The sequence below is a fragment of the Diceros bicornis genome, chromosome 16 (assembly GCF_020826845.1).
Source record: "Diceros bicornis minor isolate mBicDic1 chromosome 16, mDicBic1.mat.cur, whole genome shotgun sequence".
Lineage (NCBI taxonomy): Eukaryota > Metazoa > Chordata > Mammalia > Perissodactyla > Rhinocerotidae > Diceros > Diceros bicornis.
In genome coordinates this window covers 7429830-7551725 of record NC_080755.1, presented here as the reverse complement: position 1 = coordinate 7551725, position 121896 = coordinate 7429830, and the positions used below count along the sequence as shown (strand labels likewise).

Genomic DNA, 121896 nt, shown 5'->3' with positions numbered 1-121896 from the left:
ACGAACTTAACCACTACGCCACCAAGCTGGCCCCCTGATAGAAACTTTTTTAAAGGCCTTTTCTCCAAAGCTAAAATGAAACTATGTGCCCAGAAGGAAAGGAAAACATTCTGAAGTGTTTGTGGAAGGATTTACTAAAATATCCCAAAGACACACAGCTCTAAATCTAGAACATAGAAATCTTTTCGATTTTCATTTTATTTATTTATTTTTTATTTTTTTCCCCCCAAACCTAGTAGATAGTTGTATGTCATAGCTGCACATCCTTCTAGTTGATGTATGTGGGACGCGGCCTCAGCATGGCCGGAGAAGCGGTACGTTGGTGCGCGCCCGGGATCCGAACCTGGGCTGCCGGCAGCGGAGCGCGCGCACTTAACCGCTAAGCTACGGGGCCGGCCCTGATTTTCATTTTAGTTGAAGATCTTCCTGATATCTAGAAGCAAATTGAAGATAATATAGTCGGATGAGTGAGTCAGCCTCTTGATATCATTCAGGTTGCAAGCCAGATCTTTGAGGAATTGAAAATTAGACTTACTTGTCTTACAAATTGAGTCTTCACAAGAACCGAAATGTGGCTCTAGAAACAATCCAAATCTCACCTATCCTTTTTGCCCAAAGGTAAAACCTTCCCTATTCATCTCAGAAGGCTTGTAGGTATTGTAAAAGATCTGGAGATAGGAAACAAGAGTCCTTCTTGGTGGAACTTGCATTCTTTCTCTGTGCCTTTTGAGACGTAAGTATTCTGCCGGGTCTTATCTATAAAAGGAAAGGCTATTGAAAACTAGGCCTATGAAAAATGTTTAAAATCTTTGCCACGAATATTAGTGAAAAGTTTAAGCCATCTGAGCAGGTAACCTTAACTTAACTTATTCCATCTGCCAGAAACATAATTTAGATCAAATTGTTCTTGTATAAACTAGTAAGTTTTTCATTATACCTGTCTCATGGCTAAAATTTTAAAACGAAAGCTACAAGATCTCTGTTTGCTTCTCTCTGTATTTTTATGTATGTCTATGTATGTCTGTTTTTTTTTTAATTAATTAATTAATTTTTTTTGTGAGGAAGATCAGCCCTGAGCTAACATTCGTGCTAATCCTCCTCTTTTTGCTGTGGAAGACCGGCTCTGAGCTAACATCTATTGCCAATCCTCCTCCTTTTTTTCCCCCAAAGCCCCAGTAGATAGTTGTATGTCATAGTTGCACATCCTTCTAGTTGCTGTATGTGGGACACGGCCTCAGCACGGAGAAGCGGTGCGTCGGTGCACGCCCGGGATCCAAAGCCAGGCCACCAGTAGCAGAGTGCGCACACTTAACCGCTAAGCCATGGGGCCGGCCCTATGTATGTATGTTTTAAATGTGTGATTTTTTCCTAGCTCTGGACAGTATTGCCAAAATTAATTTGTAAAGAGCTCTATTTAATTGGCTTAAAGAAAAATAAGCCTTCTATAAATCAAGTGTACTCTCAGAAATATAGAAACTAACCCAAATGTTTTTCAATTTTACATGATCCAGCATTATCTTCAGTAAATAAAACCTAGTTTAAGTTTGTTGGTTTAATTAAAACAGGCATATCTTTAGAGTTATCAGCATGAAATATAATGCAGACATACAACTTTTATTGTACTTAGGTTTACTAAAAATCAAATAAGCTCATGTTGTCTCTGTTACAGAATATGTCAGCAAGAAACATAACTTTAGATGACAGTTAGCTGTTTAATGTCTTGTAAAATTGTCATGACTAATCTAAACATAATTGTTAAGAAAAAGTGAATTAAATAGATGTAAGTAAAATAAAAGTTTATCAATGAACTTTTCAATAATAATTATATTGCTTTATGGTATCTCTACTTAAAAATAGTTTCCAGAATCTTTTTGGTAACTTGAAACCTGAAAGTTACACTGAGGTAAGTTAAGTGGATATTCATTCAATATGTAGATCATTTCCAAAAAAGATAAAATACTGAAACATTAATTACTGAACATAGATTTATCCACTTTTGGCTTCCTTTTACAGAGGAACTAAAGATATTTGGGTCTATCAGTAAATCTATTTTGTGCCACACTGGAAAATTTACTATGAAGAAGAATATGCTTCTAGAAATTATGAAATGTACAGTATTTATAAATTTGCCAATTCACAGAATGCTAGTGTAACAGTCCACAACTGCTTACTTCTTAGTTTTCACTAGAAATTAAGGATTCTAAGTGTTGAGAATTCTAATCAATATATCTGATTAAAACTACTTAGAAATAATTAGGGTGAAAGGAAACAACTGTATATGAAAAGTAGGTAAGGAAAGTAAAATGACTGATTGTCCTAGAAGGAGAAAGAGGAAAAAACATAGGACAAAATCTGGATGGATATAAAAAGTTGTAGAAAAGGAATCTTGGGAAAGGAGTTTTATGTGTACTCAAGCTGGCCAAGCTTAGAATAGATTTATTTAAGTTTTTTTAAAAAATGAGTTTTAATATCAAAAGTGCATGGGTGCAAAATGAGAATTTGGCTTTCTCTCTGTTAAAGGACAAAGCTTTCTTAGATAAATGGTCTGCTCTTAATAAGAAATTGTCAACAAAGGTTTTTGTTTTGTATTTGTTTTTTACCTTTAATTTAAGTAATCTGCCCAGATAGCAAAGATTTTGTGTCTTACCCAAAAGCTTACTGTGCTGCTCATTGTTTTCATCAAGTCCTTGATTATTCAAGAAAACTCAGTCTTCTCAATATAAGAAAACTAACTCTTCTTCACAACTATATAACCTTCTGTATTTGCCTTTAACATCTTCTATTTTCACTTTGGTTCAATACACAATTTAAGTATTATTTCATAATGATCTGTGACCTTATTTAATCGGATGTTCAAACCTTTTGACTTTTTCTCAAAATCAAATTTTTAATAGAGTTTTTTTTTAACCTCAAACTAACTTTGAGATTTCCCAGAGGAATCCCAGAAAATCTCCAAGGATTTGTCTTTCCTGTTGTAAGAGAGAGATGCTCAATTAATTAAGTTTATTTGGTATGTTAAAATACATGGGAAGCATTGTCAAACAAGAAGTGATTATAGGGCCGGCCCCATGGCTTAGCGGTTAAGTGCGCACACTCCGCTGCTGGAGGCCCGGGTTCAGATCCCAGGTGCGCACCGACGCACCGCTTCTCCAGCCATGCTGAGGCCGTGTCCCACATACAGCAACTAGAAGGATGCACAACTATGACATACAACTATCTACTGAGGCATTGGGGAAAAAAATTTAAAAATATAAAAAAATAAAAAAAGAAAAAGAAAAAAAAAAGAAGTGATGATAAACCTTCTTAGGTTGTATGTGTATACATTACTAATATAGGTAGTACAGAAATTGTTTGAAGTTCTAGAAATTTGTCAGTACTCTCATTGTCCAATTATTATCCTAAATTATTGTATGCCACAGAAATAACTACATTTCCTTATAAAATGAACTCTCATCAGCTATTTAACCATGGGCATTTTTAAGTCTTTTGTCATTTACAGACTGGTGTTTTAACTTGCATGTTTTTGCAAAAGTGAGATTCATGGAAAGGACTCTACCAAATACTCTTAACCACTGACACTGCCGCCAAATTACGAGGTGTTGAACTTTGGGTGCATATTTTATAACTGAAGAAGGCTCCCCCTGACAAATGCTGGAGATGTCAAAATCAAATTGACGAGGAAAAGTAGCTGACATTGACATAGATTGCTTTCTCCCAAGATGTCAAGATCAAGAATGTTTCTTTCCATTCCTCCTTCCCTGACTATCCTTTTCCTGATTCTTACACCATGAAGGTCTTTATGATTCTTTTCTTCACTTTTGTCTTGCTCTGGCCCAGAAAGATAATGCCATTTCAGGCCATTGCAAGGGGGTGAGTGATCCAACTTCCAAATAGCTGTTGCATTTGTCACGCTGCGGTGATCCTGCAGTTCTGCGCATCACAAACTTCTCCCTGACTGCCACTGCCTCAGTTTTTCTGGAACAGACTCAGCCCCCCCGTCATGTCAGGCGCCCTAACTCTGGGGTCCACTTCCCTGTCTCTGGTTAACAACCCCAGACCCAGGGAACTTTGCATCCAGGCTCTGTACAAAGAAAAGGACAAAAGGCAAGGGAAAACAGAATAAAACCACCTGTGTGGTCTACAGACCCTTAAATCTTACTGGCCTCCACGGCTGTCACCTTTCTAGTCCTGAGTCACTGACTCAAACTGGAATTACTAGGAGGCATTCATGATTCAAAATTCACTTCATTCAACAGATTCCTATTCCTCTGGCTAGGATTAAGTGCAAATGAGGCTATGATCCGGAACCTCTCCCTAACTCTTGAAGATATTGCAGAATCTGCTGGTAAAACAATACCTGCCCAACAAAAAAATCCCTAGACTCTCTGGCCAAAGTTCTTGATAACAGGATATCCCTTGATTATCTTTTAGATGTGCTGGGAAGTGTCTGTACTGCGGCCAACACCACTTGCTGCACTTGGATTAACAACTCCCGGGAAGTTGAGGCTCAGCTAAATAAGATCACTGAAGAAGTCATTTGGCTTTAAAAAGTGACTTCCTGGGGCTGGCCCCATGGCCTAGTGGTGAAGTTCAGCACGCTCCGCTTCAGTGGCCCAGGTTTGGTTCCCGGGCACAGACCTATACCACTAGTCAGCGGCCATGCTGTGGCCGACAACCCACATACCAAATAGAAGGCACAGATGTTAGCTTAGGGCGAATCTTCCTCAGCGACAAAAAACAAAGTGACTTCTTCAGCAGTATCTTTCTTTGCTGATTAGTTTGGGTCTCAGGGACCGTGGCTCTGAAGTGCACTCCATACATTGGGAATTATCCTGCTTATAATCATAGTAGTCTCCTCGGTGTGCTGTGTTCTCTCAAAAGCTTTAAATGCATGCTTGCAGCCACTAACCACCAAGCAAATGATCTCCCTGAGAATAGAATGTCAAAAAAGGAACAAAAAGAAGGACTGACTTAAAAGAATGTGAACCTGACATCATGACCTGTGAACCTCACAGAAATTCAGCAAAAACTACGAGAACTCCAGAGCAGCAGCTGGGAGTACCCCTAATGCCTTAATTTTTGATCACATCTCTGTTAGGCTGCGAGTCTGATCAAAAGGGGGAAATTGTTAAAAATAAGACAACAGGCCCAAAATGGAGTCATTCATGCTAAGCCCCACGCCACCAAACCAAGACTTAATTACAGTTTTGCCTCTCCCAGAAATGGAATCTTAAGCCAGTCAATCAGGAATGGCCTGATCAGCACTAGTTAGGTGATCTGCCTGATAGAGCCCCGCCATCCCCTAAAACAAGTCACTTTGCAAGAACTAACCCACTTCTTTGCCAAGTTGGGCCAGCGGACTTGGGCATCATGCTAGAGGACAAAGGTCACTTTCCATTGGAACCAGGATGCTGCTCACAGAAGAAGCTGCAGGCCGCATCCCAGTCAGCTGGGTCATGCAAACATGTGCTCCCTCAGCGGCAAACACTGGTTTAGAGGAGGAGGAAGACACTGCTGTGAACCCCAGGAACCAGCAAGCAGGCATCACCTCCACCTGGCTGAGGAACACAAAGTAAGTTAAAACAGAACGTTTTGTTCACTCTTGGACCTTAAAGAACTATCAAATCAACTCCTTGCCAGCCACAGGGCACTCAATTATTTCAAAGAAAGAATGTGTACAAAAAACGAGAATCTTTTTTTTTCCTCAAATGGCTGCTGAATTTATTTGCTTGATCAATAATGGTCCTGGCAAAATTAGTTAACCAACACTGAGACAACTGTAATGAAATACTAATTTTAAAAATCCATGACACTTTGATAGAAATTAGAGTTTACACAAACAAAAAAGAAGTCTTCAATATTGCCAGCAAATATAAAATGAATGTAATATGACTGACAGGACAGCAAGAAGGCTTTTATACATTTATATTTGACACCTGACCATATTTTCAGTCACCATAATATCTTCTCTCCAGATTTAAAAAAATAGTATGCTGATTTCTATAACAAAGCTTTTTTCGTACAAAAATCAAATAATGGCCAACAAGTCACAACAGTGCAATAGGTAGAGGATAAAAAACCGCATCAAATAGGTGCTGAAAATAAATACTAACTAGGAGAAGAGGACAGAGCCCTCATGGGGGTTTGTTTCCATCACCTCAAGTGTGTGGGGTTTGTCTTCACAGCCATGAGAGCTGACCTACCTCATGGGTGCCATTTATTTAGACAGAGCGTGACTGAACGAAGGTGCCTGAGGGCCAGCCTCCCAGATGCCTCAGGTCATGAGAGAAGTGGCGGAAGCAAGAAAACGGGGTCGGAGATCACAGCTATCATTAAAAGGAAAAGTTTTTTTCTATTGCTCAATCTTGTCAATTGGGAGTCCTCAGCAGGTTCACTGAGACGATATGGATAACTGAAAACTTGTTTAAGAGAATATATATGGCTTATTCAGGCAAAAAGACGCTTATATTCCAGCCCAGGCAAGCAATCTAAGTCATTCTGTTTTGAATGGAAAGTCAGTCACATAGAAGATTTCTGGTTTGAGAAACAGATCCTCTGTGTGGATGCCTTAGGCCAAGGCGGCTACCTTCAACTAACCCAGTGAACAGCACTTGCTGGTCGCTAGCAGTGAGGAGCCGGGAGGAGAGCCACGGCTGCTCCTGCTCACCGGCCACGCCGGCCCCGGGCTGGTGGGGCAGGCTCCACAGGCAGCTCTGTCTGCGACCAATGAGGCCGTCCTGGTGACTTGCGCTCACGGACTGTGGTTTAGGACTGTCCAAGGAGAGGATGACAAGAGTGGGTAATGGTAACCCCACTAAGAGCCATTCTGGCCAGTCAGGAAATATGAGGCAGCTCCCCATTTATAATCTGCACCGAAAAGGTGTAAAAGGCACAAGCAAGAGTGACTAGGTAAGCAGAGATCCTGGAGGGCGAGACTACGGGGCGAGCCACAAGGCAGGAACAGTATTTACCATGTTTGGTCCTCCCCACCTTGAACGAGAACAAGAGATCCTGATTCTGCCATAATAAAAAAGCAAAGAAAGATGATTTTTGGTTTAAAAAGAAGCCACTCAAGGGTTAAAATAGTTATTTTCAGTTAACAAAGAAAATTAATCTTCAAATAAGCTGACACTATCTGGAAAATTCATCCGTCCCCTACAAGCCCACAATGCGTCCACTGCTTTGTCCTCCCGTGTAACCTGAGCCTGACACAGAGAAGTCACACGTGTGAAAGGAAGAGTCTCTGTGAAGAAAAGACACCTTTATAGAATGTACAGCAGAGAGTTGTGCACTCTGACTCCCTTATTACAGTAAGATGCACAGGTCTCGTTAGGTCTGGGGGATGCCAGGCCCCACGGGCTGCTCAGATCGGCGTCTCCTTCCTATCTCTGCTCGGCGATGGCTTGGCCTGCTCCTTGCCTGCCTTTGGCTGCTCTTTAGCTGCTTTCGTCTCTGGGGCGCTGTCTCTGGGCGGCTGGGCGACACCCCCACGTCTCTCGGGCTCGTCGTCGTCCTGCGCCTGCGGCTCGGGCTTGGCTCGCTGCAGCTGGAGCAGGCGGAGCTGCACGCGCAGTTCAATGATGGCCTCTCGCTCCTCATGGATCGCTTGATTCAAATGATTGTTCTTTATCTTGAGGAATGACAGAAAGAACAGGTGTCACTTAAGCAAGAAGGTCAAAAGGACGAGGATTCAGGAGCAGAGAACAGTTAAGGGTATCCTATGTAAGAATCTATATTTGTTTTAGTCAACTTAGTTGTGAAATAAAAGACATGAACATGAATACACCATCGAGGCATGTAAACACCTTGACTCAGAACATCAACTCTCCTCCTAATTACAGAAGAGTAAACACATCTGGAAAACATAAGTGTACCAACAGAAAACAATTATTTTAATAATATTAAGTATTCTAGTGTTTAAAATAGATTTATGTTTTTGAACTGGCTCCTGACCAGCCCTTAGATAAGAGGAAGACAAAAGTGACTTTAGTAGCAATTAGAGGGGGGAGTTATCGACAGGACAAAATGCTGGATTTGTTTCAAAAGTGAATGTCCTTTGTCTTTTGTGAACAGCATTACTTTCCATGTGAACTGTGCTACTCAAACTACCGAAAACTACTATGAGTTCTCAATTACCTGCACTCACTTAGCAAGGCTGAGGTAATGTACAACAGTAGCCAATCTCACACTCCCACGTGCCGAGGCCACACGACTGCACCTTTGCTAACATGGTGGAGTGGAAGCACTGGGTTCCACGTGTGTTCTCACCTTGACAACTACCTGGGAAGTCCTTGATTCCCCTCCCCCTGCCTGCTGAGTAAGAGTGGGCAAGACACAGAGCAGCCACTTTGGACCCCAACTGGAAAAAATCCTGAATGGAGGAAGGCAGACCTGGATGTCTGCCAGAGGACAGCGGTAACTACCTTGTTCAAACCACGCGAGTATTCTCTCTGTTACAGCAGCTTAGCCTATATCCCAAGTATAATTCTGGAATATGTTTTCCTACTAAGGATTTTAATATGATCCGCAAAATGTTAAGAAAGCAAAGTAAGGTGCTAATGTGAGAGCTGTCTGAAGAATCCAGGTCTCAACGCCTGCTACGCTTCTCCCACAACGCCCCCTGGCTGTGGCGAGCGCCTTGACCTTGAGCCTCAACAAGCATCCTCTCTGAACTCTGTCCACAGATTGTGTGGACAGGGCTTTTGTAGGGGGTGGTTTTGTGCAGAACTCTTCTAGCTTTCTCTGTGGTGGGTAGGTCTGGTTTGCCCCAGCAGCTGAACACACCTGAATGAGGGAGACCAAGCTGTCCCACTGCTCTTAGATTCCTTTCTAAGAAGGAAATGGCTTCTCTCTCTCAACTCGCAGGTAAAACACCTGGCGACACTTTCATCTGGGGTGAGAAGGGACAATCTGATCAAGACCGCTGACAGCTGCTGCTCCCTCTTCACCGTGCAGCTGTGTCTCGGTCCCCTAGGGCCGAGTTCACTCTCGCCAGCTGCTTATGGGTTAAGGACCAAGAGTAAACTCTGTCCCTCATTTTGCCCACAGGGAGACTCAGGAAACTCTTCCTTCTTCCTCTACCATTTCTTGCTCTGTTCATCTTCTCTGGGAACACAGATCAGATCACTCAAAGCTGCTCAAACAGTAGTTGGGTGAGGCTAACCTTTAAGTGGGAGAGAAGGCTCTGTGTGGTACACTACAGTCAGGAAAGGTCACCACATCTCAGGGACAGCCTGAGGAGGCCACACCTGTGCCATCTGCTCAGCCAGAGGTCAGCTCGTGCCCTGCATGCTCTTTGGTGAGACATCTCCCTAAATGCCTCTCTATTCAGCCTCTCCAGTTGGTTACAAAGGAAAAGAAGAAAAATTCTAAGGGGAAATATGTGGTTTCTACAACTTTCTAGAAGTTCTTGTGATTTTTGGTTATCTGTCCCCCAAACTCACTTCTAGCTCTTCATTCTGTCTCTGTAAATCCTCCAAGATGATCTGAAGTTCCTCTTCATCTTCACTCTCACTCTCACTTTCAGAGGAGTATTCCTCAGTCTCACTTCGGCCATGTTGCTGACGACTACAAGAAAAACTTTACAAATCAGTAGAGAAACACATGCTCGTCTGTTACTTCCCTGCTTTTAGATTTATCAGGTTTTCATGAATCTACTTAATATAACACCATTCTTAAGACTTAATAAGTAAGAAACTTAGAGATCTCAGATGCCTAATTTTTCAAGAGCTGAAACAATTAAGCTTATATTTAAGTAAATATTCTTGGAAATTTCAAAATCCTCAGCTTTCTTTTACCTCTGAATTTCGGCAATCTCAGCTCTGAGGCGTTCAATCTCTTCTTTTTCTGAGGCAATCTGTCGGCGCAGAAACTGCTCCATGGCTAGAAGCTCCTCCTGTTCAGTCAGAATCTCATTCTCCTAAAATAATGATCACTGGTGAACACCTCTGAGAGTCTGAGTCTAGGAAATGTCACTTTTTTGGGTCTCCTATGTTGCTTTGAATTCTTTAGCCCCATACACATTAACACACAAGTTACGAGAAAGCTTGTTGTATTGTACAACCAAAAAACATCCTGTTTCTTAATGTCAAGAAAAGGCTTCTTTGAGAAAAGGTAAACTAAGTTGTTTGGGAGGAATGACTACACTGTTTTCATGACATAAAATGCCACTTAGGAATCCCATGTTCTCATTTTGCAAAGGCTCCCTGTGAGGCTATACACTGGGTACCAAGCTTTCAAGTAACTAAGTCTGTTTTTGCTTTCTAGTCCTTTCTAAATGCCTTCCCACCTCTCAGTAAAGGCAGAGTCTATTTTAGGGCCAACATGGCTTTTAATAGTGTCACCAGGAAAAGAAGGACCCAGGAGATGTGCAGCTGGTGACGGCATCACCTTAAAGCAGATCTAGTGAAGAAAAGAACTTCACAGAAGAAATCTTTTCTCCTCACCACAAGCCACCGTCCTCCTCAACCCATGTTCCCAGAGATAATATTTAAACAGTAAATATTCTGCTTTAACAGAATATACATTTTGTGTGTGTGTGTGAGGAAGACTGGCCCTGAGCTAACATCTGCCAATCCTCCTTTTTTTTTTTTTTTTTTGCTGAAGAAGACTGGCCCTGGGCTAACATCCGTGCCTATCTTCCTCCACCTTATATGGGACGCCTGCCACAGCATGGCTTGACAAGCGGTGCGTTGGTGCATGCCCAGGATCCGAACCGGCGAACCCCAGGATGCTGCAGTGGAGCACGCACACCCAACCGCTTGCACCACCAGCCCAGTCCCAGAGTATACATTTCTAAAACTGACTGGATCACCAAGGGGGAAAAATCCCTATCTGCCCAAGATGTAGCTAGCCCCTTCAATCTAGAGAAAAGAACCAAAGCAGATAAAACTTAGGAGGTGACAGAGATGTAAGGTCATGGAAATGAGGAGTTGGAGGCAGAAAAAGGTCTACAGCATTTCTTTCCAAACTAATAGATATCAAGAGAATAAGCACCTGTGACCAAACTTGAAAGAAGCTTTGGTCAAGTTCTCAAGTGCACAAAGCCTCCAGTATGCATGGAGGCTCTCTCCTGGAGACGGAATATGCAGTATTCCGCAGGTGTTTCTAAACAGAGATTTTTTTTTTTTAATAATTTTATTTATTTATTTATTTTTCCCCCAAAGCCCCAGTAGATAGTTGTATGTCATAGTTGCACGTCCTTCTAGTTGCTGTGTGTGGGACGCGGCCTCAGCATGGCCGGAGAAGCGGTACATCGGTGCGCGGCCGGGACCCGAACCCGGGCCGCCAGCACCGGAGCGCGCGCACTCAACCACCAAGCCACGGGGCCGGCCCTAAACAGAGATGTTTTTCTTTTACCTTGGCATACCTATTAAAGCTAATGTTCCAAGAAATATCAGATTGAAAAATTCTGAAATAAAGATATAATCTGGAACTTGATTCTCTCTTCAGGAGAAGAGTTATGTGTCCTTGCTAGGCAAAACAATGTATTTTTCAGAAGTGACAGAAAAGGACTGTAACTTGTAAGGCTTTAGGTATCCCACATACATGAGTTTCTGGAAGCACAGACAGACTATGCTGTCAGAGCCTAGAACTTCATTCCTTTCTGGTCAAACTCTGGGAATTTCTGGAACAGAGTAAGGATAACTTGAGAAATTCAGAAAGAAAGAAAAGAGCTCATCCTGAGCTCTATGCCTGGAATACAGTAGATACTCAAGAGCTATTTGTCAAATCAGTGAATGAATAATAAAACAATTCATCTCCAACAACTTTCACCTGCAAAGAATAAAATTTAATATCTAAAATATCTAAAAGGTGTTATTAGCAACAATTATCAGTTAAAATCTGTATTGTTACACTTCAAGGATCCCAAACTTTGTGACATCAGAAAGAACATGTTTTAAAAATATTTATTAAAGCCCAATCTCATTAATGTGGAACAAGTACCACTAATCTGTAAATTAGGGAAAATACCAATAACTCAGACCTGCGTATGGATGAAATGAGATTAAGTAAAGCATCTAGAACAGTGTCCAGTAAGAAGCAATCACTCAATAGAAGGTAGTTTCTTTTTCCAGCTGAACATTTAAGCAAACAGCACATAAAGGTAGGGCCAAACAAAACAGGCACAGTCCCTCTAAAACCTCTAAATCATCTTACAAGTTTGGTTAAAAGATTCATATCTCTGTAGTTGAGCTTCTCAAATTATAATATAAAATGACCATTAAGAGTCTTGCAAAACACTCCTGAACAACCAATGAGTCAAAGAAGAAATCACATAATATCTAGAGACAAATGAAAATGGAAACACAACACACCAAAACTTATGGAATGCAGCAAAAGCAATTCAAAGAGGAAGGTTTATAGTGATAAATACCTACATTAAGAAAAAAGAAATATGTCTAATAAAAAACCTACCTTTACAACTCAAAGAACTAAAAAAAGAACAAACTATACCTAAAATTAGCTGAAGGAAGGAAAAAATAAAGGTCAGAGCAGAAATAAATGAAATAGAGACTAGAAAAACAATATAAAAGATCAATGAAACTAAGAGTTGCTTTTTGAAAATATAAAATTGACAAACCTTTACTAGACTAAGAGAAAAAGAGAGGGGACTCAAATAAATAAAATTATAAATGAAAGAGGAAACACTAAAACTGATACCACAGAAATACAAAAGATTATAAGAGACTACTATGCACATTTATATGCCAACAAATTGGATAACCAAGAAGAAATAGGTAAGTTCTTAGAAACATACAATCTACCAAGACTGAATCATGAAGAAACAGAAAATCTGAATAGACAAATAAGTAAGGAGATTGAATCAGTAATCAAAAATCTCCCAACCAAGAAAAGATCAGGACCAGATGGCTTCACAGATGAAATCTACCAAACATATAAAGAAGAATTAATGTCAATCCTTCTCAAACTCTTCCAGAAAACTGAAGAGAAGGGAACACCCCAAATGCATTTTATGAGGCCAGCATTATCCTCCTACCAGAGGCAGACAAGGACACTACAAGAAAAGAAAATTACAGGCCAATTTCCCTGATGAACATAGACGCAAACATCCTCCACAACATACTGGCAAACCAAATTCAACCACACATTAAAAAGATCACACCCCATCATCAAGTGGGATTTATCTCTGGGATGCTAGGATGGTTCAACATATGCAAATCAATAAATGTGATACACATTAACAGACTGAAGAATAAAAATCATTTGATCATCTCAATAGATGCAAAAAAGATTTGACAAAACTCAAGACTCTTTAACAATAAAAACTCTCAAAAAATGGGTATAGGAAGAACGTATGTCAACATAATAAAGGCCATATATCACGAGCCCACAGATAATACCATACTCAACAGTGAAAGGCTGAAAGTGTTTCTTCTAAGATCAAGAACAAGACAAGGGTGCCCACTCGCACTAGTTCTACTCAATACAGTACTGGAAGTCCTAGCCAGAATAATTAGACAAGAAAAAGAAATAAAAGGTATCCAAATTGCAAAGAAGTAAAATTTCCTCTTTTTGCCATGATCTTTATATACATAGAAAACCCTCACGACTCCACTAAAGAACAGTTAGAACTAATAAGCAAATTCAGTAAAGCTGCAGGATACAAAATTAACATATAAAAATCAGTTGCACTTCATTACACTAACAACAAACGATCTGAAAAAGAAATTTAAGAAAACAATTCCATTTACAATATCATCAAAAAAAACCAAACTTAGAATAAATGTAACCAAGGAGGTGAAAGAGCTATACACTGAAAACTATAAAACACTGATGAAAGAAACTGAAAAAGACACAAATAAATGGAAAGATATCCCATGTTCACGGATTAGAAGAAATAATATTGTTTAAATGCCCATACTACCCAAAGCTTTCTGGATTCTATGGATTCAATGAAAGCTCTATCAAAATTCCAACGGTACTTTTCACAGAAATAGAAGAAACAACCCTAAAATTCATACAGAACCACAAAAAACTGCTAATAGCCAAAGCAACCTTGAACAAAATGAACAAAGTTGGAGGCATCACAATATCTGATTTCAAAATATCCTACAAAGCTATAATAATCAAAACAGTGTGTTTTGATTTTTTTTTTTTTTAATATCTGGTATAAAAGCAGACGTAAAGACCAATGGCGCAGGACAGAGAGCCCAGAAATAAATCCACACATTTATGATCAATTGATCTTTGACAAAGGTGCCCAGAACACACAATGGGGAAAGGTTAGATTCTTCAATAAATGGTGTTGGTAAACTGGTTTTCTACATGCAAAAGTATGAAATTGGACCCTTATTTCACTCCATATACAAAAATCAACTCAAATATAATAATCAACTCAAAATGGATTAAAGATTTAAATGAAAGACCTGAAACAATAAAACTATTAGAAGAAAACATAAGGAAAAAGTTTCTTGACATAGATCTGGGCAACGAGTTTTTAGATATGACCCCAAAAGCAGAGGCAACAAAAGCAAAAACAGACAAGTGGGATTGCATCAAACTGAAAAACTTCTGCACAGCAAAGGAAACAATCAACAGAGTGAAGACAACCTATGGAATGAGAGAAAATATCTGCAAATCATATATCTGATAAGGGGTTAATATCCAAAATATATAAGGAACTCAAACAACTCAATAGCAAGAAAACAACCCGATTAAAAAATGGGCCAAGGACCTGAATAGACATTTCTCAAAAGACATACATACATAATGGCTAACAGACATATGAAAAGATGTTCAGTGTCACTAATCATCAGCAAAATGCAAATCAAAACCACAATGAGATATCACCTCATATCTCTTACGATGGCTATTATCAAAACCAAAAGATAAGTGTTGGTGAGGATGTAGAGAAAAGGGAGCCCCTTGTACACTGTGGGTGGGAATGTAAATTGGTACAGTCATTATGGAAAACAGTATGGAGGCTACTCAAAAAATAAAAAATAAAACTGTCATATGATCCAACAATCCACTTCTGGATATATATCCAAAGGTAATGAAAACAAGATATTAAAGAGACATCTGCACTCCCACACTCCTTGCAGCATTATTCACAATAGCTAAGACATGGAAACAACCTAAGTGTCTATCAATGGATGAATGGATAAAGAAGATGTGGAGTGTATACACACACACACAGAAATATTATTCAGCCACGAGAAAGAAGGAAATCCTGTCATTTATGACAACATGGATGAACCTGGAAGACGTTATGCTAAGTGAAATAAGCCAGACAAAGACAAATACTGTATGATCTCACTTACATGTGGAAATCTAAAAAAAAAAGTTGAACTCATAGAAGCAGAGTGTAGAACAATGGTTACCAGGGGCTGGGGGGTGTGGGAAATGGGGAGATGTTGGTTAAAGAGGACAAAGTTGCAGTTTATATAGGATGAGTGAGTCTAGAGACCTAATGTAAAGCATGTTGACTATAGTTAATAATACTATATTGAATGCTGGAAATATTGCTGAGACAGTAAATTTCAGGTGCTCCCATCACAAAAAAGGTAACTATGTGAGGAGATAATATTAATTAGCTTGACTGTAGTAATCATTTCACTACATATATGTATATCAAATCATCATGTTGCACACCTTAAATACAGGCAAACCTCAGAGATCTTGTGGGTTCAGTTCCAGACCACCACAACAAAGTGAATATCACAATAAAGTGAGTCATATGAATTTTTTGGTTTCCCAATACATATACAAGTTATGTTTACACTATACTGTAGTAGTCTATTAAGTGTGCAACAGCATTCTGTCTAAAAAAACAATGCACACACCTTAATGAAAAAATAACTTTTTGCTAAAAAATGCTAACCATCATCTGAGCCTTCAATGAATCGTAATCTTTTTGCTGGTGGAGGCTCTTGTAAAAAATGCAATATCTGCACAGCGCAATAAAGTGAAATGCAATAAAACAAGGTGTGCCTATAAATACAATTTTTACTTAAAAAAAAGAATCTTGCAAAAAAGAGAAAAAGAATTTAGCTTACCTGGGCAAGGAGAATATTTATAACTTCTTCATTTTCATTCATTTCTTCTTTGGAAACATCCTCTTTTGAAAGACTGGCTATCTCTTGTGCAATCTTGGTTTCACACTCCTGTTGAGTAAGACAAATGAAAAAGACTTGGTCAGCCTATATATAACACATATTCAACAAAGTCACATCAGTCACCATTCTAGAAGTTTCCTTCTCATTTCCTAGAATTAAAAAAATAACAGTAACAGTCAGATGAACCATCTGGATAGATGGGCATTTGCTAACTGGGCTTGGAAAATAACATGTGGATCTTAGTCTATGGCTTCACTGTGAAAAATGGTCAATTCTGGTTAATGTGCTCACCATTTCTGGAACCCTTCCACATAAATTACCTTCTGTGATACTTTATTATGTTTTGAAGGAGGTCGATTTTAGGCATACAATTCAATTAGTTTTGACAAATGTATACAGTCAAGTAACTACCACTTACAATCATGATTCTAGAACATTTCCATCACCACACAAAGTACCCTTGGGCTCTTCGACCATCTGCTGGCCCCTGGCAACCAGTGACTTGCTTTCCATTGCTATAGTTTTGCTTTGTCTTGAGTTTCATATAAATTGAATCAATCAGTAAGTAGTCTTTTTTACCCGGCTTCTTCACTTAGCATAATGCTTTTACGATTCGTCTATTTTGTCATTTGTATCGGTAGTTTGCTGAGTAATATACCACGATGTGAACGTACCCCAATTTGTTTATCTGTTCACCAGCTGATGGACATTTGCGTCTTTTCTAGTTTTAAGCCATTAAACTAAAGGTGTTATGAACATTTTGCATATGTTCTGTGTGGGTATATGCTTTCTTCTCTTAGATGAATACCTAGGAGTGGGATTGCTGGGTCATATGGTAACCAACCGTACGTTTAATTTTATAAGAAACTGCTAAACTGTTTTCCAAAATGACTGTACCATTTGCATTACCAAGAGCAATATATGAGAATTCCAGTTGCTCCACATTCTTGTCAACACTTGGTATTTTTATAAAGTTTTAGCCATTCGGGTTGGTGTGTAGTGGTATCTCATTGTGATTTTAATTTGTATTTCCTTCATGATTAACGCTGCTGAACATCTTTGCATGTGCTTATTTGCCATCTGTATATCATCTTTGGTAAAATGCTTGTTCACATTTGTGCCTTTTTAAAACTGAATTGTTATTGTAACAAATCTACCACTCTGCTGGGGGATGTTGATAATGGATGAGACTATGCATGTAGGGGCGAAGGAGGTATGTGAGAAATCTCTGTACCCTCCTCTCAATTTTGCTGTGAAACTAAAACTGCTCTAAAAATTAAAGCCTAAAAAAATTTTGAATTGTCTTCTTAAGTTGTAAGAGTTTTTTATGTATTCTAGTTCTAGTCCTTTATCAGATATGTCTTTTTTGCAAATATTTTGTCACAGCCTCTGGCTTGCTTATTTGTTTTCTTAAGTGTCTTTTGAAGAACATGTTTTAAAATTTTGATGCAATGTAATTTATCAAATTTTTCTTTTATAGTTTCTGAGTTTTGTGTCCTATTTAAGAAATCAATGCCTAAGCAAAAGTCAATAAGATCATCTGTATTTTCTTCTGGAAGATTTTTTTAGGTCTTAATGTATAATTCACTTTGAGTTATTTTTGTATATATTGTGTGGAAAGAGTCAAGGTTTTTTTTTTTTTTTCATATAGATATCTAATTGTTCCAGTACCATTTATTGAAAAGAAAATCCTTCCCCACTGAATTGTCTTAGCATCTCTGTTGAAAATTAACTGCATATATCTGTGGGTCCATTTCTGGACTTTCTATTCTATATGTGTATCCTAACCCACTACCTACCGTCTTGATTACTGCAGCTTTATAGTAAGTCTTAGTAGCGTGAGTCCTCCAATGGTGTTCTTTTTCAAAATTGTTTAGGCTATTCTAGGTCATTTGTATTTCCACATGAAGAGCTGGTTAATTTCTATAAAAACCACCTGTATAGATTTTGACTGGGATTGATCAATTTGAGAAAACCTAACATCTTAACAATATTGAGATATATCGCTCCATTTACTTAGGTTTTCTTTTTTCTTTTTAGGTTCAATATCCAATTGTTCATTGCTAATATACAGAAATACAACAGACTCTTGTATATCTGATCTTGTATCCTACAACCTTGCTAAACTCACTTATTAGTTTTTTTATAGATTCCTTAGGATTTTACATACAGATGATCATGTTATCTATGTACCAAGACTTATTTCTCTCCAATTGGTAGTCCATTCTTTTTCGTTTTAGTGCCCTGGCTAGAATGAACCTCAGTACAATACTGAAGCGGTGAGAGCAGAGATCCTTGCCTCATACACCCAGTCTTAGTGGAAAGCTTCAGACTTTCACCATTAAGTACGACATTAATCACAGACTTTTTTGTAAATGTCCTTTATCAGGCTGCGAAAGTTGTTTGCTGAGAGTTTTTATCATGAATTCTGCCAAGTGCTTTTACTGCATTTATTGACATGATCTTGGTTTTTCTTATTTTTAGTCTAATATAATGAATTATATTACTTCTACCTTTAAAAGTCATTTATCCCTCAACATTGAAATCAACTTGATAGGACCTTTTGAGCATGTTGTGAATTAATGAGCAGGCATGAAAAGATAGCATCAAGAAAACTGGTAAAGTAAAAGTATTCCATCCCTTCCTATGTTGCCTCTGGTTTGCTACGTCACAATTCCTTTACCCAAGAGAGATACAGAAGCAAGAGAAATGAAAGCCAAACCCACATCAGCCCTGTCCTAGGTTAGAGACCCTTCATTTAAAGGCTGATGGGCAATGCCACATGGTTAACAATTACAACCATGAGGCCTGGTTGATCAGTCACTAAAACCTATTCCAGGCTGAATCATGAAGGGAATAATACTAATACTAATAATAAACAGGCATAGGAAGCAAAAGATAGATAATCTGGCAAGCAGGAGAAAAGAAGGAAGAAAAACACACACGGGGCTTCTGCTAGTCTCCTAGTCCTGGTGTGCACACGTAAAAATCTCGTGACTGTTTCCTTTCCGAAAAAGGAAATATAAATACAAATCTCTAACCTTAAAGCAACGACAATGAAGGGTTGTCCTTGTCTTTTAGCACAACCACAATGGCGATGCACCACTGATCACGCTCTCCCAGTCTGATAAACGCTAACTAACATTCCCTGGAAGTGCTGTTTGAAACCAGCCATTGAATCTGTATGTGGATTGTAAGAGGGTCCAAAGATTTGGGATCTTAGCCTTAGTGTGGCTGGGAAACTCAAAGTCTCAGGGCCAAGCAACACACACTAATCTAGAGGGGAGATCCAAAGTCCGACTCGTGTCCCCCAAACTTATCAGGAGTCCCATGCCACTCTTTCTATCATTAGGAAAAGAGAATCCCTCCTGATCTTCAGCACCTCCACGTGTTTCCAAAGATCTGACTCCAAGGCCTTAAATTCCCCAGCGTTCTCTGAAATGTATCACTATCTGACTGCTTCTCATGCTTAGAAAGCTCTGTTTACAGGTACAACCAAGCAGGGAATGACAATACATCTTTTAGTAAAATCACGTTTAATAAAAAACCCCAACTTTCTAAATTTCCCTGACACCGAGCTGAAGGATCAATAATCCAGAACTGGGAACATCTGAGTGAATAAATTTCCTTCCCATCAGGGAACTTTACTTCCAGAGACATGTATATATTGTATATTTAAAATAGCTGTATATAAAAGACTCCAGCACCTTTTTATATTTTATTATAAACATGATGTACCAAAATAATAAATTTACTCACTTGTCTTTTAGCTTCTCTCAGTTTTCTTTTGAGGGCTGTCAAAATTCTTTGTACTTCCCATAGTCTCTCTTCTTTAGATAAATCCTTTATCCCACCCTGCAGATCTCGATGTAAACAATTCAAAAGAAACTCCTAGAAAACAATATACCACACCCTGAGTAGTATTCCATGTCTTATCTTAAAATAAAACCACATCCAATTTCTAAAGATGTAGAATCAACTACTTTTCAATTATCAGTAAAGGAATAAAATTGTGGCACAAGTTATTTTTTCAAGGATATGACTGAAAAATCATTCTCATTTGTTTTGCCTGGGCACTGGGTTCTCCTTCATTAAGTTACATTGGTTCAACAGTAGTTAATTCACATCCCTTCCCCCAACATATCATCAACTAACAAGAAATGGGAGCTCAGAGCAGATAGAAGAAAAGCAAGCAGGGATTTGATAACATGTATGCAAATAAAAGATGTAATAATAATCAAATGTAAATTTCTTGTTTAGTCTTGAATTTCTTATTCAGCTTGCCAAATACACACATACACCCAAATGGTACTGTTTCTTCTATCAAAGTAGCATAGTGGAAAAGCACAGGATTTGGGGTCAAATTCTGGTTCTACACCTTAGTAACCATGTAACACAAAGTAAGTTATTTAACTTCCCCAAATTTCAGTATTCTTATCTGTAAAATATGGTGGAGAATAGCAACCTTGTCTGGATAAACTAACATTTTTGGACTGCTTACAATGGGCCTGGCACCACGCTGAGCATCTTTAATGCATTACCTCATTTACGGTAAACTTCACATCAAACCTATAAGAGGACCCATTTTAAAATGGGATCACTAGGGGCTGGCCTGGTGGGGCAAGTGGTTAAGTGCACGTGCTCTGCTGCAGCGCCCTGGGGTTCGCCAGTTTGGATCCTGGGCGCGCACCGACACACCGCTTGGCAGGCCACGCTGTGGCGGCATCCCATATAAAGTGGAGGAAGGTGGGCACGGATGTTAGCCCAGGGCCAGTCTTCCTCAGCAAAAAAAGAGGAGGATTGGCAGATGCTAGCGCAGGGCTGATCTTCCTCACAAAAAAAAAAGGGGGGGGGGATCACTGAGGCTTAAGGAGGTTAAGCAATTTGCCTAAAATCAGTCAATTAGGAGCAGAGCAAGAATTTAAAGCCATGTCTTTTAATTTCAAAACCTGTGCTCTTTCTACCATGCTATTCTGATTTAATTGGCATGAAATAGCACCAGATGGAAATTTCTGGCCTCGGTGTACTGTGAGGAATGTGCCTAACAGCTGCAGACACACAGAAAGTGCTCAATGAACAAGAGCTCATCACCATCATCATCATGAGTCTCCAAAAGGGCAGGAGCAAAAGTGGGCTCCTCAGGGCAAACGCGCAGGGCTGAGCACACACACCTGTCTTCTGATCTCCTCCTTGATGCTCTCCTGGGTCTCTGGCAGTGTGGGCATAGTGGCCATGTTAGACCATCGAAGAGGTTTTGTCACTTGCTTTAGTACCACGTTTCCAAAGAGCTCTTGCACATGTGTGAAAAACACATATAGGACACGATTGCTAATCTAAGAAAAAAATAAAAAGATTTGCAAGAAATCCATTAAAATTATCATTTTATTTCATTTAATTTGTATCTACTGCATGGTACATCCTTTAATTCTGGACACGTGAATTAAAGTTTTCCTCAGTAGTGACTAGACATGCTTTGCTAATTAGTGGCCAATTTAGAGAATGTAAAAATACGAGCTAAGTCATGTACTCAAGCACTATGAGGAACTGGGAAAAAAAAGCCAGGAAAAGGATGCAGAAGCTGATGACCATCAATTTGTTCTATTTTAGCACTATAATATTAACTGATCAAAAAAATCTTATGTTCTTTATTTTCGAGTTATTTTGAGACCTTTTAACACACACACAGGATCTCCCGAGGAAATGTGAAGAAGAAAGAGCACTTGCAGCTGTAAGCTGGGCTGAGAGGGAGAGCCCTCACTCCAGAAGCGCGTGCCTTCAGGGCAGACATGCACGGCCAGGGTTTAAGTATGACATTCAGATGCTAGACACTAGGCTGGCTGGAAAGCTAGTAAGACAAATTATTTCCTACCTAAATCTTACTCTTACAAGTTATACTTCAATCTTCTGTGATACTGTTACCCATATTACAGTAATATTAAGTAACAATGTAATATTTACCAAATTCTGAAATCCTGACTAATGTGAGTGATCAAACTGAAATTTGAGATATATAATCAATGAGTAATGAACGAATAATTAGTAAAAGAAAATACACTCTTTTGCTAGTGTGTTATAACAGACAACGACTGAGAATACTCTAGCATATTGGCCAAAAAGAGGCTTAAAATAAAAAATATAACCATCCTCTCATTTTTCACCTTTTTTGGCTGGCCTGACTAAAATATCAATGACTCTAACTAAAGGAAAACACATGCTCGACGTCAGCAGGAAATGAGCAGCAATCAATGCAGGCCAAGAGTTCATGTTGTAGAGAGACACCAATTACCCCGTTACCCAATCCCCTGAAACGCCTCCTCAGATTAAGATTTCATGAAATGCTTCTCTAAGATCTATCTTTATAAATAAAATCCTCAGGTTAAATCCCTGACCAAACAAATAACATGAGGCCCCTTTGTACTTGAGTCTCATATGTGTGTGATATAATTAAGCAATAATGCTATTTGAAGAAATAACTGAAATCTCAAAAATCCTGTAAATGAACTCTGTAACTGCAGGTACTATGTGCTCCCTCTCTACTAATGACAGACCACTGTCATCAGGAACTGGTTAATAAACCCACAGCAAAGATGGTACAATATCCAAATTATATAGCTACAAGCTAAAGGGCAAATATGCTCATTATCTTTTATGTTGACATTGTCCACATTATGAAAGAAAAAGATCAATATTCAGGCTAATTCATTATCTACTTTCACTGATTAATTGCTTTGAATGTGACTTAGCAACAGAAAATGTTCCCCTAACTCCCCAGGGCCAGCAGCAGAGAGCGCGTGTGCAGAGAAGGCCGTGTACCTGAACAGTTGGGCTGAGCACTATAGAAATGTTCTGTATATTCATTTTTGTTTCCAGTTCCTTTGCAATAACGTGGTCCATGTGCACGATAAGCCAGGAAATCAGAAGATGGTTACATTCTGGCAGTTCCTTCAGTAAGCGCTGGAATTCCTGCACCTTCTCGCTCTCTGTGCTCCTCCCACAAGCCTCTTCAAAGCGGGGCGTAAGCTCTTTGGTAAGCAGATTCTCTGGAAGGTCTCGCAAATACTGCTTCAGCAAACTGGCTACAGTGTTAGGCTCATATTCTTCCAAATTTGGAGACTCCTCTCTGTCATAGGCTGCTTTCAGCTCATCCACCTTTGATTTAATTCCTTAAAACATTCAAATTCAGAAGAGAGAGAATATCGAGAAAAAAAAAATCAAACACACAGCTTTCTTCACCGCTGCACCCACCCCTGGGGGCAGATCTGAGAAGAGCCAACCTAACAATAACAAGCCTCTAGTTATGAAGTATTTATCTGCATAAGGTTTGCACAGTCTCTCTGTAAAGAATATAAAGACCGTACTTCGAGGGTACATTTAACCAAAAGTTCAATAATAATGGAAAAACTCAAAATTCAGAACAAAAGTCAGAGCCACCATGGATACAGTAAGTAAATATGCCAATTAATTCAGGGGAAAAAATTTTTTTTAAATTTAAGGTAAGTAAAAATTCAGGCAAAAATTAAACTACAATCCAAGCATAAGTCTTGCTCTACACAGGCGGCCAACTGCTTTTCCTAACTAGTCACAAGACTGACAACATAAAATGCAACTCAACTCGTATACATAAGCATGTTCCAGAAAGCTGTGGGTAATTACATTTTTGTAAGTAAAAATTGTATCATAAATGCAAAAGGTGAGTTTTCTATCTAAACAAACCCTTTAAAAATTATTCTCCATTAAATAATACCCATCTAATTTCTATTTTTAAATTTGAATTTTGTACACGTTTTCTTAATCTGGAACAGAGCTGGAACAAAGAAAAACTGAAATTTGAGTTTCTAAAATCAAATTGTTTTGCTTTTCTTACTGGATAGAAAGAAACATTGACACATAAAACTCATGTTTTTCAAACATTACATAAGTCTTTAAGTCTAGTACAATCTGCCTTTTTTTTTTATTGTGGTAACATTGGTTTATAACATGGTATAAATTTCAGGGGTACATCCTTACACTTCTATTTCTGCATGGATTAAGTACAATCTGCCTTTAAGTGACACAATTCAGTGACAGTGATTGCTCGTAAGAGTACAAAGTAGCCTTATGTTGTTTTAATACTTAAAACTTTAGGGAAATTATTTGAAGCAAGCCACAAATCAAGGCTGACAGAGCGTAAGGGCAAAGGCAAGGACTCGGGCCAGCTGACCTGGACAGCAGTTTACAACCAGCCCTGCTTGCATCTGTGTGACAGCTGTCTAATGGCATTACAACAAATCTGCAACTTAAGAATAAGGTAATCAAATAAATCTCCAGCATTGGGAAAATAAAATCAATAACTCCAAATATGAAAATAACAACATGAATCTCATTTTTGTATCTTTGAGGCAGAAAAGTTAGAAAATATTTCCTATTTTCTTACTTTTATGACAATATGAGCAAAACATGGTGAGTGATAACTTTAACTGAAATTCTTGGCCAAGACCTCCTCTCTGTCTCCTATATATTTTATACATATCTAATTATCCCCCAAAAGTGCCTACCCAGAAAACTGCACAAGTGAACAATTAGAATATGTGTTTGGTTTGTTGTTACTCTGAAATTATCAAAATATTTTCCTTTTAAAAACTGGACTCTTCAAATAAAGCATCCCAGGTAGAGAAAGAGCATACACAAAATGACATATTAGTTTTAAAACTGGAACTTATATATGAATTAGAACCAAAAATCTCCAGCAGAAAACAGTATTATTATTAGCATTCAAAGAGAAAGGTCACAGCCATAAACTCTGTAGCCCACAGTGTGCTGAATGCAGCACAGTGCCAGAGCTTAAAAAAACAAACAAAACGCTGATGAGAGCAGGAGCTCGGCCTCCCAGAGCCCACAAGCACGGACCAGCCCAGTGTGAACGCTCCGCCACAAACAGAGGAGTCCCGCAACTCGGACTCTCCAAAAGAATGCCAGCATCAAAAACAGGTGAAAGGCATAAGAATCCTTCGAACAAGGCTGTATCAACTCTTCAGAGAAACTTTTACCTAAAACAAAATTTCCTCATGCCTATCAAAATCATGTGAGAGAATCAGCTATGTTAGCATTGTTTAAATCTTTCAAAATCAATTCATCATAAATTATTCTTAAAAGTCAAATTTTCAAATTCATTTAAATGTGTTTATTTTTGTTACTAAGGAGTTATAAATTCAAATTCAATGCCTAATTTGCTTATTTTATTTTCTATAAAATAGTAGCATTTTAGCCAAAATACTCTTAAATGATAACATGGTATCTATGGGATTATATATAGGTTTCTCCAATTATCAAAAATGCCTGCCCTTTCTCAACAAAACTTAAATATCAAATCTACCTTCTAGAAATGTGTACGACCCAATTAAATGGAAAAACTAAGTGTAATCTCTTCATATATTCTAAATGTGTATAATTTAACTCATCTCATGAAAGTATGTGTAACCAACAATGAATTTTATAAAATAGATCTCTAGTACCAAGAAACTGTATTATGAGAATGTAATGATTTGGAACACAGATGCTGCCAGAGGTCACGACTCTCATCCTATACCAATACAAAAGTCATACTGCTTTGTAAGAAATAAAATCTTTTTACTTTAAATAGTATACACTTTGCTTGATTTTAGACACTCAATATGAATTACATTCTTACTAAGTAAGAAATTTAAATTTTCATGCATATGGAACATAGAGCCAGCCCTAGTGGTCTAGTAGTTAAGATTTGGTGCTTTCACTGCTATGGCCCGGGTTGGTTTCCCAGTCTGGGAACCACATCACCCTCCTGGTCAGGGAACACACACGTTGGTTGTCACACTGTGGTGGCTGAGTGTTGCTGTGATGCTGAAAGCTATGCCACTGGTATTTCAAATACCAGCAGGTCACCCATGGTGGACGGGTTTCAGCAGAGCTTCCAGACTAAGAGAGATTAGGAAGCAGGATCTGGCCACCCACTTCTGAAAACACTGGCCAGGAAAACCCTATAAATAGCAGTGGGGCATCATCTGATATAGTGCTGGAAGTGAGAGGATGCTGCAAAAAGACCGGGCAGGGTTTTGCTCTGCTGTACACAGGGTCGCTAGGAGTCGAAATCGACTCAATGGCACTAACAACAACATAGAACATAGATAAATGGAAAATCAATTTCACTAATATATGTAATAGCTGCACATGGCTGATAGAAGCATTCACATTTGGGGCCTAAACATTTAGCAAATAACATCCCATATCTTTTAGCTGAACTCAGGAAATACATTATATGATTATATCAATAAATGTATCTCTTGGCCAAGAGGCATCCTTAACCCAGATTATCCTTCCCTCTCCTGCTGATCTCCCTCACAACACTGAGGCTCTGCTCAGAGAGGGAAGAAGGTGAGAAGAACTAAGCAGGGTCTGAGTGCACCCAAGTAAAGGGACACTACTCATTCCGGGCTGCTGGAAACCACGAATAACTCATGTGTAAATCCTCCTAACGAAAGGGAATATCATAAAAAAAGCAACCTGCCAAAACACACACACACAAAGAGTGGGGGCATTTTGGTTCCACTGGAAGAATCAAGGAAATGAGTAAGTCTCAGGACCCATTCACAATTTTCCTCACAAGTTAATATTTTTCCTTCCTTTGAAAAATGGAAGTGAAGTTAATTTTTAAAAACCACCAAGTAAGTGCGTGTCCCCAATACCTGAAACTCTGTAGATGCCTTCACACTTCATGCCATACTTCTCTACATAATCTACACATTCACGGAAAACTGCTGGCAGTCGAATGCCATCGTACATCATGGTCCTCTCTGCTGCATCAGCCAAAGGAATTCCGAAAATAGGTCTGAGATTCGGAACATCCATCTGAGGCACCTCTGGCTCCTGAATGGGCTTCTTCTTTTTCTTCTTTTCCTTCCACTGTTTAACAACATCAGCTGCTGTCAAGTCTTTTGACTTCTTCTCTTTATGTTTTTCTTCTTTGTGCTTTTCTTCTTTATGTTTTTCCTCTTTGGGTTTCTCTTTTAGTTTAAAATCTTTCTCTTTCTTTTTAGAAAAGCTGGGCTTCTTGAAAACATGGATTCCCTTGGACCTCTTCATTTTGGAAGGACTTTCAGCTTCATCTCCAGAGCTATCTTCCTGAAAGGCAGCATAGCCTTCAGCTGCCAAAGAAATGCAGAGTTTAAGCTATAAGTTTGTTTAATGTTAAACTGTCCATATGCTTTCTAAAAACAGGGCAAAAAAAAAGTGCCACCTGGTACTAGCTACCTAGCTTTTCACTTCACAGCCAATCCCTCCTGGGGACTCCCAGCAATGAAATGGGTTTCTTCTCAGCTAAAACAAGATGTTGCAGTGACATCTCCTGACCACAAGAGGGCGACATGCAGAGAGCCAGTTATCCTTGCTATAGTAAGTGATGAAACTGGTTTTATTTTATACAGACGTGTCACTTAACAACGGGGACACATTCTGAAGGCGATTTCGTCGTTGTGCGAACATCACAGAGTGTACTTACACAAAACTAGATGGCATAGCCTGCTACACACCTAGGCTGTATGGTACTAATCTTACGGGACCACTGTCGTATATGCTGTCCATTGTTGACTGAAACCATCAGGTGGTGCATGACTGTATATGTGTGTAAGTGGAACTATGGCAAACCAAATATTACAAATGCACAAGAAAGGTTCTACACAGAGGGCTAATGGAAAGAATCCTTCTATAAAATAGAGCATTCTTTCGTCATCTGAATAATATCCTCTAACTTACTTTACTCAGCTTAGATTTTTTCATATTTGGCCCTCTAATTTGAGGCAGTCTCAAAGCATGACACAACTGCACAGCTGATTAGCCACTCCAGTCGTTCCCCTCTCACTCTTTCCTCCTCTCTCACTGGCTGTGAAGTTCTCTCTGGAGACAAAGCAGGCACTGAAGCCTCGTTTGAGTGGAGGACAGAATCAGCAAATAGCCTTATCTCTGGATGATGGCCAAATCCATCAGCCCACTCCCCTGCATCAGAAGCTCTGGTTTTCACACATTGACAACTGCTTTGTATCACATCAGAGTTACCCTAGTTTGGTTTTGCTGTTTTTTAATATTTATAATTCTCCTTTTCTTTAGCTAGCTACCTAACAAGCTATTTCATAACAAAGATTAAAATTTCATAAATTACCCTCTAATTAAATACCACAAACCCCACACCAACCAGAACAGCAGAAATCTTAAGGGCATAATTACATGACGTAAAGCAACTGGAATTCTCAGACACTGCCGCTGCGAGTGTCAACTGGTACAACCACTCTGGAAAATTGTTTTGTAGGATCTACTAATGCTGAAATAAGCATGGTCTATAAGCGAGCAATTCTACTCCCGGGCATACATATGACAATATAACATTGGGCAAAAGAAACTATGCTTCCATTCACACAAACGCAAAATCAGGCACTATAAAGCTGTGCTGACAGAAGCTTACCTTTGGGAGGGGTGGGGGATGCCCTTTGAAGGGGTAATGAAAGGGAACTTTTAGCGTACTGATAAGGCTCTATGTCCAGATCCTTGCAGTAATTACACAGGCATATCCATTTTGTGATAACTCATTAAGCTCTACACAATTTGTGCTATTTGAATGTTATGCTTCAAAAACAAATTAACTTAAAAATACTGTGAAACTCAAAATAAAGCAATACTTAAAATAACTCACTTGACTTGCTTTTAACATACTATGCTTAAACAATTCATCCTCCCTACTGACTATAAATGGAATGCATCACAGCACTTGATTAAGACAAATGAATAATTACTTTTTTCACAGTTCCAATAAAGTGTACCCCAATTGGCCTACACACTCTAGCCAAGAAAGTAAGATTCCATAAGGGCAAAATTCTAATATCTACTTTTTATACATTATATAAAATGACCAATTTAAGAAACTTCCACTAGAAAACATTACCATTTCTGGAAAGTCGGTATTTTTATTTGTGAGATTAAGACCCTAAAATACAACCGTAGTATAGAAAAATTGAGACCCTGAAAAATAAAAGAAAATGTCAAACAGGAGTCTTTGGACATATTTCCAGAAGATAGCAGGTCATGTGATTAAAGTTTATCTAAAATATATCTAAAGTATAGGGAAAAATAGCACTTACTCCTTTTTTCCTTTTTCTTAAATTTTCCTTTTTTCTTCCCATAATCTTTCTCATCATCAGAGACTATATCAGGAGGCTCATGGAGGCTATCGTGAGGAGGCGAGGGCTCGCCAGTGCGGTACAATCCAGGAAACTTAGTAGGGCTGATCTCCTCAGAGCTGGGAGTTCGGGTGAGACCACCGCCATGCTCCACCCTGCGGTGTTCACCGGGGCTGCTGGTGGGGGGCAGGAAGCACTCAGTCATTCTGCCTCCCTGATGAGACAGTGAAGAGGGCTTCTCTGTTACCTATCCATTCCACCTGCACAGAGGGAAAAAAGATCATCACAGTCATCTAACACCAACCAAAACACAAAAGCACCGTACACACACACATCCCATGGCAATTAATCTTGCATTTACAAATCAAAAATATTTTCCTTCACAATCCCTCTCTAAAAATACTCTTTCATTTTATCATCTCAAGTTACATTCTATGCACATACATTTCAGCTCTCAAAGAGGTGAAAGCACTGAGATCTTCAAGTACTAGAAAAATAAACCAAATGAAAATCAGAGTTCTCAAAGTAGAATACAGAGTTCCTTTAAAAAGAACCCACCATTTTAACGGGCTTCACTTTGATTGCTAACCAACATAAAAACGTACTACAGTCGTCCCTCGGTATCCACAGGTTCCAGGACCCCCTGCGGATACCAAAATCGGAGGATGCTCAAGTCCTTATATAAAATGGCATAGTATTTGCATATAACCTACACACATCCTCCCATTTACTTTGAATCATCTCTAGATTATTTATAATACCTAATACAACGTAAATGCCATGTAAATAGTTGTTATACTACTGTATTGTTTAGGGAATAATTGTTTAGGGAATAATGACAAGCAAAAAGTCTGCACATGTTCAGTACAGATGCAACCATCATGGGCCTTTCGATCTGTAGCTGGTTGACTCCGCAAATGCAGAACCCACAGATATGAAGGGTCAACTGAATTTTTCTTTAAGTTATGACCAAACAACTATGAATAATAAATTACAAAGACTATCTATATAACTACACACGAATAGTTTGGTATCATAATTAAAATTTACAATACAGTCAACGTGATATATTTAATGATTCAATTATAGATCATTAACTGTAGTTCTATATTGGATATTAGACAGTTCATGTGTTGATAACTATTTTACTTTGTACTGCAATTATGTTCAAAGAAACAAAGGACCCCTCATTTACTCAATCCAAAATACACGCACAATAGCTTCACTAGAATGGTCACCACAAAAAACAAACATAAGAAGAGCTCAAAATCTGTTCACACCTTTTTCTTCTTTATGGGGAAAGGAGGGTGTATGTAGCCTAAGTACTGTGTTCCAAAGTTACTTGGACTAGTTCTTATTCCCCTTTAACGCCTTTATGATATTCATTTGAAAAACTATTAGAATCGCTTGTTTCTCTTTGCATTCACTTTTAAGGTTATTTTGCAAGTTTGAAAATCCACAAGCCCTAAGTGACAAGATTGATGAATCCGGCCATAAACAAAGTCAAAAGATAAGCAAATGTGAAAAAAAAAAATGGCAAATTGTGATAGCTAACTTCTTTAAAAAGCAAAGACATTTTAAAAGGACTGAAATCACATCCAGCATCTTTTCCGACCACAATGGGATGAAATTAGAAATTAATTACAAAAAGAAAACTGGAAAATTCACAGATACATGAAGATTAAACAACATGCTACTGAACAACTAATAAGGCAAAGAAGAAATCAAAACATACCTTGAGACAAACAAAAACGGAAATATACCAAATTTGTGGGATGCAGCAAAGGGATGAAAGGAATGCAAAGCAGCCCTTCCTACTGCAAGGAAGAAGTAAAACTGTCACTATTTGCAGATGACATGTTATTATATAGAGAAAACCATTAAGACTCCATCAAAAAACTGTTAGACTAATAAATTCAGTAAAGTTGCAGGACACAAAATCAATTGCATTCTATACACTAATAACAAACTATCAGAAAGAGAAATTAAGAAAACAATCCCATTTATAATTGCATCGAAAAGAATAAAACACCTAGGAATAAATTTAACTAAGGAGGTGAAAGATCTGTATACTGAAAACTATATACATTATTGAAAGAAACTGAAGACGACACAAATAAACGGAAAGATATTCTGTGCTCATGGACTGGAAGAATCAGTATTGTTAAAATGTCCATACTACCCAAAGCAATTTATAGATTCAATGCATTTCCTTCAAAATTCCAATGGCATTTTTCACAGAAATAGAACAAATACTCCCAAAATTTGTATGGAACCACAAAAGAACCCAAGCAGCCAAAGCAATCTTCAGAAAAAAGAACAAAGCTGGAGGGATCAGTTTCCTGATTTCAAACTCTATTACAAAGCCATAGTAATGAAAACAGTATGGTACTGGCATAAAAACGGACTCATAGATCAATGGAACAGAATAGAGAGCCCAGAAATAAACTCACACATACATGGTCAATTAATTTATGACAAAGGAACCAAGAAGATACAATAGAGAAAGGACAGTCTCTTCAGTAAATAGTGCTAGAAGACTGGACTGCCACAAGCAAAAGAATGAAACTCAACCACTTTCTTACATCATACCCAAAAATTTACTCAAAATGGATTTAAAGACTTGAACGTAAGACCTGAAACCATAAAACTCCCAGAAGAAAAGATAGGCGGTAAGCTCTTTGACATAGGCCTTGGTGATGATTTTCTGAATCTGACTCCAAAAGCAAAAGCAACAAAAGCAAAAGTAGTTTGACTACATCAAACTAAAAAGCTTCTACACAGCAAAGGAAATCATCAACAAAATGAAAAAGCAACCTACTGAATGGGAGCTAATATTTGCAAATCATATATGTGATAAGGGGATCATATCCAAAATATATAAAGAACTCATAAAACTCAATAGCAAAAAAAAAAAAATCTGATTAAAAAAGGGGCAGAAGATCTGAACAGATATTTTTCCAAAGAAGACATACAGATGGCCAACAGGTACATGAAAGGATATTCAATATCATTAATCATCAGGGAAATGCAAATCAAAACCATAATGGGATATCACCTCACACCTGTTAGAATGGCTATTATCAAAAAGACAAGAAATAACAAGTGTTGAAGAGGATGTGGGAAAAGCAAACCCTCGTACACTGCTGGGAATATAAAGTGATGCAGCCACTAGGGAAAACAGTACGGAGCTTCCTCAAAAAATTAAAAATAGAACTACTAGATGATCCAGCAATTCCACTTCTCTGTATTTATCCAAAAAAAACCAAAAACACTCACTGGAAAAGATATACGCATCCCCATGTTCAATGCAGCATTATTTACAATAGCTAAGATTTGGAAACAACCTAAGTGTCCGTTGATGGATGAATGGAGAAAGAAATTGTGGCATATATATACACAATGGAATATTATTCAGCCATAAAAAAGAATGAAATCTTAGCATTTGCGACAACAAGGATGGACCTCAAGGGCATTATGCTAAGTGAAATAAGTCAGACAGAGAAAGACAAATAACATATGATCTCTCTTATATATGGAATATAAAAAAATAAGCTCATAGATACAGAGAACAGAATAGTAGTTGCCAGAGGCAAAGGGAGGTGGGATGGAAGAAATGGGTGAAGTGGGTCAAAAAAAAAAAAGATGCCCTGTCTTTCACATGAGTGCATTTGCAAATCTGTCTCCCCCCTCATCAAAAGCAAAGAGTTCTTACAAGTCAATGAAAATATAAACAAAGCAAGAGACCTACACAAAGGACAAGCAGCAGTTCACAAAAAAATGAGTAATATCCATACGAAAATAATGTTCAAGTACAACTGTAATTTTAAACCATAAATTAAAACAATAAGTTATCATTTTTCTAACATCACACTGGCAAAGAACAAAGAAGGTGTATAATACCCAGTGTTGGTAAGGATGTGAGCAAACAGGGACTCATGCTGACACCTAATCATGGTAGAAGTACAAATTAGCACAATCTTTTTTGAAAAGCAATTTGGAAATATCTATCAAAATTTAAGATGTAGTTTCTTTGATCCAGGAATTCCTCTTTTAGGATCTTATCCTTCAGATATACTTTTACAAGAATTCAAAGATGTGCAAATGAAAATATTCATTTCAGCACGGTAAAAGCAAAAACAAAGTAATCTAAATGGCTATCAACAGAAGATCAGTTAAATTATGATTTATCCAAATAATGGAATATAAAGTCACAAACACAATTTCTGAAAATATCTAAGAAACAGTTAACTATTGTTAACTCTTGGAAGTGGTAAAAGAGGAGGGAGAAAAAGATTTTTTTATTTTATCCCTTCTATATAGTTTGAACCCTACCATGACCATTTAATTACTATTATCATTTTAAAAAAGAAACAATCCATGTTTTTTTAATCTCATAAAAATCATGCAGCATTAAAAAATCATGTTTTTGACAATATTTAGTAATGTGGGGAAAAGCAATTTTATTTACAGCACAATATCAATTTTTAAATATATAAACATATATGCAAAAAAACTGTAAGAACAAGAGAACATTAATAATGATTATCTCTGAATTGTTAAGATTGTAAAATGACCCAATTTTTCTTCTTGTTACTTTTCTGCATTTCATAAATTTTCTACCTGATATGCATTATTGCTCATATAATCAGGAAAAATTTTAAAAACCAGAAGAAAGTTTCATTAAAGGATCTATAAGCATCACTATAATTCTTCTGTTTTTCTTGATGGGCCCTGACTTTTGGCTATTATTTTTAAAACGTACATTCTGTTTTCCCTTTAATTGAAGGTATCCTACATTTTGACAATCACAGGATTTGAGAGTTTAGAGGGAGCTAGAGTCCAACCGGCAAAACAGTCGCACATTAGAGGTGAGAAAACTGAGCTCCAAAGACCCAGGAAACCAAAACACAGCTTGGAGGCGGGAGCACAGCTTTACCCAACAGAAATAAAACTGCTTACGGGCGTCCCATCCACTCGGATACATTTTATTTTATGTTTCCCTGCCTTTGCACATGCTGTCTTCACTCCCTGGAAACCAGACCTCCTCTCAGTATTTTTGCATGGCCAATTTATACTCATCTTTAACATTAAGCCTGCAAATGGGCACAAGGAATCTTTTTGGAGTGATGGAAACAGTCTAGATTTGGATTCCAGTGATGGTTACACAAACCTGTAAATTTACTAAAAATCATTGAATTATACACTTCAAGTGGGTGAATCTTATAGCATGTAAATTATACCCAAATAAAACTATTAAAAAAAAAAAAGGATTGGGGCTGGCCCCGTGGCGCAAGCAGTTAAGTACGCCACTCTGCTGCAGCGGTCCGGGGTTCGCGGGTTCGGATCCCGGGCCGCACCAACGCACTGCTTGGCAAGCCATGCTGTGGCGGCGGCCCATATAAAGTGGAGGAAGATGGGAACGGATGTTAGCCCAGGGCCAGTCTTCCTCAGCAAAAAGAGGAGGATTGGCAGATGTTAGCACAGGGCTGATCGCCTCACAGAAAAAAAAAAAAAAAAAAAAAAAGGATCAAGTACCAGCAACACTTTCTCCAGGAATCCTCCCTCATGACCCTCCCCGTGCAGTCTACGCCTTCCGTACTCCTTTTCTGTGCTCCTGAATGCACGGCTAGCACTGCGTCTATTCCGGCTCTTTTGTGGTTCCATAAAAACTTTAGGAGTACTTGCTCTATTTCTGTGAAAAACGCCATTGGAATTTTGCCCTGCAAGACAGAAAACTTTTACAATAATGGTCTACTTCAGCCAAACACCACAGAAACATCTATGGCCCCAGCCCCATTCGCAGCACTAAAACAAGAGAAAGCCAATCAGCGATGCTGTTGGGCCAGATTTAGTCAGCTAGGAAAAGTGAATAAAAAGGGGCATGAGAGAATTTTGGAGGTGGTAAAATGTTCTATGTTACAGTTGTGGTGGTAGTTTCATAGGTATATACATTTGTCAAAACACAAAGAACTGTACACTTTAGGTGCATTTTATGGCATGTAAATTATATATCAATAAGGTAACAGAAAAACAAAAACAAGCTTTTTGAAAGAAATTGACAAGCTGACCCTAAAATTCTTAGAAATGCAAAGAACTTAGAACAGCCACAACCATTGTGAAAAAGAACAAAGCTATTAAAGCTAAAGTAATTAAGACACTATGGTATTTAAGATAAACAAATTAGTGGAACAAAAAAGAAAATTCAAAGAGAGACCCACATGTATATAGCCATTTGATTTTCAACAAAAGTTTTAAAGGAATTCGTGGAGGAAAGGAGAGTCTTCAACATGGTGCTGGATAGCCACCGTGGAAGAAAAGAAACGCTCAGCCCCTTCCGTTACATCATCCACAAAATGTAATTCATTATAAATCATAGACCTAAAGCTTAAAAGCTAAAAATGTAAAACTTCTAAAATAAAAAATACTTTTGAGACCTTGGGGTAGGTAAGAATTTTCCAGATGGGACCAGAAAACATTAACTATAAAATTAAAAACTGACAAATTGGACTTTATCAAAAGTAAAAACTTCTGCTCATCAAAAGACACTATCAAGAAAATGAATAGTTAAGCCAAGGACTTGGAGAACGTATTTGCAGTATATATACCTAACAAAAGACTTGTTATATCCACAATATATAAAGAATTCCTACAACTCAATAATAAAAAGACAAACAATCCAAAACAAAAATGGGCAAAAGAATTGAGCAAACAATTTACAAAGGAAAATAATACAAATGATCAATAAGCCCATGAAAAAAAGCTCCATATCACTAAACATCAAAGAAATGCAAATTAAAACCACAATGAGCTATCAATAGACACCATCTACATGGGTTAAAATTTTAAAAGAACAATTCCTAATGTTGGTGAGGATGTGGGGCACCAGCAAGTTTAATACATTGCTTGCGAATGTAAAGTTTAACCACTTTGGAAAAGCGTTTGGCAGTATCTTTTAGTTAAACACACCCTTACCATATGAATGACCTAGCAATTCCACTCCTGAGTATTTACCCAAGAGAAATGGAAACATATATTCACAAAAAGACTTAAGATCAGAGTAACTTTATTCATAACAGCTAAAAACTAGAAACACCTACATTTCCATCAACAAAAGATTGGATAAACAAACTGTAATATATTCGTACAATGGAATATTAACATTTTTTGAAAGGAACTACTCAGACACACAACAAAACAGATGAATTTCAAGATAGCACACCCAGACACAATAGAGTACATACTGTATGATTCTATTTATATGACGTTCTAGAACGGGCAAACATCTCCACATCAAAAGAATTTAGAACTGTGGTTGTGAGGGTGTGGGGAAGAGGCAGGGATTGAATACCAAGTAGCACGAGAGAACTTTCTGGGTTGATGGCTACGTTCTATATCTTGACAGGCACGTGGGCGGCATGTATGCATACATTTGTTAAAACTTATTAAATTGTGCATTTCACTGAATATAAATTATATCTCAATAAAATCTCTCAAGGGAAAAAAGCCATGAATGCTATACAGAGATGACTGTGATCTTGAGCAATTAAAAAATATCGATCTTCCTTTTCAAATACTGCCATTCCCACCTTTCCAGTCAATGTCCCACTACCTCCCAGATCCAAAATCACTACAATAGGAATGTCTATTTCCAATCTTTCCCAAATGAAAGCCTGTGGCTGGTTCCTATGTAAAAGAACAATTTCTCTCCAGAGAGAACTGAACGAAAAAATTTTACTTCTGCAATATCTAACAAAAAGTATTAAAAGTGTAAAGCAAAAAACCACATATCCAGAATTTAACTTTAAAACCAAAAACAGTTATACCTTTCAAATTGAATAATATTTCAAGAAAAAAAGAACAGTTATGACAGTTACAATCGAGGTAAAGCAAAAAAAAAAGTTTCATAAAACTAGACTCACACTTTAAACAATGGTTTAAAAAACATTCACTTCTTGGGGCTGGCCTGGTGGCGCAGGCGGTTAAGTGCTCGCGCTCCGCTGCGGCGGCCCGGGGTTCGCCGGTTCAGATCCCAGGTGCGTACCGACACACTGCTTCTCAAGCCGTGCTGTGGTGGCACCCCATATAAAGTGGAGGAAGATGGGCACGGATGTTAGCCCAGTGCCAGTCTTCCTCGGCAAAAAAAGAGGAGGATTGGCAGACGTTAGCACAGGGCTGATCTCCTCACAAAAAAAAAAAAAAAAAAAAAAAAAATTCACTTCTCCAAAGAACCAGGATATACATTGCTCTTAAAATAGTCTTTTCTGCACAGGTACCACTATTAATTAGCACACACAGTAAGAATCACTCACCCATGCAAAACGACAAGGCAATATAAGTAGAGAAGAAAGAAATATTGCTAAATTAAAGTCTCCTGAAAGGAGCTTTCGAGAATAAATTTAATGTTTATTAAAATTGATAACAGAGCTTGCTTAACTAGTTTACAATTTAAACAAATTCAGTGGTTTATTAATAAATACCAGGCTAAATTTCACTAAAAGCAGCTTTTCCTCATTTTTATGGTTTTTTAAAATAATCTGTAAATTAAAAGTCTCTAACCTACATCTCTACAAGAGAATCCAAATACTGACTCATTAATACATTACATACTGAACACTAACCAGTATTAACCTATATTTGGGAATGTTACATTTGTAAGCAGTATTTGCACACACAATACATTCTGGTTCTTCAAATGATATGGAGAGAAATTTTCCCAGAATTAAAGAACAAGAGTGTCCAGATCATAAGGGACCACTAAGTGCCCTGCACAATAAATGAAGAGAAGCACAACAAAGCACATTATGACATTTCAGAGTACAGGGGATAGAAAGATGATGCCAAAAGACCCCTGTGGGGTAGGGAATGGGGTAAACATTTACATACCAAGGGTCAGGACCAATTTGCCAACAGGAACACCAGAAACTTAAACATAATAAGGGGATATCTTCAAAACTCTGAACGAAAGTTAGTTCCAACCATTCAAGTGTAAAGGTAGAATAAAGACATGTTCAGACTCAGCCACAAGAAATGTACTTCCCATGCACGTTGTCAAGAATCCCGGACTTGAGATGCAATCCTGGATAGCAGCAAAGGAAGCCCCAGGAAAAGCAGACCTGTGATCACCCAGCGACACAGTCTTCGGGAAGAAGAGCTCCCACAGACAATGGGATTTACAGACATCTGACTGTGTGGAAAAGAACAGTAAGATGTGTTCAGGAGCTGCTAGTGCTTTTGGAATAAATTTGTCATAAGAACAGAGTAAAAAAAGCAAATAAAACGTAAGAGATCGTTATCTCTTATCTTATAATCTGTAATTCTTACAGATTAACTGTAAGAAAAAGAAAAGGGCAGGTAAGAAAATGAAATTGTAGTCTACTGCCTTGCTCAGCATTACGCAATATTTGTCTAATCACGGCAACGAAAACAATGAATACTGATTTAATCAAACACTGTGACAGGCATGATCACGAAAGGACTGAAGGCAGGAACTCTGGGAAGGACTGAAGGCAGGAACTCCTCATCTACCATGACAACTAGTTAACAGATAACATTCAAGACTGGTAAATGAAGAAATAGCAGTTTAAGTACATTATTTAGAAATAAGGAAATAAATACCGAAAGAAAGAGCTAAAAGAAAAAAACTAATTGGCCGGCCCCGTGGCTTAGCGGTTAAGTGCGCGTGCTCCGCTACTGGCCACCCGGGTTCGGATCCCGGGCGCGCACCAACGCACCGCTTCTCCGGCCATGCTGAGGCCGCGTCCCACATACAGCAACTAGAAAGATGTGCAGCTACGACATACAACTACCTGGGGCTTTGGGGAAAAATAAATAAATAAATGAAATTATAAAAGAAAAAAGAAAAAAACTAAGACTGAGAGAGGTGCAAGAATGAGGCAGGGAAAAGCATTTTCCATCCACTGTAAGTTTTCGGTACTGTTTTGGGGTTCTCAAGACCCCCCCAGGATCAGTGATTCACTAGAAGGATTCACATAAGTCAGCATACAGTTGTACTCATGGCTAAGATTTATTACAGTGAAAGGATACAAAGCAAAAACAGCAAAGGAAAAGGCACATGGGCCGAAGTCTGGAGGAAATCAGGCGCAAGCTTCCAAGAGTCCTGTGCACTGGAGTGACAGGGACCAGCTGAATTCTTCCAGCAACAGTAAGGACATGTGTGGCATGTTGTCTGCAGGCAGCTCCTGAGACTCAGAGCCCAAGGTCTTTGTGGAGCCTGATCACACAGGCACCCTCTGCCTAGCATGTACTAAAATTCCAAACTCCCAGGAAGAAAGCAGGTATTCAGCACAAACCACATGGCTTTTACAAACAGTTGAGGCACAGTGAACCACTCTTATCATTCAAGAAAAGTTTTATATACTGTAGGGAACCTTACCGGTCAAGTTCCCAGACGGCAGCCAAGGGCCAACTTGTAAGCAGGCCTTTCCAAGGACGGCAGTCTCAAGCCTGGTACGGTCCCTCTTTCTGCACAAGCACTGTGTGATTTCTTAAACCTCCCTTTTGAATCACTCTGACAAAATTTAAAAACACTTAAAAAAAAGAAAATCATGTCACAAAAAAGGAACATTGCAAATCTTATTTTAAAATCAAAGAGAAAAAGGGATTTCTCTTCAAATATGAATATTACTATCCAAGACAAAAAATTTTTAAGTTTACAAACTGAAATGGGACAGAAATAATCCTTCAGACCAAGCAGATAAGGTTTAGAGGGTTTCATATCATCGACACTGGAATCCTCTCCATGATAACATGTTTGAGGTTTACGACCTATACCCAGTCAACGCAAACTAATATTCACATTTATAGGCTTGAAAATAATTTCTCTTGCACATCCCCACAGACCAACTGTCATCCAATTTAGTTGTTATATAATTAGTCCTTTCCAATCTACTAACATTTGTTTAGGGCTGTATTTTAACAGAGATTTTACTCTTTTTATTTGGGTTATTGTTTCTTTTCTGTGCCCTTCTTATATACATCATTAGATTTAATCTCTATTTTAGTTTCTCTGCTACCCCTAGGTGCTTATCCAAACAAATAAGCTTTTAGTTAGAGTCCCATATGCCACTCACAGAAATTCACTCAACAACATAGTGATTTAATGTTTTCCAGTCAGCTTCCCAACACTGTCAGTGTCACTGATTAAAACAATATGGATAAGACAAGATATATGGGTATAATCAGCTGAAAAAAAGTGAAATTCTATGAATATGAATGCCTTTTTAATGCTGACAACTATTAAATGACTAATGACAAGAAAACACAAAAATTAACAAGTTATTTGAGGAAATAACGTGACATGATGCAATATATAAAATCAACCACCAGATGAAACTAAAATCTAAAGAGCACAGATTATGTCCATTATTTAAAGTGAAAGCTCCAACTGAGGATTGGAATGTCAGATGCTGGAAAATGAGCAGTCAAGACACATAGCACCTAGCAGATAGAAATAATTCCACCTACTGCCTACAGGGGAAAGGTTGGGAAAGAAACAACTCAGTGCTACAAACAGCTGCCAAATCAGAGAGTATATCCATATATTAAGTATCATGGGGGAAAACACACCTTGGACTTGAAACAAAATCAAAGGTGCTATCACTAGCAGTCACTCTAATACAGAAGACCAAAAAAAGTTTTCTTATAAAAAATATCATAATAAATACCATTTGGTACTTAACCATGAAAAAGAACACCCCTGGGGGCGGGGAGCAGGCCTCTTTCCTGCCACATTTCATAACCACAATCTATTCTCAAGTAAATCTTAAATCAGAACTTAACTGGGGAGGAAGGACCAACAAACTCTATTTAATAATGACAATTAAAAAAGCACACCACTGGTTATAACAGAAACTGGATAAAAGTATCTAGTCCATGGTCCCCAAACAATGCACTGAGGCACCAGGAACACTGTAGGCAAGCTCACAGAGGAGGCACAGGGATCTTAAATTTGAGGGAAACAGCAATACTTGACATCTGTCAGACACTGCATAAACTACTAGCTAAAAGTAGCTCAGTTTCAACATTAGATTACGCCAGACTCCTTTCAATGACATGTGTTTGTGAAGCTGGTTTTCTGGGGTAGCAATAATAATTTTAAAAAGTACCATGTGGCGCCAGCCCTGTGGCTTAGCGGTTAAGAGTGCACACTCCGCTACTGGCGGCCCAGGGTTCGGATCCCGGATGCGCACCGATGCACCGCTTCTCCGGCCATGCTGAGGCCGCGTCCCACATACAGCAACTAGAAGGATGTGCAACTATGACATACAACTATCTACTGGGGCTTTGGGGGAAAAAAAGGAGGAGGATTGGCAATAGATGTTAGCTCAGAGCCGGTCTTCCTCAGCAAAAAGAGGAAGATTAGCACGGATGTTAGCTCAGGGCTGATCTCCCTCACAAAAAAAAAAAAAAAATAGTACCATGTGAAAATCAACATGGAACAAGAAACAAGGGTGGTGATGTCCAAACTGACTGCAAGGTAGCAAAAGTTGTGCAGTGTCCAACAAGCACACACAAACCATTCATTTCAATTGAGTGAAATTAAAAATTTTTTCTCTTTCAACTTATGTGTATTATTATTTCAAATGTCTACTAAACTGCTAAAACATAAATATGTATTAAGTTGTGTGAACCTAACAGCATAATACATGGAAGTATTATGTATTTCCATTTGGCTGACACCAGGTCTAAGAGCAGGATATGTACAAGACGAGGCTGAAAAATCACGTGATAAAAAAAAGTAAGAAGTTATGAAAGATGCTTGGAATCAAGACAAAAGGACTCAAAAGGCAACTAGAAGAAGCTCCTACTGGCCAAAGAGCAAAATGTGAGCACCAATAAAATTAACAACTACAATGAACTAAAATGTATCAAGTATATTTAAGTCCATGAGTTCATAACGATACTCAAAAATAAAATTCATTGGTCACTTTGGAGGATGCTGGAGGATCACCTCATTATTTTGAATAGCTGGTAAATAAAGGGAAAAAAAGCATTTATCCTGAATTTCCTATATGAAGTGCTGATGCAGCTAAGTTTCTCTTTATCAAAATCTTCCAGCTAATAAATAAAGAATGAAAGAATATCACCAATTAATAAGCAATGTAAGAATGGATACTGGCAATGATCATCAATGGCTGCCAATATTGCAAAAAAAAAAAAGAGAGAGAGAGAGAAAGAATCACACCTTATACTCCTTGATGGACACACACACCAGCCTCGCAAAAATAAAAATGGTAAAACCTTAATCTGACCAAGTCTCACAATCTATAGGACATACAATTTAGTTTCTTTAGTTAATACTTTGCAAGGAACCAGAAAGGGGAAGGAGGAAGAGGTGGGAAGGTGAACTTAAAAATTAAAAGAGTTAAGACCAAAAGAATAAGAACATAAGCCATAGACCGGGACAACGTATTTGTAAAAGACAAACCTGATAAAAGACTGTTATCCAAAATATACAAAGAACTCTTAAAACTCAACAATAAGAAAAAAAACACCCCAATTTAAAAAACGGGCCAAAGACCAGAACAGACACCATACCAAAGAAGATATGCAAAGACAAATAAGCATATGAAAAGATGCCCCATATCATATGTTAGTCAGGAATTGGAAATTAAAACGAGATACCACTACACACCTATTAGAATGACCCAAATCCAAAACACTGACAACACCAAAGGCTGACAAGGATATGAAGCAACAGGAATGATACAGCCACTTGGGAAGACAGTTTGGTGGTTTCTTACAAAACTAAACATACTCTTTCCTACAATACAGCAATCATGCTCCTTACTGTTTTGATATTTACCCAAGTCCATTGAGAACTTATGTCCACACAAAAACTTGCACGTGATGTTTACAGTAGCTTTATTCATAATTACCAAAACTTGGAGCAACCAAGATCTCCTTCAGTAGGTGAATGGATAAATCAACTGTGGTACATCCAGACAATGGAATATTATTCCGTGCTAAAAAGAAATGAGCTACCAAGTCATGAAGGAAACTTAAAGGCACATTAGTAAGTGAAAGAAGCCAGTCTGAAAGGCTATATATTGTTATGATTCCAACTACATGACATTCTGGAAAAGGCAAAACTACGGAGACAGTAAAAAGATCAGTGGTTGCCAAGGGCTGAGGGGGGAGAAAAAAGGGAGAGAGGGATGAATGAACAGGCAGAGCACAGAGGATTTTTAGGTCAGTAAAAATACTCTCTATGAAATTATAATGATGGATACATGTCATTATATATTTGCCCAAACCCACAGAATGTATAACACCAAAAGTGAACCATAATATAAATATGGACTTGGGCGATAATGACGTGTCAATGATGGTTCATTAATTCTAACAAATGGACCACTCTGGTGGGGGATGTTGATAATGGGGGAAGCTATGCATACATGGGGGCAGGGGGTATACATACACGGAAATCTCTGCACCTTCCCCTCAGTTTTGCTGTGAACCTGAAACTGCTCCAAAAAAATAGTTTTATTTAAAAAAAAAAAAAAAAAAGTAGCCTGAGGAAAACTTAAGGAAGCAAAATCTAATGCCATAATATGCTCTTTTTTGAAAAAAATGCTAAACTTTGTTGAAACACTTAGAACTTTATCTGCTGCTTTTCAACTGTTTGTTACCATACTGGTGGGATAACAAAATGGACTGAAGTAAGCTTTTTCTTCAGTTTTATATTTGTACTTTCTTTTCCCTTAATTTTCCCAAGCAGAAAGGCAAAGTTCCTAATTCACTATTCCTAATTCAGGAGGAATACTGAAAATTGTTATCTTAAATATGCAGCTTCAATTTATGAATTTTTCTTAAAAAGGTTTCTTCCAGTAGGGGAGAGGGGAGCTTTGTTCCCTAATCTCCACTCTCTCCCTCTTTTTTCTTGGCAGTAGTTCCTTATCCAAATACATTCATCTAAAGGCATCTATCAGTGGCAGGTTGGTGAAAGACCTGTATCTATAAAAAGATTAAGGGGAAAGTCCCAGTCACACAAAAACACTGTTTTTATAACTGACAAACACATCTCATTTTAACAATAGCAATGGTATGCAGTTTTGTTCTCATCCTATTATAATATCTGGCTCTCAATTTTTAATGCTTTTGAATTAATTTAACCTTCAATTGATACTGAACTGCCATGCTTCATTACATCATGGTATCAGCTCTGAAAGCAGTTCCAAATGAGTTCTACTAGTATTTTTGTTTTCAATAACCTCTTACACAAAAGCTTCATATTTAAATATCTGTACAACCTTTCAAGGTGATCAGTTTGAACGACTTCACTCAAACATAAAGAAACAGGCCAAGTGCCATGCAGTAAGTGCTCAACAAACACTGATTCCCTTCCTCCATGTATTACATCATGACTGTTTAGAATATAATGTATACATGTTTACATGTATGTAATATAAAATATCTCTGGAAGGATATACAAGAAAATTTTAAGTTTTTATCCCTTTGGCGGTATGTTGGAGGGCTGAGGAAAAAGGGTAAAGGGGATATACTTTTTACCTGTATGTACCATGGGTAAGTATTATCTTTTTCAAAAAATAAAAAACACAATCATATTATTTCTTTCTCACCCAGGCCCCCATCCCTCTATAAAGAAACTGGGAAATACACTGATGGAGAGAGAATCTGGTGAACAGGAAGTCTGTAAGCTGTGGAGTCTGACAGATGATCTGGGTTCAAACCTTAGCTCCGAATGGAACACAGGTCATGGCTTTTGACTAAGTGCCATCACCTTTCACAGACTAGGTTTTCCTATCTGTAAAACAGGATACTGACATCTATCTGGCAAGGTACTGCCAAGATTAAACAAAATGGTATTCCTGGTATACAGCAGATATTTAGTGGGTAGTGATAATAATTATTATTCAATATTTAATTGTGCTATTACCTCTACAAAAGAAAGAGTATAAAAATATCTGGATAAAACTTGAGATTTTCTAACCTATATTTCCCCCTCATATGAGAGTCTGAAAAAGGAGTTTTATTGCTTTTTCTTTCCTGATTCTCCATTTGAAAAGACCCTCAGAAAAATTTATGTATATTTTAAAACACCATAAATAAATTCAAACAGCCAAGAAGAAGCTTGGAAAAATTACTGGCACTGGACATGACAAATATTTTACAAAATTAATAAAAGAAGAAAAACAGAAAAATGGTAGAGGATATGAACATGAAGCACACTAAAAAGATGTTTAAAAAATGAAAGAATAACAAAGAGATGCTCTTAACTACATCAATCTTCTAAAGATCACCAAGTTTGATAACCAATGTTGGGAGGATGTGAAGAAAGAGACAATCTCATCCATCACTGGTAAAAGTGTAAACTAATACATTTAGAATAGCAATTTAGCAATATCTACCAAAAATTAATATTCTGACCTAGCAATTCCATTATTAAAACTTCATCTCCCAAATACACAAAAGTAAGCAAAGACATAGTAAGGACTGCAGCACTGTTTACAATGGCCCAAAAACCTTTATTATAATGCATCTCTATAAGCATCTAAAATCCTTTAGAAATGAAGCAAAGAACACAGAAAAAGAAAATACTGACGCAACTATATGCTGTCTGCAATAAATTCACTTGAACTACAGTGATACCAGTAGCTTAAAAATAAATGAAGTAATAAATAGATGGAGTGACACTGTCAAAAATGGTAGAATAAGGAACTCCAAAAATCCACCCCTCTAAAAAGCACCTAAAAAAACTGGCAAAACCCGTCAGAATCAACTTTTTCAGAACACTGGAAACTAACCAAAAGCTTGCAATCCAGGCAGTGCTCATTCAAGAAAACAGCTGAACCTTGATAAGAACAGAGAGCTTTGCGGCATTTAACTTACTTTAGTCCTATCCTGGGCTCCCCATATCAGTGGCAGCCTTGAAAATAACAGCCCACATTCCCAATAGTGGTGCAGTAGAGTAAGCCACATTTGCAGACAAATTGAAATTATTTGCTTTGACCTATCCAGCGGCTCCCTGGAAGACCTACCAAAAAGGCTTGTTTTATCACACCTAATGTTGCTAACTCGAAACTCCCCCAGAGCTGAAGCCAATATGGGGCACAAGAAGTGTTTATCAAAAATATTTACTGCCAGATGTTTTAGCTGCTGCCACCTGAAGCAATGGACAAAGTTGGGGCAAACAACACACTGACCAAAAATCTTGAGAGGAAAGGCTGAGCAATGACATGCTTTGGGGAAATAGGGACTTGGAACAGCTTCAACATATTCTTGAGAATCTAGGACACAGTGTGTATGCCCAAGGCTGTGCACAGGCTCAGGAAAGACCCGATGGGAAAGCCCTACACTTTCACCTCTGGTGACCTCGAGGCACTGCACAAATAGGAAATGAAGGCTAAGGCAGTGTAGTAAAATGGCTGAGTGCTGAAGGTACAGATCTTCCTCAACTTAAGATGGAATTATGTCCTGATAAACCTATCATAGTTGAAAATATTGTAAGTTGAAATGCATTTAATGCACCTAACCTACCAAAATCATAGCTTAGCCTAGCCTAGCCTAGCCTACTTTAAATGTGCTTAGTTGGGCCGGCCCCATGGCTTAGCAGTTGGGTGTGCGCACTAGCAGTTGGGTGTGCGCGCTCTGCTGCTGGCGGCCTGGGTTCGGATCCCGGGCGCGCACCCACGCACCGCTTCTCCGGCCATGCTGAGGCCGCGTCCCACATACAGCAACTGGAGGGATGTGCAACTATGACATACAACTATCTACTGGGGCTTAGGGGTAAAAAATAAATAAATAAAATTAAAAAAAATAAATAAATGTGCTTAGAACACTTACCTTAGTGTACAGTTGGGCAAAATCATCTAACACAAAGCCTATTCTATAATAAAGTGTTGAACATCTTGTGTAACTTATTGGATACTGTACTGACAGGGAAAAACAGAATGGCTGTCTGGGTACAGAATGGTTGTGTGTCGGTTGTTTACCACAGTGATCATGTGTGTGACTGGGAGCTGTGGCTTGCTGCTGCTGCTGCCCAGCATGGTGAGAGAGTATGGAATTGCATATCGCTAGCCTGGGAAAAAATCAAAATTGAAAATTCGAAGTACAATTTCTACTGAATGTGTATCACTTTTGCACCATCGTAAGATGAAAATTTTTAAGTCAAACCACCGTAAGTCAAGGACCCCAACAGATGCACAGTGTCCCTCTGAAAATATTAGGAGGTGTTTTTGGTTACATTGTTTAGGGAAATCTCTGTCTAATCGGTAGCTGACCACTAAGCTAACAGAACAGAGCACACAGAACAAAGAACAGAGACTTTACAAAATTAGCTGAGAAAAGTCACTAAAGAAATTAACAACAAAAGCTAAAACAAGCAGCAACAGCACACACAACAAACAGCAACAACACCCTGGAGACAGAGGAGAACCTGATTTCCAGAGTTGCCATATGATAATATTCAAAATGTCCAATTTCAACAAAAAAATTACATGCATGCAAAGAAACAAGAAGGAATGGCCCATACACAGGAAAAAAAACAATCACTAGAAACTCTCCCTAAGGAATCCCAGACATTGGACTTACTAGACAAAAGCTTTAAATCAGCTATTTTAAGTATATTCAAAAGCTAAACGAAATCATGTCCAAAGAACTAAAGGAAAGCATGAGACCTCTATCTCACCAACTAAAAAAATATTAATAGAATTGATTTTTAAAAGTCAAATAGAAATTCTGGGGGCTGGCTCCATGGCTTAGCGGTTAAGTTATGTGCACTCCACTTCAGCAGCCCAGGTTCAGTTCCCAGGCGCAGACCTACACCACTTGTCGGTGGCCGTGCTGTAGCAGCGACCCACATACAAAATAGAGGAAGGCTGGCGCAGATGTTAGCTCAGTGTGAATCTTCCTCAGCAAAAAAAAAAAAAAAAAAGAAAACAAAAATTTATCACATAATAAAGTTGTCAAAAAATACTCATAAAAAAAAAGAAATTCTGGAGTTGAACCATATAATAACTGAAATGAAGAATTCACGGGGCCGGCCCCATGGCTTAGCAGTTAAGTGCGCGCACTCCGCTACTGGCGGCCCAGGTTCGGATCCCAGGTGCACACCGACACACCGCTTCTCCAGCCACGCTGAGGCCGCGGCCCACATACAGCAACTAGAAGGATGTGCAACTATGACATACAACTATCTACTGGGGCTTTGGGGGGAAAAAATAAAAAGGAGGAGGATTGGCAATAGATGTTAGCTCAGAGCTGGTCTTCCTCAGTAAAAAGAGGAGGATTAGCATGAATGTTAGCTCAGGGCTGATCTTCCTCACAAAAAAAAAAAAAATTCACTATAGGTGCTCAATAACAGACATGAGCAGGCAGAACAAAGAACCAGTGAACTCAAAGATAAGTCAATCGAGATATATCAGTCTGAGGAGCAGAAAGAAAAATTAATGAAAAAAATTTAACAGAGCCCAAGAGATCTGTGGGATACCATCAGGCATATATCAAACATAACAGAGTCCCAAAAGGAAAGGAAAGAGAAAAAGGAGCAGAAAGAATATTTGAAAAAATGCAGACATATCTTGGACATATTGCAAATTCAGTTCCAGACCACTGTAATAAAGTGAATATTGCAATAAAGTGAGTCACACAAATTTTTTGGTTTACCAGTGCATATAAAAGTTATGTTTACGCTATACAGTAGTCTATTGAGTATGCGATAGTATTATGTCTAAAAAAAAAACAATGTACATACTTTAATTAAAAAATACTTTATTGCTGGGGCCGGCCCGGTGGTGCAAGCGGTTAAGTGCGCGCGCTCCGCTGCGGCGGCCCGGGGTTCGCTGGTTCGGATCCCGGGTGCGCACCGACGCACTGCTTGGTAAGCCATGCTGTGGCGGCGTCCCATATAAAGTGGAGGAAGATAGGCACCGATGTTAGCCCAGGGCCGTCTTCCTCAGCAAAAAAAAAAAAGAGGAGGATTGGCGGATGTTAGCTCAGGGCTGATCGCCTCACAAAAAAAAAAAAAAAAATACTTTATTGCTAAAAAATGCTAACCATCACCCAGCCTTCAGTGAGTCATCTTTTTGCAGATGGAGGGTTTTATGAAAAAAAAATGCAATATCTGTGAAGCACAATAATGCAAAGCACAATAAAACAATATATGCCTATAACAGCCAAAAATTTCTCAAATTTAATGAAAACCATTAATCTATAAAGCTAAGAAGTTCAACAAAGTCCAAGCAGGATAAACTCAATAAGATCCACACCAAGACACATCTTAATCAAACAGCTGCAAGACAAAGACAAAGAGAGAATCTTGAAAGAAGCAGGAGAGAAGTGACTCATCACACACAAGGGATCTTCAATAACATTAACATTCCGACTTCTCATCAGACCCATAGAAACCAAAAGGCAGTGGGATGACAAAAAAATATGGAAAGAAAAAAACTGTCAACCAAGAATTCTTTATCTGGCAAAATTATCCTTCAAAAATAAAAGAATAATCAATACATTCTCAGATTAAGAAAATCTGAGAGGATTCATTGCTGGTAGATCTATCCTACAAGAAATGCTAAGGAAGCCCTTCGTGCTGAAATGAAAGGACACTAAACAGTAACTGGAATCCACATGAAGAAATCAAGAAGACCGGTAAAGTAACTACAAAGGTAAATATAAAAGACAGTATAAATGTATTTTGTATCTCTTTTCTTTCTCCTATATAACTTAAATGACAACTGAATAAAGCAATAATTGTAAATCAGATGAACATAAAATGTATAAAAATATAATTTGTGACAACAGCACCATAAAGGCAAGTAGAGCCATACAAAGTTTTTCTACACTATTGAAATTAAATTGTAACAATCTACCAAATTAAAATGTTAATTGTAATCCCAGGGCAACCACTAAGAAATAACTCAAAAATATAAAGTAGATGAAATATAAGGGAATTAAAATGGTACAATGGAAAGAAACATAAGAGAAGGCAGTAATGGAGGAACTGAGGAACAAATAAGATATAAGACATATAGAAAACAAATAGCAACAGGGCAGAAATAAGTTCTTCCTAATTAGTAACTACCTTAAATGTAAATGGGTTAAATTTCCAAAACTAAAAGGCAGAGATTGACAGAACAGATTCAAACAAAACAAAATAAGATCCACTTATATGCTGCCTACAAGAGACTCACTTTAGATTCGAAGACACAAGTTGAAAATAAAGGGATGGAAAAACATATTCCATGCAAACAGTAACCAGAAGAGAGCTGGGATGGCTAACTAATACCAAACAAAATTAACTTTAAGACAAAAATTGTTACAAGACACAAAGGAAGACATTATACAATGATAAAAGAGTAAATCTGTCAACGTAACATAACAATTATAAACATATATACATCTAATAAGAGAACCTCAAAAGACATGGAACAAAACCTAACTAAATTGAAAGGAACAGTTCGAATAGTTGGAAACTTCAATATCCCCCTTTCAATGACAGACAGACCAATTAGACAGAAGATCAATAAGGAAACAGAAGACTTGGACAACACTTTAAACTAACTAGACCTAACAGACATCTATAGAACACTCCACCCAGCAACAAGAGCAGAATACAAATTCATCTCAAGTGCACTTGGAACATTCTCCAAGACAGATCATATGTTAGACCACAAAACAAGCCTCAATAAATTTAAAAAGACTGAAAGCATACAAAGTATGTTCTCTGACCACAGTGAAATGAAATTGGAAATTAATAACATAAAATATTTTTTGAAAAATTCAAAAATATGTAGAAATTAAGAAACACACTCAACAAACACTCAAAAAAATATGGCAAACTAGGAACAGAAAGAAACTTTCTCATTCATAAAGAGTATCAATGAAAAAAACCACAATTAACATCATACTTAACGGTGAAAGACTGGACGCTTTCCTCCTAAGATGAAGAACAAGACAAGGAGGTTTGCTCTTGCCACTTTTATTCAACATTGTACTGGAAGTTCTAGCGAAGGCAATTAAGCAAAATAAACAAATAAATAAAAAGCATTCATATTAGGAAGGAAAAAGTAAGGCAATCTCTATTCACAGATGACATGATCTTATATAGAAAACCCAAAAAAATACACAAGAAAAATATTGAAGCTAATATCTACATACTAGCAATAAACATTCCAAAAATGAAACTTTCAAAAAATTCCATTTGCAATAGCATCCAAAAAGAATAAAATAGGAATAAATTTAACCAACGAGGTGAAAGACTTTGAAAGAAACATTGCTGAGAGAAATTTAAAAAGACCTAAATAAGTGAAAAAAAGAACACCCCTTTTTAATGGATTGGAAGACTCAATGTTGTTAAGACAGCAAAGTATTGCTGTAACTCAAAGTGATCTACAAATTCTGCGCAAACCTTATCAAAAAATTCAACAGTCTTTTTCGCAGAAATGGAAAAGCTGATCCTTAGTTTAATACGGAAGTGCAATGGGCCCTGAATAGCCAAAAAAAATACTGAAAAAGGACAAAGTTGGAAGACTCACACTTCCTGATTTCAAAAGGCACTACCAAGCTCGAGTAACCAAAAGAATGTGGCGCTGGCATTAGGATAAACATATACACATATGGAATTGAATTGAGAGTCCAGAAATAAACCCAGACATCCATGGTCAATTGATTTTCAACAAGGGTGTCAAAACTATTCAAAGGGGGAAAGAATGGGCTCTTCGACAGATGGGGATGGAACAACTGGATTTCCACATGTAAAAAGAAATGGAACCCCCAGTGACGTCAGCATCATGGTAGAGTGAGCTTTCCCCTCAGACACCCCCCAAGAATACAACAAAAAAGACATTCATATACCAATAGAGGACATTCACACAACACAAAAGACGTCTGAGAGACCCACATAGTCTTATATCTGAAGGTGGAGATGCTGGAATTCCTGGAGAAAGTGGAAGGAAGTAAGGAGAACTCCTCTCCACCACCAACGGCAGCAACTCCGGGTCCACATGGCTCTCGCGGCGGGGCGGGGGGGGGAGGCGCGGCCCTCTGTGGGAAAACTGTCACTCTCCAAGTTCTCTCACAGCCCACGGGAACTTCCATACAGAGGGAACTGAACTGTTGCAGGGTTGTCTTCATCAAGCTAGCACCCCAGGAGAGCAGACAGCGAGGGAAGAGCGAGAAGCCCCAGGATCAGGCAGGCAAAAGAAAAAGCCCCTCCCCCTGCCTGGAGCTTCAGCACAGCTGGTTGGCCAGAGCACCCATGGATTGCAGCGGACTCTGAACACATAGCTCTTGACCCCAACCCAGGGATAGCAGGTGGAAGCTGCGTCCAGAATTTTTCAGCACGAGGAAAAACAAACACACGCCCTCAAATAGTATGCAAAAATATATTAAATCTCCAGACCAGAAGGAAAATGACAAGCACCCAGAAATGAATCCTGAAGGCACAGAAATTTATAACCTAAGTGACAGAGAATTCAAAATAGCTAGCATAAAAAAAGCTCAACAAATTACAAGAAAACACACATGAACAATTCAATGAAATCAGGAACTTCTTCACAAAAGAGATTAAAAATATAAAGAAAAACCAATCAGAAATGTTGGAGACGAAAAACACAGTGAAGCAGATAAAAAAAATCTGGAATCTTTAAAGAATTGAGCTGACAATGTGGAGGAAAGAATCAGCAATATAGAGGACAGGAATGCAGAAATGCCCCAGATGGAGGAGGAGAGAGAACTAAGAAAAAAAAGAAATGAAGAAATTTTCCAAGAAATATCTGACTCAATTAGGAAATGCAACATAAGGGTTACAGGTATTCCACAGGGAGAAGAGAGGGGGAAAAAGGAGCAGAGACCTTGGTCAAAGAAAAAATAGCTAAGAATTTCCCAAACCTGGGGAAGGAGCTAGAAATACAAGTGAATGAAGTCAACAGACCTCCTAAATATACCAACATAAAAAGACCCTCTCCAAGGCATATAGTAATAAAGTTGGCAAAAGTCAATGACAAAGAAAAAATATTAAGAGCAGCAAGACAAAAAATAATAATAATAATGTACAAAAGAATTCCTATAAGGCTCTCAGCGGATTTTTTTTGCAGAAACTTTACAGACTAGGAGACAGTGGAATGATATATTCAAAATTCTGAAAGACAAAAACTTTCAGCCAAGGATACTTTACCCAGTGAAAATATCCTTCAAATATGATGGAGAAATAGTAACTATTCCAAATAAACAAAAGCTAAGGGAGTTCATTGCCACAAGACCCCCACTACAAGAAAGGCTCAAGAAGGACCTCATGTCTGAAAAAAAAAAAGATAAAGGAGATACAAAGCTTTGAGCAAGGAGAAAAATAGGTAGACAAAATCAGAACAATCACAGCTCTCTCAGAATAGGTTGGCAAACACTCAATTATAACATCAAAGATCACGGGAAGGAAAACACCAAAAATAAATATAACCTCATCATTTTAACCACAAACTCACAACACAAGATGCAATAAGTTGTGACAAGACTAACTTGGAAGGAGAGGAGGAAAAGGATGGAATCAACTTAGTCTAAAGAAATAAGAGGCCATCAGATAATGGCCTATCTCTCTATGAGACTTTTTATATAAACCCCATGGTAACTGCTAAACAAATAATCAGAACAGAGACACTTATGATAAATAAGGAAGATGGGAACAGATGTTAGCTCAGAACTAATCGTCCTCAGCAAAAAGAGGAGTATTGGCAATGGATGTTAGCTCAGAGCCAGTCCTCCTCACAAAAAATAAATAAATAAATAAATTTAAAAAATGGGGGCCGGCCCAGTGGTGTAGCAGTTAAGTTCGTGCACTCTGCTTCGGCAGCCCAGAGTTCGCAGGTTAGGATCCCAGGTGCAGACCGACACATCGCTTGTCAAGCCATGCTGTGATGGTGTCCCATATAAAGTAGAGGAAGATGGGCACAGATGTTAGCCCAGAGCCAATCTTCCTCAGCAAAAAGAGGAGGATTGGCAACAGGGCTAATCTTCCTCACAATAAATAAATAAACGCTTTAAAAAAAAAAAAAAGATCTTACACCATGATCACGTGAGATTTATACTAGGGACACAAGGATGGTTCAACATCCACAAATCAATCAGTGTGATACACCACATTACCAAAACGAGGAGTAAAAACCACATGATCAGCTCAATAGATGCAGAGAAAGCATTTGACAAGATCCAACATCCATTTATGATAAAAACTCGCAACAAAATGGGTATAGAAGTAAAGTACCTCAACACAATAAAGGCCATATATGACAAACCCACAGCCAACATCACACTCAACAGGGAAAAACTGAAAGCCATTCCTCTGAGAACAGGGACAAGACAAGGGTGCCCACTCTCACCACTCTTATTCAACATAGTACTGGAGGTTTTGGCCAGAGGACTTAGGCAAGAAAAAGGAATAAAAGGAATCCAAATACGCGACGAGGAAGTGAAACTCTCACTGTTTGCAAATAACATATAATTTTATATCTAGAAAACCCTAAAGAATCCATAGGAAAACTATTAGAAACAATCAACAACTACAGTTGCAGAGTACAAAATCAACTTACAGAAATCAGTTGCGGGGCCGGCCCCGTGGCTTAGCGGTTAAGTGCGCGCGCTCTGCTACTGGCGGCCCAGGTTCGGATCCCGGGCGCGCACCGATGCACCGCTTCTCCGGCCATGCTGAGGCCACGTCCCACATACAGCAACTAGAAGGATGTGCAGTTGTGACATACAACTATCTACTGGGGCTTTGGGGGAAAAATAAATAAATAAAATAATTTAAAAAAAAAAAAAAGAAATCAGTTGCATTTCTTTACTCTAATAATGAACTAACAGAAAGAGAACTCAAGAAGACAATCCCATTTACAATCACAACAAAAAGATTAAAATATCTAGGAATAAATTTAACCAAGGAAGCAAAAGACCTATACAATGAAAACTATCAGACATTACTGAAAGAAATTGATGATGACATAAAGAAATGGAAAGATATCCCATGAACGTGGATTGGAAGAATAAACATAGTTAAAATGTCCATACTACCTAAAGCAATCTACAGATTCAATGCAATCCCAATCAGAATCCCAATTACATTCTTCATGGAAATAGAACAAAGAATACTAAAATTCATATGGGGCAACAAAAGACCCCAAATAACTAAAGTAATCCTGAGAAAAAAGAACAAAGCTGGAGGCATCACAATCCCTGACTTCAAAATATACTACAGGGCCAGCCCCGTGGCTTAGTGGTTAAGTGCACGCACTCCGCTACTGGCGGCCCGGGTTCAGATGCCGGGCGCGCACCGACGCACTGCTTCTCCGGCCATGCTGAGGCCGCGTCCCACATACAGCAACTAGAAGGATGTGCAACTATGATGTACAACTATCTACTGGGGCTTTGGGGAAAAAAAGGAGGAGGATTGGCAATAGATGTTAGCTCAGAGCCGGTCTTCCTCAGCAAAAAGAGGAGGATTAGCACGGATGTTAGCTCAGGGCTCATCTTCCTCAAAACGAAAAAAAAAAATACTACAAAGCTATAATAATGAAAACAGCATGGTACTGGTATAAAAACAGAATTGAAAGCCTAGAAACAAAACCACACATCTATGGACAGCTAATCTTCAACAAAGGAGCTAAGAACATACAATGGAAAAAGAAAAGTCTCTTCAATAAATGGCACTGGGAAAACTGGACAGCCACATGCAAAAGAATGAAAGTAGACCATTTTCTTTCGCCATACACAAAAATTAACTCAAAATGCATCAAAGACTTGAAGTTAAGACGTGAAACTATAAAACTCCTGGAAGAAAATATAGGCAGTACACTCTTTGACACTGGTCACAGAGGGATCTTTTCTAATTCCATGTCTACTTGGACAAGGGAAGCAAAACAAAAAATAAACAAGGGGACTTCATCAGACTAAAGAGCTTCTGCAAGGCAAATGAAACCAGAATCAAAATGAAAAGACAACCCACCAGCTAGGAGAAAATATTTGCATATCATATATCCAACAAGGAGTTAATCTCCATAATATATAAAGAACTCACACAACTGAACAACAAAAAAACAAACAACTCAATCAAAAAATGGGCAGAGGATATGAACAGACATTCTTCCAAGGAAGATACACAGATGGCCAATAGGCACATGAAAAGATGTTCAACATCACTAATCAGAGAAATGCAAATCAAAACAACACTAAGATATCACCTTACACCATTTGGAATGGCTATAATCACCAAGACAAAAAATAACAAATGTTAGAGAGGTTGTGGAGAATGGGAACCCTCATTCTCTGCTGGTGAGAATGTAAACTGGGTACATTCTCTATGGAAAACAGTACAGAGATTCCTCAAAAAATTAAAAATAGAAATACCTTATGATCCAGCTATCCCACTACTGGGTATTTATCCAACGAACCTGAAATCAACAATCCAAAGAGGCTTATGCACCCCTATGTTCACTGCAGCATTATTCACTATAGCCAAGAAGTGGAAGCAAACCAAGTATCCCTTGACTGATGACTGGATAAAGAAGATGTGGCATATATATACAACAGAGTACTACTCAGCCATAAAAAAAGACAAAATCATCCCATTTGCGACAACATGGATGGACCTGGAGGGTACTACATTGAGTGAAATAAGTCAGACAGAGAAAGACAAACACTGCATGATTGCACTCATATGAGGAAGTTAAACTAACACGGACAGAGAAAATCGTTTGGTGGTTACCAGGCAGAAGGGCATTGGGGGGTGGGCACAAGGGGTGAAGGGACGCATTTATATGGTGACTGACAAACGATGTGTAAAATTTCACAATGTTATAAACTATTATGACATCAATAAAAAAAAAAGGGATCCCTTTCTCAGACCACATATAAAAATTCACTCAAAATGAATCAACATCTAAATATAAGAACTAGAACCATAAAATTCTTTGAAGAAAGCATAGAGTAAATCTTCACCTCCTTGGGTTTGCCAATGGATTCCTAAATATGACATCAAAATAACAAGTAACAAATGAAAAAAATGGACAAAATGTACTTCATCAAAATTTAAAACTTCTGTGCATCAGACGACATTATCAGGAAAGCAAAAAGACAACCTACAGAATGGGAGAAAGTACTTGCAAATCATATATCTGATAAGGGTCTAGCATCCATAATATATAAAGAACTCTTACAACTACACAACAGAAAGACAAACAAACCAACTTAAAAACAGACAAAGGACGTGAATAGATATTTCTCCAAAAAAGATATACAAATGGCCAACAAGTATATGAAAAGATTTTTAATATCATCAGCCACCAGGGAAACGCAAATCAAATCCACAAGATACCAATTCACACCCACTAGGATAGCTAAAATGTTAAAAATCAGAAAATAAGTGTTGGTGAGGATGTGGAGAAATTAGAATCCTTACACTGGATAGTAAAATGCTGCAGTAGCTTTGGGAAATAGTTTGGCAGTTCCTCAAAATGTTAAACATAAGAGTTATCGTATGATCCAGCAATTCTACCTAGCTATATACCCAGAGCAATGAAAACACATATCCACACAAAAACTTGCAAATGAATATTCACACCAGCATTATTTATAACAGCCATAAAGTAGAAACTACTTAAATGTTCATCAACATTATCCTGATAAATGGATAAACAAAATGTGGTAAAACCAGAAAATGGAATATTATTCAGCAATAAAAAGGAATGAGAGGAGAAAGTCAAGATGGCGGCATAGGCAGACTCTGAACTCACCTCCTCCGGCAGACACAGCCAATTTACAACTAGTCGTGGAAAAATTACCCCTGAGACAGAACTGAAAACTGGATAAGAGAAACTCCTGCAACAAAGGACAATCCTAATTGAGGTGGAAGAGGCAGAAACTCCCTTCTGGAGAAAAAAAACGCCACCTTCACAAGCTGCCAGCCTCACGGCTGCTGCTGCCCGGGAGCAGCCCAAAGGTACGCAGCCCTCCCTGGAGGTGCGGGGCCCTGAGCCGGGGAGCGCCCCCGCAGGGGGCATTTTGTGGAACCAGCACAATCTAGACGACGGGCATAATATCTGACTTTGCCTGCTACTAAAACATTGGGGAGTACCCCCAGAAAAGCTGGTTCACAAAGAAATTAAAACCGGCTCTTAAAGGGCCCGCACGCAAAGTCACCCGTTTCAAAAAGCATCCTAAAATCACCAGAAAGAAAGGTGCATAGTGCTTTGGCGAAAAGAGACTCACCTGATAGGCCCTGACTGCATCTCGGTGAGAGGTGAGACCTCTCCAGGGACTGGGACATTGGCGGCGGCCATTGTTGTGGCCTGGTGTGGGCGCGTTGACACAGGCGCCATTGGAGTTCTCCCTGGGGCCTGCTAGCCCAGGTCTGCCCCACCCACTAGAGCACCGATTTAAGCCAGCTCAGCCAGGGCGGGCAGCCCACCCTAGGGACTGGCCCCACCCAACAACAAGCCCTCAGGCAACTTGTGGGCCTGCGTAGATTGGTGACTGGATTCTCTGCAGCCTGGTAACTGAGCCGACTTCAGTGGGGCAGGGCATGCACAAGGAGTGGGTGGAGAGTGTGGGGCTCCGGCAGTGGAGAGTCTGGGTGCACTTCGGGAGGTCGGGGCACACACACAGGACAGGACTGTGTTGACTGTGTGTGTGGACCTGTGGGCGGCAGGGCTTGTCAGCTGCAGAAGACCCGTGCTTCTCAAAGACCCAAAGAGGGGGTTTGCCCCACCTTCCAAAGTCTGAAACAATTGAGTGCTCCTGTGCCTGAGGCCAGCCCCACCCAACTGCAATCCTCAGAGACCTGACAAGAAACCTAAAGGCTGGAGGCTTACAGCAATTGTAAGCCCCTGAGCCTAACAACCTGCCACGCTGGGGGCCTACTCACTTAAAAGAAATACTGCAATACAAATGTGGTATTAGAACTTGCAGCCAACTGAGCTGGGGCTCCCCACACCTGATAAAGAGACTGAAGGACCCACAACAACTACAATCAGCTGAGCATTACAACAGCTGACCAGGAGCATAACTCGGCCTACCTGGGCGCATACAGGGAGAGCAAACAGGCCACAAGAGAAGGACACATGTAGCCCACATAGGGGTCACCCCTGGAACATTGAGAACTGAGGGAAGCACACTGCAGGACACCTAAGGCATCACTTGTATAAGGTCACCTATCCAAGAGCAGGAGACCTGGCTAACCTACCTAATACATAGACACAAGCACAGGGAAAGAAGCAAAATGAGGAGGCAAAGGAATACATTCCAAGTAAGGGAACAGGACAAAACTCCAGACAAGGACCTAAGCGAAACAGACATGAGCAACCTACCCAACAGAGAGTTCAAACTAAGAGTGTTAAGGATGCTCACTGATGTGGGGAGAAGAATAGATGAACTCAGTGAGAATGTCAACATAGAAATGGAAGATATAAAAAAGAACCAATAAGAAATGAAGAATATGATACTGGAAATGAAAAAGTCACTAGAGGGACTCAAAAGCAGAGTAGAGGATACAGAAGAACGGATCTGCGAGCTGGATGAAAGACTAGAAGAAATTACCCAAGCTGAACAGGTAAAAGAGAAAGGAATTAAAAAGAGTGAGGACAGTCTAAGGGACCTCTGGGACAACATCAAGCGCACTAACATCCGTGTTATAGGTGTCCCGGAAGGAGAAGAGTAAGACAAAGGGGCAGAGAATCTATTTCAAGAAATAACAGATGAGAACTTCCCTAACCTAAGGAAGGAAGCAGACATCCAGGTACAGGAAGCACAGAGAGCCCCAAACAAGATAAACCCAAAGAGGCCCACACCAAGACACATCATAATAAAAATGTCTAGAATTAAAGATAAAGAGAGAATCCTAAAAGCTGCCAAAAAAAGACAAGTTACATACAAAGGAAACCCCATAAGGCTATCAGCTGACTTCTCAGCAGAAACCCTACAGGCTAGAAGAGAGTGGCACGATATACTTAAAGTGCTAAAAGGAAAAAACTTACAGCCAAGAATACTCTACCCAGCAAGATTATCATTCAAAATGGAAGGAGAGATCAAAAATTTCCCAGACAAGCAAAAATTAAAGGAGTTTGTCACCAAGAAATCAGTGCTACAAGAAATGTTAAAGGGACTGATTTAAGGGGAAAAGAGAAGATCACAAATAGGAAAAATTATCTATTTCCATGATAAGAGGGCAATGGATACAAATGCACAAAAAGAGGTTAGATATGATATCAAAAACATAAAATGAGGAAGGAGGGGAGTTAAAAAGTAGAGCTTTCAGGCAGAGGTCAAACTAAAGAGACCATCAATTCTGTATAGAAGGATAAAGGAACAGAAAAGGACTACTAAAACACTGAGAAAAAAAAGTTAAAAAATGGCAGTAAGTACATACTTATCAATAGCTACTTTAAATGTCAATGGACTAAATGCCCCAAATAAAAGGCATAGGGTGGCTGATTGCATAAAACACCAAGACCCATATATATGCTGCATACAAAAGACACACTTCAGACCTAAAGACACTCACAAACTGAAAGTGAAAGGATGGAAAAAGATACTCCATGCAAATGGCAACGAAAAGAAAGCTGGGGTAGCAGTACTCATATCAGACAAAATAGACTTTAAAACAAAAACTGTAGAGAGACACAAAGAAAGGCATTACATAATGATCAAGGGAACAATCCAACAAGAGGATATAACACTTGTAAATATCTACGCACCCAATGCAGGTGCAGCTAAATATATAAAGCAATTATTAACAGACAGAAAAAGAGAAATAGACAGTAACACAATAATAGTAGGGGACTTTAACACTCCACTTACACCAATGGATAGATCATCCAAACAGAAGATCAATAAGGAAACACTGGCCTTAAATGACACACTAGAACAGATGGACCTAGTAGATATATACAGAGCATCCCATCCAAAAACTGAAGAATACATGTTCTTTTCAAATGCACATGGAACATTCTCCAGGATTGATCACATATTAGGCCACAAAACGAGTCTCCATAAATTTAAGAAGACTGAAATAATACCAAGCATCTTTTCTGACCACAATGGTATGAAACTGGAAATCAACTATAGGAAGAAAATCAGAAAAGCCACAAATACGTGGAGATTAAACAAAATGCTACTGAACAACGACTGGGTCAACAAAGAAATCAAAGAAGAAATCAAAAAATACCTGGAGACAAATGAAAATGAAAATACGACATGCCAGAATTTATGGGATACAGCAAAAGCAGTTCTAAGAGGGAAGTTTATAGCGATACAAGCCTATCTCAACAAACAAGAAAAATCTCAAATAAACAATCTAACAATGCACCTAAAGGAACTGGAAAAAGAACAACAAAGCCCAAAATCAGTAGAAGAAGAGAAATAATAAAAATCAGAGCAGAAATAAATGAAATAGAGACTAAAAAACAATAGAAAAAATTAATAAAACCAAAAGCTGGTTTTTTGAAAAGATAAACAAAATTGACAAACCTTTAGCTAGACTCACCAAGAAAAAGAGAAGGCACAAATAAGTAAATTCAGAAATGAAAGAGGAGAAATTACAACAGACACCTGAGAAATACAAAAGATTATAAGAGAATACTATGAAAAGCTATATGCCAACCAATTCGACAATCTGGAAGAAATGGATAAATTCTTAGAATCATACAACCTTCCAAAACTGGATCAAGAAGAAGTAGAGAATTTGAATAGACCAATCACCAGTAAGGAGAAAGAGTAATCACAAACCTCCCCAAAAATAAAAGTCCAGGACCAGACAGCTTCCCTGGTGAATTCTACCAAACATTCAAAGAAGACTTAATACCTATCCTTCTCAAACTCTTCCAAAAAATTGAGGAGGGGGGGAAGCTCCCTAACTCATTCTACGAAGCTGACATTACCCTGATACCAAAACCAGACAAGGACAACACAAAACAAGAAAATTACAGGCCAATATCACTGATGAACATCGATGCAAAAATCCTCAACAAAATACCAGCAAATTGCATACAACAATACGTTAAAAAGATTATACACCATGATCAAGTGGGATTTAACCCAGGAATGCAGGGATGGTTCAACATTCGCAAATCAATCAACGTAATACACCACATTAATAAAATGAAGAATAAAAATCACATGATTATCTCAATAGATGCTGAGAAAGCATTTGACAAGATACAGCATCCATTTATGATAAAAACTCTGAATAAAATGGGCATAGAAGGAAAGTACCTCAACATAATAAAGGCCATATATGACAAACCCACAGCTAATATCATCCTCAATGGTGCAAAACTGAAAGCTATCCCTCTAAGAACAGGAACCAGACAAGGATGCCCACTGTCAACACTCCTATTTAACATAGTACTGGAAGTCCTAGCCAGAGCAATCAGGCAAGAGAAAGAAATAAAAGGGATTCAAATTGGAAAGGAAGAAGTGAAACTCTCACTATGTGCAGATGACATGATTTTATATATAGAAAACCCTAAAGAATCCACCAGAAAACTTTTACAAGTAATAAACGAATACAGTAAAGTTGCAGGATACAAAATCAACATACAAAACTCAGCTGCATTTCTATACACAAACAATGAGGTAGCAGAAAGAGAAATTAAGAATACAATCCTATTTACAATTACAACAAAAAGAATAAAATACCTAGGAATAAACTTAACCAAAGAAGTGAAAGATCTGTACACCGAAAACTATAAAACATTGCTGAAAGAAATTGAAGAAGACACAAAGAAATGGAAAGATATTCCGTGCTCTTGGATTGGAAGAAGTAACATAGTTAAGATGTCCATACTTCCTAAAGCAATCTATAGACTCAATGCAATCCCTATCAAAGTTCCAACAACATTTTTCACAGAAATAGAACAAAGAATCCTAAAATTTATATGGAACAACAAAAGACCCCAAATAGCTAAAGGAATCCTGAGAAAAAAGAACAAAGCTGGAGGTATCACACTCCCTGATCTCAAAATACACTACAAAGCTATAGTAACAAAAACTGCATGGTACTGGCACAAAAACAGACACACAGATCAATGGAATAGAATCAAAAGCCCAGAAATAAACCCACACATCTATGGACAGCTAATCTTTGACAAAAGAGCTAAGAACATACAATGGAGAAAAGAAAGTCTCTTCAACAAATGGTGTTGGGAAAACTGGACAGCCATATGCAAAAAAATGAAAGTAGATCCTTACCTTACACCATACACAAAAATTAACTCCAAATGGATTAAAGACTTGAATGTAAGACCTGGAACTATGAAACTTCTAGAAGAAAACATAGGCAGTACGCTCTTCAACATCGGTCTCAGCAACATATTTTCAAGCACCATGTCTGACCGGGCAAGAGAAACAATAGAAAAAATAAACAAATGGGACTACATCAAACTAAAAAGCTTCTGCACAGCAAAGGAAACCATCAACAAAACGAAAAGACAACCTAACAATTGGGAGAAGATATTTGCAAAGCATACATCTGATAAGGGGTTAATCTCCAAAATATATAAAGAACTCATATATCTCAACAACAAAAAAACTAACAACCCCATTAAAAAAATGGGCAAAAGACCTGAACAGACATTTCTCCAAGGAAGATATACAGATGGCCAACAGACACATGAAAAGATGTTCAACATCATTTACTATCAGGGAAATGCAAATCAAAACTACAATGAGATATCACCTCACGCCCATCAGAATGGCTATAATTAACAAGACAGGAAACAACATGTGTTGGAGAGGATGTGGAGACAAGGGAACTCTCATACACTGCTGGTGGGAGTGCAAACTGGTGCAGCCACTATGGAAAACAGTATGGAGATTCATCAAAAAATCAAGGATAGAACTACCGTATGATCCAGCTATTCCACTGCTGGGTATTTATCCAAAGAACTTGAAAACACCAATGCATAAAGATACATGCACCCCTGTGTTCACTGCAGCGTTATTCACAATAGCCAAGACTTGGAAGCAACCTAAGTGGCCATCAACGGACGAATGGATAAAGAAGATGTGGTATATATACACAACGGAATACTACTCAGCCATAAGAAACGATGAAATCCAGCCATTTGTGACAACATGGATGGACATTGAGAGTATTATGCAGAGTGAAATAAGTCAGAGGGAGAAGGTCAAATACCGTATGATTTCCTTCATTAAGTAGTAGATAATAACAAAAATAAACAAACATATAGAGACAGAGATTGGATTGGTGGTTACCAGAGGGGAAGCAGGGAGGGAGGAGGGTGAAAGGGATAATTCAGCACATATGTGTGGTGATGGGTTGTAATTAGTTAGTTGGGTGGTGAACATGATGTAATCTATGCAGAAACAGAAGTATAACGATGTACACCTGAAATTTATACAATGTTATAAACCAATGTTACTGCAATAAACAAAAAATTTTAAAAAAAAAGGAATGAAGTACTGATATATGCTACAATATAAATGAAGCTTGAAAACATTATACTAAGTAAAGGAAGTCAGTCACAAATGATCAAATCTATGATTCCATTTATATAAAATGTCCACAACAGGCAAATCCAGAGACAGAAAGTAGATTAGTGATTGCCACTGGGTGGGAGCTGGGGGAATGGTGAATGACTGATGATGAGTAAGAGGTTTCCTTTTTGGGGTAATGAAAGTGTTCTAAAATTGATTATGGAGATGGTTGCACACCTCTGTTAATATACTATAAACCACTGAATTGTACACTTTAAAAGGCTGAATTTTATGTCATACGAATTATATCACAATAAAGCTACTATAAGAAAAAGCAGGCTAAAGTCTTTGCCATGTCGAAAATCCCTCCCTTGGGGCCGGCCTGGTGGCATAGCGGTTAAGTTTGTGCGCTCCGCTGCGGCGGCCCGGGGTTCAGATCCTGGGCGCGCACCAACGCACTGTTTGTCAAGCCATGCTGTGGCAGCATCCCATATAAAGTAGAGGAAGATGGACACAGATGTTAGCCCACAGCCAGCCTTCCTCACCAAAAAGAGGAGGATTGGCGACAGATTTACCTCAGGGCTAAGCTTTCTCACAAAAAAAAAACAAAAAATATAAATATAAATCCCTCCCTTGGGGCCGGCCCAGTGGCGTAGTAGTTAAGTTTGCATGCTCTGCTTCAGCGGCCCAGGGTTCATGGGTTCGGATCCCAGGCACAGACCTGTGCACTGCTTATCGAGCCATGCTGTGGCAGGCGTCCCACATATAAAGTAGAGAAAGATGGGCAGGGATGTTAGCCCAGGGCCAATCTTCCTCAGCAAAAAGAGGAGGATTGGCAACAGATGTTAGCTCAGGGCTAATCTTCCTTACACACAAAAAAAAATCCCTCCCTTAACCTTTTATCATCCTCTTTATATTCTTCTCTTCACAGCTAAGATTTTACTTTTTTTATTCTTGAAATAATCTACATTTGCTTTCTCCGCTCTCTGGCCTCCCATTAATGCCTCAATTCAATGAAACTTAGCACCTTCCCCATAAGGCAGCATTAAGTAGAATGCTCTCAAAACTGCTCTCACTGAGTTATCAAATCAATAGACTCCCAAAAATTCTGGTTTTACTCCAGTTCTCAAAGCATTTAAAGTATAGCTTCCTTTTTTAAAATTTTTATTTTTTCTGCAGAGTCAGTTGTGAAGTATAGCCTCCTTTTGAAATAATCCCATTTGGGCTTCTCCGACATTTTCTCGTGATTTTTCTACATCTCTAACCACTTAGGAATTTCCTTTTCCAGTTCTTCTTCCTCTATCTGGCTTTAGATGTTCTCCATTGCCTACTTTCAGAACTACTCTCCATCAGCAAACTCCTATGTGGTGTTACCTAAATCAAAGGCTTCAGCTACCCCCTATAATATAGCCGATGACTCTCCTATCAAGACCTCTGTGTTGTACTCCAAACCCCACACCAACTCTGTAGTAGATGTTTCCACCCGGATGTTCCACAGATAACTCCCACTCAATATACCCACAAGCTAAAATACTGTTCCTCCTCAAATTTGCTCCTCTTCCTGAATTCCCAGTCTCAGTGTACTTTCCTTTGTCTATTCAATCACCCAAGTTAATATCCAAGTCATCTTATCCTACCATTTCTCCCTCACTCCCCACATCCAATTGTTACTAAATCCTATGAATTCTACCTTCTAAATATTTGTGCTATTAACTTACTCCTCTGGATCTCCACTGACACTGCCTTAGTTTAGACCCTTGCCTCTCACCTCAATTTTTACAAAAACTTCCTAAGCAGTCTTTCTGCATCCTGTGTTATCTGCCCTCCTTCCCTTCTGTAATCTATACCCTATAATACTGGAGTGATCTTTCTAAAATGAAAACCTTACCATGTGTCTTTCCTGATTAAAATCCATAAACTCTATTATCTATAGAAAAAAACCTCTAAAACCCTTAGAATGGCATGCAATACTTCTGCTACTTACCACCATAACCCCAACGCTACGGCTATAGAGAACAACTTCCCATTCTTAAAAGTGTTCCATACTCTCTCTCATCATGCCCAACTTTCCCTCTGCCTTACGTGCCTTTCCCCCACTTTCTGCCTCAGTCATGCCTAAGCTTTCTTTAAGTTTAAGGACATAAAGTATAAGGAATCTAATATAGTACCTGACACACGACAGGGAGTTAAAAATGGGTCGAGCTGGCTCAGGTCTCTCTTCTTTATCCTCTCTCACTGGCTCCTATTTGCTTACGAGATAAAGCTGAAATTACTTCGACTGTATACAAGACATAATTTGGTCTCTGCCTACCTCCCCAGTTTCATGTCTTGCCACCACCCTATACCCTCAGGAGCTGCACTTGCAGATCCTACAATTCACTCTGTAAGTTTAGATGCCAGTGTAAGTTTGCTCACACTGTTCCTTCTACCTAAATGCCCATCCCTTCCATTCCTATATACACTTACTGTTTTCATCACGTCCTATTATAGTTTGTCCTTACCACTGCCCCTTTCCTCAATCTCCTCTTCCCTCAAGAAACTGACCACTACTGCCTTTGTATACCCACTGTACTCCCATACTTTCTCCAATCAAAGCAATCCTAAAAACGTATTGTAGTTGTTGACAGTTCAAGTAACAAAGTCTTACCACCCTGAAGGCATCTTTAAGTCCTGTTCACCTGGCACAGTACCTGCAACACAGTAATTCCTCTCTACCAAACGATCTGCATTTTTCCTTACTCCCTCCACAAATACTAACATAAGCTTCTATCAGGGATTTTCTTTCAAAAAAGAACAAACATACTTTCAGGTTACGTTCTGGGCCCAATCTCTCCTTACAAAGCAAACAACTGTGCAAACATAACTGTACAAATTAAAGTTAATATGCATTTTCTAATACCATTTCTATTTTCTAAATTAGGGGAGAAATGGTCCCTGAAAGGTCTAAAATGAGAAATAATGTCTTCAAAAGATAGCAAATGAGGTTATGGCACATTGCTTCAAGATACTTTGTTTAAAGAATTACTTCTCAACAGTTACTGTTAAACTAGCCTACACCACTTGGAGTACGGGTCACTCTGAAAAGTGGGAACCACTCTACTAACTTCCTTCCTACCCCTACTACTGCCAATACAGCTTACCGGCATTATTCATTTTCAAGAAGAAACACAGAAATGAATTATCAAATCACCAAGACAGTTTGAAAGGCTAAAGTGAGGTTATCTTTCTCATCCAGAGTCCCATTTATTCATTAGAAGTGCTGTCTCCGTGATCACCAAACCAAAAGTGGGCCTGTCCCTTATCACCATTTAAATATTTTGTGAATAACTGCCAAGTATGATGGAATGCTACCCAAAGTGCTGCAGCATTGAACATGCCCACTGCACTAAACAAAACATTCAGGGAAAGCTCTTCCAATGAGGCCAGATGGTGTGTTAACTCAATGTCCAAACGACTGTACTTCTTTTCAGGCACATTCAAAATATCTCGAATTAACATTTTAATTACCTTAAAGAACTCCACTAGGCCTTAGAGGAAACATGTTGCTTGCTCAAGAGGGAGGCTCTGTAGGAATGAATCCCAAAACTTGAAACAGCCTGACTTCAGGTAAGACTGAGGTGTGGAATATTTTGTAAAACCTGTTTTACCCTTACAACGATTAAAAAAAAACAAAAAAAACAAAAAAACCCTGACCTCAATAAGAGCATTTTGGTACAAGTATACTTGAAAATGAGTTGTGAAACGAATTCTCAACTCCAGATCTGTCCGTCCATTCGCACTGAAACCTGAACTAAAGATCGCAGCACCCAAAGGAGCCCCACTGTTCCACGCCAGCGAGCGCTGGGCAACATCAAGCGCCTTCTCCTAGTCCACTGGGCAAGCACTGGACACGGGTCAACATTCCGGGTGCGACTGGAAAATAGTACGGTTACATAAAAGACGGAGTCCCTCTCCTCCGTTCCGGTGCGCCCAAGCGCTGCCCTGAGGCCTGCAGACTCGGGGTGGAGGGCTCGGTTCCTGACCCTCCTCCTCCAGCCCCCGAGAGCACCGAATCGCAGATGCGATGCCATGAGGGGGACCCGGCCGGCAAGTGGGAGGCACGGACGGCAGAAGAGCGAGCACCGGGGAGAGAGCTGCCCGGCAGGAACCCGCACTAGGGGCAGCCACGCCCCCCACCCCAACTCCAGCCCCGCGCGCCGCGAGCTCCCAGCCCCGCACGCTGCCTGACAGCCGCGGCCGCGGAGAGGGCTGCCCCGGCACGCGAGGGGCATCCCGCGACCCCCGCACACCGCCGCAGCCCGTCACCGACCTGTGCCTGCAGCAGCGCGACCGCCCGCCCCCGCCGCAGCCGCCGCCTCCTCGCGCTCACGCTGCCGCCGCAGCCACCCTAGCCGCCTCCTGCGCTGCGCCCCCGACCGGCCTGGGGCGCCCCATTCCCACCCCGCCCCAGCCTCCGCCTGTTTACAATGATTGGGACGGAACAGAACGAGCCGGCCCAGCACGCACGCGCATTCCCTCCTCCCGCCGCGGTCGGCTTCCCGGGTCCTCCTCTCGGCGCTGACGGCCATGGCCCGCAAGGGCAACGCCCCGTGCCCTCGCGCGGAGCACACTGGGAGGCGTAGTTCTCGGAAACCCAGCGCCAGTCTACGGGAACGCCCTTTGTCCAGAAAGTGCACTACAATACCCAGGAGGCACCGCGCCTCCCTCGGCCCCAAGTGCTCTCTGAGGAGACTGAGGAAGCGCGCCACAGAACGCGCCGCCAGTGCTTTACGAGCGCCTGCGCAGTTCCTGGTCTTGGGGGGCTGGGTGGGACGTAGGTCTAGCCTGAGTGAAATATCGCTGAAGATGGTTTGGGGGCGGTTCCTGCGGTGGTCTTGAGAAAGAAAAGAGCTTTCCTTTCCATGCTCGGGCCAGCCTGTTCGTCAGTTGCCGAAGTTCAGACCTTTTGTGCCAGCGGGTTTCAGTCGTCCTAACCAGTTAAACCAGCCTAGGAGGCCGGACCAGCTTGCTGCTGGGTGGGGCATCCTCCTGGCCGAGTACTGGGTGGGGAGTCTTTTGCTTGTGGTGGGGATTCCTTCTTTGAGGAGGGAGGGGAAGCGCCTTGGGCCTCTGAGTACGGGCTAGTATAAAACTGTGTGCTGGGACAGCCTCAAAATTCCTAAAATGGGTGTTGACGAGGGCCCGCTTTGGTTCTTGCGGTACGGCGGGACTGCTGTCTTCCATCCCCTCTTTGGCTCAACACTTACAAAGCAACACCTGAATTAGAACTGCCTGGGCGCATGTTTAGCTTGCAAATAGAACTGAATCACGAGGAAGACTGGAAATAACTGGATTTCCTCCAGAAATCCTTCACAAAGGCTTGAAGAATTGTTCTGCTAATGCATGGCTGGAAATCAGGGGTCTTTTGAAGTGTTCTTGTTTTATAAAATTTGTCCAGTTATTACGGGAAATACAATTTGGGATAGATGGTCCTTCCCATCGCTTCCATTCCTAGTGCAATACTATCTTTAGAACTTCATTAGCTATTTAGATTGACCTCTGCGATCCATCCTGCACTGTACCTCCCAGATCAGCTTTCCTTACATTTGACAATAGGCCGTTCCCTTGTACTCTGCATTTCCTACCCAGTAAAGTTCAGCCCCCTCAGCCTGGCATTCAGGAGCCTGCCACAATTAGATACCAAGATGGTGTGTGGTAGCCATTGTTTTCTGACTGCTTGATAAGCTTGCTTATTGCCCTTCTGGCAACAGAACAGTGACCTCGGACCACTGGGCTGGGCGTGTTCCCGTGCCAGTTACAATACACTTTGCCTCTGGCAACACTAATTGGGCTAACAGATAGGCACTGATCCAAGTTGGGGCGTTATTGAGCCCTTGCTTAAAATGCTATATGGACACAGAGCAGGGAGGGAAGAAAGGTGTTTACTGAGATAGCTGCTGATTGCCATGTTCTTCACAATATAAAGAGGGCTGTCTACATTAGGAATGAATGAAGCCAAAGGGGGTAGTCGGGTGGGGCGGGAATGGAAAGGGAGAGAAACCAAGAGATGGCAGCGTGAAGACTGGTTTCAGTTTCAGAAACCTTGAGTTTTGTATAGCTTTTCTATAAGTGCTTGGAGTCTGTGAGCCTAGCTGGGTGAGCCAATACATTTATTTATTTATTATTTAGGGCTAATTTGTGTGGTTATAGAACATATTTGTTGGTTCTCTCCTAAGCATTCATTCTTCCCATTAACCCATGCAGCATAATCCTTCTCTCTGGTAGCTGAGAGTTTCAGAGATGGTCATAGAACCCATTCAGAACCAATGAGCCCCACAGAGACTTGAGTTGGGGTTTCTAGTAAACAGCAGCATCCTTACTCTTCTAGTATGGCATAAGTATGTGAGGTCTGGAAATGTGGCAATCTTTTGGCTCCTACAAGGAGAAAGCCTGAAAGGATAGGGTTTAGGGGAAAGGCACCAGTAGAGCCTGAAGATGAAGTCAATGCTGTCAAATGAGTTCTGGAAAGGAGAACCTTGTGTTTGATGGCATCATTAGAGCTGTGCTATCAAACCTCACCTGTTTGACCCATCCTATAGACTGTTTACAATTGTGAGCCATAAATTTCCTGTATTGTTTATGCCAGTTTGTATTGGGAGTTTTCTGTGACTCAAAATTCTAAAAGTCCTAACTAATTCAGTTGGATTTTTTTACATGACATTGAAAGATCCTAACTAATACAAGTTCCTACTTAAAAAGAAACTATGGAAGAGACTTTCAGCTATGGCTATGTGACATGGTCAACAATTCCTCTGCACACAATACAAGTATAAAACTGGACAAAATTGTCAAAAACTACCGTTTCAAGGCACTGGAAATCAAACAGAGACAACAATTTGAGAAACATCTATTCTTGAAAAACTGCTAGAAGTTCCAGTAGGAACAGTAGATATCCATGATGTTCTTGCCGGCTTCAATCCTTCTCTGTTGCCCCATAACTATAGTTTTACCAATGTGGGTGGGGCTGGCTAAGAAAACTAGCAGCTTTGCTACCAGAGAGGATGGACTCAATTTGTGGTGAGAGGTAAAAAACCCATGGCTTTACCGGCTGGACGGACTGTAAAATGATGCATCTGCTATGGAAGACACTATGATCGTTCCTCCAAATATTAAAAATAGAATTACAATTTGATCCAGCAATTCCACTCCTGAGTATATACCCAAAAGAATTGAAATCAGGCACTCAAAGAGATATTTGTACATCCATGTTTGTAGCAGCATTATTCACAATAGCTAAAAGGTGGAAGTAACCCAAGTGGCCACTAATGGATGAAAGGGTAAATAAAATGTGGTATATACATATAGTGAAATATTATTCAGCCTTAAAAACAAAAGAAATTCTAACTCACGTAAAACAAAAATCATGAAAACTAAAGGGAGAAATTGATAATTCAGTTATGGGTGGAGATTTCAAATTCCTGTCTCAGCAGTTGATAGAACAAGACAGAAAGTCAACAAGGGTGTAGAAGACCTGAATTACACTGTCAACCAACTTGAAATATTTGACATAATGTAGGAAACTCCATCCAACAACAGAATAAACATTCTTTTCAAGCACAAATGAAACATTGTCCAGAATAGATCATACAATAGGCAGCAAAACAAGTCTCTGTAAATTTTAAAAATATTGAAAACATACAATATGTTCTCCTTCCACAATGGAATTAAATTAGAAATCAACAACAGAAAGGAATCTGAGAAATCCCCAAATATTTGGAAATTAAACAACGCATTTCTAAACAATCCATGGGGCAAAGAAGAAATCACAATGAAAATTAGACAATATCTGAAACTGAATGAAAACAAAAATACAACATATCAAATTTAAGGGAAGCCGCTAAAGCTGTGCTTAGAGGGAAATTAATAGCATTAAATACTAATATTAGAAGGAAGACAATAATCTAAGCTTTCACTTCAAGAAGGTAGCAAAAGTGGAGTGAATCAAACCTAAATTAAGTAGAAGTAAGGAAATAGTGATCAAAATAGAAATCAATGAATTAAAAACAAGAAAATAGAGAAAAGGACCCAAAAGCTGGTTCTCTGAAAAGATTGAATTGATAAACCTTTAACTAGACTGACTAATAAAAAGAGAAGACACAAATTACCAAAATGAGAAATGAAAAAAGGGACAACGCGATAGACCTTACAGAAATGAAAAGGAATATTATGAACATCATAATTCCAATAATTTTAAAAATAGATGAAAATGGAGGCATTCCTAGAGAGAGAGCAAGTTACCAAAACTAACTCAAGAAAAAAATACAAAATTTAAATAGACATATATCAGAGTAAAAAACTTGAATCGGTAAATACCAATCTTCTCACAAAGAGCCCAGGTCTGAATGTCTTCACTGGTGAGTTCTATCAAATATTTTAAGGAAGACAAGAAAACTAAGCCTATTAATAACACTGTTTTAGAAAATAGAGAAGGAGCACTTCCCAATTCATTTTATAAGGCCAATATCACCCAGGGACCAAAACCCAGGACACCACAAGAAAATGGAAGTATAGACTGATATCCTTCATGAGTTATACACTTTAAAACGGTTGGTTTTATGGTATGTGAATTATATCTCAATAATGCTGTTATTTTTTTTAAAGATATGGGAATTGAATAAAATATTCTAAAAACAACCCCACCCTTGGATAAACAGAGTAAAAGGATCCAATGCCTGTTGCCTCTATTCTTTGGACTGGCACCTGAAGTTTGATCCCTAAACTGTTCACTGGGTCAAAGCACTATTACATAATTGAAATGTCCTATTTTTATATATTTAAAAGATATGATATTTAGAGCTCATTACAAAAACAAGTGGCAGAACTGTATGAGTTTAGCTTTGCTCTTTGTGACAATTCACCACACAACTTAGTGGCTTTAAACTATTCCGCTGTTCATGCAGTTGTAGTCAGTTTGTGGGTTAGGTGGGGGTTGGGCTCATCTGCGGCAGTTGGGATGGCTGAGCTTCTTTCTTTAATGGTCTCATCTCTCAAAAGCCTAGCCTGCATCCTTAGTGCACAAGCACTTTTCAAGTGTTTGTGTGTCATTTACTGATGTCACATTGGGCAAAGGCGTATCACACGCCAAGCCCCAGATTTAAGGGATGGAGAAATAGATTCCTCCACTAGATGGGAAGCACTGAACAGAATTTGTGGCCATTTATTTGCAATCTATGACAAGAACTCTTGACTCTCCTTTGCTCCTGAAGGAATGATTCTATATCCTCCAAAGACCTGTAAATTACTGGGAATTGACACCTTTTGCTGACTCAGCTGTCTCTTAGGTAGTTGGGAAGTACTTAGTACTTAGTAGTACTTAGTAGTGGAAGTACTTCCACAATACTTAGGTATTGTGGAAGTACAAGAACAAAAATCATAAGTGTGTTCACCATTCTACCTCTGATGACTAGTAGAGTGCCTGGCACATAATAAATGCTTAATGAGTTTTTGTTCAACGAGGCTGTTAGAATTCTTTCAGTAGCAAGTGATGGAAATACAATTCAAATTTGCTTAAACAAAAAAGCATTATTTATTGGCACACATAACCAAGAAGTCCAAGATACTGACTCGAGGCACAGCTGGCTTTAGGGCTTCAAATGCATCATCAGAGCTCTCCTTTACCCCCTTTGGTTCTTCCGTCTTCATGTTGGGTTCATTTTCTGGTAGACTTTCTCCATGTGCTAACAAACACACCACTGAGCTTATATCCTTAGATGGTGTGCCCTGTAACTGTGTATGTCTTCTTCCTCTGCTTGAAATAATAACACCTGCTATTTATAGAATGACTATTCTGTGCCAAGCACTGTACATTTAAGTTAAATATATTTTTATTTTCAGTTCAATACATATTTATATCATATAGTGGTTAAAAGCATGGACTCTACAGCCAGTCTGCCTGAATTTAACCCTAGATTTATACAAATCCCAGATTATACCAAATAATTTATAGTTAATACTAGAATGCAGTTTAAACTTACATTTGAATTATGATCATCTTTGAATGTTGTTTGCAATCCTTCAAATTAACAATGAAGCTACACTAAATGATGTGACTCAAAATTTGGCTGGAGGGGTGCTGGAAAATTATTTATTTTGTGCCTCTACACTTATGCTAAATTCTTTCTTCTTCCTCTTTCTTGCTGAAGTTGAGACAGCATTATCTCTAAATTTTCCCCTTTCCTCTTGAGTTTTTGATATAGCTTGTCAACCCCTCTCCTCAAAAGAAAGCATGGTAAGCCTTTTTGGTAGTTGAGCTTGCTCAACTTGTCGACTTTTTTTCCTAGCATCACTATGTTACTAAATATAGAAGAAAAATATAATGGATTATCATGTTGACTGATTTGTTGAAAGTAAATGAATACTGTGCTACCTACAGTCCGCTCTAATCCTAAAATTTTCATGACGTAAATAAACTACAAAGCTGATTCAGATGAAAAATTTACCTTACAAGCATCCATACAGTATAGCAAAGTTATTTCCATTTCCATTATATGTTGTAAAGACAATGCTTTCTTTAATCATTTCTGGGGGAGAACATGGTAAAGTTTATGTCATAATTTAAATTATAGTCATGTGCCACATGATGATATTTTGGTCAAGAATGGACCACATATATGATAGTGGTCCCATAAGATTAGTACCATACAGGTTAGGTGTGTAGTAGGCTATACCATCTAGGTTTGTGAAAGTACATTCTGTGATGTTTACACAACAACAAAATCACCTAATGACACATTTCTTAAAGTGTATCCCCATCATTAAGTAACGCATGACTGTATAACATTTGCTTTTTTAAAGTTATCAATGATAACAGTGAGGTTATTTAGAATATTAATTTGGAACTTGAGTTTATGAATCGTAGTTTCAATATTAGATAAGTCTCAACATCTAAAAGTACGTGATTGTCTTCTATGACATTTTTAAAAATTTTGTTTTCACTTGTATCAGTTATCCATACACCTAGTTTAAAGCATCACATAATTCTTCAAGTCTTATGATGAAAACATTAATCATCTGCCTAATTCCACTTCCCCATGCCAATATCCACTCTCCAGGAGCAACTAATTTCAACTCTTTTAACTAATTCTTTTGATTTTACCTCTATATTGCTAGATAGTGCACTTATATTGTCATTTCTTGGTGTTGAAAGACAATTCTCCATAAAGTTCTTGCATTTCTGAATGTCTCACAAGCAGAGATACAGACAGCTTTTTTTCTGAGCTATCTTTTCATGGCTGTCTGTATAGCAAAGTGTTAGAAAAGACAGTTTCTTTCCAGAGTAGAGAGCATGATTTTTTGTTGTCTAAAGATTGTCTCCTTTGGGGCAAAGGTAGGCAGTTTGTTTGCAGCTCTTTATAAAATACTGGGGTCTTCTAAGCTAAAGATTCCTCAGCTGTGATGTAAAGCTGTTGCATATGTAGCATCCACCGGGGTCACTCTGCATCACTCCCATGGGACTGAGGGTAAGGGGAACTAATGTGAACATGAAGCTCATACTGCTTGCTGTGCCACAAGTAATTTTAAAGTACTTTGTCTCTGACCCGGGAATATCATATCTTCTATCAGCCCATCCAGACTAACTTGATAGCTTAAAGTAAGGTAAAAACCTCAGATCCTTCACATCTCTTGACACTTGATTTTTCCACTTTTGGCACTACCAACTGATTTACCAGTATAGAAGATGTGGGAAGCCTCCTTCCACTCCCCCACCAACCTCTGTCACACGTATACATATCTAGACTTCCTGTTTTCCTCAGTGTAGTTAATATAATAATTTGGGTCAGATCAGTATTAAGTGTTGACAGGATTAAGGCTATGCCAATGCTGTTCACAGGTATATTATGTAATGTGTCGTGATTACCCTTATGTTCCTGCACAACTTTTTGTTTTCTGAAGAGTTGATAATTGCTTTTCATTTGTTTGATTGATTACTTGCTTAGTTTTCTACATACTCATCAGTAATTTGTTCCCAAATTCTCTCTCAGTTGTATGTTCAGTATATTTAAACATATTATATGTTCTATTAATTTCATCTTCTTGAAGACATCCCTCCCGGAGAGTTCTGAATTGCTTCAATCTCCATTACTTGCTCTATAGGCATACTTTGTCCTCTTCAGGTGTTCCTTTTACCATCATCCTGGGCATTCTCTTCATCTTTTCATATTGGATCTTGTATTATTTTGCTAGGGCTGCCATAACAAAATGAGTGGCTTAAACAGCAGGAATTTATTTTCTCGCAGTCCTAGAGGCTAGAAGTTGAAGATCAAGCTGTCAGCAGGGTTGGTTTCTCCTGAGGCCTCTCTCCTGGACTTGCAGATGACTCTCCTCTCCCTGTGTCTTCACGTGGTCTTCCTTCTGTGCCAGTCTGTGTCCTAATCTCCTCTTCTTATAAAGACACCAGTCATATTGGATTAAGGCCACCCATATGACCTCATTTTACTTTAATTACCTCTTTAAAGGCCCTATCCCCAAATATAGTCATATTCTGAGGTACTTCAAGTTAGGACTTCAACATATGAATTGGAGGGGGACACAGTTCAGCCCTTAACGAATCCCTTCTGTCCTGGACTATCTTACTGTTTCTTGGTTTACTCTTTCATTTTGGCAGAGGACATCTTCCAGTAGTTTTTAGAGAATGGATGTGTGGAGATTCATTTTTTTGAGACCTTGCGTATCTTAAAATATCTTTTTTCTATGCTGACAATTAATTGACTTGGTTTGACCAGGTATAGATTAGAAAGCATTCTACCTCAGAATATTGAAGACAGTTCTCCTAGCTTCTAGTGTTGCTGTGGAAAAATCCAATGCTATTCTGATTTTTGATCCTTTGTAAAAAAAGTACTTGAATTTCCCCTTCTTTAATAAAAAAAATACTTTAAAATTCTGTTTTGTCCCGATTTTATGAAATTTCATAATGATATGTCTTGAGCTGGAATTAGTTTTATTCTCTGTGTGGGTTAGGCACTTTATGGGCCCTTTAATTTTTTTTTTAATTTTTTAATTATTATTATTGTTTTTAATTTTTTGTTTATTGCAGTAACATTGGTTTATAACATGGTATAAATTTCAGGTGTACATCATTATACTTCTATTTCTGCATAGATTACATCATGTTCACCACCCAAATACTAATTACAACCCATCACCACACACAAGTGCCGAATTATCCCTTTCGCCCTCCTCCCTCCCCCCTTCCCCTCTGGTAACCACCAATCCAATCTCTGTCTCTATGTGTTTGTTTATTGCTGTTATTATCTACTACTTAATGAAGGAAATCATACGATATTTGACCTTCTCCCTCTGACTTATTTCACTTTGCATAATACCCTCAATGTCCATCCAGTTCTGTGGATATTTTCATGAATTATTTCACTGATGATTTTTTTCCGCTCCATTTCTCTATTCTCTGTTTCTGTAACTCCTATCATTTGCTGTTGAATCTTTATTCTGCTCCTCTACTTTTATTGTCTTTTATCTCCTATTTTCTGTTTCTTTGTCTTTTACTTAAATTTCTGGGAAATTTCTTCAACAATATTTTCAATCTATTTATTGAGTTTTTCGTTTCTGATCTCATACTTTTAATTTCCAAGGGTGTTGTTGTTGTTGTCGTCTTAATTTTTTCATATAGCATCCTGTTCTATTCTTGCATGCAATAACCTATCCTATCTTCCTGAGGCTAGCAATGATATATATATATTAAAGTTTTCTTCTCTTTGTATAATCCCTGATTCTTTTCAGGTGTGGTTTTGATGTTTTTGTGGTTGTTGTTTGTGTTTGTTTGGTCTCTGCTTTTCATATTAGAGGTTTTCCTCAAATGTTCAGTGACCCTTGGCTATCTAAACATATTTAAAAGCGTGGAACTAAAAAGCTTTGTACATGTGGGTAGGGTTGGGACTTGTGGACTTCATTCATTGTCAGGTGGTTTGGCTGGGCCGTTTTGTTGGGTGTGTCAAACTACTAGTTTCCTCCAAAAAATGTTTCCCCAGAAATGTTAACTAACCTTATTGCAGTAATCATTTTGCTATATATACATATATGAAATCATCACATTGTTCACCTTAAATTTACATATGTTCTATGTCACTAATAACACAATAAAGCTGGAAATAAATAAATTCTTGTAAAAAAATGTTTCCCACTTTTCCTTTGCCATGTGAGGTGTGGCAGCTGAGGAATGTACCTCTTAGATGTCTGACTGTAGGGATCCTAATTGACCGATGGCCCAGATACTGTGCTCCGAACGCATCTCTGCATTCTTCCCAAGGCCACACTTCTCACATTGGCTGCTCCCCAGTCAGCGACTAAGAGGGGCAGAAATACTAAGGCAAGCCCATTCCTACAAGATGCAGGATTCCTCGCATGGGTGTCCTTGATTTGAACACTCCCCATAGCCTTGCCAAAACTTTCTTAGAACTGCACTGTCATCTATGGACTTTCCTTCATTATTTCTTCCTTCCTTCCTTCCTTTCTCCCTTTTTCCTTCCTTCCTTCCTTCCTTCCTTCCTTCCTTCCCTTCCTCTTTTACAGAGGTCATACCTGAGTCACGACTGATAGCTCGCCCAGTCTCCTCATTTTCTATCACAGTTGTCTCCCCTAATAAATCTCTTGCACGTCTTGTCCCATACTGGCATTTGCCTCTCAGAGGACTCAGACTATCGCAAATCGTACAGAAATTAGGGTCTGAGAAAGAAGATGGAAAGATGGGATTTGGGATTTATTGACTCACCACTTGGCAAGTGCTGAGGATGCTATCATGAATGGTAGGTGGGCACAGATAGCCCTGGCACAAGGGTGTGACCCAATTGCTAAAGATTTTACCAGGGGTAAACTGGGGAAATGTTTGGGGGGAGAAGAACACTCTTGCAGATAAAATGATTCAGGAGTTTGAGAAATATGAGGGGAAAAATGACTTCCATGATAGTTGAGTTGGATGGTTGCTGATAAATTATATTAATGCCCTGCAGAGGGAAAATTAGAGACTGAGCACCATGAATAAGCAGTTAATGGCCAAGAGTCCTAGGCCTTTTTGGTAGCATACAAAGAAGCCCTTATCTCCTGCAGTAGAAGAGCAGATACAGATGAGCTCCAGGGATATTTGAATTCTCAGCCAAAGACAAGTCTATTATGCTAAGGTCAAAGTCCTAGTTAGGAAAACCTGGGACTCTGAAATATGGAATAGAGACAACTGGATGTATGCCATTGAGGATGTTTACTCTATAGACCTTCTTTACCCTATGACTTTCAAATGTTCCATCCTTCCCTAGCAAAAGCTGATACTTCCGCCATGCTGGAAATCACTGCATAGGCCTCTCCCTGGCAATACAACAGGTATACACCTCAGGAGCTACTCCCACCACCTGTCCTGGGTGCCAGGACAATAACTAGGGTTAAATCCCGGCATAACCTGGATAGGGACATGCTGGGCCTGATAATGGAGGAAAGAGACTCCACCAAAAGAGTTGCTTGAATTGGCTGACATGTACTGATAGGAGCCATGAGAATACCCCTGGGATTGGATTTTGAGGGTTCTTGTTCAAGGGGGTCAGAATGGAAGACAGGATAAGCAACAATTTATTATCTTGGGACACCTTTTCAAGACATGAGATTTAACAACATGGCAAGGACCCTAAGGAATAGGGCAAACTTGATGCTTTGGCAGCTCTTAGAAGCTTGCAAAAAGCAATGACCAATACTCAGTGAAGCAGAAATGTCTGAGTTTCCCTAGCAGATGGTAGAGGAAAGAATAAAAAGGTTGAGGGGCCGGCCCTGTGGCTTAGCGGTTAAGTGCGTGCTCTCTGATGCTGGCGGCCCGGGTTCGGATCCCGGGCGCACACCGACGCACCGCTTCTCCGGCCACGCTGAGGCCGCGTCCCACATACGGCAACTAGAAGGCTGTGCAACTGTGACATACAACTATCTACTGGGGCTTTGGGGGGAAAATAAATAAATAAATCTTTAAAAAAAAAAAAGAATAAAAAGGTTGAGGGAAGTGGGCATGTTGGAATGGACATATTATGTGCAGCCAGAAGACCCACCAGAGGATTATGTTCCACAGGAGGACCCCACGATGCATCATTCACCAAGGTCATTAGAAATGCACTTGTTAGAGGGGGCACCAGCATCACTAAGGAGTTCAGTGGTCTTCTCCTCTGCAGGTCAGAGATGATGGTAGGAGAGCACAGCGCTGGACTTACCAATACCCATGGAGAAGATGGGGCCCTAAAATAATAGAGGCCAGGTGGCAGCACTTAACTTCCAGCGGCCAGGAGGCTGCAATTACTGTAGTCAAAGGGGCAGCCAAGGGGGCTCAACCAGCAGGGAGTGGTGGACATGGTTAATAGAGCATGGTGTTCCAACGGGAGAAATAAACAGGCAGCCAATAAGCTGCTGCTTGACATCTATACCCACAAAAGGGGCAAGAATGAACCAGCAGAAGCTGAAGGAAGTTCTTCCCCAAAAATCTCTCACTCAGTTCCTACACCCAATCCAACTGCTTGGCTGGCTGGTCAGGGATCTGGAAGAAAAAAGATTGGAATATTAGAGGCAAGAAGGTTTGGAGTGGAGGCATATGGATGAACATATAGAGTGGAGATAGAATGTGGAGTCTAACTCTTCAAAAGACTTTCAACCAAGTCCCCTGGTTTTAGTTCCCTGAGCCTTTTGCCTAGCGCCTTTCATTTCTGAGCTTCTGGGGAATGTTGCGGTAAATTGGCTTGCTTTCTGGCTTTCCCACTGGCAGCTTAGAATTCATCTTTCTTGGGTCTGCTAAGACAGTTAATCTGTCTTCTAGTTTCTAAATGTCATTATTGTTTTCTCTTCTCTCATTCTCTTTTGCCTTGTGCGCTTATGGTTTTTATTTTTTAAAATCCCTTCGTTGTCATTTTACTGGATTTTAGGAGAGATTAGAGGCTATTGCCTTTAATTGGAAGTTGACACGTTCTTTACCACATAGAATCCTTTTCAAGCTTTCCCTGCCTCAGTCTGTAACAAGAGAACTTGATTAAGTTATCTTGCTTTCATGGGAAGGCTAAGCTTGGCCAGCTTTTGACTGACAATCAAGAAAGAATTTCCTTCAGGTTTTCTACTAGTCCCTTAAGCAACTTCCCCTCAACTCCAAGAAGATCCACCGAAATAACATAAATACATATATAAACTACATATGTATTTATACACATATATAACATAAATACATGTATTTTTAAATATATATATTTTAATATATATATACAAATTTATATATATATGAAACCTAGTTTGTGACTGACAGGGCAGGCTCAGTTGGGGTGACTGTGGGATGACCTTTTCCCGCAGACACTGAATTAACATGTAACTGTACTATCATCCAAGCCACAGTCCTCCAACATATCCACAAGGATAAGAGAAATACTGTCAAAAACTTCGCAAAAATCTGTATACACAATGAGCAGGTATAATTAGACTAGGAAACGGGGCACAAGTTATGTGGAATTTGACAGAACTGAGTTGGAATGTTGGCTCTAATTTCTACTGTATGTCACGGCCAGCAAACTCTTCTTAAAGAGCCAGATAGTAAGTTTGCTAGGTTTGGGGGGCACTATATAGTCTCTGCTAGAACTACTCAACTCTGCTGTTGGAATGCAAAAGCAGCCATAGATAACATGTAAACAAATGAGTGTGGCTATGTTCCAAAAACTCTTTATTTAGAGAAACAAATGAAGGAATGGATTTGGCCCAGGGGCCGTACTTTGCTGATCTCTGCTCTATGAACATGTTTTCTTACCTCAATTAGGTCATTTGCAAAAATAGTCCTGATGCTAACTACTTTGCAAGGTTGTTCTGGCAGTTATATAAATTAATATGATACATCTTAAAAGTTCTCATCACAAGAAAAAAAGTTGTAATTTTATGTGGTGATGGATATTAACTAGACTTGTTGTGATGATCATTTTGCAATATGTACAAATATCAAATCATGTTGTACACCTAAAATTAATATAATGGTTATATATGTTAATTACATATCAATAAAAGTAAAAAAAAAAATAAAACTACTATTTTAAGCTGGAAAAAAAAAAAGAACCAAGGCAGTGAAATGGGCCCCAAAGTCAGAGAGATTTTGAGCTGAGTCTGGGATCTGTTCACTAACTACTTACAGGTGACCTTGGGCAAGTTTCTAAACCTCTCTAAGCTCTGGCTGGATTCGACAAAGCCTGAAATAGTTTAATTTGCACAGGGTTGTTAAAGGAGCATTAGAATGTCTGGTTCATTGATCTATCTATGGTTCTGATTGCAGCCATGTAGATATGCCATTTGTGACTCAACCAAAAACATTCATTTCAGCTCCTAGTCTTCCTGAAGCACTTAACAGCTTTGTTTTGTCATTTTTTCAAGTAGATCTTAGGTTACTACCCCTCCCTCCCTCCAAATCTTTCCTCTTCTTTCTCCTCTTTCCGCTGGTGCCTAGCACAGAGCTTTCCAAACAGGAGTCCCTTGTTTAATGAGTGCAGCGTCTCAATCCTGTTGGATTCGGCTATGCTCGTGGAGACATGCCTTTAATGACTGAAAATCTAGTTTTCAGGTAAAGGAATCAGGTATTCTGTCTTTTTACTGAAGTTGAAAAGAAAATAAAAAAGACTTCACCAAAACAAGGCTTGGAAGTTTGCCATCGGAAAGATTTCCTTATAATGGCTGTTGAAAGCTTTTAAAACTAGATAGGCTTTTAAAAATAAAGTGGGTTACCATCTCCCTGGGAAGTTTATGTGTGGGTCTAATAACAACAAAGGAGTTATCAATTGAAATAACCTTTATAGAGTTCTTGATTGAAATGGCTGGGAGTCTTTCTGGTAAATAAAGGATGAGAAATGTCCCTTTGGTGAATATTTAAGAGTTCCTTTGTTAAATATTTTACTTTGCAAGTAGAAGCTGCAGGTTTCTAGAAGCTGAAGTAGTAGCTAAAAAACGCTTACACTCTTGGTGGAATCGTAAATCAGTGCTGCCTTCCAAAAGAGAAATTTGATATCTAACAAAGTTTAAAGTATACATAAACTGTGATCCAAAAACTTACTCCAAGGTTATAAGAGGACAAGTGTGGCATGCACAAGAATATTTATAATATTGTTATTTCTAATAATGAAAACACTAGAACCTAAAGGTCAATCAACAAGGGACTGATTAAATCAATTATGATACATCCATTGCGGTGGAATACTATGTATCTTTTAAAAAAATACTGTATATCTTTATGTTTTGGCATGAAATATGTCCATTATATACAGCAAAGAGCAAACCCACTTATCTAGACAGAATGTGTATGAGAATGTGTTCACTGTCGCTGTGTTATCTGAACTATTTATGAAAATGATGCATTATCAAAGAGGAAAATAATGATGCTTTTATAACCCAGTGAAAAGGCGCTCGTTCTGCTTACTGCAATCCAGCGTCAATCAATTGCAAATGAGCTGGTGGTTGAGAAAGGAAAGTTGATACAATTAGCTAGCAGAATTGGAAGATGGTGGACTTGTGTCCTAAAGAACCATCTTAAAATTATACAGAATCTTGAGGCAGTTATATAGGAGAAATGGGCAAAGGAGGGGAGTTTAGGAAGATCGACCATCTGGTGTGATGGACTTTGAGGCACCTCATTATTATCTCATTCTTCTGTCATTTGTGATGGGTACCAACACAGAATTTTTCTTTCTGGAGGTCATCATGTTCCTGGGGAACTCAGAGAACAAAGTTATCATCTTAACACAGCTGGGAGATATACATAAGCAACAGTCATAGAACTAGCAGATCATGTATATTGCAAAAGCAAGAGATGCTTAATCATCTAGGCTAGAATGCATTCACAGAAACTAGTGAGTCAGGGCTATATATATATTTACAATATTGCTTCTTTTCCCTAAGATGGCTTCCTTCATGCTAACTTAGTAGCTGTTACACTTTCAGTTTGGAAAAAAAAGCACCAGTAATTTGTATTTTCACTGCTTAGGAGACAGAGCAAAGAGCAGAATACGGGAAAGAGATCTCTGGTCATCCAATCCAATTTCCCCATATAGGATATAGTTTTAAGACACTTTAAAAACTCATCTAACATAATTCTTCACTTAAAAATACAAGTAGTATCTCTCTTTTCCAAATGTGTTGCTGAGAACTATGATACAAAGTAAATTATGTTTTTTCCTAAGGAAATAATATAATAATTTAATTCAACATTAAAAGCATTACAGATATGAGCCATCCCTCATGGCCTAGTGGTTAAAGTTCGGCATTCTCCACTTTGGCAGCTGGGGTTTGGTTCCCCGGGCTCGGAACCACACCACTCGTCTGTCAGTAGCCATGCTGTGGTGGTGGCTCATGTAGAAGAACTAGAAGGACTTACAATGAGAATATACAACTATGTACTGGGGCTTTGGGGAGGGGAAAAAAAAAAGAGAGAGGAAGATTGGCAACAGATGTTAGCTCAGAGCAAATCTTTCCCAGCAAAACAAAAAAAGCATTACAGATATGATCAAAAATTATGCCATAAATTGAAAAAGACATACAGACATATATACCATATATATACCAAAATATAATACAATGGTGTCATAAATTTGAACTATTTTAACTTACACAATTATAGTATATAATAAATGCCAATTATTTAAATAATTTTGATTGGCTCATTAGAATTTTGATGGACTTAGGGAATGATTTGTATTGATCATGTCACTAATAAACTTGTCCATGATAATTTTAAATGATCCCTTTTTCTTTATTAGTAACCTTTTGTGTAGCTAATGGACACACTTTAAAACTTCTATTAATGTTGAGCTAGAAACCTTGCCATTATCTTTCATTTCTCTCTTTCTCTGGATTTATAGCTTATTTGCAAGAACTGAAAAGACTGACACATCTGGCTTTGAGTAATATTTCTCAATCTTATTTTCACTAACAAACTCCTCTCACAGTAAAATATATCTCTAACCCTGTTAGAATTTTTATGTGTATTTTTCACTAATTTTTTTAATGAAAAATTTTGTATATATAGAAAAGTTGACAGAATTGCACAGTAATACACCCACTATTAGACTCTCCAATTGTTAATATGTTGCTCTATTTGTTTGATCACATGTCTATCTATGCTCCATCCATGTATCTATCCACCCATCAATCCTTGTTTTTTTATGCATTTCAAAGTAAATTGCAGACATGAGTACACTTTATCCCTAAACATTTCAGCTTGCATATACTTAACTAGATCTTGATATTTGTTTATAGTTCTCTTTTTCTTTTAAGATAAATTTACATACAGCAAAATAGACAAATATTAACGTACTTTCTGTGAGTTTTGAAAAATGCAACTCTCAAACCAAACCCTATCTAGATAGAGAACATTTTTGTCACTCAAGAAAGTTCCTTCATCTCCTTTCCTAGTCAGTCCCAGCTTTACCCTCACCAACAGCAAATTTGCTGTCCTCATTTTTCACGCCATAGATTAGTTGTGCCTATTCTAGAACCCCATATAAGTATAATCATACAGTTAGTACTATTTTGGGTAAGGTTTCTTCCACTCAACCTTTTTTTGAGAGTCATTCATGTTGCATGTTTCAGTAGTTCACTCCTTTTTAGTACTGAGTGGTATTCCATCATTTTTTTTTAATCACAAGTCATTTTATCCATTCTCCCACCAATGGACATTTGTCTTGTTTCCACTTTAGGGCAATGAGGGAAAAAAGCTGCTATAAACATGTCAAGAACTGTGCAGGGTCTGAGGTTTTACCCCACTTGTGGGATAATAAACTAGCACTCCACAATTTCACGGATGCTTGCTCCTGAGTGGGGCGCAAAGAATTTTATTGTTCCCAGCAGTAGCGGTAGCCAGACGATCAGTATTTGCACCAGTTAACTAAGCCCCAGTTTCACAGGGTGACATAACAGGGCCAAGTGACATCTTCATACATGACTTGTCACAGGAGACAAACTTGAGCTTAGGGAATCTGAATCTTTTATGACTGCCCTGGAGGGAGACATTATCTTTATCTTCCAGGGCTGTTCTCTATGCAAACATAGACAGCTCAGAACAAAGGCAGCTGCTCACACGACAGCCCTAACCAGAGACCCATGGAGAATTGTCTCCCAACAAAACATTCTTGTACAAGTTGTGAACACGTTTTTAACTTCTCTTGGGTAAAATCCTAAGAGTAGAATTGCTGAGTCATAAGGTAGATGTTTGTCTAACTATCAGAACTTCTTCCAGAGTGATTGCATCATTTTATTCACCCACCAACAATGTATGAGAGTTCCTGTTATTTCATCACTCACCATGTTGATGTGGTCAGTATTTTTAATTTTAGCCATTCTGGTTAGTTATAGTGGTAACTTAATTGTAGTTTAACTTGCATTTTCCTGATAACTAATGATGTTGAACTCTTTTTCATTTGCTTATTGGCCATTAGTACATTTTCCTTTGCAAAGTGTCTGCTCAAATCTCTTGCTTTTCTTAAAAATAGGTTTTTTATTTTTCTATTATTGAGTTGTAAGAGTTCTCTATATATTCTGGATGCACATCCTTTATTAGATACATATTTTGCAAATAGTTTCTTCTTCTTTGCTCATTTATCTTAACTGTGCCATTCAGAGAATAGGATTTTTAAAATTTTGCCCAAGTCTAATTTATCAACTTTTGATTTTGTTACTTTCTGGGTTACTACTTTCTGGATTCTGTCTAAGAAATCTTTGCCTACCTCGTGGTCATGAAGTTTTTTTTATGTTTTCTTCTGAAAGCTTTATAGTTTTAGTTCTTAAGCCTAGGTCTATGATACATTTTGAATTATTTATTGGGTAAGGATGAGGTACAGGTGGAAGTTTTTTTCCATATTCAGTTGTTCTAGCATTATTTATGGAAAAGGCTTTCCTTTCCTCATTGAACTGCTTTGGTCAAAAATTAAATAACTATATAAATGTGGGTCTATTTCTAGGTTCTCTATTCAGTTCCATTAACTTGTCTATCATTACAGCAGTGCCACACTGATTACTATAGGTTAGTAGTAATCTGTTATTTTTGTCTTTTTTTTATTGTGAAATTTTTGTTGTACATTATTGTTTACCAGTCACCACATAAGTGCATCCCTCCACCCCTGTGCCCACCCCTCACCTCCCTAGCTCCTAGTAACCACCAAACAGTTCTAGCTGTACATATGTTGGTTTATCTTCCACATATGAGTGAAAACATGCCCTGTTTGTCTTTCTCTTTCTGGCTTATTTAACTTAACATAATACCCTCCAGGTCCATCTATGTTGTTGCAAATGGGATGATTTTGTCTTTCTTTATGGCTGAGTAGTATTCCATGGTATATATATACCACATCTTCTTTACCCATTCATCAGCCGAGGGACACTTGAGTTGCTTCCATGTCTTGGCTATAGTGAATAATGCTGCGATGGACATAGGGGTGCATAAGCCTCTTTGGATTGTTGATTTCAAGTTCATTGGGTAGATACCCAGTAGTGGGATCGCTGGATCATAAGGTATTTCTATTTTTAATTTTTTGAGGAATCTCCATACTGTTTTCCATAGAGGCTCTACCAGTTTGCATTCCCACCAGAGTGGATTAGGGTTCCCATTTCTCCACAGCCTCTCCATCATTTGTTGCTTTTTGTCTTGGTGATTATAGCCATTCTAACGGGTGTAAGGTGATATCTTAGTGTGGTTTTGATTTGCATTTCCCTGATGACTAGTGATGTTGAGCATCTTTTCATGTGCCTATTGGCCATCTGTATATCTTCTTTGGAGAAGTGTCTGTTCATTTCCTCTGCCTATTTTTTGATTGGGTTGTTTGTTTTGTTGTTATTCAGTTGTGTGAGTTCTTTATATATTATGGAGATTAATCCCTTGTCACATATACAATTTGCAAATATTTTTTCCCAGCCGGTGGCTTCCCTATTCATTTTGATCATGGTTTCATTTGCCTTGTAGAAGCTCTTTAATCTCATGACGTCCCACTTGTTTATTTTTTCTTTTGTTTCCGCTGTCTGAGTAGACATGGAATTCAAGAAGATCCCTTTATGGCTGATGGCGAGTAGTGTACTACCTATATTTTCCTCCAGGAGTTTTATAGTTTCAGGTCTCTCCTTCAGGTCTTTGATCCATTTTGAGTTAATTTTTGTGTATGGCGAAAGAAGGTGGTCTACTTTCATTCTTTTTTTTTTTTTTTTTTTGATGTTTTAATGGTTTCTAACATTGTGAAATTTTGGGTTGTACATTTTTGTTTGATCATCACCATATATATGACTCCCTTCACCCCTTGTGCCCCCCCGATCCCCACTGCCCCTGGTAACCACAGTCCAGTTTTCTCTGTCCATGTGTTGGTTTATATGCCACATATGAGTGAGATCATACAGTGTTTGTCTTTCTCTTTCTGGCTTATTTCACTTAACATAATACACTCCAGGCCCATCCATGTTGTTGCAAATGGGACGATTTTGTCTTTTTTTATGGCTGAGTAGTATTCCATTGTATATATATACCACATTTTCTTAATCCAATCGTCGGTCAAGGGACACTTAGGTTGCTTCCACTTCTTGGCTACGGTGAATAATGCTGCAATGAACATAGGGGTGCATAAGCCTCTTTGGATTGTTGATTTCAGGTGGTTGGATAGATTCCCAGTAGTGGGATGGCTGGATCATAGGGCATCTCTATTTTTAATTCTTTGAGGAATCTCCATACTGTTTTCCATAGAGGCTGCACCAATTTGCATTCCCACCAGCTGTGTATGAGGGTTCCTGTTTCTCCACATCCTCTCCAACACTTGTTGTTTTTTGTCTCGGTGATTATAGCCATTCTAACGGGCGTGACGTGGTATCTTAGTGTTGTTTTGATTTGCATTTCCCTGATGATTAGTGATGTTGAGCATCTTTTCATGTGCCTATTGGCCATCTGTATATCTTCCTTGGAGAAGTGTCTGTTCATTTCCTCTGCCCATTTTTTGATCGGGTTGTTTGTTTTTTTGTTGTTCAGTTGTGTGAGTTCTTTATATATTATGGAGATCAACCCCTTGTCAGATGTATGTTTTGCAAATATTCTCTCCCAGCTGGTTGGTTGTCTGTTCATCTTGATTCTGGTTTCATTTGTCTTATAAAAGCTCTTTAATCTGATAAAGTCCCACTTGTTTATTTTTTCTTTAGTTTCCCTAGTCTGGGTAGGCATGTCATCCGAAAAGATTCCTTTAAAACCAATGTCAAATAGTGTGTTGCCTATATTTTCTTCTATGAGTTTTATAGTTTCAGGTCTCACCTTCAGGTCTTTGATCCATTTTGAGTTAATTTTTGTGAATGGCGATAGCACATGGTGCACTTTCATTCTTTTGCATGTGGCTGTCCAGTTTTCCCAACACCATTTATTGAAGAGACTTTCCTTTCTCCATTGCATGTTCTTAGCACCTTTGTCAAAAATTAGCTGTCCGTATATGTGTGGTTTTATTTCTGGGCTTTCAATTCTGTTCCATTGATCTGTGTGTCTGCTTTTGTACCAGTACCATGCTGTTTTGATTACTATTGCTTTGTAGTATGTTTTGAAGTCAGGGATTGTGATGCCCCCTGCTTTGTTCTTTTTTTTTAGGATTTCTTTAGCTATTCGGGGTCTTTTGTTGCCCCATATAAATTTTAGTATTCTTTTTTCTATTTCTGTGAAGAATGTCATTGGGATTCTGATTGGGATTGCATTGAATCTGTAGATTGCTTTAGGTAATATAGACATTTTAACTATGTTTATTCTTCCAATCCACGTGCATGGGATATCTTTCCATTTCTTTGTGTCATCATGGATTTCTTTCAATAATGTCTTGTAGTTCTCATTGTATAGGTCCTTCACCTCCTTGGTAAGATTTATTCCTAGGTATTTTATTCTTTTTGATGCAATTATAAATGGTATTATCTTTTTGAGCTCTCTTTCTGTTAATTCATTGTTAGCATATAGAAATGCAACTTATTTTTGTAGATTGATTTTGTACCCTGCAACTTTGCTGTAGTTGTTGATTGTTTCTAATAGTTTTCCAACAGATTCTTTAGGGTTTTCTATATATACAATCATGTGATATGCAAATATTGAGAGTTTCACTTCTTCGTTACCTATTTGGATTCCTTTTATTCCTTTTTCTTGCCTAATTGCTCTGGCCAAAACCTCCAGTACTATGTTGAACAGGAGTGGTGAGAGTGGGCAGCCCTGCCTCATTCCTGTTCTCAGAGGAATGGCTTTCAGTCTTTCCCCGTTGAGTATGATGTTGGCTGTGGGTTTGTCATATATGGCCTTTATTATGTTGAGGTACTTTCCTTCTATTCCCATTTTGTTGAGAGTTTTTATCATAAATGGATGTTGTATCTTGTTAAATGCCTTCTCTGCGTCTATTGAGATGATCATGTGGTTTTTATTCTTTGTTTTGTTGATGTGATGTATCACGTTGATTGATTTGTGGATGTTGAACCATCCCTGCGTCCCTGGTATAAATCCCACTTGATCATGGTGTATGATCTTTTTAATGTATTGTTGTATTCGGTTTGCCAATATTTTGTTGAGGATTTTTGCATCAATGTTCATCAGCGATATTGGCTTGTAATTTTCTTTCTTTGTATTGTCTTTCTCTGGTTTTGGTATCAGGGTGATGTTGGCCTTGTAGAATGATTTAGGAAGTGTTCCATCTTCCTCTATTTTTTGGAATAGTTTGAGAAGGATGGGTATTAAATCTTCTTTGAATGTTTGGTAAAATTCACTGGAGAAGCCATCTGGTCCTGGACTTTTATTTTTTGGGAGGTTTTTGATTACTATTTCAATCTCTTTGCTTGTTATTGGTCTATTCAGAGTCTCCATTTCTTCTTGGTTCAGTTTTGGGAGGTTGTATAAGTCTAAGAATTTATCCATTTCTTCTAGATTGTCCAATTTGTTGGCATATAATTTCTCATAGTATTCTCTTATAATCCTCTGTATTTCCACAGTATCCGTTGTAATTTCTCCTCTTTCATTTCTAATTTTATTTACTTGAGCCTTTTCTCTTTTTTTCTTAGTAATCCTGGCTAAGGGTTTGTCGATTTTGTTTATCTTCTCGAAGAACCAACTCTTTGTTTCATTAATCCTTTCTACTGATTTTTGGTCTCAATTTCATTTATTTCTGCTCTGATTTTTATTATTCCTCTCCTTCTGCTGGCTTTGGGCTTTGTTTGTTCTTCTTTTTCTAGTTCTGTTAGGTGTAATTTAAGGTTGCCTATTTGGGCTTTTTCTTGTTTGTTAAGGTGGGCTTGTATCACTATGAGTTTCCCTCTCAGGACCGCTTTTGCTGCATCCCATATGGTTTGATATGGCATATTATCATTTTCGTTTGTTTCCAGATAGTTTTTGATTTCTCCTTTAATTTCATCAATGATCCATTGGTTGTTCAGTAGCATGTTGTTTAATCTCCACATTTTTGTCACTTTCCCAGTTTTTTTTTCATGGTTCATTTCCAGTTTCATAGCCTTATGGTCTGAAAAGATGCTTGTTATGATTTCAATCTTCTTAAATTTATTGAGGCTTGCTTTGTTTCCCAACATATGGTCTATCCTAGAGAATGTTCCATGCGCGCTTGAGAAGAATGTGTAGTCAGCTGTTTTTGGATGGAGTGCTCTGTATATGTCTACTAGGTCCATCTCGTCCAGTTTTTCATTTAAGTCTACTATTTCTTTATTGACTCTTTGTCTGGATGATCTATCCATTGCTGTAAGTGGGGTGTTAAGATCCCCTACTATTATTGTGTTGTTGTTGATTTCTCCTTTTAGGTTTATTAATAGTTGCTTTATGTACATTGGTGCCCCTATGTTGGGTGCATATATATTTATAAGTGATATGTCTTCTTGATGGAGTGTCCCTTTTATCATTATATATTTCCCTTCTTTGTCTTTCTTAACCTGTTTTATCTTGAAGTCTACTTTGTCTGATATGAGTATGGCAACACCTGCTTTCTTTTGTTTGCCATTAGCTTGGAGTATTGTCTTCCATCCTTTCACTCTGAGCCTGTGCTTGTCTTTAGTGCTAAGATGTGTTTCCTGAAGGCAGCATATTGTTGGGTCTTGCTTTTTAATCCATCCTGCCACTCTGTATCTTTTGATTGGAAAGTTCAATCCATTTACATTTAGGGTAATTATTGATATATGAGGGCTTAATGTTGCTGTTTTGTCACTTATTTTCTGGTTCTTTTGCATTTCCTTTGTTTCTTGTCCCATTTGTTTTGGACTGCCAATTCAGTTTGGTTCTTCTGTGTTATGACTCTTCTAGTTTTCTTTTTGTTTATCATATGTGGTTTTGTTTTGATTATTTGTTTAGTGGTTACCTTGAGGTTTGGGCAAAAAATCTTGTGTATGAGATAGTCCATTATCTGATGGCCTCCTATTTCCTTATACTAAATCAATTCAGTCGCTTTCCTCTTCCCCTTCTAAGTTTTTCTTGTTATACCTTATTCTATCTTGTGTTGTGGCTGTGTGTTTACAGTGATGAGGTTAAATTTATTTTTGGTGAATTTCTTCCCTTGATCTTTGAATTTAGTATTTAAGTGGTTACTAACCTATTCTGGTAAAGATCTACTATTTTTCTGAGTTTGTCTACCTACTTTTCTCCTTACTCCAAGCTTTGTGTTCCCTTTCTCTTCATTTTTTCAGGCCTGAGGGCCTTCTTGAGTATTTCTTGTACTGGGGGTCTCGTGGCCATGAACTCCCTTAGCTTTTGTTTATCTGGGAGAGTTACTATTTCTCCATCATATTTGAAGGATATTTTTGCTGGATAGAGTATTCTTGGCTGAAAGTTTTTGTCTTTCAGTATTTTGAATATATCATTCCAGTCTCTTCTAGCCTGTAAAGTTTCTGTTGAGAAATCCGCTGAGAGCCTGATGGGAGTTCCTTTGTACGTTATTTTTTGTTTTTGTCTAGCTGCCCTTAATATGGTTTCTTTGTCATTGACCCTGGCTAGCCTTACCACTAGGTGTCGTGGTGAAGGCCTTTGTCTGTTAATATATATAGGTGTCCTGTTGGCTTCGCTTACTGGTATTTCCTGCTCCTTCCCCAGATTTGGGAAATTCTCAGCTATTATTTCCTTGAATAGGCTCTCTGTTCCTCTTTCCCTCTCCTCTCCCTCAGGAATACCTATAATTCTTATGTTACATTTTCTAATAGAGTCAGATATTTCTCGGAGTCTTTCTTCATTTCTTTTTAGTCTTAGTTCCCTCTCCTCTTCCATCTGGAGTATATCTGTATTCCTATCCTCTAAGGTGCTAATTCTTTCCTCCATATTGTCAGCTCTGTTCTTTAGAGATTCCAGATTCTCCTTTATCTCCTCCATTGTGTTCTTCATCTCCATCAGCTGATTGGTTTTTCTTTATGATTTCAATCTCTTTTGTGAAGAAACTCCTAATCTCACTGAATTGTTTGTCTGTGTTGTCTCGTATTTCGTTGAGTGTTTTTATGATAGCTATTTTGAAATCTCTGTCATTTAGTTTATGGATTTCTGTGTCTTCGGGGTTGATTTCTGGGTGCTTTTCATTTTGTTTCTGGTCTGGTGATTTCATATATTTTTGCATTGTGGTCCCTGTGTTGGTTTTGTTTTTCCTCATCCTGGAAATCTCTGGTTGCAATTTCCACCTGCCGCCACTGTCTGGTGGTAAAGGGCTGTGTAGTCTAAGCCCCCTGTGCTCTGCCCCGGTTTTTCTGCTGCGATCCGCAGTTTTGTTTTTTTTTTGGTTTTTTTTTTCCCGCTGCGATCCACGGGTCCCATCGTTTGATCAGGTCTGCTGCGGATCGCTTGGTTTGGTCTGCCGCGGATCACTAGGTCTGGTCTGGTCGGTTGAGCTGCAGAGTCCAGTTTGCAGGGAGGGGGGAGCTCTCTCTTTTGCCCTCTGGGTCCCTGACGTGGGAGGCTTCTCGTTTGCCCCTCTTTATCTGCTCTCTGGGGTGCTCAGATGTTGATGGTAGCCCTGTGGCTCTTCTGAGTCCTCTGTGCCGGAGTTTCCCACTGGCTGAGAGAGTCCGAAGAGCCATGGTTTCCCCGCCGAGGGCCGCCCCTCCCCCCTCTCTGGGAGCCGCGCGGACCGGGATCGCTGATCTGATGGGGAGGGAGAGGAGTTCTCCTTACCTCTCCCCACTTCCTCCGGGGGCCCAGCACGTTCTGCTCTCAGATGTGCGGCAGTGTGGATCCCTCCGCTCTAGCTTTTCACTGTCTGGGATTCCGTTGTTGGTCTGTGACTGTTCCTTTTGTTGTATCTTATGGGGGGAAGAGTTCACGGGAAAGCTCCTTCCGCCATGATGCTGACGTCACTCTCCTACTTTCATTCTTTTGCAAGTGGCTGTCCAGTCTTCCCAGCACCGTTTATTGAAAAGACTTTCCTTTCTCCACTGTATGTTCTTAGCTCCTTTGTCAAAGATTAGCTGCTCATAGATATGAGGCTTCATTTCTGGACTATCAATTCTGTTCCATTGATCTGTGTGTCTGTTTTTCTATCAGTACCATGCTGTTTTAACTACTATCTCTTTGTAGCATGTTTTGAAGTCAGTGATTGTGATGCCTCCAGCCTTCTTCTTCTTTTTCAGGATTGCTTTAGCTATACGGGGTCTGTTGCCCCGTATTGTTGCCCCATATGAATGTTAGTATTCTTTGTTCTATTTCTGTGAAGAATGTCCTTGGGATTCCGATTGGGATTGCACTGAATCTGTAGATTGCTTGAGGTAGTATGGACATTTTAACTATGTTTATTCTTCCAATCCAAGTGCATGGAATTTTTTCCATTTCTTTATGTCATCATTGATTTCACTCAATAATGTCTTATAGTTTTCATTGCATAAGTCTTTCGCTTCCTTGGTTAAATTTACTCCTAGATATTTTATTCTTTTTGTTGCAATTGTAAATGGGATTGTCTTCTTCAGTTCTCTTTCTGTTAGTTCGTTGTTGGTATATAGAAATGCGACTGATTTCTGTAAGTTGATTTTGTACCCTGCCACTTGGCTGTAGTTGTTGATTATTTCTAATAGTTTTCCAATAGATTCTTTAGGGTTTTCTGTATATAAGATCAGGTCATCTGCAAACAAAAAGAGTTCCACTTCTTTGTTACCCATTTGGGTTCCTTTTATTCCTTTTTCTTGCTTAATTGCTCTGGTCAGAACCTCCAGTACTATGTTGAATGAGAGTGGTGAGAGTGGGCACCCTTGTCTTGTCCCTGTTTTCAGAGGGATGGCTTTCAGTTTTTCCCCATTGAGTATGATGTTGGCTGTGGGTTTGTCATATATGGCCTTTATTATGTTAAGGTACTTTCCTTCTATACCCATTTTGTTGAGAGTTTTTATCATAAATGGATGTTGGATCTTGTCAAAAGCCTTTTCTGCATCTATTGAGATGATCATATGGTTTTTATTTCTCATTTTGTTAATGTGGTGTATTACATTGATTGATTTGCAGATGCTGAACCATCCCTGTGTCCCTGGTATAAATCCCACTTGATCATTGTGTATGATCTTTTTAATGTATTGCTGATTCGGCTTGCCAACATTTTGTTGAGGATTTTTGCATCTATGTTCGTCAGGGATATTGGTCTGTAGTTTTCCTTCTTAATATTGTCTTTGCCTGGCTTTGGTATCAGGGTGATGTTGGCCTCATAGAATGTGTTGGGAAGTGTTCCATCTTCCTCTATTTTTTGGAATAGTTTGAGAAGGATAGGTATTAAGTCTTCTTTGAATGTTTGGTAAAATTCTCCAGAGAAGCCATCTGGTCCTGGACTTTTATTTTTGGGGAGGTTTTTGATTACTGTTTCAATCTCTTTACTTGTGATTGGTCTATTCAGGTTCTCTATTTCTTCTTGATTCAGCGTTGGGAGGTTGTATGAGTCTAGGAATTTATCTATTTCTTCTAGATTGTCCAATTTGTTGGCATATAGTTTTTCATAATATTCTTATAATCTTTTGTATTTCTGTGGTAGCTGTTGTAATTTCTCCTTTTTCATTTCTAATTTTATTTATTTGAGCCTTCTCTCTTTTTTTCTTGGTGAGTCTGGCTAAGGGTTTGTCAACTTTGTTTACCTTCTCAAAGAGCCAGCTCTTTGTTTCATTGATCCTTTCTACAGTTTTTTAAATTTCAATTTCATTTATTTCTGCTCTGATTTTTATTATTTCTCTCCTTCTGCTAACTTTAGGCTTTGTTTGTTCCTCTTGTTCTAATTCTGTTAGGCATAGTTTGAGGTTGCTTATTTGGGCTTTTTCTTGTTTGTTAAGGTGGACCTGTATTGCTTTGAGTTTCCCTCTCAGGACCACTTTTCCTGCATTCCATATGAATTGGTACAGTGTATTTTCATTTTCATTTGTCTCCAGATATGCTTTGATTTCTCCATTAATTTCATCAATGATCCATTGGTGGTTTAGTAGCAAGTTGTTGAGTCTCCACAGCTTTGTCAATTTCCTGGTTTTTTCCTTGTAGTTGATTTCTAACTTCATGGCATTACGGTCTGAAAAGATGCTTGTTATGATTTCAGTCTTCTTAAATTTATATAAGCATGTCTTGTTTCCTAACATATGGTGTATTGTTGAGAATGTTCCATGTGCGCTTGAGAAGAATGTGTAATCTGCTGTGTTTGGATGGAGTGCTCTATATATGTCTTTTAAGTCCATCTCATCTAAGTTTTTATTTAGGTCCATTATTTCCTTATTTATTTTCTGTCTGGATGATCTGTCCATTGATGAGAGTGGAATGTTAAGATCCCCTACTACTATTGTGTTGTTGTTAATATCTCCTTTTAGGTTCGTTAACAGTGGCTTTATATACCTTGGTGCTCCTGTATTAGGTGCATATATATTTAAAAGTGATATGTCTTCTTGGTGGAGTGTCCCTTTTATCATTATATAATGTCCCTCTTTGTCTCTCATTACCTGTTTTATCTTGAAGTCAACTTTGTCTGATCTAAGTATGGCAACACCTGCTTTCTTTTGTTTGCCATTAGCTTGGCATATTGTCTTCCATCCTTTCACTCTGAGCCTGTGTTTGTCTTTACAGCTGAGATGTGTTTCTTGGAGGCAGCATATTGTTGGGCCTTGTTTTTTAATCCATCTCACCACTCTGTGTCTTTTGATTGGAGAGTTCAGTCCATTTACATTTAGGGTAATTATTGATATATGGGGGCTTGTTGTTATTTTATCACTCTTTTTTCTGGTTCTTTTGCATTTCTTTTGTTTCTCGTCCCATGTGTTTCGGACTACCAATGCAGTTTGGTAGTTCTGTACGGGCGTTCTCTTAGTTTTCTCGTTCTTTATCCTGTGTGATTCTGTTCTGATTATTTGGTTAGTGGTTACCATGAGGTTTGTATAAAAAATCTCATGGATGTGATAGTCCATTTTTTGATGGCCTCTTATTCCCTTAGACTAAGTCAATTCAATCCCTTTCCTCTTCCCCTTCTATATTATTGTTGTCACATCTTATTCCTTCTTGTGTTGTGAGTTCGTGTTTAACATGATGAGGTTATATTTATTCTTGGTGCTTACCTTCCCTTGATCTTTGGTTTTATAATTAAGTGTTTGCTAATCTATTTTGATAGAGGGCTGCAATTTTTCTGGTTTTGTCAACCTATTTTCCTCCTCATTCAAAATTTTGAATCCCCCTTCTCTTTTTTTCCTCAGGGATGAGGGCCTTCTTGAGCACTTCTTGTAGTGGGGGTCTTGTGGCAATGAACTCCCTTAGCTTTTGTTTATCTGGGATAGTTATTTTTCTCCATCATATCTGAAGGATATCTTTGCTGGATAGAGTATTCTTGGCTGAAAGTTTTTGTCCTGTAGAATTTTGAATATATCGTTCCACTCTCTCCTAGCCTGTAAAGTTTCTGTCAAGAAATCAGCTGAGAGCCTGATAGGAAATCCTTTGTATGTTTTTTTTTTTTTTTTTTTTTTTGCCTAGCTGCCCTTAATATTTTTTCTTTGTCGTTGACTTTTGGCATCTTTACTACTATATGCCTTGGAGAGGGTCTTTTCATGTTGATATATTTAGGAGATCTATTGATTTCAGTCACTGGTATTTCCAGCTCCTTCCCCAGGTTTGGGTAGTTCTCAGATATTATTTCTTTGAACATGTTCTCTGCTCCTTTTTCTCTCTCTTCTCCCTCTGGAATACCTATAATCCTTATGTTGGATTTCCTAATTGAGTCGGATATTTCTTGGAGAGTTTCTTCATTTATTTTTAGTCTTAGTTCTCTTTCCTCCTCCATCTGGAGCACTTTGGCGTTGCTGTCCTCAATATTGCTAATTCTTTCCTCTATATTGTCAGCTCTGGTGCTTAAGGCTTCCAGATTTGTCTTTGTCTCCTCTATTGTGTTTTTCACCTCTGAGATTTCTGATTGGTTTTTTTTTATAGTTTCAATCTCTTTTGTGAAGAAACTCCTGATTTCACTGAATTGTTGATCTGTGTTTTCTTGTATTTCATTAAGCTTTTTTATGATGGCTATTTTGAACTCTCTGTTGTTAAGGTTATACATTTCTCTGCTTTCTGAGTTGACTTCTGGGTGCTTGTCATTTTCCTTTTGGCCCGGAGATTTAATATATTTTTGCATGGTGCCTGTTGGTATTGGCTTACCTTTCCTCATAGTGAAAATATATGGTCGCAGTTTCCTCTTGCTGCTGCTGGGTGGGGGTCAAGGGCTGTGTATTCTGGCCCACCTCAATCCGTGGGCACTCTTGTCAGCCCCTGGATGATCTGTGGTGTGGCTGAGTGGACACTGCGGGCGCGGGGAGCATGGAAACAGCTGGAGCTGGAGCACAGCTAGGCCGAAGCAGCTGGGGTCAGGTGCGGGTGGGTTGAAGCAGCTGCAGCTGAAGTGCGGCTGGGCCAAAGAAGCTGGAACTGGAGTGCGCTGGGCTGAAGAAGGAGGAACTGGGGTGCCACTGGGCCAAAGAAGCTGGAACTGGAGTGCACTGGGCTGAAGAAGGAGGAACTGGGGTGCCACTGGGCCAAAGAAGCTGGAACTGGAGTGCGGTGGGCCAAAGTTGCTGGCGCCAAGTCAGCTGGAGCCTGTGCACAGGCCAAGCCAAAGCAGCTGGAGGTGGGGGGAGTGGGGGTGGTCAAGCTGAAGGAGCTGGGGGCGTGGCACATTCCAGCTGAAAGAGCTGGGGCCGTGGCCCAGTGGAGCAGGGGAAGCTGGGGCTGTGGCTTGGTCCAGCTGGAGCAGCTGGGGCTGTGGTGTGGTGGGGACTAAGCTGCTGCCGCCTCTGGTGTGGGGGTCCAGGCTCACCCCGCTGCTGGTCAGGCCTGGGCACCTGGGACCCGCTGCCTGTGGGGGTGGGGCGCGGTCACACTGCCCCTGCTGGTGGGGCCCAGGTGCCTGGGTGCCTCTGCCTCTGGGGACAGGGCTGAGCTGAAGTGCCCCTGTGCTGAAGCACCAGTTGGGTGGGCCTGGTGGGGGAGGGGCTCTTACTTTCGCCTCCCCAATCTCAGAGGTTTCTCGCCTCACTGTCGCTCTCTGCTCTCCTGAGGGGCTAGCTTGGTGAAACTACCCTTGCAACAGTTCCGCTCCCTCCGTAGGGCGATCCCCTTGGACTGTGAGGGGTCTTGGAGAGCGCCATCTTTCACGCAGCGAGCCGCCCCTCCCCCTCCTCTGAGAGCTGCATGGTCTCAGTCTCTGGGTCGCAGTCCTTGGGGAAGGAAGGGAGCTCCTCTTACCTCCTTCCACTTACTCTGGAGATTCCAGCACCTCAGTCTTTGGATGTACGGCTGCCTGGGTGCCTCAGACGTCCCCTGTGTTGTGTGAATAGCTTCTGTTGGAATATGAATGCCCTTTTTGTTGTGTCTTAGGTGGGGAGAGTTCAATGGGGGAAGTTCACTCCACCATGATGCTGATGTCACTCCCAGGTTAGTAGTAATCTTAAAGTCAAAGAGTGTAAGTTCTTAAATCTTGTTTTTCTTTTTGAAGATTACTTTAGATAATCCAGGTCATTTGCATTTTTATATAAATTCTAGAATCAGTCCTTGGAATATACATAAATAGATAGGTAGCTAGCTAGATAAGTAGATGGATAAATAGATAATTTAGTTTTTGTGTGGTATATGATAGAGAAGTTATTTTAAGTAGAACAGTAATAAAAACATTTTAATAACTGTATTATAATATTCATATTTTATATTTCTGAACCCATTAAACATAAGGCCAAATTGGATTTTTTTAATTTAAGTGATATATGCCATGTAATTTGGTTAACATTAATTAAGAAAAACCTGACAATGTGATGTGTTTGTGTGTTTTGATTCTTTAGAATAGGATATTCTGATTAGTCTGATTAGATTGATTGGATTAGCCTGATTAGAATAGTCCTGCTCTAGAAAGAGTAAGAATGAAAAAAATTGAAGAACCGATAGAGCATTCTTCACATCATTGATGGTCATCTAATTCTAACACATATTTGAATCTCCTACCTAAAGCAGCATTTCTAACTAAAGAATTTGTTCATTTGTAAACAAAAATAAAAAAGTAAAATTATGGAGAAACTCGAAGAATTATTAGGAGTTAAACATGTACTTTTTGAAAGTTTAACAGTGGAAATCATGAGGTATTTAATAGGCTAATATTAAAAACCTATAATAAAATCAGGTATACAAACAATTAAGTTGGCTCATTAAGAAACTGATCTAGATACAAAAATACAATGCCAGTATAAACTTTTTCATTCATTTTATACTGTTTTAATATTTATTATTTTACTAAAATTGCTTAATATATATTTTATCTCTTGTCACTTTAAAATTTCTATCATGAAAACAGTAATTTATTTGCCTAATGTTTTGAAATAGCAGACTTCTCTCAGTTATTATATTTATCTTATTACTGAATAAAATTTTTATCCTCATAAAACACTTTTTTTATCTTAAAAGTTTCTAGGGATTTTCATACATTAACAAGTTTGTCACTTTTATTACTTGCAGAATGTTGTGACATGCAGAGGTAAGATGTTGTGGCCTATTGATTACAAAGCTTCCAGTACATTAGGTTTAGGATCTTTTCTTTCAGAGAACCTCATTAATGGAAAATTGACTTGACTACCAAAAAGTCTCTGCTGCCATCTTGTAGTCCATGGCAACCCTACATGAAAGATAGTAGTTGGCCAGAGAGTAAATATGAACAGCTAAGGATCCCCAGATATATAAGAAAATAAGCAGCAAAAAGGAAAATGATAAAATAAACAGACAAACTTATTTTGGAGCAAGAAGTGGTAAGTCAAGGTACCCTGACATATTAATTTAAAATAATTTTCAATTTAAAATGCCATATACAGTCAACCTATCAATTGAATGAGAAAGTGAAATAAAGATATTTGCACACATGCAAGAATTTTTTAAATGTACCTCCCACATATTCCTTTTTAGGAAGTTCTTGAGGATATATTTCATTGAGATGAGTGGAAAGCCAAGGAAAGGAAGACATGAGATACAAGAAAGAGTGAAACTGACCCAGAAGCCTATTAAGAAGAAGGCATGTTTCTTTTCTTTCTTTTTTTTTTTTGTGAGGAAGATTGGCCCTGAGCTAACATTTGTTGCTTATCTTCCTCTTTTTGCTGAGGAAGATTGGCCCTGAGCTAACATCCGTGCCCATCATCCTCTATTTTGTACATGCGACACTGCTAAAGCATGGCTTGATGAGCGGTGGTAGATCTGCACCCGGGATCCGAAACTGCGAACCCCAGGCCACCAAAGTGGAGCAAACAAACTTAACCACTACGCCACCAGGCTGGCCCTGGCATGTCTCTTTTTTTGATGAGGAAGGCATTTAGAAACTCCAGGAAAAACAGAAAGTTGTACAGGATAGTCATGGTTCAAACAGAAAGCAATCTAGAAGATAGCATGATTTTGAGCAGTGGGTAGAGTATTAGCAAAGAGAATCTTTTTTCTTTATGGTTCTAGGAACACTTCTCTCAGGTGACACTGGAGTGCTGACATTGACCATGTGCAGCAGAAAATAGAATCCTAGCATTTCTCTTTTTAATCTCTGCAGTTTATAATACCTATATAGTGATAATAATGTACATGCTGTTTAATGGGCTTCAACTTTGAAAATTAACTTATAGACAATCCACAGAAGACTTAGTAAGGAACCTAAGTTGAGAGGTGAAAGTTGGAGAAGAATTCTAGTCTTACATCCTGGAGACAGAAGGAATATTGTACAAAATTAATGGAATAAGAAATAGATGTCTAAGTGTATTATTTCAAGTTACGAAAGTTAAAAAAAGAACTAAAAATAAAATAATTATCAAAAATTGAGAAGAGAAGGGCAATAATGTGGGTTAAATCTTTATCTTTTGGAGCAGAGAGTTGTCAGATAATATCTATCTAATCTAGAAGTAGTGATATGAACACAATATTTAGAACCACAAAAGTAACTACCGGAAGAACAAAGGATAGAAAACTAATTGCCTGTGACAGGAGGCCTGGGGTGGGAGAGATGTGATACAAACTCTGCTGTACTGTGTGATTTTTTTTTTAAAGTAATTTACATCTATTAAGTTGATAAAATTTTGTCTAAATGAGAAAGAAATTTAGATTGAAATGTATCTGCATTATGGTATCAAAAATAGACCAAAGCAGCTATCTTAAATGCTTGCAGTTTGGGGGTTAGAAAACACCAGTTGATTTATTTTTATAATTTTTCTGTTTAGTTTCTTTTTTTTTTTTAAATAATATTTTTATTTTTATTTATTTATTTTTTCCCCCAAAGCCCCAGGAGATAGTTGTATGTCATAGGTGCACATCCTTCTAGTTGCTGTATGTGGGACGCGGCCTCAGCATGGCCGGAGAAGTGGTGCGTCAGTGTGCGCCTGGGATCCGAACCCGGGCCGCCAGCAGCGGAGTGCATGCACTTAACCGCTAAGCCACCGGGCCGGCCCATCTGTTTAGTTTCTTAATGAGGAGATAGAGCAGTTTTCAAACTACTATTTGTTGTTATTTATTCAGAAATCATACATTGTGAATAGAGGACTTTTTTTCCCCGTAAGTGAAAAGCCAAATTAGATTTTTTTTTTACTATATTTTCTCTTTTAACATTGATTTTTGAAAAACCAGAGATAGTTTGATGTGCTCAGATAGATACATGTCATAGATCTAGTGGAAAATACTTGTACATCTTCTTTGGAAAAATGGCTATTCGAGAACTTTGGCCATTTTTAGTCGAGTTTTTTGTTTTGTTATTGAGTTTTAGGAGTTCTCTATATGTTCTGGATGTAAAACTCTTATTGGGTATATGATTTGCAAATATTTTCTCCCATTCAGTGGGTTTCCTTTTCACTCTGCTTCCCCACTTTGCAGAGTAGTTTTATGTAGACTAAATTAACAGACACAGAACTAAAGATATAAGAATGAAAACTACATAAGAGTCCACCCCACCCAAGGAGCCGACTATGTCTGCTGAGTGATAAACCCCCAAGTAGCTGACATGTGAGCTGGCTCATCTGATCTGCTCATTGGATAGGGCTTTGGTGGCTCTCAAACTTTCGGGTTTTTTTTTTTTTTTTTTTGAGGAAGAGTAGCCCTGAGCTAAAATCTGTTACCAATTCTCCTCTTTTTGCTGAGGAAGATTGGCCCTGGGCTAACATCCGTGCCCATCTTCCTCTACTTTATATGGAATGCCGCCACAGCATGGCTTGACAAGCAGTGTGTAGGTCTGCACCTGGGATCCGAACCTGTGAACCCCGGGCCACTGAAGCGGAGCGTGCAAACTTAACCATTACGCCACTGGGCCGGCCCCTCAATATTTCTGTTTTAAGGCTGAAAATTTTAAAAAGTAATTACTGCATTATTTTTAAAAATTGAAATAGAAATAGTGACCATTCTATCTTCTAACAAAAAGAACCACTTTAACCCTCCATTGGGAAACACTGTCCTGCTGCAATAAATCTGATTTATGAAGTCACTGCTTTGAAATCATCCACGACTCATCATCAGAGGTCTTCCTCCCCAGGAGTGGGAAATGTTGCTCTAGAATTTTCAGGTCTCCCACTCTCCCCACTCAGTTCCTCCCTTTCAGACTCTATGGGATGAGCTGTTCACATGAGTCCTCTATTACCCCCATGCTGGTAAGGAAGACTTGGAATACAGTTTTATAATTTAAAAATGACATCAGCATTTTCACCAAGAGAACTACACTTTGTGAAATCCCCTCTGTACAAACTTAAGGAAGATTCAAATCTCAACTCTCAATCACTGGCTCATAGGTCTCCCCTGATGTCTCTGCAGTTGTTAAAACAAGTAAATTCTGATGCCAGGAGCAGAACTGCCCTGGAGAAACTCCAAGCTGGGATGCAGGACCTCAAAAGGCACATGTGTTTGGCTCCCTGCCCTGAGTGCTGCCCCTGCATTCAGGGTGCTGTCCCACCTGATGAACCTGTACAAGCTGACTCCTAAGGAGAGTCAGTGCCACACTTATAAAAAACAAATCACCATTTAGTATTACATTTCAGGTTGTTTGCAAGTTCTGTGAAAGAAAAGCCCAACTGTGACCTTGGGACAAATAATTTTAAGAAACATGATTTTCAAAGGCTATAATTATATTTCAAGAATATCGCTGACCACTGACATTTGAAATAAGCTTTTTTTTTTTCTTTCCTTTCACAAAGATCATTTTGAAGTGTGTGTTTCTTGGCAACACACATAAAAGCATTGAACTGGATGTAGTTGACATTCTAAACATTTAAGGTTTGTCTTTGATTCTTCAAAAAAGAGAAAAAGAAATAAAGGACGAGAAGGCCATTTAACCCATTAAAACGTCTTTGAAGGTTTGAAATGCTTGAGTTGTGGAAACTTAAAGTGAAATGGAAACATTTTTCAGAAGGATGGAATTTGGAGATTTTCCCTACCTTCCTTTGCAGAGATGTTGAGGCTGAGACTCTAGTGGAGGAAGACAAATTTTCTACCCACTCTAGGTCCTTCTAGCTGGGCTGCAAATTAAATCGACATGAGACAGAATAACAGGAGAAAATCAAACAAAGCTTTATAACATGTATACATGGGAGAGACTCAGGAAAACTGAGCAACTTGCCAAAAGGGCCAACGTGCCAGTTTAAATATCATCTTCAGCTAAAGACAAAGGTGGATGTTGGGGGTAGTGGTTTAGGACTTCAAGGGGGAGGAAGGCAATTTACATGGAGATGGAGAAGCACATGGGTCAACTATAGACAATGTGACCTGAGAGACAGGTTTTACATTACAGGACAGTAATCTTAAGACATTAGCTCTTTCTTGGAACAGGCCTTCTATCTTAAATTCTTTTAGGCAGTTGGGGGGAGGTCAAAGTTACTTTCAGAGTCTTTGTTCTTAAAAATAATCAAGCCAGGGGCTGGCCCGGTGGTGCAAGCGGTTAAGTGTGCACGCTCCGCTACAGTGGCCCAGGGTTCACCAGTTCGGATCCCGGGCGCGCACAGATACACCGCTTGGCAATCCATGCTGTGGCGGCGTCCCATATAAAGTGGAGGAAGATGGGCATAGATGTTAGACCACAGCCAGTCGTCCTCAGCAAAAAGAGGAGGATTGGCAGATGTTAGCTCAGGGCCGAACTTCCTCACAAAAAAAAAAAAGAAAAATTCAAGCCAAAGAGACACATTTTGGGGTAGCCAATTCTGATCCCCCACAAGACCCAGTAACATCTGGTGTCCCTCCCTGTCTCACCTCCCCGCCCTGAAAATAGCCTGGCTGATAGCAAGGTTCCTTCCAGACAAGTCACGGCCTCTCCAGGAAGGTACCTCACCAGTCTCTCCAACCCTTTCCAGGTCGTTCTCATTCCCTGCCTCCTAATCCTAAATCAACAACAAAAAAAAACAAAAAGACCACAAACGAACAGCCACCTTCTAATTTTAAAAGCTAGGCAGTATGTGTTAAAGAGAATGAGATGGCTCTACATATACTGACATGGAATACTGTAGTATATTAAGTGAAAAAAGCAAGTCACAATGAGAAATTCAATATGATTCCATTCATGTTTTTTTAAAAAAATTATGTGTATGCATGGTTTTAAAAAAATTAATGGACTCACGCGCGCACACACACACCCATGCATATATGTAAACCCATAAAGGAGACAGCTTCCTCCCACCCTCAAGGAGAGCCAAGATCCCCACACTGTCCCCTGAGTGTGTCCTGCTTGGGAACATTCTCAGCTTTGTGTGGTTCTCCCTGTGCCCCCAGTGTTGCCATGGGGCTGCCTCCTGGAGTCTGCTGGAGGACCCAGTGAGAGAGGGTCACCTTGGGTCTCCCCAAGCGTACCACCCAAGATGGCATAGGATGGACACAATTACAGAAGGAAGTAAGGTACAGAAGAGTTCAAGTTCTTGCTAACTGGATCTTCTCCTGAATTTGAAAAGGCTGATCCTCATGAGGGGGCTGTTCTCTGCAAGGGCTTGGTCCGTGGGTGCCCCCACCTTTGTTTAAGCAGACTCCTCTCAGGTTCTCATCACCTCTTCTAGCCCCTCCATTAGAATCTCCCCTCCTCACCTGCCTTCTCTAAACTGCCCCCTCCACTGCACAGCCAAGTTTGGGATTTTCCCCTTTTGGTCCTGAGGTAGCTACTGGACCCCTTACTTTTTATTCGGGTGCTTCAGAATAAAATTCTTTTTGGTTTTGTGATCTTGGACAGTGAGGGGAGAAGGCAAGACCAGTTTTCCTAGGAGTGTAGGGGTGGGGCCTAGGGTGGGAGCTTATCTGTCTATCAAATTTATAAATACTTGGATAGAAGTCTGGAAGGGTCTGTGGGAGCAGAATACAATTCGAGGAGAGTATGTGAAGGAGCTTTCACTTTTCACTCCATGTATTTCCGTGTTGTTGCATTCTTTACAACGAGCATGAATTTGTGTTTTATTTGTGTAGTTACAAAAATAAAAATAGAAGCTCACTGGTTAAATGAGTTTTGGGTTTATGTATAAATTTTTAATTTGCCATCTTTTCATGGACCAAGGATACTCTCTGAAGTGAAGACGTCATGCAGAATAATGCAGAACAATGTAAGGGAGCTGCCATGTGGAGAAAACACATGGCTTTCTCCAACTTAGTGATTGTACCCCAGATAATTAAGTTTAGAGGTAGCTTGTCTTCAGAACCACTTCAAATATATGATATATAAGGAAAGCAGCCAGATCAATTTAGTCTCACTGGCTGTGAAATTCTACAAAGCTTAGCAGTGGTCATAAGAATTTGCTCCCAAGAAAAATCTGGCTAAAGGAGGTCAGGGGGGTTATAACTGATATGAGACCAACTAATACTGCATATGATGACACCTTTGTAGTCCACGTTCATTTTTTAGAATGTGGAATTTTATCTCAATTTTTCAAAAACAGCAAAACAAAAACATCACCATAAGACTGAAACATTGAAAGATGATCAGTTTTCTAGTTTACATTATCAGGTGATGTGGATTAGAGAAAAGAAATCTTATATAATAGCTGAAAAATTAGAAACTTTGGATGTAAGAGGGGAAGCAATCATCCTTGCTGCTGAAACCATTAGCTAAGTAAAAGTATTCTGCATAGCATACTTTTATCAGTAGTCTTGGTTAATATGGCAACATTTGAATAAAAAACAAAAAATATTACCTAAGGAGTATGACCCTAGAAAGCAAATATTGAGCTTGCACGTGATAATTTAGTGAAATCAAATGCAGACAGAATAACTAACCTCCTTGTGAGTAAAATCAATTTAGTAAAAAAAAAAAGGCCTGAAGTAGTGATTTGCAAATGTGGCCACTTTTAATATTGTCATGAATTGTATCAGACATGGCAAAAAAAAAAGATGTGACTACCTGTTTATATGGTACTTACATGGAGAGAGTTAAGACAAATGAAACCTGACACAATATGCCACCTTAAAGATGTACTGGACGGCACAGCTTCGCACCCTGGCACGAGGGACTTCCCTTTCTAACAGGTTAGACAGGGACGGCCAAATTCCCTGGGCTAAGAATGTCAAATGTCCATAACGTATTTAGAGGTGGGAGACGTGTTCCCTCAGACTGTTCACCATCTTGCCGCTGATCTGTCTTGCTCCAAGTATTCACATTGTTCTGCATTCCTGGGTTTTGTCAAGTTCCAGGGACTGGCCTTCGTTTAAAATACTGTTCCAGCGTTTGTCGTGCAAATGTGGTTTTGCTCTGGACATGATTTCAGTGTGTTTGCTGCTACACAGATGCTTTGATTGTTCGTCATACAAACCTAGTTTTGGGGACCTCATGAATTCTGAAATGGCTCATGCTATCAAATAAGGAAGCTTGTGAAAACTTCTTTTGTACTCCTACTTCCAACTTTTTTTTTTTTGGCCATTTGCCAATGTCCAAGTTTTCGGTTTTGAATTTTTGAGGAGACCCAGAATGTGAGTCAAATCCTGAAGGGCATCATCTTCCAAAGGAAAATTGATATTAGATTCAAACCCACTATTTTCAAATAAGCATTACTAATTGTTTTCCCAAATGCATGCCTGTACACATGTAAATGTTTGTCTTATCAGAACCCTGCTTGCCTTAGCCTGCTTGAGCCGCTATAACAAATACCATGGATTGGGTGGCTTAAAAAGCATTTATTTCTCACAGTGCTGGAGGCTGAAAGTCCAAGATCAAGGTGCCAGCAGATTCTCCACCTGGCACAGACCCCCTTCTTGCTCTGTCCTCACGCGGCAGAGAGAAAGAGTTCTGGTCTCTTCCTCTTCTTATAGGACACTAATCCCATCATAGGGGCTCCACCCTCACGACCTCCTCTAAATCTAATCACCTCCCAAAGGCCCCACTTCCCAACGCCATTCCATTGGGGGTTAGGGCCTCAACAAATGAATTTTGGAGGGACACAAATATTCATTCCATAACACTGCTGAGCATTTTTTCAAGGGAAACAGAACCAAGTATTTAGCAGGTGGGCAAAATGTGCCCTAAATTCCTGTTCATTACCCGTGAGACAAAATATGCCTTTCCAAGATCCATGGCACCGAGCAGGTCTTTGAGTGGATGGCTCCTGGGAGGTACCAGACCAGATAGCACAGGGACGCAGCTCCTTCAGCCAAGCAGAGGCACGGGGAAGTCAGACCCGGCAGCTCTTTCGGTCTCAGTCCTGTGAGCTGGGCTGTCCGGAGCAAACACACAGCAAACTCCCAGGAGTCAAGGGAGCCGCGACCCCGTGCTGGCTCTGCTCCTGCGTGTTTTAAGAAGTTGTTAGCCATTAGGCCTCTGCTTCCTCGCAGTAGAGCGAGGAGTTGGATCCAGCAGCCCTGTCAGTCTTTTCCATGCCGTGTCCCCAGCGGTGGAAGAGAGGCCTGCCCCTAGTGGCCCTGGGCGCACACACCTCAGTTTGAGAAGGGAGACTCCTCTGGACCACCAGCGGGGCGCTTCCAGCAATGCTGCACTGTGGTTGGTGTGGTCGCTGAATTATGGCCCCAAAGAGGTCCACCCATCCTAATTCCCTGTGAATATGACCTCCTAGGGAAAAGGGGCTTTGCAGGTGTGGTTAAACTAAGGGTCTTGAAATCATCCTGGATTATCTGGGTGGACCTGATGTCACTGAAGTGTCCTTATAAAAGAGAGGCAGAAGGGGTCAGGGCCAGAGGAGAAGGCATGTGAGGAAAGAGACAAAGATTGGAGTGATACACCTTGAAGACGGAGGAAGGGGCCTCCAGCCAAGGAACGCAGGCGTCCACTGGAAGCCGAAAAAGGCCAGGAAAGGGATTCTCCCCTCAGAGCCTCCAGAAAAATCCTGCCCTGCCGACACCTTGAACTTAGCCCAATGAAATTGATTTTGAACTTCTGACCTCCAGAACTGTAAGAGAACAAATTTATGTTGTTTTAAGCCACTGAGTTTGTGGTGGTAATTTGTTAACAACAGCAATAGGAAACATTATTGTTGTTTGAGTGGTTTCCTCCAATGCCACAATCCTTGTTGACACATTGATCCCTTCAGCTTTGAAGAAAAACAACAGCAGCTTCCGGTTGGGCGTGAAGTTATAAAAGCCCTTTTTCTCGATTCAGAGAGAAGAATGCACTTCATGCGTGCTTGTCTGATCTCACTTTATTGTCCCTGTCCAATTAATGGCCCGATCTCTTTCACTCTATCTCTAAAGGAAGAGTCAGTAAGATAAGAAAAGTGCTGGCAAATGAAGATACTTGTTCGGTCAGTCACCCCAGGCGGCCCCAGCATGTCTGAAGATGTGTTTCTCAGCTACCTTGGCACAGACCGATCACGTCCCAAAGTGACCATCTTAACCGGCTTTGCCACTCAGCAGGAAATTAAGGCGGCTGCATAACAACACCACAGATTGGGTGGCTTATAAACAACAGACATTTATTTCTCACAGTTCTGGAGGCTAAAAGTCCAAGATCAAGGCACCTGCAGATTCATTGTCTTGTGAGGACCCATTTCCTGGTTCACAGATGGTAGTCTTTTTGCTGCGTCCTCACATGGAAAAGGGGTGAGGGAGCTCCCTGGGGTCTTTTTTATAAGAGCACTAATCCCAGTCATGAAGGCTCTACCCTCACGACTAAAACACCTCCCAAATGCCCCACCTCCTAACACCATCACATCAGGGTTAGGATTTCAACATAAGAATTTTGGGGTGACGCAAACATTCCCTCTATAGCAAGGGCCAACCTCTGACTCCAATCTCATTCCTGTTTTCTCACTCTGATTCCTCTTGGAATAATTTAACTGATTGATCAATCCCCCGCAAGGGGGGTCAAAACCACAATGCAAATGAGGGTATAATGAGGCTTGGGGCTACTCTTGGTCAGGGCTGGGGGGAGTGTTGCATGTCTGAAGAGCCGCTGCCCGGTAATGAGGACGCTGCACCTGGTGGAGTGGCCTTGCTGCCAGCTCATATCTAGCTTCCTGCCTATCTCAATCCCCCCACGCTGCACCACTGGAATATTTGAAAGCAAGTCCCAGACACCATATCATTTCATCAGTAAATACTTATGTGATTATTTTAAAGAATAGCTAATATAAACAGAAAGCACAAAATTCAAAAGGTAGAAAGCAAAGTTAGGAAGAAATAAGTCATGATGCTTCTCTGTCCCTCTCCAGTCAAGCACTGCTCCCCAGAGGCAATGACGATAACTAGTTTCTAACTAGTTCTTTTAAGTGGAGGCACCTCTTAGTACCACAAAAGGGAGAGTTCTCCTAAGAAATCAGCATCCAAATAGATAGACTGAGCTTGGTATATTTCATTGATGGCAAGAGATAGTGAGAACCATCAGATTGGGCTATATACTGAGCACATTATAGATCAATTAATATTTGTGGCTTGATTGATCCTGGAGCTACCTAAGATAGATGTTAATCAAAACTCAGTTTTTAAAGTGCTCATTTTGCACCACTCTATCTGGCCGTAGATAGAATGTAAGAACTGGAAGGACCCTTAGTGCTAATTTAGTCAAGCCCTGGGAGGTGAGGGAATTGAGACCAGGGAGGTCAAGCTGGTGGTAGAGAAGAATCTGGTTCTCCTGCATCCAGCACTGTCCACCGTGTCTCCTAAATTCTTCCCACAGCCTGTCCACATTAGAGTATATTGTGCCCTGTTAGATGTGTCCTTACCCATAATTGAGAGCAGATGCTTTACGCTCTTCAATTTGTCCTTGGAGAAGGAATCCTTATGGTGTTTGATGGAACAGCTAATAGTGTGTTTAACATGTCAGAGCAGGCCATGGAACATTCTTCCCAGGATTCAAGACATTCTGGAACAGAACCCATCCAACAAAACATGGCCAAGGCCCCACGATGGATTCTGCTCCTCTCTGCTCACTGCGTGCAGGTCGCCTTAAGCTCAAAATGTATTGGTGTAGCACCAAATAGTTTATAAAATATGCGTACATTCAACAGTTCATGTATTCCTCCTCTTTTAAGGTGAATATTTGTTTTGTGTTTTTTTTTTCTTTTAAGAAGGTTACATTATTTTTAGGATGACATTTATTTATTTATTTATTTTTGTGAGGAAGATCAGCCCTGAGCTACATCCATGCCAGTCCTCCTCTTTTTGCTGAGGAAGACTGGCCCTGGGCTAACAACTGTGCCCATCCTCCTCCACTTTATATGGGACGCCGCCACAGCATGGCCTGACAAGCGGTGCGTCAGTGCACGCCCAGGATCCGAACCCGGGCCGCCAGCAGTGGAGGGCACGCACTTAACTGCTACACCACGGGGCCGGCCCCTAAGGTGAATATTTGTAACTCTGGTTTTACATTAAGAAAAACAATGAGATTGAGATATCCTCAGTGACCAGCCCAAGGACATTCAGTCAAAAGCTAGGGCTTAAATGATGGCCTATGGCCCTGTCCAGTGCTCCATCTTCATATCACAGCTGGCTCAAATACAAAACTGGATAAATGTCCCTATTTAATGACAATATATAAAACTTGACTGATGGAAGCCCATAAGCAAAGTATGTGTTTGTCCTGGCACCAATTTTAATTTAGTAATTTTTGAAAGGGCATTTCTGGGAGGGGGCAAATTGGGTGTGTGGGGAATTATAAGCAGTCTATGTTCTGGAGCATGAAATGAGAGTCAGGCAGTGGTGAGAGCAGAGCTAGAGAAGAGGGCAGGAGCCAGCTCACGGAGGAGGGGTTTGTGTACCGTTAACAGCTTTAATCTTATCCTCTTGGCATCAGGTAAGAAGTGACAAGATTTTAAGCAAGGAGTAATATGGAAATATTTGCATTTTACAAAGATCATTCAGGTGGCCATGAGGAGGATGGATTAAAGGTGCCAGGACCAGAGGCAGCTGGCAGGCTACACATCAGCCAGTGAGAGATGGCAAGAGCTAGGGGGTGGGAGGGAAGGGACACACGGCCCCAAGGTCCAGCTCAGAGAGCCCATGGGAAAGCTAATTCATTTGCATCCTCTCCTCATGTTATAATGCAGGATGTAGCACTGTTCTCTGGTTTCACATTTTAACTGAAAATAATTTAAGGTGTAATGAACATACGGCCAAATGCACAGGTGTTAGCTGGTCAGTCTGATGAGTTTTGACAATTGTATAACCCATCTGGCCACCAGGATGGTGGCTGACAGGTAACTCCAGGTGCACATACTGTGAGAAGTAAGCAACTTTTTTCTTTCTTCTTTTCCTGCCATATACCTAAGACATGTTGTCATGGCACAAGGCCAGCATTACAGGCTTCTGATTTCTTTATTTCCTCCAATCTCCTGGGTGACCCTAGAGAAATTATGAAGGGAAAAGGGACAGGAACAAATACTGGTTGAAGACCAGCGTAAACTGCATGCCGGGTGGTGACAAGTATCATGGCATTTTAACCCTCCCAGTGACAGCCTCACAACCAAACCATGAAATAGGAATGATGGAGAAGTTGTGTCTCAGAGGCCGTATGTTATTAGACAAAGCAAAGGAAGGAGTCTCCTGAGCAACCAACAGTGAACAGCCACAGGTCAAGTACAATGGACATTTTTTAGAAACTCCCAGTTCACAGAGTTCACCCATGAGCATTCCATTCAAGGAACTCTGAAACAGTGACGAAGCAATGCTTGTCACATCCCATACACGCAGAGATGAGGATGGAGCTTGGCCCAGGTCAACAATGGCCAGAGGGAGAGGCGACCACGCAGCTCGCGCAAGGAATGCTGCTGGGTCGTGGAGGACTCCAGGGACAGCTGGTGCCTCCCTGCAGAGTCTGAAAGGGTCTGGGGCTCCCTGAATTAGGGTCCTTGGGTCCAAGGCTGCAGTGACACTAAAGCACGTCCGGGCTGCAGCTGCCATCAAAAAATGCTTCAGGAGCAGATGGTTAAAGCCACAGGAGCATGCACGTTGTAGGCAGAAGGTGACGAAGTGTTTGAAAGGCCCCATTTCTTGACAGCTCCATGAGACGGTCAACTGCAGGGTCATCTTCACTTGAGTTATACCAGAGTGCTCAGAGTTTTTGTTTCAGTTTTTTATCTTGATGACAGATTTGCTGTTTTTAAAATGACACAGAACAAGTAGAACTGTAAGTTATGTTTCATGCTTTTTTGTGGCTAATTTTATGTTCTTTTGACAGTTCCAATATGTGTCTGCTATTGAAAAATTGGTTTTGGACTGAGAAAGTGAGAACTGTTGCTCAAACTCACCCGGAGCCTGCTGGGAAGGCAGTAAGTGCCCAGGGCTGGAGCTGGAGAGGCTCCAAGGAAGCCAGACCTGGAAGGAACTTCACTCGATTTTACGGTGGATTTCTGTGGCACACTATATTTTTCCAGTAGGGTGGCAGCAAATTGGACTTTGCTTTGTGATGACAGCTTTTCAGAAGTTTGGGTACCTTGCAAGGAAATTCTATAAAGTTTTAGTGATATTTAGGAGCACTCTCACAATACATTGTCAAGTTAAAAAATAGCATTTCATGGGGCCGGCCCGGTGGCGCAAGTGGTTAAGTGCGTGCACTCCACTGCGGCGGCCCGGGGTTCACCGGTTCGGATCCCGGGCATGCACCGATGCACTGCTTGTCAAGCCATGCTGTGGTGGCGTCCCATATAAAGTGGAGGAAGATGGGCACGGATGTTAGCCCAGGGCCAGTCTTCCTCGGCAAAAAAAAAAAAAGAGGAGGATTGGCAGATGTTAACTTAGGGCTGATCTTCCTCACAAAAAAAAAAAATAGCATTTCAGTCTGATCCAGTTTTATAAGAAGGAGTGTATAGGATTTGGGCTGTAAGAACAAAGACACACTGAAATTTCTCAAGAAAAAAGACAAGTTAAGAAATACAAGGATACAGAGAAGCCGTGAACCATCAGGACTGAAGATTATTCTGGAATCAGGGCAGGTCTAGAGGTTCAGCAGTAGGAACCCGAGCTATTGAAGCTTTGCTCTGCCGTTGTGCCGGGCCAGCTTCGTCACACCCCTTTCTGTGTCTTGTTTCTCTCTCACAGCTTCTAGGTAGATTCTCTGTCCCTTCACAATGGCCACTTACGCAGGACCCATCAGGGCTGTGCTGGTCCTCCCAATGTAATTCTTTCAGCCAGGTCCCCACTGCTAGCCACCATTCTCTCCGCAGCTCCTGGTTCTACTACCCAAGAGAGAATATCCATGTCCCACCTTGTCTGTGCACAGCCTCATCAGTCCAGCCAATGGAACTTAGGCTGCTTTGGGATAGCTGTGTTCTGGGTCCAATTAGCAAGGGACCAAGGTCACATGGGTTACTTTGACTTAGCTCCTCAGTGCTGTGGCCAGTGGGGCAATTTTAGATGTAATCCGATAATACACACAACATGTTAACCTAACTAAAATGTGAATGACTGGAAAGAATGCAGTTCCACACTGGTGACATGGCACCCCTCCTTGGAGTGCAGTCATCACTGGCAGGCTCTAGAACTGGTGGATGCATCCCCATGCACCCCATGTCTGGCAGAATGCACAGTGCTGGCATGCTTCCAGCTGTGGGCTGTCTTATGGGCTTGAGGTATCCAGAGATGAGTCCCCTGCCTTGACTGTCAGGCTTGTCTCTCAGTGCTCTAGCTTCCCAGCAGAAATATCTGAATTTGAAAATGATTGAATTATGAATTGTTTTTTCAATCTGTCTTATGAAATCATTATTATCGGGAAAATCAAGCATTAAAGGAAAAATAGTTTTCTCTTTCCCCCTTCATTCAGTGGATGTTTATTTTTCTTTTTATCCAGAAATCAGAGAGAGAAAAAGAATGGGAGAGTCTTTGACAAAAAGACATGGATGTTAGGTGAGCCATGTCACCCTCACTGATGGGGTGAGTGCCCCTCACCTCAACAACATAGACCTCTGTGCAGCGAGAGGGGAAGGCAGGGGTTCTGCTGTTGGGTTTCATCTCCAGAATAGCTGGATACCAGCACCTCTTGGATTCAAGAATCAATAAGAGAATGTGTTCTTTCAAGAGGTCAGATCCATTTCTGGAGCCTGGAGCACGAGCACACCTGGCATCCTGCCATTGGCCCCAGGAATCACTTGAGAGTCTGTGCTCTGGGCCATTCTGGAAGGAGCTCTTTGTTCTGAATTCTGTGCTTACGTAAAAAGGTCCCTCGGAGGAAATCTGGTATGTCTATTCAGAACAACTCACAAGAGGGAGAGTTGTAAACACTCTGATAGACAAGGTTTGCTTTAGTAAATTAACAATTACCTTAAAATGATTACACTCTTGTGCTTCTTCAACTTCACCCTGGGAGCACTGGGTCCTGCCAAATGTACTGAGCTCTTTAAAAAACTGGCAATAGCAAGGAGATTCCAGGTCAAGAATGTAATGGAGGCCCCATTATTGGGGCAGGAGGAACGGGGATGTAGAAAAGCCGTGCAAAGCAGTAGTTTCATAGATCATAAATGCAGCAACAGATGTGAGCCATTAGTGAGTGTGTTTCAGGCGATCACAAATACATTCTTCTTAAAGATCATTCTCATGGAATTTTAAAATCAGGGTTTGGAGTTTCTTGCTGGTGTTTTTATTGGTTCTGATTAGTTTAAGGAAGTGGAACGTGGCTATTCAAAGGAATGCTATAAACTGAATTTACACTCTTGAACTTCTCTCTAAGGACAAAGAAGTAAATCTCATGGTAGTGAAAGGCACAAACCATGGAACTATCTGTCCTATAATATTATCACTCAGATCTTAGATCCTATTTGGAAGATATTTATTAGAATTTGAGAACTTAATATATGTCATTGTCCATCAAAAACATGATTAGATCAACAGTGTGGGAATTATCAGTTATGATCAACTCCTAGTGATACAGCATTTTGCCCCCAGCATATGTTAACATTTTTAAGACTGTGGGTATCTAGTCACTCATAGGAACCCATTTTGGGGGTGCTGCAAAATTGATTTTTATAGGAAAAATATTTCTGTTCATGTCTTTTTTTTTTGCTTGGAAAGATTTGCCCTGAGCTAACATCTGTTGCCAATCTTCTTTTTTTCTTTCCTCCCCAAAACCCGAGTACATAGTTGTATATTCTAGTTGTAAATCCTTCTAGTTCTTCTGTGTGAGCCGCTGCCACAGCATGGCTACTGACAGACAAGTGGTGTGATTCCTCGACCAGGAACTGAATCTAGGCCACTGAAGCAGAGCGTGCCAAACTTTAACCACTAGGCCATCAAGGCTGGCTCTGTTCATGTCTTTTTAAAATTTAAATTTTAGTCATTTATTTTTTGAAAAAGTAATACATTCTCATGGTTCACAAATCAAAGATACAAAACAGTATAGTGTGAAAGTCTGCTTCCTATTGTGTCCCTCAGCCTCTCGTTTCCCCTCCCTGGAGGCAGCCAATGCTTTCATTTTCTTGTGAATCCTTCCAGATATTTTATCTGTATATAAGCTAACAAGTACATAATTTTTTTCTCTGTTTTAAACCAATTGTAGAACATTATACATAGTTCTACATCTTGCTTTTTTCTGTTAACAATATATCTTGGAAACTATCCATTATTCTGCATTGTATTCCATTATAAGAATGTACCATAATTTAGTCAACTACCACTTTTGGACACTTAGATCCAATACTTTGCATTACAAACAAAGCTGAGTGGATGCCCTTGACCACATGTGTGAGTAGTGTCTGTAGGATAAACTCCTAGACAAGAAATAGTCAGGTCAAAGCATATGTGCCAAATGTACCCCTCCTCTCAAAGAGGTTGTGGAAAATGGCATTCCCACAAAGGATATACGACTGGTTTTCCCACAACCTCCTCAATGTTATGTGTTATATGACTTTGGACACTGTCAATTTCATAGATGAAAAATGTTGATCATTGTCAATTTGATAGATGAAAAATGGTATTTTCATGTTTTTATTTTATATGTTTATATTCTAATTTGCATTTCTCAAACTTTGGAGAGGCTGAGAAACTTGAATAGTCATTGGCATTTCCTGTTCTTTAATTAGTCCATTTATATATACTTCAACTATTTTTTTAATCAGGGTGTTATTCCTTTTTTTTTACAGTCAGGAAGCGGAAAATTCCCCCCTTCCCTTTTTGATTCTTTTGGCTGGTCAAATAATTAAAACGACATAAGGCAGATTAACAGGATAAAATCAAATTTAATTACCTATGTACAGGAAATCCACATTACCATGAGAGATTCCAAAGACAGTCTGGCAAAATAAGGAAACATGTCATTCTGACTAAGGAGTAGGGAGCAAGAATCTGGGATTTCAAAGGGAAGGCAATTCAAAGGAAGAAGGAAAAGAGTAAATATTTGGTAAACAAATGTTTGCTGGGACCTCTAGAGCCAATGCGACATAGAGAGGACTTTGGTAAAATGGGCCTTGCTAGGTTCCTCCCTGTCTACCACACTTAGTTCATGTTATACTATAGTTATCTGTAGTGATATCTCCCTTCTGGAACAGGTCCTCAATCTAAATTCTTTTAAGCAGTTAGGGGGAAGGTCAAAGGTTCTTCCTGAGACTTTGGGCCTTGATTGTTTTTAGCTCAGAATAATCCACATGCCAGAGTGGCACATCTTGGGGCAACTTGTTCTGAACCCCTACATTAATGACTTATCAAAAAAACTCCCAATTTATCGTAGGTCTTTTTCATTGCTTATGAGATTTTTTTAATTTCCAAATTCAAATTTTGGCTTTGTAGTAAAATATATCAACCTTCTCTTTGCTGGCTTTTAAATTTTTAAATTATAATTAGAAAATCCTTTCCCACACTAAGATTAAAAAATAATTCCCTTTTTCTGGGTACTTTTGTGGTTTAATTTTTATATTTAAATCTTTGATTGATATAGAATTTATTTTGGTATAAGGTGTGAGGTATGATTCCAGTTTTATTCATTTTCAGATGGTTAACACTATGGATCGAATGCTTGTGTCTTCTCCAAAGTTCATATGTTGATGCCTTAATTCTCAATGGTATTTAGAGATGGGTCTTTGGGAGGTAACTGGGTTTAGATGAGGTCATAAGAGTAGAGCCTGCATCATGAGAATGATGCCCTTATAAAAGAAAGGAAGAGACAGGAGACCTCTTTCTCTGTGTGTACACACCAAGGAAAGACCATGTGAGAACATAACCAGGGAGAGGGCACTTACCAAGAACCTGACCATACTGGCACCCGATCTCAGACTTCCCAGCCTCCAGAGCTGTGAGAAAATAAATGTTTGTTGTTTATGCCACCCAGTCTATGGTATTTGTTATAACAGTTGAACTAAGACACCTATCCAGTTGTTCCCACATTTATTTAATAACAATTCCCCACTGGTGTGTAATACCACCTTTATCTTTTACTTATTTATTTTTTGTGAGGAAGACTGGCCCTGGGCTAACATCTGTGCCCATCTTCCTCTACTTTATATGGGACACCGCCACAGCATGGCTTAACAAGCAGTGCAATGGTGTGCGCCCGGGATCCGAACCGGTGAAGCCCAGGCCGCCGAAGCAGAATGTGCAAACTTAACTGCTACACCACTGGGCTGGCCCCAACACCACCTTTATCTTATATTTCACATTTTATGCATTTGGAACTATTTCTGGATTTATTTATACCATAGATATGTCTGTTAATATGCCACTACCACACTGTTTTAGTTACTATACCATTTATAACATGTTTTAATATCCCTAACCTGGTTTTAAATGCATTTCATAAGCAACTTAGTATTAGTTGGTGTTCTTTTGATGCAAGCAACAGAAATAGATTCTTAAGCGAGAAAAAGCATTTAACTGGAAGTTGTTGGGGTAGCTCTCAGAATCAAAGGAATCAAATTGGGAAGGGCAGGAAGTAGGCCAACTCCAGAGAAATCCCTTGGTAGAACTTCTCTCCAGAGTGGTGCGATTACTGTGACTGAGCTCCTGGGTCGCTATCTTCAAGTTTCACATTCTTGAGCTAGAGATGGGCTGTCCTAGCTTAGGTCAGGTGTCTTGACCCCAGGATCAACCAGCTGTCACTGGGATGCAGGGTAATCACCACAGAAGAGGCCACTGAGTGGTCATAGTGAAAGGACGTTACCCCAGTCACTCGCTACTACATATCTGAATTCTTGACACCATCCTTCTCTGAATCTTCGACATTGCTAATGTACACATTTTTATATTGAAAAGTAAATGATCAGACTTTAATCCCCAGCAATTTAGCAGCCGAGAAAAAATTCCAGATAAAAAATAACAAGAAATGCGGATAAAACATAACCAATCTTTTTAAATGTATAGCCTAGCTTATGAAAAAGTAAGGAAGTTCCTCAGATTAAAAAAAAGAGGAAGAAAAACTTGATGCTGAAGCTAAAAGCCAGACTGGCACAGTTGTTAGCCCTGCCCTGGGGTGTTGGCTGATCTCAGTAACCAAGAGACTTGAGCTTTAATGGTGAAGACAGGATGAGGTTTAGGCCCACACAGAGAGGGATTATAGCCCAGAGGCCCTCCCCCACTGCCCAGGAAGCTGGGACTCTTGAAAGAGTGCATCCAAAAAATGTGGACTGGAAAAAATTCTCCCTCTGACAATGGGATAACTAAGGGCAAAAGAACAACTGTCTGTGTTGGTTGGGCTCTGGGTGGGGCAAATATCTCCCTGAGAGCTCATGATCATGAGCAAGCCTTCATGCTGCTCTGGAGTTCAAAAGTCTACTACTGATTTATGCTTAGCCCTGTAAGCCAAGAAATTAACATCAAGGCTTTGTGAGTTGGCAATCCCCTGGAGCAGCTGCAGAGGCAAACAAAAATCTTCCCAAAAAGTATAGATGCACAACCCAGGTCTCCTAGGAGTGGCACAAAGCCCTGGTGAACATGAGCTTACACTCCGAAAGTGTAAAATGTATGCAGAAATAGGCCCCCATGAGTTAACTGGACATAAAATTTTAAGCTTGGAATCAAATACATCAAAATGCTACTCTGGCAAAATCTTTAGCTACTGCAACCATCTATGGGTATCATTACTGCCTTACTGACTGCTTACTTCCTTTGACCATCCAACTCACAAACACACACTTAATACGCTGAGAGATTCTCAGAATAAAACTGTCCTATTGCTAAAATATTCAGCAACACCCACAGCTTCCTGTCAGTAATTGTCTGTACCCCACAACTAGTTTAGACATTGATTCTAACATTGAATCTGTGCTTTATTCCCCAAATACTGATAGGCATGAGTTTTAAAAGTTTAATTACCAACACTCCAATTTATCCTCTTAAAAAAACCCAAAACCTGAAGAATCTACTAGCAGTATCCAGAAGAAAATCTCAGCAATGATCCAGGGGAAAAAGCCAC

General features: G+C 39.4%; 1 protein-coding gene across 3 annotated transcripts; it reads right to left on the bottom strand.

Annotated features, from left to right (window-relative positions):
* Positions 1-5693: 5693 nt before the first annotated feature.
* On the bottom strand, positions 5694-69114 carry RALBP1 (ralA binding protein 1). 3 transcript variants are annotated; one of them, XM_058556711.1, is made up of 11 exons: positions 69033-69112; positions 39657-39810; positions 29222-29520; positions 26780-27238; positions 22896-23245; positions 21254-21415; positions 19842-19973; positions 16023-16130; positions 9798-9919; positions 9444-9567; positions 5694-7630 (listed from the first exon to the last, which is right to left on the bottom strand). In XM_058556711.1, the coding sequence occupies exons 3-11, from the start codon at positions 29463-29465 to the stop codon at positions 7364-7366; spliced, it is 1968 nt and encodes a 655-aa protein (XP_058412694.1). In that variant the 5' UTR covers positions 29466-29520; positions 39657-39810; positions 69033-69112; the 3' UTR covers positions 5694-7363. The 3 variants fall into 3 exon arrangements, with proteins under 3 accessions (XP_058412694.1, XP_058412693.1, XP_058412695.1); XM_058556710.1 differs by lacking the exon at positions 69033-69112 and adding an exon at positions 68231-68785; XM_058556712.1 differs by lacking the exon at positions 39657-39810 and having other exon boundaries at positions 69033-69114.
* Between the last annotated feature and the right edge of the window lie 52782 nt (positions 69115-121896).

What these genes read in the sequence shown, in the direction of transcription:
- RALBP1 (XM_058556712.1), bottom strand. Translation starts at nt 29,465, where the DNA reads ATGACTGAGTGCTTCCTGCCCCCCACCAGCAGCCCCGGTGAACACCGC. An exon ending in TAAGAAAAAGGAAAAAAGGA is followed by an intron (nt 27,239 to 29,221) that starts GTAAGTGCTATT and finishes TTTCTTTGGCAG; the next exon opens with CTGAAGGCTATGCTGCCTTT. An exon ending in TGCTCAGCCCAACTGTTCAG is followed by an intron (nt 21,416 to 22,895) that starts GTACACGGCCTT and finishes TTTTTTTCTTAG; the next exon opens with ATTAGCAATCGTGTCCTATA.